The 144,179-nt window shown below is 33.9% G+C and overlaps 3 protein-coding genes across 4 annotated transcripts; 1 reads left to right on the top strand and 2 right to left on the bottom strand.

The window, feature by feature from the left end:
* Positions 1-14,068: 14,068 nt before the first annotated feature.
* On the bottom strand, positions 14,069-15,208 carry mRpL40 (mitochondrial ribosomal protein L40). The gene has a single exon (XM_090391660.1). The coding sequence runs from the start codon at positions 15,181-15,183 to the stop codon at positions 14,515-14,517; it is 669 nt and encodes a 222-aa protein (XP_090247786.1). The 5' UTR covers positions 15,184-15,208; the 3' UTR covers positions 14,069-14,514.
* Positions 15,209-27,998: 12,790 nt separating this feature from the next.
* Positions 27,999-125,407, top strand: LOC150110133 (nicolin-1-like). Of its 2 annotated transcripts, XM_090391645.1 has the most exons (7): positions 27,999-28,023; positions 34,426-34,510; positions 41,276-41,382; positions 45,578-45,691; positions 55,295-55,372; positions 57,662-57,766; positions 125,101-125,407. In XM_090391645.1, exons 1-7 carry the CDS (start codon positions 28,003-28,005, stop codon positions 125,155-125,157), a joined length of 567 nt encoding a protein of 188 aa, XP_090247771.1. In that variant the 5' UTR covers positions 27,999-28,002; the 3' UTR covers positions 125,158-125,407. The 2 variants fall into 2 exon arrangements, 1 of the variants encoding a protein (XP_090247771.1); XR_016548233.1 differs by lacking the exons at positions 27,999-28,023; positions 34,426-34,510; positions 41,276-41,382; ... (1 more) ...; positions 55,295-55,372; positions 57,662-57,766 and adding an exon at positions 123,509-123,844.
* LOC150110134 (uncharacterized) lies at positions 98,158-102,176 on the bottom strand. Its single transcript, XM_090391634.1, has one exon. The coding sequence runs from the start codon at positions 101,751-101,753 to the stop codon at positions 99,870-99,872; it is 1,884 nt and encodes a 627-aa protein (XP_090247760.1). The 5' UTR covers positions 101,754-102,176; the 3' UTR covers positions 98,158-99,869.
* Positions 125,408-144,179: the final 18,772 nt, after the last annotated feature.

Raw genomic sequence — 144,179 nt, 5'->3', positions numbered from 1 at the left:
CGGAGAGTGGTGAATGAGTGGAATAGGTTGCCAATCTGTTGGGGCGCCATGACTGTGAATGGGCTAAAAGTAAAGTATGATAGTCACTGCACGAATGTCGAACAGTGCTTGGCATGATGTTTAGGACCTTCTTCGACGAGTCTAAGGGCTCCATGGAGTAATCCATAATAATAATAATATAAAATTAATAATAACTACTTATATGCAAGCAATGGTTTCTATATAAATATATAAATACTCAGGATTACTCCACTTTTGTTCACTCATCCAAACTTACAATGAATCCACATAGTTTAATCTATAAATTAACAGTGCAAAACTTCAGAATTATTTGTCCAACCAATTTCAATAATATTTTAAAAATGTGAAAGTACATCACAAGATCTAGCATAACTGCAGCAGATTTTACTATCTAAATTAGTTTTGCTGCATAAAAGAAGCTAGAGGACTGTGATAGCAAATTATCAACTGATCAGCATCTCAGGAGTGGTGGTCAAAGTATTGGAAAAGTTGGTTAAGGGAAAAAATCCAAGAATGAGTAGATAGGAATGGGATACTATATGGGAGGGGGAAAGAGTAAATATGGTTTAGTGAAAGGTAGTCCATGCCTCAGTAACTTACCTTTTATAATACATTGTCAACTGAGTTGGATAGAGGTAATGACTACAGAGTGATACTGCTTGATTTTGCAAAGGCTTTTAACAGGATATTAAGAGGAATTCTGATAAATAAACTGCAGCAAATGGTGCTGACGATATGGTGTTGTGGATAAGAGGGTTGTTGATGGAGAGATCCAGACAATAGTTTATCAGGAGTCAAGTCCAATAGAAAGCCTGTGACTAGTGTGCTGCAAGGCTCTGTATTTGGGCCACTACTGTTTAATTTGTATATTATTATTATTATTATTATTATTATTATTTAACACCTCCAGAGAGTCCAAGACTCATCGAGGGAGGGTACCTGCTCTACACCTCTCCGTCTCCACCACTCAATCTCATCCACCCATCATCCATCAACTGCATCAACACCATCTACTGTCCACTACCACCACTAGTATTTTCACAGACAATCACAAACATCCATGCGCACAGTGGGATTCGAACCCGCAGCCTTTTGGTTGGAGAGCAGAAATGCTAATCACTCGGCCAACCAGGCCAGCATTATATTAATGATATAATGATCTGAGGAGAAATATTAAGTTGTTTGTTGACAATGAAAAATTAGGGGAGCACAATACTCAATACAGATGATATTAAAATTTACAAGATGATTTAAATACACTGGTAGCATGGGCAAAGGAAAACAGATATCAGTTTAATGTGGCAAAAGTGCAAAGTTACACACTTTTATACAGTTTGAGGTGATAAAGATTACTAGCTGTGTATCATATTGACGAAATTGTATTCCAGGAAATTTATGAAGCAAGAACTTATGTTTAGAGATTTGAGAGTGCTAATACTCAAATCTTTAGAGATTTGAGTGCTAGTGTATAGAAAGTTGAAGTTTAAGGAGTGTATTACAAAAGTGGCTAAAACAGCTTATCAGATTACTTAGCTACTAAAGAACACACTCTGGCAAGCAGAGATAATGTTATTATACCTCTTTATAATAATATCCCCCCTCCCTCAACTATTGTACACCGATCTGATCAACTAGGTTTCTTGGGGATGAAAAGGAAGTGGATAGGATCCAGAGATAAGTGACCAAGATGGTGGCAGGTCTACAGAATGTGTAGTATGAACAGATGTCAAAAATATGTAAGTTACAGAAATTTTTAACTGGGAAAGGGGTGATATGATTGAGACAAATTACTGAAAAGTTTTACAGGATTAATACAGAGAAAATTTTTCATTACAGGTCTGGCAGTGGGAAAACTAGGGTGGGCATCCTTGGAAATTAAGCAAGAGCATATGCTAGTAAGGGTGTGAGAACTAGATTTTTTGCTTGGAAAGTGGTGAATGAGTGGAACAGACTACTAGAGTCTGTTGTAGATGCCATTACTGTGAATGAGTTCAATGCTAAAATGATAGGTATTACACAAATATTGGATAGCATTTATTTGTGTAAAAGTTAATATTTTTCTATTTTTAAAATACATAATTAATTTACTGGTTTTGTTTGAACCATACATCACTTGTAAACAAGTCCTCTATTGTCAGCCTGGTTTGTCTGAGTAGTTAGCATACCCGCTCTCCAGCCAAAAGGCTGGGGGTTCGAATCCTGCCATTGGCATGGATGTTTGCGATTGTCTGTGAAAATACTAGTGGTGGGCAGTAGATAGCATTGGTGTAGATGTAGTAGTTCACTGTAGTTGGCAAACTGAGTGGTGGAGACGGAAAGTTCTAGTGTAGGTGCCCTCCCTCAATGAGTCTCTAGACTCCCAGGAGGTGTCAGGTAATAATAATAATAAACATGTAACAACAACTGCATTTTAAAGTGCAATGGCAAACAAAAAGTACACACTTTTCTCTAATGTTGCCCATGTAACAAGTGGCAAAATATCAGTTATTAAATACTGAATTTCTACTCAGGGCATGGAATCAGTGGCACACACACAGGGAGGGGGCCAAGGGGCCCTTCCCCCCCCCCCCAAAAAAAAAAGAAAAAGAAAAAAAACACTAGAAAATTTTCCAAAAATCTTTCCTAATTCAAATTCATTTTTTTTATTTATGTTGCATTGTGAATACTATTTCTATATTATATGAATTATGAATTAGCGATCATTGCAGATGCTCAGTCATAGGTCGTATGTGATGTATTCTCAAATCGTCTACTCAACTCTCCCCCCAAGATTAAATCCTGAGTGCGCTACTGCATGGAATAGTCACCATTAACACATTTCAACATACATAAAGATGTGCAGTAATTCACATGAATATAAGAAAAAAAAAGTTATTGACTGTTATCAATGACAGTGATACCTTCCACGATGGTCCAGGATACAAAAATATACAGGGACTTGAAACAGGAAGTGACCATAACTTGGCTTTAAGCAGGATAAAAAAAAAAGTGCCATACTGAAAAGAAATATATGAAGAAAAGTTTTAAAAAAATTAAATTTAAGCAGCTTTTAGAGGTAAACTGTGCACTCAACTACACAAATAATATTCAAAAATAAAATGCTAGTTTAAAAACTATAACCAAACCTTATAGTCTCATTGGCAAACTGAAGAAAGCACTGAATGATTAAACTAGGGAGGATGGTAATGTTCTTTGCAAGGATAGAAAAGCTAAACTTCATACTGGATGCAAGACATCAGAGGCAGCCCAGGAAAAGAAAAAACAACATATCGTAATTCCTAGCTAACAAGTAAGCAGGCAATGCCCAGAGACAATACACAGAATAATGTGCCAATACAAAAGAAATGTGGATGGGCAGTTGAAGTAGATCATCATCTAATTGACCAGAAATGTTCAAATATGAAGATAAGATTTACAACAGCTGCATAATTCAGAAGCCCTTGTAGGAAGTTGAAGATATGAGTAGAACTATCTCAGTACCTGTCTAAAGATTTACGATTTATGCAAGTATACTTCAGAAGAGGATAAGAAAAATGTTGAAATTTTATAAAGTGGTGACGAATCACGGATTTGTATGAAAAAAGCACATTACAAGTGTCGAGAGAAAATCTTTTCAAAATGCTACAATTACGAGAGTGCTCTGATAAGTGCTCAGCCTCACAATGAAAAAACAAATTTATAATTTCAAAATTATTTTATTTTTCAACATGATCTCCCTTAAGACTAATACATTTATTCCAGCAATGCTCCAGAGCCATTATCCCGTCCCTGTAGTGGTTGTTCTCAGTAAGATCTACAAAATACACCTCTACAGCTGCAATCACCTCTTGCTTCGAAGAAAAATGCTGACCAGCGAGAAAGAGTTTTAATTTTGAGAAGAGATAGAAGTTAGAGGGAGCCAAATCTGGGGAATAGGGTGGATGTTTGTTCCAACAATCCATAGTGCAGATCCCTTAATTTTCCCATTGCCAAAACACCCTTGTGGGCAGGTGCATTGTCCTGATGAAAGATGATTTTTTCTTCTGCAAACCGGATCTTTTCTCACGAATTTTTTCATCTAGTCTGGTTAAAAAATATTTCCTGATTATTGTTTTACCATTTTCAAGATAATTAATATACAAAATGCCTTTAGCATCCCAAAACACCAATGCCATGACCTTTCCTGCTGATGGTACCGATTGTCTCTTCTTTGGCACTGAACAACCAGCTTCTGTCCACTGTCAACTGCTGTTTGGATTCTGGTGTGTAATGGTGAATCCAAGTCTCATCAATAGTAATAAATTGACACACAAAATCAGTTTTATTCAAGCACTGTTCAGAGATTTTTCATGCGAGTGCATTTTTGATCTGCTGTGAGCAAGCGTGGCATCCATCTTGCACAAAGCTTTTTCATTTGCAATTCTTCATGCAAAATATATCCTAATTGTTCTTTTGAAGTGCCTATAGTCTCAGCAATTACACACACACACTTGGACTTGTCAGTCATTCAATACCGTATCGTGCACTTGATCAATGATTTCTGTTGTTGCTGTTGTTTCACTTTTTGGAGGTCCTTCAATTGGATCATCTTCAAGGCTGGTACGGCCACATTTAAACTTGGCAACCCATCTCTTAATTGTTAAAAATGAAGAGAAGAGTGCCTATAAACTTTTATGAACGTTGAATGAATGTCTCATTGGTGTCAAACCTTCTTTTACAAAGAATTTTATAACTGCACGATACTCAATTTTATCCATTTCAAGGGATACAGACAACACTTTTGCTTCAGACAGCTGTATAAAACAAACTACTTGGATAGAATGACTTGCAATTTCACATGGATGCTTATGAGAGATATACCAACTTAGAAAAAAAAATCGTCCCGATAGTGATGCCTTCTATGGTTGAGGCAGAGAACTCTTCAGACCACCCTCGTATATGGTTAAATGAAACATACAGAGCAATCATCATTCTTCAGTCTACTGATGGACGAATGCCTTTCCATTTTGTGCATCACTCGACCATAAATGTCCATAAACATCTCATCTATTCTCACTGTTTCACCCTACCACTGGTCTACCTGGTTTCCAATAACCTGTTCTTGGTGCACATTCTGTTGTTCTTTTTGTCCATCTGTTCTCAGACATTCTCATCATGTCCTGCCTAGCACCATTTGTTGCCTTTTATTATTAATGTAACGTCCATTGCCTTTGCCGTCTGAGCAATTCACGTATAGGCTTTTTATGTCCTGGTCCTGCTCTGCAGATGAAGTTGATCTTTCTATTACATAGTCATATTTCCATTACATAGGCAATACATAGTCTTGGATGTTTGTAGTCTCTTTTTCCTGTAGCTTTATATTTATATGCTAGTTTGGGAATTCTATTGTTATTCATCCTTTGTATGTGGTGCAGCCAATTTTGCTGATATTTTTCTATTTCTTGTATGATGTTTTTTGTATCTAATTGCTCTCTTATTTCTGTTTTTCATCTAATCTACTGAGTCCCAAGAGAGGTCTTAGAAACTTCATCTGTGCTGCTTCAAATCTTTGTCTATTTCTTGGTTTTAGAATCTGAGTTTCACTACCAAATTTGAGAGATGGTTTAGAGGTCATATTATATAATCTTGAGTTTCTTTAGTCATTTGTTTTCCAAAATTTATTTTAATTATGCCATTCATTCTATTGTAAATTTGTAGTCTTGCTTCCAATTGTGAATCAGTATTATATTGCGAGATTATATTTCCTAAATATTTGAATTCTGTAACTTGTTCTATTATTTTACCATTAAGCATAATTTTTCATTTTGAATGGTGTTTCCACACATTGCCATAGCTTTTGTTTCGGAGATTTTCATTAAAAAAATTTTTTTTTGCTATTTCATTTTTGATGGTTAGTTGCACTTTGGAGTTTATCTTCTAAATTTGAAATTAGTACTTAATCATCTGCATAAAGTATTGCATTTAGCTGTTTATTATTTGTTAGTTTAATTCCATCTTTGACAGTTATTTTCCATTCTTTTAGGATTCTGTTTATATAAATGTTAAATAGGACTGGGGATAAGCCACAACCTTGTCTTGCTCCTTTATTTATAGTTATAGGTTCTGATAATGTTCCATCTGCAAATTTGATGCAAATTTTTGTTTCTCTGTGTAGACCTTTTATTGTTTAATTAATTGAGGTATTTTATCATCTTGTAATATTTTTCGGAGTAGATTTCTGTTCAAGTTATCATACACTTTTCATAGTCAATAAATAGAAGAAAAGCGGGCAGGTTAAATTCTTTTCTTTTTTTCTATGATCTGTTGCATTGTGAAAGAGGCATCTGTGTATCCTCTCCCTCTTTTAAAAACCACACTGTTCTTCTTCTTCTTCTAAATAATTTTCTGTATATTTAATTAGTCTGTTCTTTAAGATGTTTGCATATAGTTTAAATGCTGTTATTAGAGAGTAATGCCTCCGTAATTTCCACATTTGTTCTTGGGATCTTTTTTTGTGAATATTTATTACTACTCCAGTTTCCCATTCTTTTGGGATCTTTTGATATTTCCAGATATTATTGTAGGTTTTCTTTTAAGCTATTCTCAGCCTATTTAAAGAGTTCAACACATATTCCATCCAGGCCTGGGCTTTTTCTATTTCTTGAGTTTTTAAATTCTTTTTCTAATTCTTTCATTGCTATTTCTTCTGTACTTTCCTGTATATTGATATCTTCAATTTTGTGAGTTTTGTCATTTTTTTGTATTTCTTGTTTTTCATTCAACAATATATTTTATAGTGTTCTATCCAATCCGCTTTGAAATTAGATTACTTCTTAATTGGTCATTTTCTGCTGTTTGTAGTTGCCTGAAAATTTTAAAACCTATTCTTTATGGTCCAATGATATCCTACTCTAATGATTTAACATATTTACTCCAATCTTCTCTGCATATACTTCTGGAAAGCTTTCTGACTTCAGCCTGTAATTTCTTATACTGTATATAGTCAGCAGTGCTTTTACTTTTCAGAAAGATTTTAAAATCCAGTTTTTTCCTTTCAATTAATTACCATTACCTTTGTTTGCTTCCTAATCCAAGTACTACTGTTTTTATTTAACTGGGATATTCCTAAAATGGCTCTTTCCATTTTAGGAAATTTTTTCCATGTTTCTTTGTGTTGTTTTCAGTTTCTCTAGGTGTTTCTTACTCAGACTCCAGTTTTCACTACTATAGGTCATTGATGGGAGCACACAACACTGGTTGTAGATCTTTCTTTTTAGGCAGTTTGGTAAATTGCTTTTAAATATCTCTTTATAATGGCTAAAAACTTTCTACCCTGCTTTTATTCTAGTTTAATTCATTATCAAGTTTATGGTTGTGTATTATTATTTAGGATTTATTATAATTAATAAAAAGTTCTAAATATTTGTATGAACTCATCATTTCAATCTGTCTGTGATTTATTTTGATCTGTTTTCATTATGGAGTATTTTCACTACATCTTTTCTAATTTATCCATATTTATTTATCGGCCTATCTCTAAACTTACTTCATTTAATTCAATAATCATGTGCTCTAGTTCTTTTGATGATGTTGCGATTAGAATGATATCAGTGAATTGTAAACTGCTCAAGTATTATTCAGCCCATTCTCTATCAATATCCAACCATTTTCTCCCAGTTCAATTTTCACATAGCATATTCAAGAACTGTAGCAAATAATTTTGGTGAGATAGAAATAAATAGAGGTCAGAACAGAGAGACTATTTCTCTTCCATTTAAATTTATTACTGATGAACTTCACTCATATATGAGTTAATACAATAAATTTGTCAGTTGAAACTCCCATGAGTCTGCTGACTCCATGTAGGGTGTAAGAATAATAATGTTATTATAAATATCTATTCCTATTTGTCTTAAAGCTACATAGGTCTATTGAGTTGAAGGCTTTTCCATAATCTATAAAAGCCAAAGAAATTGGCTTATTATATTCTTTTTTTTCTTCTCTTCATTACATGATTTAAGGCATATAAATGATCTAAGGTTAATTCTGAAACCTACTTGTTCTTTTGTTGATGAAAATTTAATATTGTTTATTCTGCAATCTTTGTAAAATGCTTATGAAAGACTGGGGGAAGGGTTATAAGCCTACAATTTCTTATGTCAGATTTATCACTTTCTTATATTAAGAAAGGTGATAAAACAGAGCAATATATAATCTATATTAAAGTTGTTAGTCAGTAGATAGAACTGAAGGAAGTACAGGAAAATGGTTTGATGTAAAATCAGATGTAAGGTAAGGGTGGCCACTATTGCCGCTCTTATCTACATGGATGATATCATGAAAGAAAGTGGCATGAAACCTGATACCATAATAAGCAATATCAAACTTAGCTTTTTAGATCTTAGCAGATGTGATACTCTAAACAAATCCAATAAAAGTCGCAAGAATTCTTTAATGAAACAAAATAACTCATTTAATAATAATTTAGTTTCTCTACTGAGAATATTTCAACTATTTAGGCACAATTTTTTAGTGAAGATTGCAAAGTAAATACAGAACACAGACAACAGAAAGCTAGTATGATAAAGAGCCATTTGATAAGGAATTACAAAGAAATGACCAAAATACTAAACCAGCACGTACAAGACAGTATCCAAATCTATTTTAACTTGTGGATATGAGAGGTGGGTTAGAAATAAAATAGTTGATTAAAGACTAGGGACTACACATGAGAGTTCTAAGAAAAATTGAGGGAGTGAACAGATGACATCAATGACAGAATGAATTTAACAATCTTGGCATTCAAGAATGCCAAGATTGTTAAATTCTGTGTGACCAGAGCTAATCTAAGGTGGTGTGGTCAGGAAAATTTGATGTGAGAAAGTTCAGAAAAACAGGTGTTTGAGACCAAGATGGTGGGAGAAAGATTCAAAGGAAGACGAATATCTTTGTGGATTGATGCAATCAGAAGTGCTCTAGAAAGAAATATAAGATATGACAATACTGGAGTGCTAAGAAGTGACAAATGAACCACTTTTGCATTACACTCTTACATTACTAACCTACTGTCAATAATTATCCTCCTAATCTGGAGGATAATTATTGATGGTAGGTTAGTAATGAAGTAAACTTAATCATGCAGTACTGTCAAAGTATCAGTATACCACCTAAGGATATATATATATATATATATATATATATATCAGGATTAATGATGATTAAATATTATTTATCCATTCAATATACATATTAATAATTTTTATAAGTAAATGTCTGTTCAACATAACTGATAAAATCACAGGAAAATAAGGAGGTTCTCAGAAAAAATGTAATATCAAGTTCCTGATATGTGTACTCTTCAAGGGGTACATATCTGGTACTACTTTCCTATCCACAATTTTCCACCAAATTGGTCTATTACTTGTCCAATATTGTCATATCTAATACTTCAGTCTTCTAAGGCACTTCTGACCGAATCAATCCACTTAGCTCAGTCTTTCTCTCGGCCCTTTTCTTGCCATCTTGGCATGCATCAAAATACCTGCTTTGCTAACCTCTCCTAAGGTGGTATGGTCACTTAAGATTAGTCCTGCTCACACATTCTTGAATGCTAACAATGTCAAATTCCTTTCTAACATATTCATTTTTAACATGATTCTGCCATTGATGTTATCTGTTCACTTCCTTAATCTTTCTCGGAGCTCTCTTATCTCTGGTCAAGTGCTTTATTTTTAGCCCAACTTTCAGATCCATAGCTTAAAACTGGTTTGAACACTGCCTTGTCACTGCTAGTTTACTTTTTTGGACAGTTTCTCTCTCATTCCATATACATTTATTCAACTGGCTCTCCACCATATCAGCTTTGCTTATTTTGTTGTCTATTTCCATGTTTAATTTGACATCTTCACTAAACACTGCATCTAAATAACTGAAATTTTTACTTGCTCTGTATTGCTTTGTATAATGTTCCATTTACTCCACATAATTGTAGCATTTTGAAAGCTTTTTCTCTTGGGACCTTGTTATATGCCTTTTCCAAATCTACAAAACTTAAATACACATCCTTATTATATTCCTACAATTTCTCAAGCATTTGTCACAATTGAAAATCTGATCTTAACAACATCTGTTTTGCCTGAATTTGGCTTGTTCTCCAAGTTTCTCTTCCATAATTTTTCTGTTTCAAGTATACTTATCTGGAACACTTAAAGAAATTTGTTTCTAATTCTCACATTCAGCTTTATTCCTCCCACCAACACACACACACACCTTTTATAGATGGGAACTATGAGAGTTTTACTCCAATCATCTGAAATAAAATCTTCTCACTAAGCCTTCTAAAATCATGCAACTGCAAAACTTTTATATGTTCATAATTGAGAATTTCTGGTCAAATATCATCTACTCTTGCTATCCTTCCATATTTCATACTTTTGATAGCCTTTTCTACTTCAAGCATTAATATGTGCTCCTGTTTTCATTATTTTTTTAATATTTTCTACTACTGTTCTGTTGCAGCCTGTTTTATTTAAAGTCTTTCAAAGTAATTACTGCAGACATCTAAAATATCTTTTATGTTCAATTTCAATGTCACCTTTTCATTGCTGCCCTGTTGATATTTATCTTGTACATTCTTACTGAAGTCTTTCCATGACTTGAGACCTTATAAAAAATTAGCTATCCTTATTTGCTACCTTATTAGCTATCCAAAATTCCCTCCTATACAAAAAGAGACTTAAATCAGAGAGATCATTTCTAGAATCTGCCACAGCACTACAACATTTCCTGAACTCAAATCAATTCAGCTGCATCACACTGCTTAAAATCTGGGAGACCATTTTGAGATCTTCAGCAAGTGTCCATTACTGCACCCATACAGGGTACTAGTTAGGATTGTAGAAGCGAGCCTACCTTTTACAATCAGTTCATCTGTTTTTCCACTAGCATGCCTGCATATGTATGCTCAACATACTTCTTTGTGCCTGTACAGATGCCTTGGTAACCAAGGCAAAATATTGGCTTATTAATCCAGAACTAAATAAAGTTAGGTAGTAATTATTAGCTTCACACATATGTTTTTCCACTAAACAGCACAAGCAATAATAATCAACATACCAAGCATCCATACGATTTTATTTAGCTACTTTTACACATATTTAGCTCTTACAATTTTCTCTGTATTCTTTTAGGTAATCAGCCAACTTATTTGCTAGGAATTTTTGGTACACTTTCTCCTCTTCCAGAACTAACTTCTTATGTTCACCAAGCAGCTCTTATTTTCTATCTTTGCAGATAAACTTTACCACATTCCTCTCTAGCTGAATCAATCAATATCTTTTTCATTTTTTTTGTTACTTCAACTCCATACTTTCGTCCTTGTTTTTCACTGTTCCATTTTTGTCTTGAATAATGTTTATCTAGTTAAGTCTGCAGTCTACCTGAAAAAGCTCTTCAACTTTAATTTTTTTTTAAAACTTTCTTATATATATATATATGTTGTTCCTTTCATTGTAATATTCATTTTCATCCTACTTAAAACTAAATGAAAATCACTTTCAATTTCTTTGTAACACAATGTAAAAATATAACACAAGAATAATATATGCAAATATATTAGAATTTTTAAAAAGTCAAGAGATCATGTTTGCATCTTGGATCGTAAATTATTGTTGCTTTTATTATTCTATGATTTCAAAAGCAGCAGTAAACAGTTTTGGTTACAAGATTAAAAATCAACTTCCTTGTTGCAATTTTATATCCACTGAAACCATTGATCAAACAGAGAAATAACATGTTGTCATCACTTAATATTTAGTTAAGCTTAATGAAAAATTTTGTTAATATACAATTAATAAAAAATAGAGGCTGTTTTCAAATTTCTCAATCTAATTTGCATCATTAACATGAATTTAAAGTATTGTTATTGACCCAAAATAGGAGGAACCAGAAGCTTGAACATCTTTAAAAGATGTGCTTCAATCAAGTTCTTAGGAAAGAAGAGATTGCTTATCATTGTAATTGAAAACCCTTACTATAGTAAATATTCTTAATACAGTTCCTTCATACAATAATAAATTTAGATTAATACTTTTATCCAAGTGTGAGCAAACAAAGTTTGCACCTGAAAATATCTTCAAGACTGGGGTAAGGTAGTAGAACACTGGGAACTCGTAGCAAAGGTGGAGCAAGCTACTATCACTCCTATCTCAGTATCTCCCATAATGCAAAACACATCTCCTTGCAGATATGTATAATGTTATGCATTAATGGAAGGGCCACTACCCAGACTAGTTTCGACCTTTATTGAGGTCTCTTCAGTGGGGGCCAGTCCCAGAGGTAGAGATACCAGACAGAAGCAATAGCGAGGTCATCTTTACCTATAGGAGTTGCGTTGCACTACCTTACCGCAGTCCTGAAGATATTTTCAGGCGCAAACTTTGTTTGCTCACACTTGGATAAAGGATTAAACTAAATTTAGTATAGTCTAACCAAGTGAAAAATAAACTTTCAACTTCCTTCATACAAGCTAACTTCTTTCACAAGTACAGGATAACAGTTGGATGAAAACATTATTGAGGGATATGGAACTTAAGTATGTTAGGAGAAAACTACTACAAATTTTAAAAAATTCAGACAATTACATGAAAATCAACAGCTAAAATTTAAGGTACCATATTAATTAAGATCATTATTACCTAATGTACTTTGTACCATTATACATATTTCTAGGCTACTATATCTTGAAATAATAAAAAAAGGGTTTATTTTTGAATTCAACATTGAAAATACACAGGCTTTCCACATGCAGACCTAGTTTGCACAATTTACTGATTTTATCATTGTTAAAATAACAATATACGTATTAAAATCAGTTTTGTTAATGATTCCAATTATGAGTTTTAGAAACAAAACATGAGTAATTTATATATATTATTCACAACGATAGATTCAGAGATCTCTACTTTAATACTGTAATAAGTGCCCCCCCCCCCCTAAACCCATTTCATGCCTCCAATGAAAACCACCCACGATCTCAAATCATATAAATCTATTTTATATTCTAATTATATCTATATTTGCAAAAAAAAAAAAAAATCACCACATTAGGAGAAATTCAACTTAGTGAAATTTATTTTTTAATTCAATCTGACAAAAAACATTAACTAATCATTCTATTAACTTTTGTGTGTGTGTGTGTGTTAAATTAGTAATTATTCAACTTTGCAATTCCTAGTGGCAAACCAATAACAATCATTGTGCTTGTCATAGTGGTTTGCATTGTCATGCAAGTCACTTTTGGCTAGATGACAATAAAAATCCTTTTTAATTAAATGAAGTAGAATGCCATCCAGATTCACAACGGATACAATAGAAATGAAGCGGAGAACAGAGGAACGAAATCAATGTTACTTTAATAATGCTAATACTTCATCTATGTCCCAGTACAAATGGCATCAATGGGGATGACGTATATATCATGGTATATAAAACTACAGGATATATCTAGACAACAAAAAGAAAAGTGAAAATGATCAGACACAAAATCCTAAGGTGTCCTCCAGGGGTGCTGCTTAGTAGCACTCATGGCTGGACCTCAAAATTAGCTTCCAGCATCATGAGGAGAGATTACACCTATATTCATTCAGCTTAATTGCCAGCCTTGTTAGATGAGAGTGGTTAGGATATCTGGTCTCCAACTAACAGAGTGCAAATTCAAATCCCACCATAGACGTTTTGAATGTCCTTTGGTGGGAGATGAATTTCATCATCCAGTGCGAGATCACCACCCTGCTCACTTCAGACCTTAAGTCAGTTGAAAAAGTTTCATATTTGGTCTCTAAAACAGGGTTTCTGAACTGTGTAAAAAGCAATATAATTAATAAAAAAAAATGCTTAGCCCACTAACAGTATTAATGTACTATAGGTTTATAAAAGTCTTCATGGGTGGGAGTCACATTATAAAAAAAAAAATTCCAATTTCATTGTGTTATCTACAATAAGCATCAGTTTTATATTGTATCCTAGTAATGTCTCTGCAAGAGGCAAAATAATGAAAGCATTAAACATTTCCTTTAAATCAACATCATCATCAGTTTTGCCAGCATTCTTAGAAGGAATGCAACTCAAGTTCTTTCCAAGAGGACTTTATTCCATTTCACTATCTCTTTATTATAACCATCACAATTCACTAGATATGTAAATTTCAGCAAAAATTCCACAAGCTATTCAAGATTTGATTAGGGATAACAATTCGGCTCACTCAATACAGCAACCATTTAATGAAGGGTGCAACTCTTTTTAAAAGATTAGCGAAACTATATATATTCACATACAACAAAACCTTTCATAAATATCCTGCGAGAATTAAATTACTATCTGAATGACAAGAAAATTAATATTTTTTCAATCTCCCCTCCGCAAAAGCCCTTTACTGAAAAGATTATATACATACATACACACACATATATATATATATATATATACACATGTAGAAATTACTGTCAAAAGGTGAGATATAATAATTCCTTCAACGTTTTATTTTTTGATTTTCTTCTCTTTCACGTGTGCAGATACTGTGGTTTCCTTCAGCCACGTTTTTGTAGTGTTAACATACTCGCCATCCTTGGCGAGTATGTAATAATCTTTTATTGGAGGTGTTACGGTTGGGCCAGTCATTATAAACGCTATCAAATCCGGATCTATTTGAATTGCTTCTTGATATAATTCTTCTGACTCTTCGCGAAGTGCAGTCAGAGCTTTTTTCTTGGCTCTGATGATTCGATTAATCATTGCAACTTCCTGGAAATGCTGCTTATATTTGTATAAACTCCATTCCTTTTGTAACATAACGCGACTTTCTATTTCCTCGAAAGTTAACTGTGGCAATGGTCGCCTTCGAATATTCAGCGTACGCAGAAATTTCGGCTCAATATCAATTTCTGCAATAGGCTTCAAGTGTTTTTCAGCGTGTTCTAACCTTCGGATATTTTTCTCAAGCCGCCGTATCTTTCTTTCTTCCTTTTCTTTAGCAATCATGGGATCAAGCCTCTTTTTCTTTTTTAGTGGTTCACCATTTAACACTGCGGTAGCTTGAAAAAACAGTGGATTACCATTTATATGGATATATTTAACTGGTTTAACACTTATGCTGTATGTATTGAATAACACATGCCTCGCAGCCAACAGATTCATAAAACAAGCCATACTTTTGCCGAAAGCATAAGTATCATTAAACACTTTAGCATAGTCTCTGACTTTAACTACTAGCGCCCCTGGTATATAAATATTTGAAATTAAAGAAGAAGAAATAAATAAACTTTGATTCAACCGAGTTCAGTCGAAGTTATTTACAGTTATATGAATCATTTGAAAATAGCAAGGATTTTATGGAAGCGTTTGATTCGTTTCAAAATATGCAAAATTCGTTCAAAATAAGATAGCTGGCTACACTGCTGAAATAGGATATGATTATTCCAATAAATTTCTAACCAGAATCGACAAATGAAAAATACATTGCCTTAAACTGAAAATAGTTTTGCAAATAATAATAATAATAATAATAATAATAATAATAATAATAATAATAATAATAACAAACAAAACCTTTATTGACAGTGAGTCAGACTATCAATGAACCAAAACTTTCAGGAGAGAATATGACAAATAAATGGTCACATTCTCTTGGCCCTAAACTTTAGCATTCGCCTTATTGTCTGAAGCAGTGTAAGTTCTGTGGTTCACCTTTTTTAAAGGTGAACCACAGAAGGTTAAAAAAGAGTTTTCAAAATTAAAATATAATTTCCCATGCAAAATATTAACTAAATCCGGAACCAGCAGAAGAAATGCATAGAAAAAGTTCCTGCAGATGCAACTAGCATCAAACTTATTATAGTCTTTTACCCAGTAGCCTAGAGTTACGAAAACAAACATCATTTCATAAAACATATGGAAAGAATACTGTGAGGAACTGTACAGTAGAATGGATGGAGAGATACCAGAGAGTGGTTTATTCAGGAGTGGAGTCCAAAAGACGGCTTGTGACTAGTGGTGTGCCGCAGGGTTCTGGTCTTGGACCACTGCTTTTCAATTTGTTCATTAACGATATAGGAAAGGATCTGAGAGGAAGTGTTCACTTGTTTGCTGATGATGCAAAGTTGGATAGAGCAATTGTGAGTGCACAGGATGTCAAAATTTTGCAGGATTATTTGGATAGTTTGGAGGACTGGGCTAGGGAAAATGGATGTCAATTTGATGTGGCAAAGTGTAAGGTTATGCATTTTGGAGTGAAAAGATTAGCAGCACTATATCACATTGGTGGAACTGTACTCCAGGAGATTGATGAGGCCAGGGATTTGGGAGTGTTGGTGGATAGGGAGTTGAGGTTTAGGGGGAACATTGCAAAAGTGGCTAAATCAGCTCAGGAAATCACTTGGTTGCTGAACAATACTTTAACAAGCAGAGACAAACAAGTTATTGTTCCACTATAATCGAGCCTTGATAAGACCCCATCTAGACTACTGTGCCATAGATATGGGCGCCAGGGTTTCTTCTTGATGCGGAGGAGGTGGAGAGAATCCAGAGACGAGTGACCAAGATGATAGTAGGTCTGCGGAATGAACCTTATGAGAACAGGTTGAAGATTTGTGGGTTGCAATAATTGGTTGATAGGCGGAAAAGGGGTAATATGGTTAAGGCATTCAAATTACTGAAAGGTTTCTATAGGATTAATCCAGAAGATATTTTTGAGAATAGGACTGGTGGGAGGACTAGGGGTCATACATTGAAGCTGGGCAAGAATGTGGTTAGCAGGGGGTGTTAGAGCTAGGTTTTTTACTTGGAGAGTGGTGAATGAGTGGAATAAACTGCTAGAGTCTGTTGTGGGTGCTATGACCATGAATGAGTTCAAGGTGGGGTATGATAGATACTGTGTGAATGTCGAATAGTTGTTCTTTCAATGAGTCTGTCGTCTCCTTGGAGTTGCCCGAAATAATAATAATAATAATAAAGAAAATGTGGAGGAGCCCTCTCACCAGGAAAATTTTGTTTTGGAACCTCCTCCACTTAGGCATGAAGTTGAAAGAACAGTTAAGCAGCTTAACAGCAATAAGACCCCAGGTGCAGATGAAATCCCAGCAGAGTTAATTAAGGCCACACAGGATGGAGGTATAAGAGTATTTCATAGATTGATTACAAGGATATGGGAGACAGGATCATGGCCTAGAGACTGTAAGAAGTCTGTTTTCATACCACTACATAAGAAAAGATATATGAAAGCTTGCAACAACTATAGAACTATTAGTTTGATATCTCACGCAAGCAAAATTTTATTGAAGATCATGTTAAATAGGATTGAGGCCAAAGTTGAAGCAGAGATGCCCGATGAACAAGCTGGTTTTAGGAAAGGTAAGTGCTCCAGAAATCAGATCATTTGCCTTGGACAAATCATAGAAAAATATAAAGCATTTAAACTTCCTCTGGTAATGTGTTTCTTAGACTACTCTAAAGCTTTTGATTGTGTTCAGCATGTGAAACTGTGGGAAGTAATGAAAATAATGGGTTTCTGCAACACACTATCTGGTTGATAGCAAACTTGTACGGGGAGCAAGAAGCCACAGTAAGAACAGGTGTTGGATTAACTGACTGGCTTCAAGTTGGAAAAGGAGTTAGGCAAGGATGTTTACTTTCTCCTCACTTGTTTAGTATATATGCAGAGGACATCATGCGTGAAGCATTGGATGAGCTCAGGACAGGATTAGGGTAGGCGGTAGATTGATCAGCAATCTGAGGTATGCTGATGATACAGTACTCCTTTGCAATGATATGGAAGATCTAGGACAAATTCTTGATCAAGTTAAGAAGTTCGATAATAACAGAGGACTTCAACTCAATCCTAGCAAGACAAAGATTATGGTTCTCAAAGGAAATACAAACAGGGAAGCTCTTGAGAAACAGTTTACCTTAATGGAAAAAGAATTGAGGAAGTCAGCAAGTTTGAGTACCTGGGATCCATGATTAATGTGAAGAATTGCTGTTCAGAAGACATCAGAAGAAGATTAGGAATGGCTAAAACAACAGCCAGAGACTTGTCTAAAATCTGGAAGGATGGATCTATCTCCATGGAACAAAGCTGAGGATTTTGAATGCAGTTGTTTTTCCAGCAGCAACTCATGGATGTGAGACTTGGAACCTGAAGAACTCAGACAAGAAAAGGATATCTGCTTTTGAGATGTGGTGCTACAGAAGGCTGTTGAGGATATCATATACTGAAAGGCATACAAATGAATGGGTGTTGGAAAAGATCAATAGAACTTTAAGGCTCGTTAAGGATATTGACAAAATAAAGTTAAAATATTTTGGACACATTGAGAGAATGGAAAGAGGGCTTCTCAGAACAGTAATAGAAGGTAAAGTCTCTGGAAAAAGAGGAAGGGGTAGACCATCAGTGAGATGGATGGATGGATGGATGGTGTGTGTGTGTGTGGAGCAACTAATCTTCAGAGAGTTGAAGTCTCCAGAAAGCAAACAACAGGACTATATGGCGAGGCCTGGTGTGGCACATCACTGACCACCCGAGTGACTATACGGCATCTGTGGATGTCCAGTGAACATATAGATAGAGTTACGAAAACAAACATCATTTCCATAGAGCTACCGACTCCCCGTGTAGTCCTGAACATAATTATTCTAAGATGTTTCTAATAATGCTTTGACGCAGTGGAAAGACCTGTGGTTGAATTCCATTTACAATGAAAGGAACCTTTACAACGAGTTTTTCACTGGAATTGAGTTAGCTGATCTCACACAGAGGCGGGATTCTGTTTCATTTCTCAAAACAGCAAACTGGTCTTAGAAAAATTGCAACTAACGCATAACACTATCTCATGGTCTTTTCCCACCATCACCACCACCACCACCACCACTCTATCGAAACTGTAACTACAATAAGAACCTCATTTTACCCCTCCCTGCATTCACGCGCATTTCTGCCAGGCAGTATTGTACGTGTTCCATTCTTGGCATCATCAAGAGATGATGCCAAGAAACCTTCAATAACTTACTGCTTAGGGATACAAACGTTTTTCCTATTCTCAATTTAGTTATGAATAATTTGATACTATACAGACACAAAAAAAAAAATAACCCCTCTACATCTTTTTTATTTCCTAAAGAGAGATGGCAGTGTCTTCTAATTCTAACTTTTTTTGATAATGAGGCATCCAAGCCCTTAGTAAATTCTGGGTCCTGGTCTAACACTTTCTCTTGTCATTGAATAAGAGGGTCCGGAGAGAAAAGAAGAATGAAGTGGAAACTGGCGAGCTAAACTCATAAAAATGAACCAAACGCAGGTGAAATTCTTCCATAGGCAATTTAATTATTATTTAATAAGAAAGTATAAGTCCTTCACGTTATGCATTATTCTTTTTATTCACAAAATTTTATTTTATGAATAACTGAATATATATTCTATACTTAAGCTAATCCTACTAGGATTGCATTGATTTTAAAGTGTAGAGTATATCCAAAGCAGCTACTGATTATAAAGCAGTATTTTTTGTAGCATATTTTGCTACAGCACGACTAGAAGAACGACAAATACATGCATAAAATTACTACTTTGTAATCAGGTACATTCGGTAGCATATTCTTTAACTTCTCTATAGCACAACTGGGGGGTAGGGGGCGTGAGGACAATGCACCTTTTCTCGGGTTTCATTCCTCCTCGTGAAAAGAGAAATCTTTATATACATATAAAGCTGCACGTGAGTTATGAAAAAAAAAAAGTGTTTTTTTTTTCTCGTATACAAGTTAAATCTACCAGAGAACACATAGTTTAACACACAAAAAATACAGTCCTTTACGTAGAAAAGGGTTTTGCTCAGTATATTTGTATACAAGAATGTAAAATAACTGCTGAGCACAAAATTCAGAAAAAATTGTATAATTCGAATTGCCATTGGAATTCTTCCTGCTGCAGTAAATAGAAACAGCCTTCACCGTTTTACTGTACGTTTGTTTCGTTGTTGTTGATGATGATGATGGTTATTTTTATTGTTTGTTTCTATTCGACTTCTTTTTCGATGCGATTAATTATTTTTGCTTTTCACATCAACCTCTATTTAAAAATCATGAAGTCACAAAAATATTTATGTTGAAAGTACTGAGTTTTAGTTATATAAATATGCGATTATATTTAGCTAATAACTGACAATTTTTTGTTGTATTTTTTTCAATCATACATTCCCCGTGCACAGAGGGGATATATTATAATTAATTAGTGTTTCACTCTCCATTCTAGAGATGGCGCCAAGATCATTTCATTCTGTTGTCAGTAGCAACGACGGCCGGAATAGCTGTTACAGTCGGAGGAAGGTAACTTTTCTGTTATTTTTGCTGCTCTGATTCAGTGCCTTAGCTGTATTACTTAATGTATAATTCTCTTGCCTATTTCATCATATTATTGTAGCAGAAATAATTGATTGTGAGAAATGCTATTGGTAGTTTATCGTTTAGCACAGATTAATCTTAGAGTAACTGTGCTTCAGCGCCATCTACCATACATATATACCGAGTTTTGTAAAATTATAGATATAGCATAAAAATACTGTATACGCTTGAAAATTTCCTGGAGAGGTTTCATAAATTACGGAACTCTTTGAGAGAGAGAGAGAGAAAAAGTAGGCAGAGGCCCATTTTATTATTTATTTATTTTTATAACTATACAAAGAGGAAAACTCATATTATAGGGAAAAAAAAACTATTGACATATTGAAATTCAGAATCTTTCAATCCTAATGAACATAACAATTAGAATAGAATAGGCGTTAGAGAGCATTATTATTATTTGACACCTCCAGGGGGTCCAAAGACTCATCGGGGGAGGAAACCAGCTCTACAACTCCGTCTCCAACACTCAATCACCAATTGACCGCAACTACGCTAGCGGCATCTACCGCCGCCCACCACTGGTATTTCCACAGACAATCACAAACATCCATGTCCACGGCGGGATTCGAGCTCGCAACCTTTTGACTGGAGAATGGATACGCTACCCACTCGGCCAACCAGGGCCGGTATTATTATATTATTACTACTATTATTATTACTTATTTATTATTATTATTATTATTACTAACTTATTAAATTATTTAGTTATTGTATAATGTAAAAATAAAATAAGATTTGAAAATAGGATCACATAATTAATGGATAATCTTGGACAACTAATAAGAAACCTACCAAAAGTGAATACGATAATTCACCCCTCTGTGCTTATTTATTTTATTGTAAAATCGAAGTAAGGTAAATGGGCATAATTGAAGTAGTCTAAATTTCTCATATTTTGCTATTCGCATATTGCTTTCTTCAAGGTATTAAACGAGTCATGAACATATACTTTAATCGACGAAATAACGTGAAGTGAATCACGATACATTTAATAAACTGAAGGAATATACCAGCGATGCACAAAAGTAGGTATCGGATGGTTTTTCATTGTCTATTGTGGCGTCACAGTATTCATTTCTTGGAGGTCTGAGGTTTGTTGGATTAGCTTACTCTTGTTTTGTGCATGGTGCATGTATGTTTATTCTAGCTATTGTTGTGTATAATCTTGACTCATTTATGGATCCAGATTAGAAAGCTTTTTGCATGGGGAGGGGAAGAAATGACCAATATTATAAAAATATGAAATTTTGAAAAGGATGAGTGAGTTATAATTATTAGGTTTTTAATATTTTTATTCATAATATTTATTTCGATTTTTACCGATAACATTTATTTCAAAATCAAAATAGGATTTGATTTTGAAATAAATAGAGGGATGTCCAATAAGTATTTGGATATCCCTCTGTTTTAGAATGACAACATGATATGTAAGGAAAGCTGATAATTGTAGACCTATCTACTGTTAATGGTGGCACTACAAAAGAACTTATGAGCTTCAAAAAAAGAGGTGCTTTCATATAGTGCCGTTTCAGTGGCTTATCCGTTCTTTACATCGTAAAAGTGCATCACCCAAAATCAAATGTGTGGAGTATTATTAGCTGAAGGAAATACTGTATGTAGGTAGCACCTAGTTCGAGAAACACATAAGATAAACACCGATGTTCAGAAATTTTAGCAATATCCAATGCAGAAAAGCACCTAGAGTTTAAAGGTTCAGTAGAAAGACATGGCATAAATAGATGCACTGTCTCGGTATCTACAGAAAAATATCTGTAAATAAACCAAACATCACCCATGGCAATGAAGTGTATAAACTACACTGATGTAAAGAACTATGACTTGTCTATAGAATCAGAAGTCCGTGATATATATAATGCCAAATCATGCTACACCCCTTTTTAATTCGGATGGATGATTTGTCGGTTTGGAAGTTGTTCAGGAACTCCTTATGCCTGAATAATGTTTTAGAGACTCTCCCAATAGGACGTGGACCTTGGCTAGGTGTTTGGAAGCAGGCTAGGTAACATTTCTGGATAATGCAATGCTTCCTACATTCTGTTGGTTTTACAGAACAGATTCTCCCCTCTTCCATGTTTCAGTACGGCATTAAGGCTAAATTAAGGTGATATTGTTGTAATATAATTGAGGAAAATGGTGTCGAACACCCTTGATTGATTTGCACAGTGTTGTGATCTCAACACAGGCGAACGTGTATGTGACCTAATGTATGTGATCTGGAATTAGCTAAAAAAAAAAAAAAACTGAAAAAGATCCTTGAGTCGTGACAGGAATAACTACTGAATTTCTACTGACCTAGGGTTATGAATGCGTCATTGTTATGTTATTATGTACGTTATTCTTTCACGCAGCACAAGTTATAGCAGGTTTATTCTTCAACTTTGTTAGGAGATTATTAGAATTCTTCCAATGTTGAGGGAGTCACTATAGTACTTATTTTTACTGCTTCCTTATGTATGATTTAAACCTCATTGATTTATTTACTAGATTTTGTTAATTGATCTCCACAGCAACCCTACTCTAGAGACCAACAGTAGCATTTTAATGCTAAATCAGACTTCCTGAATCGTAGTCAGACTTCCAGGATTTATCACCTAAAAAATTCTTCAGCTTTCATGCTATAGTGGAATTCAAATCCATAGCTTATATTGTTGGAAAGAGGAAATGGCCAACTAGGTCTGCGAGTTACAATTATACTTTATACTTCAAATCCAGATATTGTTGTAACTATGAATAATAACAAACCTCTTGTTTTTCTATGCAAGAGAAATATCAGCTTTATAGTTAATCACAATATCCCAAAGGGAACTACTGTTAAGACCCTAATAGCGATCGAAGCGCTTCTAAGTGGCGACTAAAATTTAATTTGTTATTGTAATACCTACACGTAAACATATGTAATTAGTAACACTATGAGATAATTTGTTGCCCTACGATGTCCCAGCTAAAGTTATCCAGGATATTAATCCCTTCTGGTTAACGTAATATCCTGCCAAATTATTTATTTTTTTGTTTGGAAACCAAGCAGACCATCAAGTTGTTTTGTTAGCAGACAGATATTCGTGTATACGTTCGCGAGTGTGCAATATTTATTTTTAGGAGTTTTCTACAATTTCATGCTAGATTTTAGCTTTAATTATTAACAGGTTCCATTAATGAAGATGACTGTCTTAAGTTGCGCTTCTGCGATTCACCTATCCCACAGATGTTCTGATGAATTCAAGCGGGGTTCTGTGCTGACCGCAACAATGTCCCGATGTTATTCTCTTCACATTACGTGTTTAGAATAATAACCACAATACAGGACACACAGTTGCTGCAACATATTGATATTCTCAGTCGTCCAGAATGTTAGACCTAGGAGTGCACAACAGCTAGTTAGCGTGGGGACTAATCTACACGACGAGGAGCAAACCCCCACTAGCATTATTTCCGCCGACAGATTTCATCGTTTGGAGCGCGTGTGTTGAGATAAAAAGCGTTATTCAATAGTGCCATTGCTTGACAATTCAGGTTTTCTGTGCCTTGGCCCATACCATCGACAGCAATATTCGTCTTTGTTAACAATTGTTTTCCATTTGGCCATTTTAACCACTAAAAGTTGCGAACTTATAGCTCATTTAGTACTGCGGATGTTTTAAGGGTTGAGTAATCAGGAGTCCTGCTCTCTAGAGACTGCACATGATTTTAGTTGATGAGAAGGCTGGGTAGCTCACTGCACACAATCAAAGTTATCTACCACCCAAAGGTATTCACGGGCATAAACATCACGGTGGTATTCAAATTTAGATTCACGGCCTTTTGTAAGAGAATGAAGCTACTATTCACTAGTTAACAAGGTCAGCAAAATCGGCATGCAAAATGTCTCGGAAATATTTGCGGAAATACTTGTGGCTTCCTACATTTCCAAACACAGACTCTTTAGGGTCTTAAGACGAGATGAGATAACCAATCTTATTGAGAAGCTCTTGTAAGTCAGTATTTCTAGTGTATCTGATACTTGAAAGGCTGTAGACCTGTGGAAACGATGTTTGTTTCACAAACATCGTTTCCATAGGGATTATAGTCACCAACTAGAGGAACTTTCTTCGACTGTTTCCTGAACAAAGAGATTTCTGGTAGAGGCAAGTAGTTCCCCACCCCCTCCCTAAACAATCGGGGTTTTAACCATACGACTCAAGCAAATAGACTGTAGAACTTTCACTATTTCAGATAATAATATATAGTGCTACGTTCAGAGACCACGAGATGGAGGTAGTCATTTGCAGTACTCTATTCACCGGATGTCTATTAAAATCATTGCTGGCTTGTACCAGCTCTCTGTGATTGGCTAAGGGTGGAGTTGGCTGTCTCCACCTGTCTTCAAAAGTTAATTAGTGCTAAACCGCCTCGTCTCCTCTCTTTGAGGAATAAAAAGCATAAGCGAATATTTCTTTTTCTGATACTTTGGCTGCCTTCTCTAGCCTTGATATTTTATGCGAATATAATACTTGGAGATCCGTGTCGCCTGGACTCTTTTAGAAAACTGAGTAAAGAACTAATGCAATATTTAATAACATACAATAATGAAATAGTAATCTCAACGTACTACGTTCAAATATACATCCATCGAAAACCTACCATGATTGCTTTATTAACTACTATATAATAAATTTAAATAGATAAATGAGAGTCACTGTTTAGCATAATTTTAAAAAACATAGTATTCCTAAGGAGTCAAAAAAGATTTCTTAGGTGTTTTTTCCTATTTCCCTTCCAGGGAGGGCCTCGTTGTATGCAATCCATTTTGAACTGAATCTTCATCTAAATTTGCCAGTGCTCTCGAAATCGCAAATATTCTCCCCCGTACAGCTTTTTGCACCCAGAATTATTTGATTATATCTTTATAAATCATAAAGTTGGCACTTAAATCGAGCGATTTTGTATTTTCTAATCATATGAGGTTCGGCTCGTATCTATTTATGATGCATTTCAGACCGTCACAGTCTGACAGTATATCCCCCTTCTTCTGCACTGTTTACGTGTATCGTGTATGTACGCATATCAAAAATTTTAAATTATACATTATTAATAACCATGACAAATACAGCTCCATGAAATGCAAATTTATGAATAGCTAAGATATTCACTATAATTTTACTTTATATTATTTCAATGATATTTTTAAAGAATTTTTTGTTGATTTTATTTTTGTGATTATATTTTATTATATTGCTATTATTGCTGTGTATGTTATAATGTAAATAAAAAAGTTAAAAACATTTTGAGTCGTTTTTTCATAAAAATTAAGAAAAAAAATCTTACGGTAACAGTTTTGGCAGCTGGCAATCCTACCCGCTTCCTTTGGTTGGAAAGACCCGATTTTGAGAAATATTTGCTACCTCAACCAAAGCTGAATGATCTAGTATCAAACGCAGGCTGATGACCTCCCCCCCCCCTCAGTCATTAAAACCAGTCTATGAATTATTTACAATTCCAAATGTGATCATTTACCAATAAAATTCCTTCAAGAAAGTAATCCGATATAAATTAAGAGATTTTCACAAAACCCGAAATGACCTGCGAGCACATGCAATTACTATACGAAGAAGGGGGGGGGGTGAAAAGTTCTGATAAACACCTAGAACAGGTTCTGCCTCAATTCCTTCATGGTGATTATCACAACTCTTCACCGATTCTTCTACAGAATTTCTGTGCAGTTTCTAACCCAAGAAAGCGGAATGCGTGATTTAACTCGCAAAATTGAAAAAAAAAAAAAAAAAAACATTTAATGAAACGCTTCAAGCACGAGAGTCCATGCTCGGTTTTAGCCACTTAATTCTATGTCAACATAAAATAATTTTTACAAATGTGCAAGAAAATGTTTTAAAAAATTTCATTCTTCTTTTCTTTTTCTTTTTTTTCCCATAATATGTTGGCAATCTTTAGTAATTTAACCAAACTGTAAATCATGTTCACAATATACTACATGGCACAAAAAGAGCCAACGCAATGAAACAATGATTATATTAAGTTGACAATGCAGATTGTCTGCGATGCAAGAGATGAACTGTATTATTCTTCATTGCCCGCATTTCTCAATGTTTCCAAAATATTTCAAAGAACTAATAGTTACTACGATAAAGAGCCAAGAGACTATTTTCCCGGCGACATTGTAATACATCTCCTAGGAGCTGCGTTTTACATTATGAGAAAATATTAAGGATAGTGACGGAGCTTGCTCCACCTTTGCTCCGAGTTGCCCTAGTGTTGTACTACCCAAGTGATGACTTACACTTGGACTCGCCGATAGTTCTTCGGCATGAAACTCTTAGATTTCGATGGATTTCGATCTCCGAGTTTCGTACCCGGCTGTAAAATAATACGGGATTTACTATCCCCCTTAACTAGAACTAATATTTATTCAGTGCAAGAGAGAATTAACATATCGAAACTCGCTAGCATCGGACCGTACGAATTTAAACAGATCAGTCTTTAGTTTCGAAGTATGCATACGATATTTTAGTTTTCGTTTTTGAGAATGCACACTGTGCTGTGCATTCTCTAACACTGCGCTGCAGGTTCTTTTTTCTTTTTTCTTTTTTTTTTCTATTCAGCCGGAAGGAAACGTACAGCCTGTCGTTTATCGGCAAGACGGTATTAGAAACTTCTCCGCCTCCTCATTTTCTTGCATTCGTTCTTTTAAAATTCCTTTTGTGAGTGTAGTTTGAGGACATCTCTCGATATGAGGAAAAGCAACTGTTTGACTGCCGAACTCGATGGACAAAAATAAATACCCCGCTATGTGTGTGTGTGTGTGTGTGTGTGTGTGTGTGTGTGTGTGTGTGTGTGTGTGTGTGTACGCGCGCGCGCACACGCACACACAGACAGTTATATTAAGGGCTTATTTATGGTCAAAGGCTAACTGACTGAAACTAAAGACAAAAATGACATCTACATTTGAGTACATAGTGCCTCATATATTTCACTGCGCATCCTTCATTGGTATGTTTACTGTGCAAAAATTTGAAATCTGGTAGTACAACGTAAATGAGAAGTTTACGTCGTACTACCAGGTACAACGTAAACTTCTTCTAAACAAGGTATTTCTGCAGTCACGTTACTCTATACCAAGCTCTTGCCACTGCTGCTGTAACAAAACTAGACCCGATTTAAATTTATCTAAGATTCTTCTTTCACTTCAAACTCGATATTCCGTGAAAGTAGTATGCATCATCACGAAAGTAGTATTTCGTGATGCATACCAATACTTGAATACACCTCGATGTATAAGTTATATGGTAATTAATGTCAATGACTTTTATTATTAAAATAAGCGTGAGAATCAAAACATTGTACGCTCATTTTTTTTTTATCTCAAAGATATTCAAACAATAAATACAAATATTGCAAAACCTTTTGCGAACACAATTTTATTCATATTTCTCTTTCAAAGTCGCAAAGAAGATTATGGAAAAAGATAGACGTGAAAGATTAGATTTCACCGTCAAAGGACCAATTCCTATTTTGCTAGAAGATGAGCGAACAGATCACCGTTCTGGATGTAGTGTGTTGGATATTATGTTTACTGAGCCTGTGAAGGTAATGATATATATCCTCTTAAAATCAATAATATATAAGTAGTATTCGATAACTTACTGCTGCATGCTACCTAAAACGTTTTCCAGAGCTGCCCATCTGAGATCTTTTGATAAGCCATAAAATCTATTCAATTCATCATTTGGTTATATTCTTTTTATTTATATTTATTATATTTAACTCTTTTTTTTTTTTTTGGAATGAGAATTCGCTTGATTTTTTGTTATTTTTAATAATTTTCATACAGTAAGGATTTAATAAATACCTATTTCTGTTTTACAAGAAAGTATATAAAATAAGCTTATAAAAATATAACCTTTAGTAATAGTTCTTTTTATTAGCGCTTTGATCTGCAATACTAACCGATATATCAATGTACTTTTATTTTAAAACGCAACAGAATTGGTTAGTAAACTCTAAACAGCCGATAATTATTTAAATTAAGAAATTAGAAATCACTACATATAACACCGTTGATCTAAAAATGAGAGAAATTCTTAATGATTTATAAAGCATTGGAGGCTTCGGGGGAAAAAAATTGGCGTTTAATAGCACCTCTTTGAAATTCTTTCCAACTTAAAAAAAAAATTCCGGGAATAACCTCGAGGTCCTAGGATTCATTGTAGTAAGTCCACACAAACGATTATTCGCACCTATCATGTATGTTTTCTTAAACGCGTCTCTAACAACGCACTCAGCACTTCCGGCAGTCCATTCTGCTCTTTCAACACACTTAGAGAAAAAAAAATAAAAAAATCTAATCTTCTTCATGTCAACTGCATTCTTACTCGTCTCTCAGGGAGTGTGATCCCCTGTTTTTTTTTTTTAATTCTTTTTCTATGCACCGAAAATTTTCTCCATTTACCTATAACATTTTCATAGTAACTTATGTGTTTCGATCATATCTTCTGTTCCACCTACCACTTAAATTTTTGTAACCAATAAATATGAAATCTTTCATCGTAGAGCTCAATCCTATCATCATCTTTGAGTCCTCTCGGCGATTTCCTCATTCCCATGGAACCCAGACGACCAAATCTGAGTCTACTGTAGTAGATGCGGTTATCAAACGTTAAAAGAGGACAGTAACTTCCTTATTCCTATTGATCGGTGTTATTTTTAACATCCAAGCAATGCTTTATGCTGTTTCATTCACGTTCCTCATTGTTTTCTGAACTTTAACTCGCAGTCTACCATCACACTTAGATCCCTAGTCTAACTTCTTTTTTTTTTTTTTTTTTTGCATTGCATTGCAGTCCCATCAATAACTTAAACCTCTTAGTCCAAAATTCATCTTCTTACATTCTGCAACGTCGAACTGGCAGGTATTTTCTTCGTCCGGAATGTTAGCTTATAATCCTCCAGTAGGACAGCATTTACTTGCCTCTACCCACTTAGAAACATCAAAAAATAACCAGACATTCTCTTCTATAACACTCCAAAGTACAAAAATATATGCTATGTTACATATCTTCCGCATACAGTTTAAAAGCTGACATACGTAGTTTCGAACCTGAGCAGTCACACTTAAGTTGGAGTGCTCTTAATCACTTTAATACCCTAACATCATTTTTTTTTTCTATATCTGTCTTGAAAACAGTTACATCCGTTGGTTTAAACACAGAAGAAAATTGGGAAACAATATTTCTGATCTTAAGATTTAAGAAACAGATACTTAATAAATATGTATGTACCATTGTAAACAAATTTACTAATACACTATACCTATTGTCTAATCGTTCATTCCTCTTCACGCTATGAAACTGAATGCAAATATGGTCCATAGCACAAAATGGTTGATGACTCATGATTCAGAATATATATTAGTCTAGTGTTCTCCAGATTTGCATGAGAATTGAAATGTGTGTTATAGTGGGAAGGAATTATAATTATGCACAGGGCTGGCGGAAGCGGGTATCCAGAGCATGTGGTGCATGCGGGCGTCGCTACGATGGTGGCGCCTCCGCCGGTTCATAAGTTAATTTTTAAGAAACAAAATTTCTATCATAAAAACAAAAAAATCTTAGAATGATAATATTAAAATAAATAAGGCCAGATACACCGAATAAAAATTTTTAAAAAAATGTATATTGCCTCCTCTTTGATCAGCCGGCTGTTTACAATTTTGCAGCGAGAGCAGGCTAAATGCGTGCCTGCAGAATGTTGTGTCTACTGCAATCTATCTAAAGTAAAACGGTGAACGGTTTTCATGCGTTGTAGTTGACCACGAAACTAACACATTGCTAGTCTCTGTAAATTTAGAAGATCTAGGTGAATGAGGAAATATTGATGAAAAATTACGAGTTCTTTTAATTGAAATGGGGCCTGTTCAAAAGAAAAATATCATATAACCCAGAGATACATATGGTCGTAAATTTGGCAATACGTACTATAATAGAAAAATGGAAAACGGGAGCTCGTGCCAAGAACATGGCTCATTTATTCCGAAACTTTAAATTCTGTTTTTTGCTTTTGTTGCAAACTTGTCACACCTACTGAATCAACTGGATCACCTACTGAGTCTTGTAGAAGGTTCTAACGATTAGAGAAATGTAAGTACAACTTTCCATAGACACGAGACTAGTTTAACTCACATGAAAAATTTCTTAAAATGGAAGGAACTTGATAAAAATTAAAAAAAAAAAAACTACTATTGATTTCCTGACTCAAAGCATGTATAAAATGGAAAAGAAACATTGGATGAGTGTTTTAGAACGCTTGATTGAAATTATGAAATTCCTTGGTAACCGAAATTTAGCTTTTCGCGGATCATCTGATAAATTATATGAAAGGAATAACGGCATTTTTTTAAAATTAGTCGAACTGTTTGCTATGTTTGATCCCGTTATGGAAAATCGTGTTGAAAGGGCCCTACAACGAAACAATAGGGTACACTATTTGAGTAAAGACAGTCAAAATGAAATATTGGAAACTTTCAGTAACGCAATCAGGGATACAATTTTATTATCAATTTGAAAATCTAAATATTATTCCATAATTTTAGACTGCACACCTGATACAAGTAAAACAGAACAAATGACCATTATCATTCGCTTTGTGTCCCGTGACAATGGAATTGTCAAGATCAGGGAAAACGTTTTAGATTTTGCAGATATATCAGATTCCACAGGACGTAGTTTATGTGCAACAATAATGGCACAACTGGAAAAATGGGACATTCCCATTTGAGATGGGAATGTCCCATTTTTCAACAAGATCAAGGGTATGAAAATGGGGCAAATATGAAAGGGAAAAAATATGGGCAACAAAATTTGCTTTTGGACAAAAATCCTCGAGCTTTTTACGTGCCGTGTGCTGCTCATACTCTAAATTTAATTTAATGATGCAGCCAAAGTGAATACAGATAACAATTAGTTTCTTTGCAATTATTCAAGAAATATAAAATTTCTTTTCATTCTCTTACAAACATTGGGCAATCCTTTTAAAGTTCGTAAAAAAATTAACATTGAAACAGCCATCAGAAACGCGATGGGAAAGTAAAATTAATGCAATCCGCCCTGTACCATATCAGTTAGGAGAAATTTATGATGCACTTTTTGAAATTTTAAATAATGAAAATTTTAATAAAGAAATTCAACATGAAGCACAAACATTATGTGCTAAATAAAGGACTACAAACTTATTTGCTCTCTTATAACTTGCCATGATTTACTTAACAGAATAAACCCTGTGAGTAAAATGCTTCAAGAAAAAAATATGAACTTGCTTTAGAATCTATCGAAAACTTAAACAGATTCTTATAAGAGTATCGATCAGATACAAATTTTAAAGAAGTTCTAAAAACTGCAAAAGAACTGAGTGAAGAGATGGATGGAGAACAAGAATTTAAAACTGGTGCGGAAGTTCGACAACGAAAGAAGAGACGACAATTTGACTACGAGCATCATGACGAAACGCCACAATCGCCAGAAGATAAATTTAGAGTGAATGTGTTTTATACACTTCAAGACGTCGCAATGTGTTCGTTAATAGAATGTTTTGAACAACTAAAAACATATTATGATAATTTCAATTTCTTGTATAGGTTACTACAAATTAATAACGAAGATTGATGAAAAAATTATGACGATTTAGAGATTCTCTTGAAGGACTGCGACAATAAAGATGTAAATGCAATAGAACTATATGACGAATTATGTGCTTTCCGGGATATTTTTCGGAAGTATAATTTAAATATTCAAAAGCCCTTTCGATATTCTTAATTTTATTGTGTCCAATAATTTATCTTTTGCCTAACTTTTCAATTGCTTTAAGAATACTATTAACATTAACTGTTAGTGTAGCGAGCGGTGAACGTTCTTTTTCCAAGTTGAAATTGATTAAAACCTACTTAAGAACAAGTATGTCACAAAAAAGGCTTGTTAATTTGGCGTTAATAGCTATTGAAAATGATATATGTGCGGAATTAGACGTTAAGACCATTATTTCTAATTTTGTGAATATGAAATCAAATACCTTAAAATTTTAATTAAAAAATTCAATTTATTTTCTGTTATTCTGTAAAGATGTTATTTTTTTGAATACTTATATTAATGTTTTAATTATTTCTGAATTCTTTCCTTATTTACTAATCTATCTCTAGTTTCTTTTATTTTCCTAAAAGATAGTTCCACTTATAAAAATTATTAAAATTTTTTTACAAGTTACTAAGAATTTAGTAACTTGTAAAATGCAAGAATTTTTTAAACTTTAGTTCAAATAAATTTTAACTTTAATTAAAATTCATTTTAATTTTGTTAGCGATTCGGGTCGGTGAGAAGGCTATAATCCCTGTTTCATTATATTCAACGATTAAAGTGAAGTGGCTTTATCAAAATTTGCTTTAAATTTTGAGAATTTTTTGAATATACGGGTTTTTAACGATTATCCTGCCTAGTTAACCACCCCCGGTTCGTTACATTTAGCGAACCAACGTGTGGCTGTTCTGTCAAAATTTATTTAAAAAATTTCAAATAATTTAAATTTTTATTATCGTAAAAGAACCACAGACTCCCGGAACGTTACATGGGCGCTTAGATAGAAATTGCATGCGGCGACAAAGACCCTTGCGCCGGCTCTGATTATGCATTTGTTTTTCTACATTCTCAGTATCAATTTAAGAAGACAAACATTCACTGCACAGTGTGCTTTTTCAATTTATTTGTTTATTAGATGCGTTTTACGAAATGAGTAAGCCTGAACGTTAGTCCTGGACTCTGGAATAACTAAACAGATTTCTTTATGGAATCCTTACAGAATTTTTGATCCCTCCCATTTTGGTTTCAATTGGAAGTTTGCAGTAACACAGAGGGGGGGGGGGTCAAAATTATATGTTGCAATAATTCCTGCCCGGATAGGGAAAAAAATAATGATATTAACATAAAAGATTACTGCTGAAATTTGCTGAATAATAACCTCAATTTCAATCCATTTGTAGTGCCAAAACAAAATTATATATGAAAAAAAAAAAAAAAAAACCTCGACGTGCCATAGCCATAAGCTTTTGACACTCGTCGGATTTTTACCAAAGAAGTACCGTCACCCGATAGTGTCGGAGACATGACTAATATGCCGAACGAAAACAACAGAAATATTTACAATCTAAAATCCTACTTTAATTGTTTCAAAATGTATGTGTGTGTGTGTGTATGTATAATAACAGAAGCCTGCTAAGCTTAATATTTATTTCCTCATATCTGTACACTGTAGCGTAGTAATTTTTGGACTGGTTCTAGTGTCAAGATTGTTTGCTTTTATTGGCAAAACAGTTCGAAATAATTTCTTCCTGACATTCTAGAATTTAATGAAATTTAGCATTTTTTTTTTAATAATGTGAATCCCACCAACAGAATGTTTTTATTTCATTTATTGAAATCGATGCTGCACATACTATTGCCCCACGCGTAGGGAGGACAGAAAAGGTCTGTCCCAAGCAATACATAAGACATAGTACATTATACTGTCAATGCATAAGAAAGTATCTTGAACTGATCTTATGAGATCATTTCTAGTTAACTTTTGCATACATCATTTTCAGTTAACTTTGATTACATATAACAAAAGTTATATAGGGTTAAAATAGCCTCGCCTACTCTCTATAGTGAGGAATAAAAAGCGTTAGCGGATTTATTTTTTATTCATTTTATAGGCCTACCTATATCTGCTAAATTTCTCGATATGTATACGTATATTCAGACACATACGAGACAGACCGAAAAGTTCGGATAAACACCTAGAACATGGTTCTACCTCAGTTCTTTCATGGTGGTTATCACAACTTTTCAGCACACCCTCGTACGTATCTGCAAATATTACTGAAATATACTTAAAAACTACTATTTGAAATTCAATTAAATATAATTATGAATTATATATTATTATAGCTATTTAACTTTATTACAATAGGTTGGAGAGATCGTGTTCAGAAATTATTATACTGCTTATCTAACCGTTTCTTGCAAGCGGATTCCTGTGGAAGAAGATGGAAAAGGTAAATATTGTTATCTTTTCTTTTTCTGTATTAAATAGAGATCTTAGTCTTACTCTGTCTGGCTGCCCTTTTATGCATTTTCTTCTTCCTCCCTCTGTCCATTGTGTATTTAATTAATGAGATGACCCAATTTTTTGTTTTATTTTTTATTTTATTTTTTTTTTAATATCTTAGTACACCTTTATTGGATTCTGAGTACGCTTGATTAGGAAGTTTTCCATGACCAGAAAGTAAATTATGCAAATAGACAAGAGTTTACTTTGTTTTTAAGTTCATATTTTACACATCAGTAATGGTTCAAATTTACAAAACATTTTAGCAAAAAAATTTCGTAACTCTCAAATTATTTAGAAATTACTAGCAGAAATTTCTTCTTCTGAATTAAGATATATATTATAGTGCTAATTGTATTTTTTTTTTTTTTTACTCTTTGATAACATTATCTTTATAGAATAATATTAACACGTTGTTAAATAGACATTCCGCTTGTTATGACTTAAGCTCGCTAAATCATGGCAATTCCTTAAGAATGCACTGAATATTTTTATAAAATGCTTTATGTGATATTCGTATGAAATGTAGTGCATTGTATAAATTTGCTGAAGAATTTAATAAAAATCATGGCGTGTGTGTATTGTTGTTGAAGCCCTATATGAGTTATGTAATGCAAGCCTGTACAAGCTTCTTTATCGCACGACTCGCTCTCTTTCATTAATGGTCAGTAGAAATTAATGAAAATAAAATGCTAACTACTGAAGTCAATTTTTGAAACCTCTCGAATCCATCACCTTTTTTGCCGAAGGAATTGTCGACCTCTCTCATTATTCGCTCTTTTATATGTAGGAGTGACATTTGATAAGTTCTGCGCACGTTTCATACCAAATCCCCTAACCTTTATACTTTACAGATCTTGCCTAAATCATTCCTCATCATGTCCTGGAAACTGTTGAGTTTCATTATGTTGACTTGGTTTCGAGACGTATACGTCATTATCATATCATATCCTATCTTAAACGCTTCCTCATCAGTCTTTAAAATGCTTAATTCACTTAAAATATGACGACATGCCGCCCACGAAGTATTTCCATAATACTCTAAAATGCAGTCCTAAGAACCCAAGCACTTAAGCGCCCACTGCTTTCCAAGTATCCTTTGAATAAATTTCGTATGTTCTGCTGGCCGGTTTATCTGTTTTTGAGGGACGGAAAAACTCGAGTTTCCGGGAGGAAAAAAGCCCTCTACCTCCGTATGAGACCGACTTACTCATACTAACTTTCGTCGAAAGTTAGTGACTCAGTCAGTATAGACGAAGTGCTTCGTCTATACTGACTGAGGTACGGAGGCTCTTTTAATATATGTAATGGATATTAAATATCTTTTCAATGTATCACAGTTATTCCCATGAAAATATCGGCTTGAATATTTAACTCTAAACTGTATTGTTTAGTTAATTTTAATATAAAAAAAATAAGTTAAATGCTGGTATAAAAAGTCTGACAAAATTATTAATGTAATTGAAAAATATTTATGAAACTTGATAAATATGAAGACTATAAGTCTATTACAATAAATTTATAAATGTATTTAACTGATTTTTTTAAAAAAATCTCCTAACATCTAATCTCTTCGTTATGCAAATAATAATAATAATAATAATAATAATAATAATAATAATAATAATAATAATAATAATAATAAATAATAATAATAAATAAATAAATAAACTGCATGTGCTGTGATGACATTTCATTTCATAATGTTGTGTTGGTGATTTATTTTCTCAAGTCTAATCCAACATTTTTATTAGTATAAAATTTAACATCCGCCATTTCACTGCTCCAAGTTACTGCATATTGAAAGATGATTTAAAATGCAAGAATGACATAGATAAATGCGGATTTTTGTCTTAAGTCTTGCTAAATGTTAAAATAAAGAAATAAGAGAAATGCTGTTTTATATTAAGGTAAAAGAAATGGTAATAAATGAAAATCTAAACGTACTTATTGTATAAAAATATTTCTTGTGAAACAAAATAGAACACTCACTTGCATCGTGCACTTTTTTCATCTTGAATAATTTTGTCCTTTAAAAGACTTGAAAAGATTCTCTTTAAATGACTGTTAGTTACTTTGTTTCACAAGAAATATTTTTCAGTTACTTCGTAATTGAAATAAGAGGCTATAAGGTGGCCCAGTGTATTATGTCAGTTAATTCAACAGACGTTGAATTAACTGACATAATTTAACTTTTGTCTGGTTTGCCTGTTTTGTTGGAAGAAAACTCTTGCCACATTTCTATGCGAGATTAATTAAAGTGATCTTCAGTTGAAAAGCGCTTATAAAGATTCTAAGCTTCTGAGACTGGATTCAAATCTAGATCGTTCCATCGTTAGCTTAGTCCAGTGGTCGCCAAAGTGGTCGATATCGACCCCCCCAGGGGTCGATATAACATTGTTAGGGGTAGATTCGGGCTCAGGGGTCGATAGAAAAATATAAAACATCATTGTATGGGTAATATTTAATTCGGTTAACTTGGATTACCTCCATCCTGAATGACAACGCAATTAAGAGTGAATCGTGGGAACAGTGACATGAATAGGACTTGTAAGATGGAGCAAGGTCATGAAAATAGTTACGGAGGCCAATCAAGTAGGCCAAAATGACGTATTTACCAATAAACGGATGTCGGTGGTTCCCGCCCGGCCAGCGCATACATGGTTGAAGCTGGTTTCAGTCATGTTAATTCCATTTTAACAAAACAAAGAAATAAGCTAGATATAGAATTCCGTGGCGATTTAAGGTTGAAACCTTACTAATTTTGAACTCAACCTTTCTAATCTTGTCAAGAGTCACGAAGCACACCCTTCACATTGACAACGCTAGTAAATTGTATACTAAGTTAATAAAAGTCTTATTTTCATTATTTAAATGAAGGAGATATTAAATCCCACATTATTTCAAAGCGAATAAGAAACTCAAAGATCGGAATCAAAGAGTTTCATGCCGAATCTGGGATTTAATATCCCCTTCATTTAAATAATGTTACATTATTTGAAGTGAAGCCCATTGGCTCGTTTATTTAAGTCTTATTTTCATATATATATATATATATATATATATATATATATATATATATATATATATATATATATATATATATATATATATATATAAGGAAGATTTTATTATTGTTATTTTGTTATCTAAATTAAATTTTATATTTTGCATATTATTTATCCCTCCTATCAAATATGTAATGTTAAGAAGGACGTCAAAAACAAAAACGTATCCCTTTGACGTTAAGCCAATATAATAATATATACTATATTATACATACAATAAACACTGTAACTATAAAATAAACAATCGAAAAACTCACAAGAGCGTCTTTTTTTGCTTGTCCTCTTATAATTACATAATAGTAAAATAGAGGGGGTCGATGAAAAGTCAAGAAACCATTGAAGGGGTCGACGGTCAAAGAAGTTTGTCGACCCCTGGTTTGGTCGGTAACGACGACGTCTCTGATCGGACAGACCTGGGTTTGAATCAAGATGGTCGTCTCAGGATAGTGTGACTTACAACAGGCTACCTATGTGCACTGATTTTTTAAATGAAACTTAACATTTTCTACTAATTAGGAACGATGCACTTTAAACTAAACATTTTTACTACAATGACTAAATTTGCCAAATGATACATCATCATTTCAATGAAATGATCTTGCTGCACAAGCATACTTATTAAGGAGAAGGTACTTCACCGTTTAGACTGAATTCTCCTTCTTAAGGAGGGAATTCAGTCTAAACGGTGTGTGTCTTTCCTCCTTAATAAAAGCCACTGCAGTGAGGTTATATACAGAACAGAAGTTTCCAAACTGTTTAACAAGCAGTCCAGTGCTGATTAAAAAAAAAAAAAAACTATCATCAGTTTGTTTATTTTGAAGTTGTAATAAAGCAGTGAGTACACAGTAATGTGCCCAAGTCTTTATTCTCATCATAACGATCTGTAGTGTATATCCTATGCTTTTATTTGTTAAGAATGTATCCAAAGCAACTAAGGTAAGGCCAGTATATTATACCTGTTGGCTTGCTTGTTTTTTCTCCAGCAAAAGAAAGCACAGACTGGCTAACTCATCAGTTGAGCCCTTACAAATGCTCTTCATGTCCTAGCGGAATTCGAACCCATTTCTTTCAAACCATCTTAATGAATGCACCAGATATTTGGGCTATTTAATTCAAATTAATATTGTCTGAATGGTTTCTAATCAACAAAATTCTTTTAAGTGATTTGATTTGTTCATATTTTCTTCCTTTTAAAGAAATCGCTTCTCGTCCATCACTCGTACTCCTCCGTAGCTCATTGAGAGGATCGCCTTGTCCTTTGGTTAGAAATACACCCTAGATCCAAATTTTCTCTTAGTCCTCTAAGATTTATCGCAGGTGAGGAGTCTTCTCCCACTAATATGTTTTGCATGAATTTCACAATTACTTTGTGAGACTAATGCAAAAGAGAGATATCACTGCCTATCTCAGATTTTTTCTGTTTTTCTTTCTCAAAACAAGAAAAATCTGAGAACAAATTTTTTGTTTAGCTGAGCTATCAGCAGATCTTTGCTGAAACGGCTTCGCTACGAAATCAAGAAACAAGTTAACTTACTTTTAATTAGCAAAGTTGGAGTAATAATATGTTAGATTAGCACGATAGGTTTTGACGGAAATTTCATATTCTGCTCTCTGCATTATGCAGTTCCATAAAACACAGTTTTTCTTCCCTTGAGTTATACTCATTTCTTGTTCAGTATTTGTCTCTTCGAAACAAAAGCCAGGAAACTATCTTAATGAGTCTTCATTAATAACATTACGCATATCTCAAAATTTGAGTTTTTTTTTAATGAATATATCGAGAAAAACGACAAATGGAAAATTAATTTGAGGTGGGAAACAATTATGCTAAAATACAGTAGATGTAACCAAACGAAGCTCCACCTTCCTTTTTCCCCTATCGTTTAGAAGGCGCTTTTTAGTGCAGTCTAGAGGTAGGAACGGAAGGTCACTGGAAATTATTCTGGTATCCAAACTGAGTAAGATTCCCATTTCTAACGGGATATCAAAGAAGGAATATATTACGTTGGCTTTGTTATGGTAGAGGATTTGTCAAAATGGAGAAGTGAAATGTGAAAATAGTGTATACATTTGGACAGAATATAACCAGCTTCACTAAGATAAGGACATAGTTATTATTTGGACTCGCAAGTGTTCTGCCTTCGATCTTTTCAAAATCGGATCAGGATTTGTTTTAGTTTCTTTTGCTCTTGTTTGATGTGAACTGTATAGATGGAGATGTTTCTTTCCGAAGCCCAGTAACTAAGATACGTATATTTGATTGGAATGATAGATCTTCGTTCCACCAAAAACCATTTCGGTTAACTGGATCAGAGAAAGTACCAAATCTATGAGCTTTAAACATTACTCCAATTGGAAAAGGAACACATCGAGTTCCCCTCCATACTGAAATGAAAAAGAAATTATAAACATAATCGCATTTGGCACAATTACTTGTCGAATAATTTGCATTATTTTACTGATTTTAGTGCATATTACCACAATAATAATAAACATTGTTAAAAATGTGGATGTGAATTTGCTTCAATGAAATTTGTTAGCAGGTTGTATTGCAACAGAGGTGTTTTGAGCTGGAGAATGCGTATTGGCTTTGGTTCTAGCCTAACAGCATTTCATTTGAAAAGTACATTTCGTATGACATTGAAATTAAAAATCGTGTAATGTACACATCTTTGGATGGATACTATTCATTGAACGCAATCATCAGAAATATCTGACGAAGATGACGGATAGAATAAGAAATCTGCTACTTTTACGTCTGCACTGTTAAGTATTAGCAGCGTATGGACTTGTCATCGAGGTTTGATATAAATGGTTATGTTAGGTAATTCCTTAGGCAACTAAGGAATGAGGCGTTAATGTATTGTATTTTAATTGCGTATGTTCTCAGTTTTTTTTTTTTTATTTTGTAGGAGGGAATTCTTCGAGTTTCTGGAATTTAAAAAAAACAACAACTGAGATAGCTTTGTTAGGCCAACTGCAGTTAAAAAGCGGCAAGAAAATATATCTCGTCCTTGAGGGATTTTCAAGAAATCTAAAAATTTCGCGACGAGAATTTACCTTGTTCTTTTAAATACATCAAGGATAGAATGTACATGACACTAATAAATAAACAAGCTGGATAAAATTTACCAAATAATCGATTTTTTTTTCACATATTAAGCGTGTGCATGTGGGTAAAATCAGCGAATGTTTTAATGACATCTGTGAATTTCTTCTGCTCTTTCATCTTTAAACGTTGACAAGTGCAAATGAGGTTATTCATTCAATCTTAATGTAAAGGCAGTTCGTTTTTGCAATTTCATTTCCTCCGATTTTGATTTTTACTTAATTTCAGCTATTTTTACATCGAAAAAGAAAGAACTACATGTTACAATTATACTGAATATCTGCTTTTAGTAAACTTTGACTTGATTCTCTTCAACTAACTTCCTGCTTCCAGTGCACTTTGTATCAATTAATTTGTATTGTTAGAAATGTACTTTAAAATAACCAATGAACCAGAACATATCACTAGCCTCAAAACATAACCGCGTTATTCAACTAATAAATTATAGGAGATAAAAAAAAAAATAATAAGATTAAGCGCATTCTAATACTCTTGAAGTCGTGCTTCTAACCTTTGTGCCCTTCACTCCCATCAGATCGAGAAGCTATTCCTTGGGAAATGTGTATTCGTCGACAAGCCCTCATGCCGGATCCTCATTGTGAGCAGGGTAGTCAAGACCTTGTTTCTATTCAACAAAAACAGGTTTGGATCATTTTTTCCCCTCTATATTTTATCATACACTTAATGATATGTCAATAGGACTTTCGATTTTTTTTGTCTGTTTTGTCATATTGGAATGTAATTAACTTTTGAATGTTATCGCTTATGTACGTGTGCATTGTTATAATTGTTACACTTCTACGAAGATTGATTCTGTGTCTACTAATAGTAAAAAATCGTTTCCACACACACACACACACACACACAAAAAAAAAAAAGCAAAATATGTCAGCTATTTGTTTATTCTGAAAATGGATTGTCTCGACTTTGAATACATGCATTGATCAGACAATCCTTTAAAACGCAGTCTTAAACATAGTTTTTGCAACAGTGCTTGAATTCTATTAATTTGCATACCCTGTGTCATATTACAACTCCTTGGAGTGATTTTTAAAGATATTCATTATTTAGGGTTTTTCTGAAATTTGTTATCTCAGTTTTGATTTAAATCGACCACTTTAGTTAGAATTAGTTAGTTAAAATGATTCGGTCATAAGAATCATGTTAAATTGTTAAAACGGCAATGAGTGAATCATTAACTTGTCTGTAATGCTTAGGTGCTCAATTTGTGATAATGAGGGTCCTTGCTAAAGTCAATATTTAATGTTTGTCAATTTTTGTATTTGTCTAGATTTATGCCCTTTTTTTATCTGATCATTTCCAGATTTACTACACCATTGTACCAAGAAATCACCGAATTCGATCCACCAGAAATATAGGAGATCGTCATTCTAATATCCGTGAATCATTATTTTTGTTATTAAGATCTCTAAGAATTTTTTTTTTTTTAAATTCTAATTGCCTGGTTGGCAGAAATGAAATTTTTCAATATAAAGAAAGCTATAAAGCAGATCTTACTCCATTTTGAAAGGACAAACACACACACACACACACCTCTGTTAGTAATTTCTAAATTTTGTGTATCCTCTACTTAACAGTTAGTGGTATTAATTAATGCTATACGCTGCATGAAAAATGAAAAAAAAATTATCAAGATGCTAAAATGAAATATGAATTAAATATATACAGTGTTTGCTATCAATTCCGACATTCAAAACACATTATAATTCTAAAAAATAAAAACAATGGAAATACTATTTCACAAAAACCTACAACCTTCCTTGAAAACTGTACACAAGAACGCTATCATTATTTAAACACGTAACCATCTGTTACGTAAATATTTAATATCGTAATGATGCCTTTATCTTCATATAAGCCCAACATTGGCTTTGAAATTTACATATTTAATTCTTTTTTACTACTAAATTATTACTTTCTTCTACTTCTTTTCACTTCTGTCTGTCTCTGGGGAGTCCGAACAATTCTTTCCAGTTTGGTGTCGTTTGTTGTGATTTGGTTTTCAGGTCCTCTTTTATTTTGTCTATCCATCTAATTCTGGGCTGCCCTTTGGATCTTTTACCTTCCATCGTCGTATACAGGGCTTTAGTTGGTAGTCTTTCTGTTCCCATGGTCAAACCATCGCAGTCTTCTTTCTTGAATTTTGTTACTTTGTTACTGGAAATTATTACTTTACCACTATTCTATTCTATTCTATTTATTACTTTTCCACTATTTTTCCACTTTACCATTCTTCATAGTTATAAATAAATAAAATATGTATTCCAAATTCTGCGTTACGTGTTAACAGAAATGTAATTTTATAATATAATATTGTTTAACTAGTATAATCTGATTATTTTTATTTTATTTATTAATTTATGATTTGACACCTCCGGGGAGTCCTAAGGCTCATCGAGGGAGGGCACCTGCTCTATAGCTCCCGTCTCCACCACTCATCCTCATCCACAAGCCACCTCATCTACATATACGCCATCTACTGTCCACCATCACCACTATAAATTGGAATATATATATATATATATATATATATATATATATATATATATATATATATATATATATATATATATATATATATATATATATATATATATATATATATATATATATATATATATATATATATATATAATCTATGATCCACAGAGATAGAACTCCATGACTTATCAGATCTTAAAGCAGTATTTTTAGATCAAAAACCTGCTGAACTGATTCTATGCTTTAAATTAATGCAATGAATATAGTAATAAAAATAATCAGTATAGACTTCAAGCCAGTTGAGGACTGGCATATAATTTTCCATCATTTTCGGATAAACATCGTTCTAGAAAATTCTACTTTATCTGCAGTGATGGCATTCTTTGCAGACAATCAACTTTCAACTTTTATCAGCACGAGAACGTTTCTCACATGCTTTCAATTTATAGAAGAGTGGTTTGAGGCAAAAAACAATTTGGAAAGTCAACATTGGATTGTCAAGAATCCGATCTCGATCCTAAGTAAGACATCTAAGATGTTTTCGAGTCGTTGTAAATTATGGGCAGACTGAAAAGACCATGTACTGTGAATGAACTAACTGCAACTATGAAAGAACTGCAGATTTTTGTTTTACTATAGAGACAAAAAGTGTCATCGAAGTGTATTCTACACACTGTCGTAATTATTAAGTCCTGTGGCAACTTGGTCCGATATTAAATTTTGCTCTTTTCGACACAGTTTCGATTTTTCTCAGTTATCTACCCCTCCCCCTTGTATCTGTTCAGTGGTCTTTATTTGATACATTAGATAAAACAGATCTGCATATTGGAATTTATTGCTCTATGTTTTTACTTACGGCTTATAGAAGCTTAATATCTTAATAAGTGCAATGTACTGTAGGAAAAAGCAGTCGTTAGCACTATTCTTTTCCCTCCAATACTAGATTGATAAATTGCTAATGGATTCATAGATGAGTCCATTAGCAATTTATTTTCCCCACTACTGTTCACGTGATATTTTACTCGTTGTCGAATAAGAATCCGTCGACAGCATTCACATTCTAAATTTACATTATATAAAAATAATGATAAAATTAAGTTCCATATTTCATAAAGCGACTACTATAGTGTTTTCTCCAAAATAGGTTTCTAATAGCAAAAAATTGTAGCAGTAGCGTGCTCAGGATTTAATCTTGGGGGGGGGGGGCGAGTTGAGTAGAGTAGGCGATTTGAGAATACACACTACGCATCGCATATGACCTATGACTGAGCATCTGCAACGATCGCTAATTCATAAGTAGTATAGAAATAGAAGACACGACAGAACATAAATAAAAAAAAAGGAATTTAAATAGGAAAAGATTTTTGGAAAATTTTCTAGTGTATTTTTTTTTTTCCTTTTTCTTTTTTTTTGTGGGGGGGGGGGGGGCTTCATGGCTGGGTGAGCCACTGAATTGTAATATTTTCAGGCCTCCATCGTAGCACAGGTTGGAAAGATCAGGATTTGAATTATGTCTAGACTTCAAATGATTTCTCCTTTCTCTCCTCTCAGAAAGTTGGCATATTAGTCTGAGAACACGTGTGGTTTATTGCCATAATTTGCTTTGGCGTAGTATAAACAGCTAATCCATCACGGAGCCATAAAATTTATCCGGAGACGTCCATTATGGATATCACAATGCACAGATCATCTTACCCTAAATTCGATGTTTAGCACCTCTCTGGCAATGCATTCCATCCTTCTTTTCCATGAAAAAAAATTATTCTTTGACTCAAATCAGTCTCCTATTGCTCAAATGTGGTTTTGTGGCATTTATAGTAATAACTTCTTGTTCGCTCGCTCACTTTTTATCCTGTTAAGAAATCTAATTCATTCTTCTCAAAAACTAGTCTCCATCATATCACTCTTCCTTATATATACCAAGCTTTATAATTCATCTGCGGTCTATCTTTATAGCAAATGCTTGCACAGTTTTGATCTTACATTGATATCCCGTTTCTGAATCCTTTTCAATAGTTCTTCATGAAATTTACGAATATTATAGTTAATTTCTGCATGTTTCATAAGTAACTAGTGATTATGAAATCGTTTTTAACAGCATCAGTATTGCTGCCGTTAAACTATTCTGGCAGTTGGCTGCAAAAGGCACGTTAAGCTTTCTATTGATGAAATATTAAAATGATTTATCTTCATTTATATTATATTCAGCATACGATGCAGCAATCTTAGCAGTATTTAGTTCAAATACAGTATTCAAATACATATTAACTATGTATTTGAATGTATATGTCCCTTTTTCTAGCTTCAAACTGGCGTTATATTTTATTCCTAATAGAGTCGACTGGCATGGCTACGAATAGTAGCATTTCGATTTATATTACGCCAACCATCCCCTCAATGGCGAAAATTTGGGATCGAAGATTTGCATCTCTTCCGAGAGACACCAACAGTAAGTACATTTATGAAGTTTCATGAGCCGAATAAATAAAGCTTTGTAATTTTCTGTTTTTTTTTTTTTTAAATGCAGATAATTATAAAAAAGTATTTATAATTCTTGTTTAGTACGCTAGATGGCAGCATTTTAGTTCTACTCTTAAAAATACACTTTTATTCATGTGAAATACTGTAACTATTTGTCTTGTGTGGAACAGTAGATAGATGGCAGCACCTCTGCATTTTTTAATCGTTCACGAATGGAAAGTTTTATAGCATGCGTTTAAAAAATAAGTTGATGGTGTCTAAAATAATGATGATGATGATAACGATGAATAATGAACTGTAATCATGACTCAGCATCTATATTTCCGCAAAATTGGACGCGTTTCAAAAAGCTCAAATAAAACATAAATTTGCTTTTCATATGCTAGAATAGTGCAAGAAGATTATCCCCCCACCCGCTTTTTTTATCTTTTTTTTTATTATTATTAACAAGCGGAAGTGGATACTTGATGAGCATGACTTATGCTTTAATGTTGCAATTGCAGCATTTACTCAGAAATAAATTTCAGTTCTTGTTAAATTCCAAATTTGGACTTGTGGTTTCGGATGTAATCGTTTCTTTGCGATGCAATTAGAATACTTTGGTGAAATGCTACGTAGTAAAAAAAAAAAAAAATCAAAATTATTGGATTTTATTCATGTATTATATGACATATTTGAATTATAAACAGGAATCCATGCAGTGCATCTTATTATACGAAATCTGTTTATTCTTTAGACATAGTTACCAATGGTATAGTTTGTAAGGACACAGTTTTCCACTGAGCCCTATTATTTCTTTTAATTTATTAATTACTTATTTTTATTTTTTATTTTACAAAAATAGGAAGCTGGCAAGCTTGAAATTATTTAATTTTTGCAAAACACTTTACAGCAATTTTGACCTCTTTGACGAATTTAGAAGCTTCAATAATAATTCATTGTCATTTGAATGTGGTGCAGTTTTTCGAAACGTTTTGAAAATGTGATCTTCTCTTTTTCCCTCCCTCTCTATTACAATTGTATAAATTTTTATGTCTCTTTTCTTTGATAACCATTAAAATATTTCCCATTTGAATTTTCTGATCCTATTTAATTATAAATTTAAGTTTATATTCTTTATGTAATTACCATTCTAAAAGCTGTAAACCTGTTGTACATTAATACTATGGATGTGCTAAGGTTAGATAATAAGGAAACCTTGCTCTAGAAACTAGACATAAAACTCTTTAAGCCATTTCATATCTCCAACGTTAATGTCAATATGAGGTGCGTAGGTATCCTCGTGGTAACTTCCATAACTCTAGATCGACATGAGAAAGGATTATAAGTTAGGTTTATTTCGCCTACTAAACGTTTATAGACGTTTTCCACTTGGTTCACCATTTCGAAAATCAAGTTCCGACTTCTTGGGAAGTTAAAATCAGATATTTTCTTCTTCCAGGAAAAAACCGAGTTTTTTGGGGGGTTTTTTAACACGGGAGCTTAGAAAAATCTCCATTCTAAACATAATGTTCAGGATAATATAGGATTAGAACAAAATATGACAGCAATTTGTTTGCTAAAATCTCGTCTAATAAACTGAACTCGACTGCGGCGATGGCGAAGGTTGGAAACGGCTATTCCGATTTCCAAATCTTTCCAACTTAAAATTATTAGTTACTTACTCCGTTTTGGGGATGCAGTTGCATTAGAGGATATTTATTTGCATTTCTTAAAACAATGTATTTTTTTTTATTAAAAAAGTATACTTATTTGTTTTCTGAAATATCTCTTTTTTATTGCTCTTGATCTTTATCGTGCACCTTTAAAGATTCATTGTTCAAGTTTGAAAGGGACTTATTTCCATTTTGTTTTGTATCTTATTGACGAGTTCAGGTTCTCTGCTTTTATAACCAATAGAATCTCAGTTAGAATATCTCTACGCTCTTCTTTGAATGTCGAATTGTTGAATGCGTATTTTCTATGAAGTCAAGCCCGCCTAATCACGAACGTATTTGTATCAGCAAATATTTTATTTCTGTCAGATACCGTATTTTATTCATTTATGTATCTTTGATTATTTTTTCTTTGTCGCATAACCATCTGTGATCAGTTCAAATACACTTCAAATTTGAATAAGTGAACTAGAAGGCTCTTGATCAAATACCATACCTGTGAAATCAACTTTTTTCTTTTATATTAGTTTTTACAATAATGTTTTAATATATTCGCATCATTAAACCAATTTTTTAAATGTTTAAAAACGCCATGATTTTAGTTTTCTTAAATATATATATAATTTTTTTTATTCTACGATTCCTGATCCCCGAAGATACTAATGCACTAAATAAGAGAGAGGTTTCAATTTAGTGCTTGAGATTTTCATTTAGAAAATGCTACATTTTGGATTTAATAATTCAGGATTTATTGAACAACATTACACTAAAACGAACTATAATAATGAAAAATTAAAAATCATACTTAAATAACCAAATAGCTAAAATTCTGCTCGATATTCCCGAAATTCCAAATATTTAGCAAATTTGATAGATTGTTATTTATAAATATTGAAATGCATGTAATTATGCATACTGCTGTGAGTAATTCAACCTGAGGAAAGTTATCTTCAATTCCATATTTTTTTCAAAAAAAAAAAAATAATAATTCGGACATACACGCGAGAAATATTGGAAAAGTATGCGTGACCAAAACTGACCATGGGAATAGAATGAAATAAATCAGCTATTTCAAGACGTATTTGCATTTGCCGTTTCATCAGGCTAGATAAAGAGCGGAATTCATTTGGGTTTAATTTAAAGTGACGGCCATTACATAATGGGAACAAAAGAGAAAGGCAACTTAACCATGATATCGTACTTTACCTCATCCCTGAGATATTCGAAATATTGAAAATATTAAATAGTAAATTAAAATTAATTACTTTTTTGTAACTAGTTTAATATATCCGGCTATGCGAATAATAATACGAATTACCTTAATTCGTATTATTCTTTTGCTTCATTATAACCAAATTTTATTCTGCAAAAGTAGTATTAATGTGCTACGTTCCTTATGCTTTTTAGGTGACGTGTACGAGTGGAGCCATTCCATACTGGGCCACAATTGCAATTCATTGAATACATTATGTTATCATAACAATGGCTAGAATATTGGCTAAAATCGCAACAGGATTAACTAGCCGATATGGTTTACTGAACAGATATCGTAATATTAGAACTCAAAATTTTGGTTATTCATTTTCTTTGTAAAATTACCTGTGTTATTTAAATTTGCAGAGGATTATTTATTACTGAAAGAATGGCTGAGAACGAGTCCACACTCCATTGGTTGCATTAAATGCTACATTGTCAACTATCTGCTTTCAATACTTGTAGTTTCCAGCAGTCATTAACATGATTAAGTTAAGGTTAAAGAGCTTTTATAGAATGGGATGATATAAAGCAGCTTATCCTAGAATGGCGGCAAGCACTCGTTAGCTGACTCCTTTATCACATGTTGATTTTTTGGTCAAGTTTAAGAAAACATCCCGTGAATTCCAACGCCATTTTCCACCTTTACTCAATAGTAAAGGCATAGTAGCGATTTCCTTCACCCCCACCCACCCACCCTTCCTTCACGAAATCGTAGCAAAATATTGGAAATTTCCTGTTAAATGACAAAACGCTTTTTTGTAATTATACATACATACATACTTACATAGTTTATTCACAATATGATACAATGTGAAAAGGGAAAAGAGATTTATATTAAAAATTAAATATTGCAAATTATGGTTTTCCAAGTCTCTCTATCTTGAGCTAACCGGTGTAGACATCAGATGGGGTTTTGCAGTTCAGCCTCTGATGGTTTCACATATGTATTGCCAAAATTGTTTGCATGGTCTTCCTCTACTGCTTTTGCCATCTTCTGGTTTTTACAGGATGAGGGATTTCAAAAAGGGCGAGACTTCAGGATGTCCGAGTTGATGCCCAAGCCATCTGAGTTGTAGTTTTTTGACTATACTGACAAGTGGTTCTTGCTTAGCCAGATTTAGCACAGCACAGTTAGTGACGCGGTCCATCCAGATGTATCCAAGGATTAGTCTGAGACATGTAGTTCCAAAGGAGTTAATTAGATCTGTAGTTAATTAGATCTCGTGCTTATTGTCCAGGTTTGAGAACCATACAAGAAGATGGATCTACTGGTTGCATGGTATAGTCTTTAATGATAATAATGATGATTTCCAGACGGGGCGGAGTTTGTTATGGAAGACTAGAGCCAGCTGTTTACCTTTTTTGATATCATTTTCTGTGTTGCTGATGTACGATCCAAGGTATTGAAAGTTTACTCTTTCTAAGGGTTTATTGTTGATATGAAGTATAAAGTTTTCACAACCTATTGAGAATACTTTGACTTTGGGTGTTGATCTGCAGACCAATAAGTTTGGCCTGTGCCTCTAGTAGACTGAGATGTTTTTGTATATTTGTTGGTTTCTATATCAATAAGTACAACATCGTCAGCAAAGCTAAGATCAGTTATTTGCATGGTGTGGGTGGATATTTTAATGTTAAAACCAAGATCTTCTGTGTTGATGGTCCGGAAGATGCAGTCCAAGCATATTAAAAACAAATAAGGTGCTAGTACATCACCTGGCAGGACTCCTGTTGTCACTGGAAATGATTCAGATGTTTCTGTTTTATTACTGTAGCATTGTAATCTTTATAAGGCGCTGTGATTGGTTGTATGATTTTTGAGGGTAGACCATAGAAGCTGAGTATTTTAAATATTGTTTCTCTATTAATGGAGTCAAAGGCTTTTTTGAAGTCAGTCTATAAAAGTTAAAATGAATGGTAAGTTTTTATCACGTGAACCTTCTATGATTCTTCTGATGCAATGTATCTGTTCTATTGTACATCGTTTTTTTAGAAATCCAGTTTGGTTTTTTCTTAAAAGTGGTGTTAAGTAAGGTTCTATTCTATTGAGTATCATCCTATTGTAGATTTTAACCATGGTTGATAGCAAAGTAATACCTCTGTAGTTATCCATTCTATTAAGACTGCCCTTTTTCGGTATAGGGACAATAAGGTCTTGTTTCCATTGTTGAAGTATTATTCCATTGTGTTTAAAGCTTGATCCATTATGGCAAGGAGTTTGGAATATGTATTATACCCAGCATTTTTAAATGCTTCGTCTCTGATTCCATCAGTCCCTGGGGACTTTCCTGCTTTGGTTTGATCTATTGCTATTTTTAGTTTCTTTTCAGTGAAGTCTTCACAATTTATTGGTAGAGTGGTGGTTAGATGCAGGTCCACTAGCTGACTTGAATGTTGGGGATTATCAACATTCAAGTAGTTTCTCCATTCTTTCATCAAGTTCGAATTTACTGATAGCTGTCTACCGTTTTTGTCATCTGTGGCAATATTTCCACTTCTTTATGTTTTATGGTGACAGATATGAATATCATTTGAAAAGTGTTTCTAGTATCCCCAGTTTTATTATAATTTTCAAGTTCCTCGCAGTATTTATTTATTTGATTTTCTTTGTCTCTGGTCATCGGTAATTTGTAATTATACAAAATGAAAATTTTAAATAGCTGTTATTAGTAAAAGTGACGTCAAAACTGACGTAGGTATAAGTCACTTATTCTTCACCTTCTCTGATTCATAGTTTGTTGTGTATTCTTCATTCTACTCGTTTCATCAACTTTACATGGCCTACCATTGAACTTCAGTATATCTACCAGCAGTTACTGTATATTAGTCTACAGTGGCGGAAGGATAACGTGATATTTCACTATTTTTGAAATCTGATATAATCTTATTCTTAGCATAAAAATTCTTAACACTATCACATCTATAATGATATCAATATTTTCACACCAGAGGAAAGTAGTTTTGGAATAAAAATGGCTTCCTTCTCTTAGTATAAAGATACATTAAAGCAGGCTCATTCCTCCAAAGTTTTCGCTCCCTGAAAAATTGCATATTCTATATAAATCCAACCTGTCCTGAATTGTGTATTATTTCGATGTTTGAGAACAGGTCTGAAAAATTCAACAAAAATAATTTGAGATTGCTTAATGAGTTTTCTGTAGGGAAATTTTCAACTGTTTTAGCATAATTCTACCATAATTCTACCACTCGTATTTAAAACAAATTTCTTCATTCATTTATTTATTCATTCATGTTAGTTCTGTCTTGGAACGAACGCTGTTTTTTTTTTCTTTTTATTAGTGTTTCCAAAAATAGCAATTTGCAGTTCAACTCAAAGTCATACACAGTGCTTGGTTTTCGTTTATAGAAGTGCTAAAATTGCCCGCGCACGCACACACGCGCGCACACACACATAATACATGCATATCACGAAAGTAGTTATTCCAGAAATACATTAAGATCCCTTAGTTAGTTGCAATTGCAATATTGCATGCTCCGGTGAAAATGGTTGTGAGAGAATTATGAAACTGAAATTGGAGAATCACAATTTTTCAAATTTTATGTGGAGCACAAAATTACGCATTGCAAGATTTTAACGGAATGTCGACCATCTAATAACCTGTGAAAGTGGCAATTACATGGCTAAATAGATGCCCGATATGGAAAGTCGTAGAGGGTTTAAAGCGATATAGAGGACAAAGCTGCGGCATAAAGAAAGCAGGTCAGCAATTGGGATCCTTCATTGACTGTTAAGAAAATTCGGTATTTTCTTTATAAAAAAAGTTTTCATTTAGTGACATCTATGCCTTACATGATGCTGTGTGAGTGTTTGTGACTCAGCTGAAGAATAAAGCACTTTTTTTTTTTTTTTTTGGTTGTTCGCAATATTCTCTAGAAACCAACCATGCAGAACACAAGCTATTACCTAGTTACTTAAATTTCTCCTCTTTGCGTACAATTACGGAAGGAAGCATGGATTATCATTATTTATTTTATTTTTGGTTTCTGTTAAGTGGCATATAATTGACTTTTACTGGCCTCATTTACAAGGATTTGATTGTGGGATAGTTGTTTTTTTTATGATGGGCTGATAACAATTAAGCATCAAATATTTGTTTTAAAATAAACAAGTGACCTATGCTAGAATATATGTTCTTATCGCATTTAGAACACATACGGTTATGTTCATTAGGAAATATTTTATGTAAATGAATATTGTTAAGTTTTGTTTATCTCATCCTTTGGTTTGGATACCAATAAGCAATAATTTTGTTTGCTCTCAAACTTTTCTTACTCTTTTGCCCACATTGTTTTGTTTTATTTTCTCGATTAGATTTGTCTATGCTTGACTACTGACAATTCTTTTTTTTTTTTTGTAGTCAATAAGATGGAAGAATTCCATAAAAGATCCAGAATGTTTTTTCTGCCTAGATCTCTTTTAAATATGAACTTCCGTAGCTCAGTCGGTAATGACGATGCCCTTTGGTTCGAAATGCTGAGTTCGAATTTGTGAGTTCAGAATGTGAAGAATCATTAAGGAGTTTTCATTTGAAGATGACTTAACTCCAGTTCAATTCAGTTTAAATTTTATTTCGTTCAATTCTCATATGGAGATAGCAGAGCTATCTCCATATGAGAACGGAATTGAATTAAATAACAGAATTGAATTCAATTAAATAACAAATATCATAAAATGATATTTTGTTATTTAATTCAATACATTAGTTTTTTTTGTTGGTTTATATTTACAAAATATTGGTACATCGTCATCAAATTTCTGACATGGTACAGAATATGATAGTACTACATGAAAAATTTACATCATTACTAACTTCCTATCTACAATTTTCCTCCAAATCAGTCTGTTACTTGTCAAGACTCCAACATTATCAGATCTTATATTTCTCTCTTCTAAGGCACTTTTTACCGTATCAATCCACCTATATCTTGGTCTTCCTCTGAGTCTTTTTTTGAGACCCAGAGGAAGAGGAATTTGAGATTAGCTCTGCTAACACATTCCTGGATGCTAACAATGTCAATATCGGTACATTATATACATAAATCCATTCATGCATTATGCAAATAATATTCACTGTAATCGTACAATTAACTAACAATAGTTATAATTTAACAACTGTGTAATGACACATGATTTAATATTAAATCACTCTTATTAGAAGCATTTTGCAAAAATGTAATCATTTATTATAGATCATGGCCCTTCCATAAGCATGTTTACCTTGGCAGAACGAATTTTAAAATTCTGCGTTAGAATTCATACAAAAAATCAAGCATCAGATTAGGCTGAATTGTATGATTTAAAACCAAGTCCTTTTCGATTGCCCACGTACTTACCTGCACAAAATATTGACTAACTCTGCTGTATAAAGAGAAAAAAAAAAACAATATTATGGAATTACTGTGAGCCTACGCAGGCCGTAGAACTCTGACACACCAATACGCATAAATAAAATCAGGATAGAAACAGGAAACATCTTTTATTTAGCACAATGTCGGAAGGCCCGCTACTTCGGCGGTGACGTGACAAAAGTGGAAACCGGCTGCCTTCCGATTTACAAAAACGTTACAGTTGAAGGAGTGCTGCTCTTTCTTTAAGTAATAAAGAAGCAGATTCATTTACCTTGGTTTCAATTGGATAATTCACATATCGAAATTACATAAAACAATAGCTTTTCTGTAGATGAAATTTTATATCTAAGATGTAAACTAAATTATTTAAGTCGGTTCAGTTTTTGGTTACAATAAAAGCACTTCTGTTGGCAAATATTGTCAAATTAATGAAAACTATAGCAATAATCTGCTCTGGTCGAAGAGAATTTAATGATTTTTTTTTTAATCTAAACTTTAGCTCAGTTTATCGACGATGCCCTTTATTTGGAAAGACCTTGGATCGATTCGCTTGAAGAGATCAAAGATGTGAAGAACTTTTATAAAGATTTGCGCCACAAATTAATCGTGGTAAGAGACAGTTTTTCCTCCTTGAAACTCTAGCGATTCATTCCGCAAAACAGACCAAATCCAAATTTGCCAGAAAATATACTTTCACGGGTATGGAACATTTAATACCAATTACCTAGTCTGCTATCATGAAAGTAATGAAATAAAGCCGTGGCAGCTTTTGAGTCGAGGGATGTTAAGGGACATGTTAAGGGATACTAAAAGGGAATGTAAAATTGCGGATCTCGAGCTTTTGTTTTGGGATAGGGGGAAATGAAGTATAACAAAATTAATTGTCTGCGATATATATACTGAAAACTGCTCAAGGTTTAATTATACTGAGTGAATAAATGAGTTACAATTCTCGTTCTTATACGCTATATTTTTTATATCTAATAATTTATTTGCTTGCTGAAATATAAGTTCGTTTACTAATATTCTTAACTCTGTGCTTTGGAAGGAACGGCATGTTACGTTAATTTTTAGAGTTTAGAAAATTTAAAGAAAATTTTAAGCTCAAAGAAACCTAATAGTTGTTTGATGTCGAAATTGCAAGAATGCATTGTATACTTCCTGTTATTCCCTTATTTGTAATTTCGATTTGTTTTCCTTCATGGAAATATGTGAAACATATAAATATATTCGAAACTTTTGATATATTCGAAATGAATTGAATCTTTTGTGATATTGGATCTTTGTAGGATCTGAATCTTAAAGTATCAATTCCAAGGCTGTTTTTCTCGGAAAAATATATCCCTTCAGATGAAAAGAAAGCTCAGGTAAAGTTCTTATTTGTATAATGAATTTTGTATTACAAATTAATTTTTAAATCAAAAGTTGTCTACAATACGAAAAAGTTGCAAACTTATGGATATACTGTTGTTATACTCTCAAACTAAATTCCCAATGAAGATGTTAAAAAAATCTAATCTTTCTACCAGACTTCAGTAATAGGAGCCTAAATTATGTCCCACTACACTGAATTATTACTGTAATATAATCGGTCTCGTTGTTATACACTATAAATTCACTTTAATGATTACGGTATTTTGGATCATCTATTTCCAAACTGTGTGCTCATTTTAAGTGAACCAAGAAATAGCTCAGTAATAATATAAGTATTATATGAAATAAACAAAGAAATATTCGAACTAGTTGACTTTGAAATTACAATAATAATTTCATTTGCAATTCCAGCAGCCGCATAATCATTTTGAAACCTAGAAAAAAATCTATCCACATTTAAAGACGGGAATCAAATCAAATCAAAACAGCAACAGTTTTCGAGCAGTGGCATGATGGTATAACAGAAAGAGTAGAAATTGCACACTAATTTTTCAGCATTCCTAAATTCTTTTTCTTAAGCAGCTTATCTCTTTATGTATTTTTGGATCATAAAATTTTTGAGTACTGATAGGGATTATGGCGGAAACAACTAACTGACCTTAATAAACTCTAAATATCTATGATAAAAGAGGAAATTCGTGTAATACGGAATATCATTTTACACTTAAAATTGTATTCGGGTATTATCCGAATTACTATCAGAACAATGAACCGAAAATTAATCTTTTAGCGGACCAGTTTGCTATATGAATATGGAAGTGGAGTTTGTAATAAAGTCACATAAATATGACTCTCTTGCGGTTTTCTTTCACTTCTGCCAATAGAGAAGAATCTCGCTGGAGATTCTTCTCTATTGACAGTCCCGGATTCCTCGCTGCCGTTCCGCATAAAATCTTATATACGTCATGCTTCCTCAAGGACTGCAACCTCAAGAAAAGCTTCAGTAGATTCCACTAGCACATACCCTGCATTGAAGTGCTAAAGATTTTGCAATCGCTCATGCTTGAGGTTTTAAAAAAAGCTTGTGTATGCACATTCTAGGGATCAATTCGAAAAACCACATATTGGTGCTCTTCATTTTATTCAGTACTGTATAAGGCGATCTAAGTAAAACCCAGTCTTGTGGTCTCTTTTCTGCTTCTGTTCTAGCTACTCACTGTGTATGAGATCATCTTCAATCTTTTTAACTCATCCTCAATCTTCGCAGCAAATTATCTATTACGACAACATTTGTTTTTCTTTAGATGGGAGGTGAATTTCATCGCTCGGTGTGAGACTATCATCTTGCTTATTGGAGGCCTAAAGTGGCTTGAAAAAGTTCCATGTTTGGTCTCTAGAGCAAGGCTTCCTAATCATGTAAAAATAAATAGCAATAAAAAATAAACCTTAGTAAAGTGACAGTAGAATCCTCAACAGAACTTTAAAAAGGGCGTGAAGTATATCAGTTCAAAAGGTTTTCCAAACTTTGCAACTCATTTTGAAGTGTCTTGGGGTTTTCTGCTCTTTCCGGTTTCCTTCCTTCTCCATTTAATTCTGATTTTTTGGAATAACTTTATCCTCTTATCTTTCGTGACAAATATTACATGTATAGTATAGTATAGCTTCTATCAGTTTCGAAGACGCAAAGTTTTCTGTTTCTCTCCAGATGTCGTATTTAGCTCAAACAACTGTACAATGTTGAATGAGAGAAATACAACATTGTAAGTTGTTTCAGATAAATGCAATATCCTAAACAACTGTACAGTGTTCTAAATCAATCCCAAACGAATCACTGTTCTCATGTTATAGCTTTAAAGTAGCTCAATAATCTTTGATGTTTAAAACTAACATAAAATACATTTCTTAGATTGATGTCGTGTGATTCCAAACAATTTCTGGGTATTACCGGCAGTAGGTGACAGTAGAGAAATATATGCTGCATCCAGTCTGAATATCAATTAGGCCACATGGAAATGGTGTTAGTGTAATATAATCCGTGGGAATTTTATAGTCATTGTTTGATGGTTCTAAGTTTGAATGTATTTTTCGACTTAGGTAATGCAGCACAAATGCTTGGAGTTTTCTATTCAACAGATATGAACGTGGGACTCTGTATATGTGTATTAGATTTGAAAGGTCAAAACTCACTCTCCTGAATTATGACTCCATCGTATTAACCATAGTTTCATACACGCTGCTGCATATATATGTGACTGATTGTCTTATGAATGATACATTTGCAGGTGGAAGAACAGTACGTCAAAGCTGCTACACACTTGCAGAACATGTGGGCTATAACAGAACTAGCAAAGACATGCCAAACAGATGACTCAGTTGGAAGATTTGAGGTAAGACAGAGTTTTTTTTTCATGGAAAACATTGGTGAAATGTACTGATCTATTGCTTGAGTTTTATGCTAACTTAGTGAATTATAAGGTTATCATTATTAGTTGCTGTTAAGCAGAACAGATAATTTAAATACAATAATTTATAGCTTAAACACAATATACAGGCATCTTTAAAAATTGCAACGTACCGGTCAGCATGAATATGAAATAACTTGCATAGCTTACTATCTAATCAAACTGTAGAGTAGATGTAGCATAATGGATACACATGTTCTGATCTCTAAGCAAGATAAGATATTATTGCTGTTTATTTCGAACTGGATTATTGTTGAATGCCTCTTACGTTTGTTTTTGCGGGTTACTCCTCGTTAACTTTTACGAGTACTGTACATCACTTAATTTTTCTGTGATTAAAATGAAGTGGAAAATTATCCAACCATGTAAATTATCAAACACTTTTAAAAAGTGCACTGCACAATAGCATTCATGTGCAGTGACATTATTTATTATCACAAATGAATATAGAGCCGAATCATTTTGTCGGATTTTGTCCCCAAGGTCTAGTTAAAACTAGATTATATTAGTTGACTCAACAAATTTTGCTAAAGATCCTAATTACCATTTTAAAAAAATCCATGCACTCAGTGCCGTTTTTTTTTAATTCCGAAACATGTTGACCATGTAAAAGGTCTCCAATGTAACCATCATGGAGCCGAGTCAATAATTAAAAATAATACCAAATTTCAATAAATTCTGTCCAAGAAGAACGTAATAGGTTCTTCCACATTTTGCAAAACATAACGAGGTAATATCTGTCCACCTAGATAGATATAGGAAAGTAATCATGCTGTAACTATCCATAAAATCAGTTATCTGATCTTTTTTATGTTGCTCGCACCCATGAAAGGTTATTTTCAAACCCATAGTATATTTTATACTGTGGGTGGGCTAAGGATATCCTTTTCTAGTGTTATCAATTATATATATATATCAGGGGCGAATATTCCGGGTGTGCTAGATGTGCGATGCTCATCCACCAAATATCAGTATCACCCATATTATATTTTTGCATTTATTTCCATTGAAGACTCCCCCAATTGTTTGCAGAATTAAAATTGAACACATTATACTGTACTAATGCTTCACTGTCCTCTTCAGGAGGATAATGAAGCATTAGTGCTTCATGAAGAGGACACTTTTTGCCATGTAAACATTGCGTCACATTCGCATTAATAGCCTGGGTGTGCTTTCGAAATGCATACACCTTTGAGCACTTTGAAAATTAAAGAGGACGCAGCAGGTCAAATTCTTATCTTTTTAATATTTTTAAACTGCTGAGAAAGCAGGGCTGGGTGAGCTAAAATTTTGAGCTCACTCAGCATCTAGTGTCTATGGTTGGTTATTGTGTCAACCAATCCAATTGAACGTTGTCACTTATCATGAGTTGAGCTCTTTTCGTATCCGATGTATATTACAAACAGTTGTTATGCATGTTTTCTGGAACTGAAAATTTGAAAGTGGGTGTTAGGAGACAAATGTTATTTTTTTTTCCTTTTGCTTGTGCAGTATTGCATCTGTTGAGGTTGCAAAGTTTTTTAACGGTATATAAAGACATTTTTATTCTAGTCTTCGGAAACAACAGACAGTAAAAAATATCTATTCCTGAATAAAAATGAATATTCTGTGTATTATAAGACGTTGTTAATCTATAACAAAATTCCAGCATGTGTGAGATTGATAAGACAGAACTGCTGATACTAAAAAAAATAATAATAATGAATTTAGGATTTCCAAAAGTGTCGATAATTTCGATAATTGTCAGATGTTATGGATACTGAGTCTCAGTAAACAAAATAAAATTCTTGGAAAACGGAGCGAAATATACACAAACCAGAGAAATACACATAACACATGCAACAAATTTTACGAAATGATTTGATGCTCCATCAATCCATATTTATTCCTGCAATACTCTCCTCTCTCTCTCTCTCTCTCTCTCTCTCTCTTCATAAGTTTTTTTAATTATTTTTTTAAAAAAATGCACTTATTCATGTTTAGAATTTAGATCGTTTAGATCGTGCTATTAGCTGTACCCAGCAACTTATAGGACACACATATCACAAATGATAATTATTAATTATTCGTTTACCATTAATGAAAGTGTTTCTACTCACTTATTCTTTCCTATTCTCACATTCTCAAAACTAATGGTTCATCTTTGAGTATTTACCAACCAAATATAGCATTTTCTCCTTCATTGTTGTTTTCTAATAAATCTTAAAACAGATTGTTCCCCCACTCTACGCAGAAGTATTCAAAGTTATCATGTAATTGATTGCATTAGACCAATTAAAATGAGCGCTGATGCGCTATGCCCTCTCAAAACTTTCATACATCGATAAAATGCAATCACACGGTCATGAACGTCCACAGGGGAGGGGGAACTTCCCCCGGGATCGATTAAAAAATTTCAAAAATTATAATCGTAAAATTGATTGAGATATGTAATTTTACACCCTCGACCCTGGGAACTCTTTGTCTGTCTTAAAATTTTATTATGGGTTGGACAGTTTTGGCCCACGGTGGGGTAGCCATAGAACACGTGTTTTATTGCAGCAATAAGAAACAGCAATGTTCCTGTTTTTTGGTTCATCTTTTTCTGATTTATGAGCAGTGACAGGTTAGTTTTCCCTCTGTGTCTAGTGAGTTACTGAGTGATGTGTGAATTGTAAATTTATAGTGAAACAAATTTAAACAGAAAAATACATTTTTAAAAGGTAAGTGTATGTAATTTAATATTATTTTATTTGTTAGTTTTATGATTTTTTTGCTTTTAAACTGATCCAATGAAATAATTTAATTTAGGATTAATTAATTAGCTGATTTTTAATAAAAATGCCGGTCAATTTTTTATATATGAAATTGTGCTAAAAACTATTAATTCTGAATATCTTTTTTTTTTTTCAAGAATTAAAGATCATTTAAAATCGATGCAAAATGAAAATAATGTATTTATAGTTTACATCGATAAATAATTATATTTGTCGATGTAAGAATACAAATATAATACAAAGAAGACACGTTTACTGATGTAATTATTTAATTAAATTTAATTATGTAATTAAATTAAATTAAATAGCCCCCCCCTGGCAGGAATTTTTCTGCGGACGTACGCCCATGCATATGGTCAAATTGACGTGAAATTGTAGCGCGGGTTGCATAATCCACACGACAGCACACCCAACCAAAATGAGCACGCGACGCCACACACACATATATATATATTTATTTTTGCATATTCCGGAAATATGCTCTAGAAACCAAATCTGGAAATTTTCAAGCCACTTCAAGCCTCCAATAAGTTGATCTCAAACACAAACTTCTATGCTCATGGGGAGGATTCGAACCCGCAACCTGTTGATTGAAGAGCTGATACGCTAACCACTCGGCCAATCACGCTGGCTTTTTGTACGAGGTAAAAGATGTAGTTAACATCACGATCTTGAACCTCTCCGGCGTTAATTATAAATGACAATGATCGAATAGATGTCAGGTTTCCATGAAATCCTTGAAAAACAATAGAAAAATCCACAGTAGGAAAGAATCTCTTCTGAAACACCCACACCTTGGCCTCTATGTAATAAGAACCGAAAAATGAAAAAAAATTGTATATATAAGGAAAAAAAAAGAATAAAAAGAAAAAAGTTCACCTAAACCAGAGCACGAATTCGTTTTCAAAAAATATATTTTGAAACGACGTACTGTTACTTTATTTCAAAAAATAGAGTAACAGCACGTCGCAGATGAAAAGAAATCATTCGTTGGAGTGTACATAACGGAGGAAAGCGTTTACTTCTCATATGATCACGTGATAGCATTGATATCGCACAGCTGCATCATCCTAATCACTTGAAAGAAATAGAACCACTGGAAAATAGTCATGTACATAGAGATGCGATATAATAGTCATGTGCAGTGATCCGATGTCAACATATATGAGTATTGTACCTGCTGAAATTCATCACCAGTTAGAAGTAAAAAAAGAAATACAACCGTTAGAAAGCGAGACGAAGATCATGGAACGGTGTTTTGGGATCGTAAGAATGCTCTTGTCGAGCATTTACTACACACGATAATGTTGTACCACACAACCCACAATGACAGCCGTACAAATGATTACAGTTCTACAACTAGATCAGGAGACCATCCTGATCTCCTGAACTGGAGATCAGGATAGTTCTGATCTCCCATTCAGTGATTTGTTTGAAAGATCAGTGGTTCAAACCGGCTGGTAAACGATTTGTATCGGAAGGGAATGTGCAGCACACGCTGTCGATTTCTAATTTCTTTAAAAATTTTGATAAATTCCTCGGTGTCATAGCGAGACAAATGCATAAAAAACATCTTTATCGACTACGTGGAACACTTATGTGTATGATATTTATGTGTGCATATTTAATCAGAATCACGTACTTCACATAAGAGATATCTTATTGTTAGAAATCCCCTGTTGTTTATATTGTATATATCCAATGTTGAACAGAAAAATTGAACTAGTAAGAAAATTATTGCAGATAAGAGGTTTAAACATTTAATAACTGTTTTATTTATTAATTATGTTATTGTCTTTTGTTATAATGAAATACAGAACCTGGATATTTTTATTAGTTATGAAAAAACACTTATTTTGAACTCCTTTTATCCCTTCAAACAGGATAAAAGGTACGATTCGTAATGGCATTTTTGCATAGTGGCATCATTCATTATGATATTATTTGAACGAGGAACTGTATGTAGTGTTAACATAATTTTTTGTTTTAAAAAAAAACGATCCACTTGAATGACTCAACAAATTTTAATAGTGATCCTGTATGTAAAATATCATTAAATCTCTTCAAACAGGATAGAAATATTATTATACTTTTGAATCGTTTAGCCAATAAAAACGATTTTAGAATTTACAAATATTTCATTTACTAATTAGTCTTGAACATAAGATTCAAACATGAAAATTACCGCGCTGTGTACCATCGCGTAATATGCTATTTTAATTATGTTTATAAAATATAGTTCGAAATTTGAATTTGAATTCAATTGCAAACCAAAATTGGAACGATTCGAAAATGTTCATTAAGGATGCCAAATTTCATTAAATTTCATCTAGCCAATGCGTTATTAATATTAAATCATTTCCGCCAGATTTTATTAATAAAATGATCACACGAAAACCAAGTTAAACCACTCAAGGCATGCTTTCGTGTACATCTTAAAATCCCATTTAAAAGATCCAGAGCGCAGTTATTAAAATTTATAAGTTCGTACAGTTTTGCAGCTTTGTGAAAATGGTCATAATGAAAAAAAAAATTAGGACAGTCCAACAGATTTAGTATGGATTTTAAAATACCAAATGCCACAACAAAATGATCTTCAGCTAGGTAATTCCAAATAACTTGCATATAGACAGAAAGACAGACAAATTGTTGGTAATATAGAGGAAGTGACAGGAGAAGGTATTGAAGAGTTACATCGCAGGAGTGATGTTCTTAGGACTTGTAGAAGCAGTAATGATTTATTATGTTTATTCACTAATGCTAGAAGTATTCGAAATAAGGGGAACGAAATTGTTGCTTTGCTCGAGTCTGTTCGCCCCAAAATTGTTGGTATAAGTGAGACATGGTTAGATGACGATGACATCCTGACAGGAATAGAGATGAACGGATATGATATTTTTCGTGAAGATAGACAGGGAAGAAAAGGAGGAGGAGTACTGTTAATGGTAGCAGATGAGTTGTGCCCATCTAAGGTGGAATTGCAAGGTGCAAATTGTGGTCACGGTTTTGAGGCCGTATGGTGTGAGGTAGAAGTTAACAGGAGGAAATATTTAGTTGGGTGTTGCTATAGACCTGGTAATATGGAAGGTAATGAGAAGGAAATGTATAGGCAAATTGGCCTAGCTAGCAAGAAACGAGTTATCATTATGGGCGACTTTAATTATGGTGATATAGATTGGAAGCAAGAGACTGCATCTGGGGGTAAAGAAAATGAATTTTTGGAGTTTTTGAAAGATAATTAATTACCTTAGGCAGTATGTAACGGAGGGTACACGAGGATCAAGAGTATTGGATTTGATCATCTCGTCAGATGATGTTATTATAAATGAGGTGTCAAATCTTCCACCAGTTGGTGAGAGTGACCACGAGGTGATCACGTGCAGGGTGACCAGTCATTCGAGGACGTCTGTTAGAAAGGCATATATGTGGAATTATAAGACTGGTAATTACGAAAAGCTCAGGAAACAGCTTGCGATAATAAATTGGAAAGAAGAACTGGATGGAAAGGATATCAATGATGCTTGGGCCATACTCAAGAACTATTTGGTGGAGGCAATATCAGAGTGTATTCCGAGGGTCAAGAGGGTAAACAGAGTGGGTGTAAAATGGATGAATCAAGAGATAATGTATGCAATATGGAAGAAGAAGGTATTATGGAAGAAACACAAAATGAGTATATATAACAACCAATTGTATGAGAAGTACAAAGAGCAGGCGAGGAAGGTGACTAGCTTGATAAGGGTAGCAAAAATGTAGTATGAGCAGCAGTTAGCTAAAGCAGCCAAAAAAAATCCTAAGGAGTTTTTTCGATATGTCGCCAGTAGAAGAAAGAATGATTATGGTAGAATGGGATTGATTGGTGAAAACGGAGGAATGATAACCGCTGCGGAGGATATAGTTGAGATATTTAATGAGCAATTTCTAAAGGTATTTCACTCTTGCGAATGTGACATCATGCAGAACTTGAAAGTTGTGGGAGAAGAGGAGGAGGAGGAACTGTTAGTAAGTGAACAGGAGGTATATGAGGAATTGAATAGACTTGATGTAAATAAGGCTGTGGGACTTGATGCTATTTCACCACGTGTCTTGAGGGAATGTGCCAGAGAGTTAACAACAGCTTTTGTATATCTTTTCAACATGAGTCTCTCACTGGGTCAAGTTCCAAAAGAGTGGAAAGAAGGTAAAATTGTTCCAATTCATAAGGGAGGTGATAAGAGTAAGGCTTTGAATTATAGACCAGTCTGTGTGTCTGGAGTTGTGGTCAAGGTATTAGAGAAGTTAGTTAGGAATAAAGTTCAGAATTGGGTTGACAACAGAAAAATACTCTTTGGTGGCCAGCATGGATTTACTAAAGGAAAATCATGCTTTAGCAACCTGCTTACTTTTTATAATAAAGTGACAAATGCGTTGGATAAGGGTATTGCATATACAGTGGTATATTTAGATTTTGCAAAGGCGTTTGATAAATTGCCATATGACAAGCTGGTAATTAAATTGGAACGGATGGGGCTGAACAGTAGATTGGTTCACTGGATTGGAGATTGGTTGTCTGATAGGTATCAGCGAGTTGTCTATGGAGGAGCGATATCGCAGAAGAGGAAAGTTACTAGTGGTGTACCTCAAGGGTCTGTTTTGGGTCCATTGCTGTTTAATTTGTATGTAAATGATATCTGGAGAGGTCTGAATGGTGATGTGCAGTTGTTTGCAGATAATGCAAAGTTGGGCAGAGCTATCAGGAGTAGTGTGGATGCTGTAGCTTTGCAAGAGGACTTGAATACACTGTCTGAATGGGTAAATAAGTGGGTATATCAATTCAATGTCTCAAAGTGTAAGGTTTTGAAATTTGGGAAGCAGAGATGGGATGTAAAGTACACAATCGGTGCGAATATCTTGGAAGAGGTAGAGGAAATGAGAGATCTGGGAGTGATTGTAGACAAGGACCTAAAATTTCGGGGACATGTTGCTAAAATAGTGAAGACAACACAGCGGATAATGGGAATGATGCGGAGGACATTGACTTGTAGAAGTAAGGATGTTATGGTTCCTTTGTATAAGGCTTTGATCAGGCCACATATGGATTACTGTGCACAGATCTGGTCACCTGGTTTTCAAAAAGATGAAATTGCGTTGGAAAAAGTTCAGAGGCGATTGACTAAGGTGGTTTCTGGTCTCTGGAATGTAGAGTATGAAGACAGATTGACAAAATGCAATTTGCAGAAATTGGTGGATGGAAGGAGGAGGGGGGGATATGATTGAGACATATAAGCTGTTGAGTGGTTATTACCAGATTAACGTCGGGGAGGTTTTGCACAGAATGGGTTAGGATAGCAGGAGAACAAGAGGTCATTCCTGGAAGCTGTATAAGGAGGGTGTGAGCAAGGGAGTGAGGAGCAGGTTTTTTGCATGGAGAGTGGTGAGTGATTGGAATGCTTTGCCCGAGAGTGTGGTGTGTGTGCAGAGACAGTGAATATATTTAAGGCACAGTATGATAAACTGTGTGTATAACAGTGGACCTCCCACGATGAGTCTTTGACTCCATGGAGGTTTTTGTAATAATAATAATAATAATAATAATAATAATAATAATAATAATAATTGTCTAATAAATGCATCTAAAATACTCAGAAAATTCAAGGCAGGAGATGCACACAAATTGCATTCACAAAATGCAAAATTATTTAATACTGGATACAAAAATTTAAGAAAATTTTCATCCAATGTTATTTAACTAACTGGGAACAGCGCAGAAGTCGTTCGTAACTAAAAATGCATGGAGAAACTGAACGTTTTCATCATTCCTGTCAGTTAATGTAGACGATAGATTCAGCTAACGTGTGATCAGAAAGATTTGTATTCGAATCCCTAGGACGCGAGGAACAACCACGAACTACTTAGCTGGTTACCAGTTATATTCATATTTCATTTAGATGTTTTTATCAGCTTATTTTATAACAATATTCCAAGTGTATTTTTTGTAAAAAATTTTTTTTATTATAGTTGACTGCAACTGAGATTTTTATTATTGTTATTATTCAGGTGGAAATTGTATGGAAAATTCTAAAATATTTCAGACATGGAATATTTAGCTGTGCCATAGAATATACGTTTGAATGATAGTTTTTAATGTGTGTTGTTTTTAGAAACTTATCATAAATATCAGCTATGAATTATATTTTTTAAAAACTGTCAGTTTGCTTTCCAGTAGTCTATCCCAAAAGTTGACTTATCTGGAAATATGCCTGCTTTTTTTTTTTTTTTTTTACATCGCACGCAGTGGCGGCTCATGGCTTGAAATCGTGGGGGGTACTGCAACTTTCGAAATATACATACACACTGTAAGTGTATACAGTGTATACGTGTTTGGTTAAAATATCAAAATTATGGTAAAAATTAAAAAAAAATTAAACATGAAAAAATATTGTTTATTATCGATAAAATTATCCAGTTTGGTATAATTCAAAATTACTTAAAAATAAAAAATATTATTCTTGTTTTGTTTCATGAAAAAAATATTGTTTATTATCGATAAAATTATATAGCTTAGTATACTTAAAAATTACTTCAAAATAAAATCCATTCCTTTAATTGAATTAAAGGAATGGATTTACAATTTTTGGACATTACAATTAAATCCTTTAATTATAATGTCCAACTATTTAAAGAGACGGAGTAAACACGATAAGCACTACGAACACTCTACTACTGCGCAAATTGCGTATAAACAACAGTGGAACTGCACGACGGACAGTGCCGCATTACGCTAATAGCTCGCATCTCACTATGACGTGCATATGCTTGCGCGCGTAGCAATATGACACTGTGGTAAACACAGTGCTGCTAGCGTCGTTCGCCCTCCTAAGTGCTACAAGATGGATTTTTATTATTTTTTATACAAAATAAGAGAATTGTATAGGATTGTTGATGAGAAAATTAAATATTACAAGCAAATATAAATAAATTAATAAATATATTTATATATCGAGAAAAATTAGGGGTGCTGCAGTTCCGCAGTGCCTATGCACGAACCGCCCCTGATCGCACGTACTATTTCAATTATTTAGGCAGCACATATGAAGTTGTGGCCCCTCTAAAAGCCCCCTAAAGGTGTTTTTCCTGAAAACCATCTTTATATCATAGCGGTGTTTTGACGTTATTCATTACATGTAATGATAATGAATAGAACGACGCACTCTTTTTCCCTTTTGTTCCCTCATCCATTCCATTGTAGTGGTACAGAGCTCCTACACAAATCATCGGCATTTGAAACGGCGGCGCATCAAAACATCGACAGTATAAAAAAAAGTGGACAAGGCCAAGAACACGTTGAACAGGTTTTGATGGATTACATTTTTCTTTATTCTACAGTACTCGATGTGTAGGCTAACAGTGAAGCAGCCAAATCGCATTCTTGTATATCAGTGTTCTATCACAAGTGTCCGATCACTAGAATACCAAATAATTTGAAGAAATAATAATGTCACTTAATTACATTTTGAAATATTCACCAATTAAAATCATTCAAAAAACGTGAACTTTTTGTTTTCTATATAAAGAGAAAGGTAATGGGGAGTAAACAATACAGTTGGAGTCCTGTTCTTACATATGAGTACCCCCCCCCCCCCAGGGAAAGGGACTGGACCACTTTATAAATAAATTATGCATAAATATACAAGTCGAATTCAGGTTAAACAGATATAACACGACAATTAACACGCCATAGTAATAATTTTTGTATGAAACCTTAAAACATGAATTTCTTTTGAAGGGCGAGTAATTTGAGAAACTCAAAAGAAGAACGAAACGGAAAAGATTGAGAACAACTGAAAATGCTCCAAAGTATATGACAGTCAGCATTGTCGAGTTGATTTACCCTAGTAATTTTAATAAAAAAATGCACTAAATTTAGTAATCATCATCTGTTTCTGTTTCTAATAAACAACTTTTATTGTGTTCTAACAAGTCTTGCGACTACCATTAGTATACGCACGCAAGAAATATTATAAATCTTGTAATTTTAATTTTATCCTTAAAAAAAGCTAAATTTTGTTCTCTTGACATTCGATATTTCTTCTTACATCGATCGTTTGGTTATGTTTCTGCTTAAATGTCTATCTGTTGTCTGTTGTCACAGAAGTGGGTTGTTTGGAGTAACATCGAAACAAGTCTCTTCCTATAAGACCCGTATGTTTTTGTTAGTGTGTGTGTGTGTGTGTGACTGGTTTATAGAATGGAAAAGCTCAGTTATGAGAAGAAAAACTCATATCACCGCCGTATGCGATCGGCTAATTCACTTCTGTTGTAAAGCACAATTTAACAAAGATTTAGAGAATTGGATATTATTATTATTATTATTATTATTATTATTGCGCGATTCATCGAGGGAGGCTATAAATCACCCAACCAGCTATCATAATTTCCCTTAAATTGATTCACACTAGATGCACTCATTACCCCTAAGGGCAAATTATTCCACGCACTCACTTACTGCTCTCTGGGAGAAAAATCTAACTCTTACCCCTTTCTTGACTGTGAATAAACTTAACTTCCATGGATGCCCCAGTGTTCTCTCCCCCACCTTCAATATAATGAAAATTTTCATCAGTGGATATCCTAATAATATCCATTCAAAAGTTTATAGACCTCTGTCATATCGCTCCTCTTTTTCCTGTTAACCAGAGTCTGCAATCGACATACTCGCAATCTGTCCTCGTAATCTAAATTCCATAATCCGGATATAATCTTTGTAACTCTTCTTTGTACCCTTTCCACAGCTTCTTTATCCCCTTGGAACCAGGGAGACCAAATCTGCTCACAATAATCCAGTTGTGGTCTTATCAAAGACTTATAAAGAGGTAAATGACTTCCTTATCCTTACATGTCAAGGTTCGCTTCAACATCGCAATTATCCTCTGAATTGTATATGCAACTTTTGCTATGTGATATTTGAACTTTAAATTCCTATCCACCAATACGCCAAGATCCCTTATTCTTGTAGCATAACCCCGCTAATATAATATGCCACTGGAATTCCAATCACGCTAAAGTGCATAACTTTACACTTACTAACATTAAACTCATAGCCATTTTCGTTTGCCCAAATTTCCAGTCTATTCAAATCATTTTGTAATTGCTGAATATCAGTAGCATCCCTGATTGCCCTGCCTATCTTCGCATCATCGGCAAACAATTGCACATCTAATGTTAGATCCTGCCTGATGCCATTAATGTACAGGGTGGCCATAAAATAACTTTTCCTCTTTAGAGGCATCTGTAGCTAAAACCAATAAACAGAATGAGATCAAATTTTATATTGAGGCTTTTGAAGGCATGGGGAGATGATTTCCGCAAAAAAAAAAAAAAAAAGATTTAGTACCAAAAGTCGCCGATAGAGGAAATTTTGACGCTGCCAGAGCCGAAAGCAGTCAAATATTTACAGTAAACGCAGGTAAAAAGGATTATGCAAATTTTACTGTGCGTATGATAGCAGCACCACCAATTCCACTTAAAAATGGATTGGGAATGTTCAGACCATTATTTGTCCTACCTTGCCTCAGCGTGCCTTACTTGTTAAGTTGCTTTGTTAAATTATCATCATCACTATAACATCATCATTATAACACTGAAGTGGATTATAATATGAATGGTTATAAGAACGTATGCTAACTATAAGGTATTAACAATTTCCAATGAGATAACTGATACTTCATAAGTAGTACCAGTATTACCACTGAACAGAAATCACCGAATCAAATATTTAAAGAATTAGAAGATAAAATACAATGAACCCTGCTTTTTCGACATTTCGGAACAATGCGTAACTGGGTCTTTCAGCCACGCCGTAATAAGCTTTTAATGGAGTTGTGATACTTTCGTGAAGTCTCTCGGGTGCTCTGTCAATTCCATCCCTTCCCCATAAATCTCCGCATTGCGGAATTTATCACATGATAGTTGAGCCACTGTTTTAGACCAAGAATATTATTGCTATTTTTTAATTATTTGCTTCGTTCTCCATTTTCCTAAATGATTTGTAGTCTAGAAGCTACAAATGCTAAATATACAAATGCGCAAGATAAATAAAAACGTAAATGTAATAGCTTTTAAATTTTAAAATTGATATTTTCTCTGGATGAAGTATTTGCTTGCATAAACAGCTAAAAATTGCACCCATGAATTGTTTTTTGGGATCTCATGTTTCATTGTACAAACAGTCCCTTCAGGAGTTATTGAGTTTAAAGATTTCCGCCTTTCTTTTGCTGTTCTCTTGGTTAAGTGGTTATGTTATTTTCTGTTTCACATTCATTTACTTCTCAAGATCTTTACATCGCGTAAACATGCAATCTGGCAAAACAGAAAGCATCTTAGCAAACGTCGATCTGTTGTTTCATCTCTCAGACGTTAAAAGGATTACCAACCCACACATTAGTTGCATTAGCAAGGGACACGTATTGGTGAGCGGTAGGAAAACGAGCCTTCATATATGAGCGACCCTCAATGGAGGACGGAGGCGTATCAGAAAGAGAGAGGAAAAGTTCCAACGCATATTATTTGCACGTGGTGCTCTTTATATGAAGACTGGTTCTGCAAAGTAGGCCACAGTAAGTAGGCGGGCATTAAGAAACTGGATATAAGATTGCTATTTATAGAACTTCTCACGAAATGAAGAAATGGGGTCTGGTTGCCATGGGAGTAGATAAATGTATTGATGGCGTCATATCTTCGTGCTGGTACATCTGAGGTAACCCTCTCGGCTGGCACAGTTCTTGGAAATGCTTAATTATTTATACAGCTAACACATTGCAAATGCTCTGAGAACTGCTGGACTTTGACAGTTAGCAGTGACACCTGGCATTGAGAATTCTGTCGCTTGAAATAGATCCTTCCTCTAGCAATCACATTTGCTTATTAAAAAATAAATAAAATGGAGTTTTAAAGCCGACAATTGTAACATTTCTTATAAATAAACTATCTTATAAAATTTCTTAGAATTTAATTTATCGAATCCAATACGTTTACTCTACACCTGTACGGTTATGATATGCACCGTATCTTCTAGAAACGTTCAAAATCAAACATCTTTGCTCCTGCGTAGCGAGGCAGTCTATATAACGCATTACTCTGTGATGAGTTTAGATTCTCGTCGTGACGAGAGGGAACTTTGTATAGTTTTTTTTTTTTTTTTTCAATTGAAGGTAGGTTACCCGATCTCATTAGGAGGTAGTAGGGTATTCCTTCGGTAAACTCGGAGTTTTTCCATTTCGCATACAAGCAAATCAGATAGAGAACACACTCAGTTTTTACAGGCAAAAATATCATCGGTGAGCGGTGATTGCTTAGTGTGTAAATGGCGGGGAATTAATTACTTTAGACGGTGGGGTTATAGAGTAATGTCCTCCAGCGATGCGTCCTTGGAGGTGTCCAGTTATACTACTACTACTACTACTACTACTAATAATAATAATAATAATAATAATAATAATAATAATGTACAATGAATGCTAGTTAACTTTCGTATTCAATGAATTTGAATTATTTCGGATGGACAAATGGAGATTTCGAAAAATGCATGAGCTTAATGTAATAAGCAACAATGATTTGTAGATTATTGAGACACATTCTAAAAATCCAGTGATTAATGTGAACCTGAATGAGGCACAGTATGAAACAGACCATACAGAAACGTTTTTTAGAATAATTCTATGTATTTAAAGTAGACAGCATCTTTTTTGCATTCGGTATATTATCTTTATTAATCAGAAAATGTGATTTGCTGAATAAATTGTATTTCACAAGTTTTCAAGCCCGAATGTTATTTAAAAATTAAAAAATAACACAGACAGGAATTTGATCTGATTTAAATCCGCGATCTTCCATGAAAAATACTTTTGGTCAGTTTCACAGTAGTAAGGTGCTGAACTTCGGCGCCAAGAGCAATATACTCTACTTCAATAAATCAATTCCAGGCCATACACAAATCTGAACTGAAAACTGAACGGCCAGATTTATTCGAGAATTTTGTGCACCGCAAATTGAACACACCTGAACAAATCGAAACATTTTGGGAGGGAGAGGGAGAGAGAGAGAGAGAGCATAATCAGCATGGAAGATGAAAAACAAAATCTAACTACCGCTGGAAATTCCCAAACGTGAATGTCACATTTGAACTTTATATAGCGTTTTTTTTTTTATTTATTTCTATTTTACTTTAAACTTCTCCTCCTTTCTGCATTGTAAGAAAGTCAGAACAGTGATCAACTCACTGAAAACAACATTAGACTTTCCTTGAAATTAATAGACCTTGAGAATTGCAGCAGCACTATGAAAACCTATGCAATTTCTATAGATAGAGAACTTGTAGAAAATTTTAATAGCATATGAAGGTTGAGCTCAAGTTTTAAAAGGACATTTTTAGGAACGATGTAATTAGCCACTTCAAAATTCACAGTCCTATTTTGCTATACATTTTCTTCGTATATTATTTCTTAATTTTTATTTTTTTCACAATATCGACTCTTATAAACTTGGGAAGAGTAAAATATTCTGCTTCACAATTGCTGATTTATTCCCAAGCTCTGTTTGCTCGTTGAGACTGCAGCTTTTTATCGCTACCAATTCTGATTACTAATGATATCATTGGTGTTTCATATACTTTTATGCCTATCATCCTTTGCATGTGTCAGGATCACATAGATTACTGCTTTGTGAAAGATGACAAATGTCTTTGAGAATAAAGAATTTTGAATCTTCAATCCAAGAGATTAAAGATCGAGAAAACGAGAAACAGATAATATCTTTAACACAACGATTGGGACCAAACAAACGATCAAAAAGTTTGCCGATTCATTAAGAGAGAGAGAGAGAGAGAGAGAGAAATCCAATAGTAGCACATTAAAAAGCAAGAGTTATGGAACTGCAACATGTTATAGTTTTCTTTTTTCTTTTTTTCTTATTTCTTTTTCTTATTCTCCTGACGCTTTTTTGATAAAATGTGTATATTCTGTTTAAAAAAACTCATTTTTTAATTTGAAGATCAGTTACCCTGCTCATATACGAGGTGGAAGATTTTCCAAAGGAAACTCTGGTTTTCAGGAGACAAAACTCAATAAATCTCTTTAGTAGAGTTCCTTGGTAATAGTCGCTAAATGACCTGCATTACAATATCGTCTAAGATGCTAAGGGCTGACTCACCTTCAGCTTGGAAATCCGTATATAACTGCTTTTCAAGTGACGAAGGGTTTATCAGTTTCATGTGGAAGTAGTAGAAATTTTCCTCGGAAATTTGGGTTTTGCATTCTCCAAAATAAGTCATCATGCTGGAGATCATAAGCAATCAAGACATAATTCATTAGTCTCTTAGCCTTTCTGGCCGTACTTCCATCCGACTAATCATCTCTCTCTCTCTCTCTCTCTCTCTCTCTCTCTCTCTCTCTCTCTCACACACACACACACACACACACACACACACTTATTCATGGAAAGACAAGATATTCTCTGCTAGATCTTGTGATCTTTCGTCGGCCTCCTTCGCGAATAGTACAAACTTTGCTTTCGCTTAAAGCGTAAAAAATGATATTTTGTACACCAGGCGTGGCCAACATCATTCTATACGAGGGCCAATATATGATGAGTGGTAGCGTCACGGGCCGCACACTTTTAGACAGAACTTAAATAAAAATAAACTCTGCATTTTTTCAAGGCAATAGTTATATGGAGTCGATAGTTATATAAGTCCATATATGTATTGACTTACTATATTTGCTAAATCATTTTACTACTTGGAGAACAATATAAACTACTTGAAACTGAGTCTCTGAAACTGATCACTGTACCAGATCAGAGCAAGTGACTTTCAATGATGCGTTACTCTGAAGCGCATAGCAATCTACCACTCCCACTACTACAACTCGCACAGAGAAGCAGTAGATTTTATAAATCGAGTAATCTTTTTAAAGCAATTTTGATTCCATGTTGAGAATATAAAGTGTTTCCGTCATCAGAAATAATGAATATAACTGGCATATCAATCAGAAAATCTGCGGTCGAAATTAATAGCTAAATTTATAATACGTATAATTTAATATAGTTTTTATCCTGCCGCGGGCCTGCTGTTGGCCACCTATGTTGTGCACTTCAAATCTGTATACACCATCACAGAACTTAGAGAACGCTTGTACAAAATTAAATTTGTTGTCTCAGCTATCTCGTTCATTTATGCTGAATTCAATTGTGTTAATTCAGACTTTAAAGTGTTCAGCTGGCTATATGGAATGTCATGAACATAGCCTCTCTCTCTCTCTCTCTCTCTCTCTCTCTCTCTCTCTCTCTCTCTCATACACACATACAGCACTTTTTCGTGAGCACCATGTTATAGTATTTTAAAATTCATTGCATTCTAACAGTATGTTAATTAATTAATCGCGATAAGTTGTTAATGAATCTCGACTGCTAATGTTTGTATAAAAATGAACTATTCTACACACTACTCTCGATGTTTCTAATATGTTTATAAATGTTTCTACGCTAATGAGATTACGCATACCTTTCTTTTTTGTTGTTGTTTCATGTCAACGCTTGTAGACCTTGCTAGTTTTCCAAATTAATTTAGTTCTCTTATTCTTACTGTTTTATTCTTTGGAGATTCTAGGACCTACATAAATAAAGTGTTGAACGAAAAAAAATTAAATTTATACACACATTTTCTATTATGCTGGCTAAACTGTTGTTCTGACTCGTGCCCTTGGTCTGTGCTCAGTGTCCAAAAAATTTGGATGCTAAGCACTGACTTACTTTTGTTTTCAATATACCTCCTTTAATGTTATATAGAGAGAGAGACAAGAAGAGGCCCCAGTAATATTGAATTTATGTTCAGTTTTTCCCTCTCTTGACATAATTACTGTACTTTGTAGTGGGAACCTCATTAATCCTATTTAAACGATATAAAACATACTATTTAAATCATGAGATCGTAATAACATGGATTTTAATCCTTTCCCATTCTTATGTTCTGTCAATTTTATTTAAATATTTACTTATATAAGCGTAGAGTAAAAGTTCAAGGTCCACCTCAGTCATCTGATTCGTGCTGTAGGTCGCGTGACTATACAGATTTCAAAATTACAAACAGCAATGTCTGTTTCGAAAAAGGTGCACCGCGTGAACTTAGTGAAGGAGTGGGTAAATACATACGTAATTGGCAGTATAATCTAACGAAAATCATTTGTCCTTTTCGTGACGTCTAAGATAAAAAAAAAATAAAGCTACAGATCAGAGAAGGAAGAAAAAGAAAATGTTTTCAATAGATATAAACTCAAGTGTGACCTTTAGATTCAGATCTGGATGTTGTATGCATGTAAAAAAATGCATCAGGATATGTGATAAATGATATGGGGGTAACTAATGAAATGACTGATAATTATACTCATCGTAAGAACGCAGTATTTGTGTATCACAAACGCAAATATTGTGCGGTTAGCACAGGTGATGACTGTTGATTCGACAAACACGCATTTCTTGTAGGTGATGTCGAAATAGCAGATAAAGAGCGACTTCTTGCTTGTTCTCAAAGAAATGTTGGTTTATTTACATATCTTATTCACTTAATGAAAACGTATGAGAAAGAGCCTATCATGAAGCCATATGCATTATTAACAGAAAAATATACAATTGGGCGAATTCATGAATGGAACGCATCGATTATGGCTTTAACGATTTTCCTGGACTTTTTTTTTTTTTTGGAAGTAACAAAGAGTAATATCCGCAGATATGATTCCTTAATAGCATTTCTTCTTAATAACCATTCCCTGATGTCATAGAAAATGCTGGCTTTGATATCACAGCACGATATTGCAGAAGCTCTGATGGCAGAGTTGTATCTGAAAAGTAAAATAACTGCTAGTAGGTAATTTAGTTAGTGCCGAGGAAACATAGGCCATGAGGCAACTGCATGTGTTCTCAAGCAGTTTATTTGTTTATTTTTTCGTTGAATCAGAGGGAGAACTGTAACATGCCTCTGAGAGCTGACTCAATCACAATTGGAAAAAAATGTGGAAATGGTTCTTCGTATCCTTGACTGAATTTATATCTCGGTTTTTCCAGCAAGCAGTGTTTGTCATTCCAAAGGTTTCCACATGACTTCATTTGATCACGTTGATTTAATTTTATAGGTCATATTAGGCCTAGTGTTATGAATAGGAATGCACACCGATATGATATTTACACTAGCCACCAAATTACAAATGCTACATTTCTTTTTCTCTTTCTCTCTCTCTCTCTCTCTCGCTACAGACGTCCAAAAAATTAGCACCAATTAACGGACGAATAGCATTCATATTTGAGGTAACAACTATTACACTACATTTTCTTATACGCAAATTATCAACTAATCAAAGTAGCTTTCAGGTATTTATTTTTTAAAGAGAATCCCACCTACAAAAGGTTGGAAAACTAGTACATTTAGTACCGCGGGGAAGGAGGAGGAGGAGGAAGGAGAATAATTCGAAAATCCTGGTCTAGTTTAAACATGAGAGACTCTCAGCTATTTTAGTTCTCTAATACGCAGAGTGATGGTCTCAGTTTCACACACCAACCAATGAAAATCATCCCACCAATGATATCACAAACATCCGCGCTACAGTGGAATTCGGATCCGCAAAACCTGCATATACGAATATAGAGGAGAGCGGTGACACTATCTATTTGTCCAATCATCTAGCAAGTAGATATAGATGAAAAATAATTCAACAAAATAACTTCGGGACTTTTTAAAATTTACAGAAGCCGAAATGCATAATGAAATCTGTGCGATGGTTTCATAATATCGCAAAATCATTATTATAGTTGGCCCTCCTCTAGAAGACTTCTAGAGTGAGTACGGCATGAATTTAAGAATTTAGATAATTCATATGTTATACCTGTTTGTATCGCGTTAGGAGCATATGTGTCTTTCGCTACAACGCTACAGTCTGTTAGGGTCGCTTTATTTGTATGTTTCGCTACACATATAGTTTAGGGAATCTCTGTTGAAATTAGTCGAATACACTTTATTTATTTAAACCAAACAGCATTCACTACCTAAATTATGCAGGATGATAATTGTAAAACGTAGTGCAGTATAACATTATACTGCACTACGTTTTACAAAACCCTGACATGGTCGTCTTATGAAACGCATATACGACAATTTATATAACTTAATTTCTCATGCTACTTAGTGGGCATGCATCATGTTCGAGCAGCACGGGTTTGATAGACCACCCGATTCACGAACCTGGTCTATGCGGTTCATGTCCATATTTCTTTATCGCTCTTATTTTTCAGAAATGAGCAATTTTAGCCATGTAGTTTGAAAATATTTTATTCTCATCACATATCATCATTATAAATGCTTGCTTTTGTTATTGTTATACAGCACGTCTCATTTTGTTTTTATTGACTTTTTATCACTTCTTTATTTTTATTTTATCATTTAATTATTTTTTTATTCTTTTCCTCATTTATTTTCGTTTCGTAGCAGTTCGTAGACTTCGAATTTCATGAATGCGAAATGGTAACTAAAGAAGAGTTCACCAGAGAGCCTCACACAGTGTATGTGATACCTGAGATATAAAATTATGGCCGATTCTGTTAGTTATGACTTTCGTTTATCAGAACCAATAAAATTATATATATATATATATATATATATATATATATATATATATATATATATATATATATATATATATATATATATATATATATATATATATATATATATATATAAAGGTAACTAGTATAATTATCTAAGATTATAAAAGCCTTTTGTAGAAATGCAATTTAAATTTTTTTTAAAGATTCAGTTTCGATAGAAATTTAGAATGCAAAATGAAAATAAAGATCGCATTATTAGAAAAGATATTGTATAACTATAATAGTACTTTGGGAAGTAGAGTAGAGAATATTCATATTAGAAGGCTCTCTATGATAGTGAATGGAAGATAACTAAATTGTGCGAAGCGGGATTTGTCGTACCAGAATTTCTTATATAAAGATCATCTTCGACAAACTTATCATAGTATTTTATACCTGAGATGGAGGAGAGTGAAAGGAGGTGGAGCCAAATGCTCTAGCCTTTAGATGTTCTGGCAGAAAGGAAGACATCTGAAGACATCTCTTTTTTCAAGCCAATTGCTAGAACGAGAAAACCTTGACAGATAGAGGAATATTTATAGTTGAATAATTTATCCAATAATCTAATGTAATATGAATTGGGAATTAGGAAGTAGGTTTTTAAAGTATCTACTCTAAAATTCAATAAAATAAATAACTTCATTAAAAAAGAAATAAAAAAAAAAGTAATTTTGAGAGCATTTTATTATTAGATTAATCGCATTATTGTGATAAAAGCAATAAGTATGTATAGTTCAGATTCCATCAAAATGAGTAGCTTTTGTAGATGTTTATACACTCAGCATCATGTTGAGAACTTCATAAAATACGAAAGGGATTTCTTTTTCTGTTTATTTTTTAATAATGTAAGATTCAACAAGAAATAATAGGAATTGAAATTAAGCAACGAATTTAAGACATTGCGATGAAGTACAGTCTTCAAAATTAGCCGCACCAAAACAAGGACTTAAATCCTCAAAACATTTGGGTCTCGATTGCAAATACCAGGAATATTTTTTTTTCTTCCACGCTTACTTTCATATGTCCGTTAGAAGGAGGCCTCCACATTCTCCCTAAGGCAACGTAACTGGTTGGACTTGTTTTTTTTCTTCTTCTTTTTTTTTTTTTCATAGCGTCCTCTGCACACAAAAGCACTTCAACTACCAATAGTTGCAAGTCCTATAACACTGGGTTAATGGCACAGATTCTTAATATAGCAACTGGTCTCGTTCCCCCGGCAACAGGCATCCGGAAACTTTAGGGGGAGTGGATGGTTAAGAGGGAAAGGGAGGGGCGGAAACAGCAGTGAAAGCGCGGATGACTGATAAAAGACAAGGACATGGCGGACAGGTCAGATCTCATGATGTGTTCTATTTTCTCGCTGTCACACGGGCAGACACACACACTGACAGATATTCGACATACATGTAGTAAAAGCGGGAGTGATTTTAACGGTGCGGTCAGTAAATATTACTGTCTAGACTCCAGACATTTTCTTGAAATTGCTTAACAAATGGAGTGTACATTCCATATTTGGATGTTTGGTCAGAAAATGTTATGGAAACTGCTTTAGTTTGGTGTCTAACTAGGAATCTAATGGTCCTACGAAACTGCTAAATACTAGAATTCTCATTTCTCTCTATATATTTATTTTTACTATTAAAAAACAAAAAAAAAGTGTAACTTCTAAACCATTTCAAATCTATATGGGTTGAAATATTTAGTAATAAAGACTTCGAAGAAAAAGGTCTTGTCGCGTAATATCGACCAGAACTAGGTAGATCAAATATCAATATCCCTTAGATATTTTTAGAATAGATAGTTTTCGAACTATAAAATGTTGTTTGTTCAAATAATTACGAAGGATTAAAAGTTTGCTATCTGTTTTGAATTTAGAAAACATTTCTTCGTTTTGTTTTGTTTTTGTTTGTTTCTGTAACAGCTGATTCCTGATCATCCCGTGATGTGTCGCATATATTCATTATAGCCTTCTTTTTTGACTTGCTTATTTGCGTACAAAATATGTTACTAGCATTTCTTCTTTCAGGTCTTCCTTTGGATCTTTTTTCCCTATTGATTTTCATTTATACAGCTTTCTTTCTTTTTTTCTTTTTTTTTCCCCGGACATTGCACAATTTCCTCAATTGGTAATGTACGATTTCTGATTCTTGCATAGCATAATGTTAATGGAAAGAAAAAGATAGAAATAGTACGTTTTTTTTTTCATTTTTTCTCATCCACATTCTTATTTCTGTAAACAGCAACGGCCCAATTAATCTTCTTTCCTCTAAATATTGTCTTCATTGCTACATCATCCTCTCTCTCTCTCTCTCTCTCTTACATGGAAACTTCTTCACATGCCTTTCTTTATGCAAGCAGTGTCGTACCTCGTAACAAATATATAGAAAATGGATTTTTGTGAAAAGATTTAATATAAAAAAAAACGATGGAGAAGAGGAGATAAAGTGTTGAATAACTTGGATGTTGGGTATTACTTTTAAATCTAAACTTGAAAGCATATTTATTTTCATAAACACAAAATATAAACAATAAAATACTATGACTGCAAAAAATTACGAAATTATTGTTGCGTCGGTCATCTCCTCTTCCCAAAGAGGGGTAAAAGATCCTTCAATGTGCTTTGTGGTTACACTGCTCATAATTGCTATTAAAAAAAACTTATATAGTTGCTATATTAGATACAGTTGCTAGATGCTCAAGTACACATCCATTTGGAATGTTATTTAACCGATAGGGTGTTTTGTAGTTTCTTTTTTACCTTTATCAATGACATCCAGGAAAACTGCAGAAAGATTTTCAGCTGCCCTAATATGTTAATAGGAAAGATCTGCAATTCATAATAATAATGCAGTACGAATTGTGAATTTTAATACCTGTCTAAACTCACTTGTTTCTTCCCTAAAAGTGTTTCTCCCTCTGATGGATGCCCATCTCTGAAGAATTAGACGAAGCATCCCAAGTAGTATATCGCTCTAAACTGTTCCCACCTATAAATAAGGAAGTTGATAACATCTGTAGAAAGGCTATCTGCTAAACATTCACGTTTTGGGCAGGTTTTGAATATTTAAAAACTTCTATTAACAATGTAGGTTATCTCTTCTCTTCTCAGATCTACCTCGCTCTTTTAATCAGTACACACACATACACACATACTAAACGGGTTTTTCTCTTTCAGCGATTAGATAGCAAAAGTTGTAAATACATGCATAACACTAACTGTAATCTAAAACCAGAAATTTTAATGATGAAGTTGAGACTTGAAATTTGAATTTGAAATGAGATCTTCCTTCCTTCCTAAGTGCTGATGAGGAAAAGTATTATCAGTAAACCGATAATGTCTTCCGTGTTTAACAGGAAGAAACCCAGTTGTGGTTCCTGAAGTTCATTTTCCTGCAGACAGGACACAAAATGCAAAACAGATAATGATTTTGTTTTTTACTGTTGTTAATGTCTAAATCCGTATCGTGAATTTATACTTAATGAACTACTTCGTACGAAAATTAGTTTTTCATTTGAAACGAAAAACAACAGAAACTGTATTAATTTTGCCTAGTTGTTTTGTTTCATTTACATATCAGAAAGCAGATGAATGAATATATTAGAAATTTATATACTTAATAGTTGTCTGTTAAATTCTCGTTGAAAATGCTACTTCAAAATGAGCCGATAGGCGGAGCCACATTCCAATTAAATTTTTAAAATATACATACTAGGCCAACGATTCCCACCCAATTAGGCGCGACTACTTTTTACTTGTTGATTTTGGTTTTGTTTTACTCCTAGCTTCATTTAAAATTGATTTTCTTCTTCGTTATGTAAACTGTAGATCTTCCATTTCCATATTCTACCATTACACATAAAGTTTATAAAACATACAAGATGCATGCAAAACATAAAAATGTAATGTCATATAAATAGATGGAATTGGTTAAGAATTTTGCACTCTAAATAATTAATAGCAGTTATCCTGTGTCTTAGGCTTTCATGCCATGTTATTTATGCAGAAAGTGTAACTGAACTCCTTATTATTGTGATCACAGTTTTTACTTAATGGCAACATAACCTATTTTTCTGTTTGTTGTTATTATTGCTTGTTTTAGTTATGTTTTCCGCAAAAACCAATCATGTAATCAACGTGTCTGAAAAGCAGTCTACAGTTTAGAACGTGAGAGAGGAAAACAAAGATGGGAGCGATTGCACTGTCATGAATCTATAGACTCATGACTAACGAACTATTTTAGATCGTCAAAGTCAACACACGTTCACATTATGATGATAGTCATTCAAATGTAGACTATACTCTATAAATAAAATATTAATACATTCATAATGTATTTAACCATTCTTTTAAAATATCCGACAACTTCATTAAGCACCGTTACCTGATGATAGTTAAAGATTCATTTTTAAATAACTCCCATTTCAGTAAAAAAAAAAAAAAAGTGTAAAATTCTTGTGAGTTTAAGTCCATATTTTTTCTCCTTTTTTTCAGGTTGGCGGTTCCTATGATGTTGTTGCTTTGACACACTTATAAATGATCCACTTAGGGATGTACGTCTCATCTAGACATAGGAAACACCTGCTCCGTTTCTTATCCTAGTTTATCTGTTAAACTCCCCCTTTTAAGTTTTTTTTTTGTTGTTGTTTTGCTTTTTTTTGCGTCGCTCACGATGGATGATATTGCTTTTGTTATCTGTCATGCATCCTTCTGTCTTATCCTATCCTTTTTTTATATCTTTTTTTTCCCTGCCTGCCTGTTGTTGATCTATTCTTTGCATGGCGCAAATCGTAGATATTATACAAATCTTAGCCTAGCTTTATTGTGTGTGTGTGTGTGATCTCATTTCTGTTTTATTGATTTATTTTATTATTTTTTGAAAATTTTCATTTAGAATGTCAGTAATGGAGTTCAATAATGTGTGCCCTTTGTCACAGTAGAAGTGTAACAAACAAAAAAATGTATTAGCAAATATGAAAAATGGCAAAAGATTTCTGATACTAATTAGAAGAAGAAAATAGGTGTATAATATTCATAATTGTCCTAAATGAAATCAGCCATTGGATCAAAAGATTTGAAATAATTGTGCTGATTGTTTAGTTGCAATAAAAATAGGAACATTTGAAATAACTTTTCTCCATGAACAACTTATTCAGATCATAGTATACCTTGCAAATGTGTTTGCAGCATACTTTACATTAAGTTGACATTGGATAAGAAATTCAGAAAAGAAAGAAAGAAAGAAATACTCGGAAATGTTTTGAAAATGATCGTTAATGAAGATTATTATTAATTCATTATGAATCCGCTCTACCTATTCGAAGAACAATGAAAATATGCCAATTAGAGTCCCATGATATCTAACATGTTTTCAGCAAGTAAGTCTGTTCATGTAAAAGTTATTGGATGTGACAGAGGACACTGACATATTAAGACATATTTCGTTTCATATTGTACATTTATCACTTATATGCGATCAGAAACTTTTTCGAAATTTACTTTTGTTATTTGAATGAAATTTCAAACTTATAGATTCGTTAGAAAAAACTTTAGTTCGTTCTGTACAAATGTATGAGGTCTATCTTAAAATATCAAGCTAAACACAGTAAAAGAAGGAAATAAAGTAGAAAAGATATTATATTAAAAGGAAATTAAAATATTAAGAAAATGCGAATTTCACTCCATTACGAAGAATGGGAAAGAAATTAACTTCCTCTTATCATAAAAAATCCATTGCAATGTCTTTTATTATGGTAATTCCATTCGAAGTGGACTATAGGTAGAAGAATGTATACTACATTTAAGACCGTAGAAGGGCAGAAAGTTAGGGAGAAAAAATAAGAAACCCCTTACCATTGGATCTGATAACACGCCAACTTCAGAGCTTCGGTCATAATTTCAAACAATCCAATCCTTGAAGACCTGGAAACTTCACTCTGTAGTAAATAAAGTAAGAAAAGGCAGAAGAAGGAAGGAATGAATGAATGAAATTGAATAACCACCGAACGTGTTTTTTTAACCACCGATTTAAAGGAGAGTAACAGAAATTACCAATGCCAATTCTGATACAACAGTAACCATGGAAATCTTTACAGAAAATACAAGTAGTAGAAACTGAACGCCTATGTGAGAGTGAAGTGAATTTGATGGGTGAAATCACCCTAATTGTTCTTTTCTCTGTTGAGTTAGGTATTTTTAGGCCGCTCTTAGTGGCTCATCCTAAATGCGGAACAGTATTCAATGAACTCAATGGAATATTGAAAGTATTCAACAGTATTCAATGAAATGAAGAACATGTAAGAAAATTTCAAAGCAAATAAAAGCTAAGTGGCTCTCAGATGTGAATTGTAGTCTAAAATACACAAACATTATTCAAGAAACAATGAAAGAGTTTAAGAACAGGAACCGAACATTGGAGATTCAGTGGCAAGCCCTGAAGAAAATATTGATTCAGCCAGAAAGGCATGTGGTGAGGTTAGCAAGAATCTGCAAGGATATAAAAATCAGAACTCCATGGCGGATGCAGGAAATTAAAGAGGCAATGAAAGAAAAGCTTGTGCTCTTAGAGAATACAGACACAAATGTAAGAAAGTTGAACACTGTGTAAAACTAGATAAAGAACATGGGAAGATTTTGATAAAAACATAGAAAATAAATATCAAAGATGGAAAAGATTCTGAAGGCTGTTAAAAAAGCTCAGAAATGGAGGAAAGACTGCTGTAAAAGGAAATAGAGATGATAAAGGTGACATGAAAACTGGATTAAAAGATATCCTTGGTGTATGGAGTAATTATTTCGAAAAATTGCTAAATGAAACAATCAGTGACAGCACAACGGTAAAAAAAGCACTCAACAGACATGCAATCAGGAATACATATTCATACTTGAAGTATAAAAAGCCTGAAATATGGAAAGGTAGCGGGAGTAGATAAAAAATATTTACATTATACACAGAAGGATTATTGATAAGGGTAAGAAATCAAGAGTAGAGAGTGGCAAAATTATCTGATATTCTGGAAGGCACATGAACATTCTTGCATCTCTATCTGCTATCGACATACCATTATTTAGACTCTCTCTCTCTCTCTCTCTCTCTCTCTCTCTCTCTCTCTCTCTCTCTTGTTATATGTAATCAGATATAACTCAGAAAATAAGCTTCATCTAGCACCACAGAACCTCCGTTCCTAGTATAACAACACAAACTTGATATCAATCCTGGCTACGATAGTTTCCCCCAGCGATAAACATGCGACCGCCAATGCCGATCCTCTCTTCAATTCTTTGCGCATAGTTCAGTGAAATATAAATCGGGAGCAGCCTTCATTAAATGCTTCGGTCAATTGCTGCACAAAGGAATTTCTGTCTGCCCGTACAAGCCTTCTGAGAAGACGACGATCTCGTTCGTGATAGACTGTCTTAGGACCAAAGTTGCGTTTCTTAGACAAGCAATGTGGGTTATTTTTCCACTGGTTAAATATCCGGAAATCTTACCTTTTGAGAAACCAGTCACCTCTGCTATTTTCAAAATCGTGGCTTCAGCAAGACGGTAACCCACAATAAGCCCTTTATCGAACTCAGATCCTTTGTTTTTCCCATTATGATCAATGCTATTGACGATTACTTATCAGCAGCATTCTTAAATAGTTGCCTACAACACGCGTGGTGACGCACGTGACCAAGTATTTTGCAGATGTACGTAAACGTAAGTGTCGTTTACGTACATCTGCATAAAGGTTTCTATTTCAGTGGCCGGTATGTGTAGAATATTCAATTCAATTAGTGTTTTAGACTTCAGAGGCTTTTCCCTAGATACTGCAATCACACAATCTATCTTGGTTATTTTGTGAAGAATCCCTTCAGGACCCCCCCCCTTTCGGCTTAATCATTGTTTATTAGTTTTATGAAGATTTATAGGTACTCTCTGAAGTAAGTCTGTCATTTACACTTTCGATGCGACTTACTTCATATTTGCAGCTACCAAGTTTGCATTACGATTTTATGTTGGGAAAATAAAATTTATGATTCAGATACTTGGAATTTTGTTTTTATGCTTTCTAAAGGTCACTTTTAATTTATATTTTGTCAGAAAAAACCTGCAGCTTCCAAAGATATCCATTTTGTGGGTGCGTTAAAATGTAATTGAAAGACCAAATTATGTACGATTGTAGAACCAGTTATTTGTAGAACTCGAAGAAAAAAAAATCGTTCAGATCATCGATTTTAACAGAATGTTTCGGCATGCAATCAGGAAAGAAAAATGCAGAGAGAGAGAGAAGAAAGACAATTCCAATTATTATACTTGGCAGTATAATAATTTGAAGACATGATGAATTATAAAAGTTTGTTGTTAAATTAAAATCAATCGCTGTATAGGCAATTGCAATTGCGCAACAATTTCCACAACAAAGTATTGTAGATTGACAGTTCTTTCTACTTCAGAGAAAATAGTTTTTATTGCTTTTTATTTAGAATTAATAGTTTTAAGCCTAAATTGAAGGCTGGCACATCATGTGAAATCCTTTTTGACCGTAACAAAGTTTTTCATGAATTTGTATGCAACCACCATCTCTCCTGAAACAATTCCCTCATCTCCACTTGTCTGAATGCAAAAAAAATCTATTTGTTCAACATTTTATGCAGCGAATGAATGACCACCTGGACCTGTTGCTGTGAAAAACATTTGAATCAATCTGATATGCTCACTAACTCTCTCAGTCATATCACTTTTATCCTGTTTTTATTGTAAAGGTTTGTAATTCAAGTCCATAAATCTGCCATCATAAACTCACATTCTGCAGTCGTGTTACAACTGCATTAGTAATTCTTCACACAAGTAACATCAAATTGGTATTCGAATGCAACGAAACTTTAAAATCAAACTAGGTAGCTTGTGGCGATATATGCAAAAGATTCATGAAATTAAGTTTTAAATTAGTATTAGTAAAAAATAACTGAAATATTATTTCTTTAGCAATACTAAAGAAATATTATTTCTTATTATTTATTTATTATTTCTTATAATAAATAGCATTGCGGTTTCATAACTCACTTTAGTGATACTAACTGAAATATTGCTTCTTTCTCTTAATCGATTGTTATAGAAAGCTTGGGAAATAGCCTATAGCTTTTATCTGAAAAAAAAAGAAAAAAGAAAATAAATACTAGATCACATTATCCATTTTCAGAATAATGGAGAAATCCACCAACAACGAATTTCAGCATCACTTAAAAGGCTACCCACCCTGTGGACAAATACTCTGAGATGGTTTAGAGAGATTCAAGCAGTTGTTCTGACAAAAAATATGTTCCGAATAAACTACAGCTATCACACTATAATCTTCCTCTCTGCAACTGTATATCCATTTTCTTCAGCTACTGTGTGTTGTTCGAATGGTTTATCCTCAGACTTAAACAATGATGATGTACCTCAAGACTGTTCTTTTGCTCACTCTCTTCAATCATATGCCAAACTTCGCATTTCTCCTTCTTCTTTCACATACTATGCAATGTGGAAATATTTAGGACCTCAATATCATTCTCCGATGCTACTAATGACCTTGTCAAAACTCAGCCCTTCCAAAAAATCAATTCAGCTTCATTTCTTAAAAATATATATATATATATATATTTCAACTATTGTTAAATTGTGTTAAATGCGCATATTCTCCAGTCCGTTGACTGGTTTTGCAGGATGAAAAGTCCGAACTTCCGTAATGGAAATCTTTCCACCTCCATGTCAAATCGACAAACTCCCCTTCAGTGTTGAAAAGTCCTTATAAAGATTTTCTTGTCGTAGAATGGATTCAAACCCAGGTGTTTTCAACCTTCGCCATTGTTCATTTGAATGTGCATTTCAAATGAACAATCTGCTAAAATTGAGTTGTAATCAACATCAGTTTTCGGTTAAATCTTCACACTTACCTCCTCATTTACTTCTGCAAAACTCGAATGAGGAATCTACAGTGTTGAAATTAAAATGTCAGAGTGAGATATTTCGGAATGAATGAATGAAAACAACCTGTAACTTCCCCACTGATGGATGAAAACCTCTCCCATTGCGGGAGACGGTTGGGTCTACTTCTCCCATAGTGACATACTCCATCTTGGGAGAGTGTATACCTATTTGTCTGGATGAATGCTTTCCACCAACATCGAACTAAACATAACCAATATCTAACTAAAGAGCGTTCTTTCTAACTAACAGCTATCAGGACAACTATCAATTTTGATAAAATTGATAGTTGTCCTGCCACAAAAAATGACTGCTACATTTGGGAGGGATCAAAGAGGAAATCGGGTGTACCTTGAAGAATCGGTTTCTCGACAAATATCCGTGAGGTAAGAAATTCCTAACCCTTTAGTTAGAAAGAAAGATCAAAGTTTTAATTTTGTCCAGAACATGAACCTTTATCAGGGATTTTCAAAAAAAAAGTGAGTTATCCCCTCTCATACGGCAGAAAAACTTTACCACCTCATATTTTTCATCCCACAACCAAGTGAACCGATCAGGAGAACACGAGTAATTTATACACCAAAATGCATTTAGGAATAAGCCAATCTTGGCAGGTGGTAGGCCTTAAATGCCTGTAAGTACCTCGAATTATTATTATTGTCTGAAAAAATAAAAAACGGAGATGTAAATTTCGTGGAAAACTAAAACACAGTTAAGCATGATAAAAAAAAAAAACAACGGAACAAAAAAGTCATAACGAATAATAAATTAATAAAATGCAGGAAATGCTTATGAATAAAAATGTACTGTATTGTTGCAAAAATAAATAAATGAAAAATGTTCTTTTCGACACAGTGATCTACAGAAAGTAAATGGATGAAAATGAATATGAGGAGAGGAATGGGCCCACAGCATTCACATAACGTCTGTCAAGGACTCTCCTGTCGTGAACTCTACATATACGAGGGTGATCTGAAAAGTTCTCGGCTTCGACCATAGATGGCAACACTATCAGCAAGATTTTTTTTTCTAAGTAGGTACATCTGTCATAAGTATCCATGTGAAATTGCAAGTTATTCTATCAAGTAGTTTGTTTTATACAGCTGTCTGAAGCAAAAGTGTTGTCTGTATCCCTCGAAATGGATAAAATTGAGTATCGTGCGGTTATAAAATTCTTTGTAAAAGAAGATTTAACGCCAAAAGAAATTCAGTCGAAGTTCATAAAAGTTTACTGGCACTCTTCTCCTTCTTGTCGACAATTAATAAATTGGCTGCTGAGTTTAAACGTGGCCGTACCAGCCTTGAAGATGATCCACGTGAAGGACCTCCAAAAAGTGTAACAAAACACCAAAAATCATTGATCAAGTACACGATATGGTATTGGATGACCGGCGACTCAAAGTGCGTGAAATTGCTGAGACTATAGGCATTTCAATATATTTTGCATGAAGAACTGCAAATGAAGAAGCTTTGCGCAAGATGGGTGCCGCGCTTGCTCACAGCAGATCAAAAACGCACTCGCTTGAAAATCTCTGAACAGTGCTTGGAGCGTTTTAACAAGAATAAAACTGATTTTGTGCGTTGATTTATTACTATGGATGAGACTTGGATTCACCATTACACACCAGAATCCAAACAGTAGTCAGAAGCCGGTTGTTCCGCGCCAAAGAAGACAAAGTCGGTTCCATCAGCAGGAAAGGTCATGGCATCGGTGTTTTGGGATGCTAATGGCATTTCGTTTATTAATTATCTTGAAAAGGGTAAAACAATATTATTCAAGGAATATTATTCCCATCTTTTAACCAGACTAGACGAAAAAATTCGTGAGAAAAGATCCGGTTTGCAGAAGAAAAAAATCATCTTTCATCAGGACAATGCACCTGCCCACAAAGGTGAAAATTAAGGGATCTGCACTATGAATTGTTGGAACATCCCCCCCCTCCCCCTATTAACCAGATTTGGCTCCCTCTAACTTCTATTCTCTTCCCAAAACTAAAACTCTGCCTCGCTGGTCAGCAGCGTTTTTCTTCGAATCAAGAGGTGATTGCAGCTGTAGAGGGGTATTTTGCAGATCTTACTGCGAATTACTACAGGGACGGGATAATGACGCTGGACCATCGCTGGAATAAATGCATTAGTCTTAAGGGAGATTATGTTGAAAAATAAAAATAATTTTGAAATTATAAATTCGTTTTTTCATTGTTAGGTCGAGAACTTTTCAGACCACCTCGTATATTTAATTCTCTGTATTCTCTGGAAAAAAGAAAGCACGAATTTTGATATACTTATCATTAAATTGTAAAATATATATAAAAGATTTATAGTCAAAATAAAATTGGACTGGGCTGTTTCTTCCTTCGCATAAGGAAGAAGTAAAATAACGCGAATTGTGTGGGAAACAATATTCGAAACGTTTGTCCGAAATGACATCATTTTAGCAGCCGAAATACAAACATCGTTACTGTACCCATGGAAGAAGTGATTGTGCATTGGAATGATTATGTGCAAATTGTGGCTAGCCTATAAAATGATTTGTCAAAAGGTACTTTATTATATATACAGTATATACATAAAAAATTGTTCAGACGTAAAATCTTATTAAGAACTAAACTTTATATCTACTTTGATATGGAACAACTATTCTTTTGTATGAATCGGAAAAATTCTATGAGAGACTATATTTGAAACAGTAAGCAACTCGAAGGTTGTATACTGCTGTCAAATACAGATGAAGGGAGCATTTCTGTGAAATTAAGCAGCTACGTTTATATTACAATGAGCTAATGCGTGATGTACATAAAGATGGCTTGAGCAGGATTTATATTCAAAGAACAATTAAATTAAGAATAAATTACGTAATTAAAGGATCGATTATCATTATAGTGATCGGAGGAGACCTTCTTCTGTGGAATCTGTTTCGCTTTTACAAAGAAAAAATTTCCATCTGAAATTTCTACAAAAGCAAACACGCTCTTTGTCATGCATGAAAGCCTTCACTTGTACTGAAAACGTTTTTCATTAACTCGAACTAGATAAATTCATTATGTTAATTAGAACAAATGGAGAAAGCATATATACTGACGATATAATAACAGAAGGGCGTATCCTTTTGATAACGAAGGCCAATTCCAGTAACTTAACGTTTTGAGACATGGCATGTTGGAATTTATACCTCTAAAAATCTCAAAATAATTTATGGATGAATTAAAATGACATCTGGTGTTTTTACTTGTGTCTTGATTAACTAAATGTACTTTTTTGTCGGTCTCATTAACACCGCTATGATTTTCTTGCTAAATATTCAATGTCTCGAATTTCTTACCTCATGAATATTTGTCGAGAAAGACACCGATTCCTTAAGGTACACTTGATTTCCTCTTTGATCCCTCTCAAAAGTAGCAGTCATTTCTTCATTTCTTGTGTTAGGACAACTACTGTTTATAGCAGGATGGATTCGATATTCGAAGGTCTGCAGATTGAAATTAAAATAGTTTCAAGTATATAAAAGAAGTGAGATTGTTTAAGGCTTTCCCGAAAGATTGCACGCACGCACGGACACACACACACACACACACACACACACACACACACACACACACACACACACACACACACACACACACACACACACACACACACACACACTTCGCAATCTACAAAGCCTGCTCCAGAGATGAAACTTTTTCATGCCACTTCAAGCCTCCAATGGTTTCACACCGGACCATGAAACTAACCACTTAAATAACTCACAGGTATCTTTGATCATAGTAGGATTCAAACCTACAGTCTGCTACTTAGAAGGCGTACATTAATCACTCGATCAACCAGACCGACAACAAAATTGCATATACAACAAATATACATACAAACAAACGAACGAGATTTTATACGTTTTACCAAGCAATTTTATAAACTTGGTTTTAATCCTTTTTCCCAAGTAAGCAAACAAGCAGGTAAGTTTTTTAAAAAAAACTTTCTAAATAAACGCATATATAGGATGAGTGCATGTACGCCATTTGTGGATAAAATGCAAATTAAGACAGTAGATGTTTGTGAAAATACAAGGCATTTATTTCTCAGTTGATTATAATTGCGCTACAGACAAAATACAAAATACATAACACAGCTGGAGTTCTATATCGTGATACATATAGATGGAATGTTCGCTACTACACGTAAATAACACTTATAAAATGCAATAAATTAAATAACCCATCCACCCCTCGCAGTGGCATCAGGGTAATAATAGTGGTGATTTTCTTCTTTTTACGAATAACACTATGTGATGGCAGTAGCATTCTATAGAGAAAAATATGAATTTGCCAAACAAGCGAATAAAAACAGATAAAAAGGCAACACATATAAAAAATGTGCAGTGCAATCTTAAAAATCTTTAATATCTTTGTTTAATAGATGTCAATGGAAAAGACGGTATGGAATGTCAATTTTAAGACTTTTTTTTCCTGCAGAAATATACAGAAAATAACAAAAAAAAAGTAATAAACAATTAACACATTACACAAATACTTTACTGTGATATATCAAAATAATTATTTGTGGACAATGTCTTCAACAATTTTTATTTTAGAATTGGAGAGTTAATAATTATACGAAAATACATTTTATAATAGGAAACAGACATGAATTTTTAAAAAAATATGGAATTAGGTCTTCCATCCTAAGAAGCCGTAAAATATTTTTTTTGTAAAAAATAGGTACCTTATTCTTTTTTTCTAAAAAATAATGCAGATTCCTAATATTTCTCAACATTGCTTGGAATGCTTTTCATAAATTCTTATATATAAAACGTGCTTTGTAAGATATAATCTAATGTACCAAAAATAATATATTCTATAGAGCATTATCATTTATTATATTCACATATATGAAAGGCGAAGGAGATATTTAATAAAAATTATTAAAATAATAATGGTCCCTTGACTTGATATTTTAGTACAAAAATATGTTTATTTTTAAAAATAGCCATTTTTTTTAAATATTGACGATTTCAAGCTTTTCTAAAGTAGCTAGCCATGCACTTTGATTTGGAAATCATACGCACTTCCATCAAAAAAGTCTGTAAAACAATTGCCACATAATATGACATATTCATTTGGAAAAGAAGTTGTTTAAGGTATTACAATATCTACCATTACACTCGGATTGAATATTAGTTCGAAGACTGGTTATCAGCAAACCACCTTAACTTTTCGTGTGTTTTTTCTGAGAATAACTCCTTGTGTTTTCCTAAGGTTCATCTATGATTATATAAAATTACCATTAAAAATTATAAGTTGATTACAAACTTCGAATTTTATTACAATTAAAGCATTTTATTTTCACTATTTTCAATATCTTAGAATTTTTATATCTCAAGGAAAAATGTAACTTTTTTATATGACGCCACACAAGAAAAAAAATCTAGCTTCGACACTTAAAAGTGGCAATCGATGTAAGAACAGAAACAGATAATGAAAAAGATTCGCAAAACTTTAGACAATGTTTTTTTTTTCCTGATATAATTGTGCGCAGAGTCCACCAGTATTTATTATTATTATTATTATTTTATTGATCTCGTACATGAGAAGTGAAAGAGCATATAAGCATATTATTGCCGCGTGTTGGTTGCAGGTTAGGATTGAGAAAGAAGTTTGCTAACATTTTTCGTGAAAAGTTTCAGGTCGTAGTGAGAAAAACTTTCGGAGGACAGAGATAGATCGAACAGTAAGTTCGATGTGTTTGCAGTTGTAGAAAAGGGATGTTGGTCAGCCGCTGCTCTTGTTTTAACAAGCCCGACAAAAAAAGTGGAGAAGAAAATTTTTTTCTAATACAAATCCCACTCACTACTGTCGTAAATCCATAGAACATTAGTTGAAAGAATTAGGTTACAGATCAAATAGTCCAGAACATTGCTCTAGAGACCAAACGTAGGAACTTTATCACATCAGGTAATGAAAATCATCTACCGTCTATTGATCGGAGAGCAAGGACGCTACTCATGTGATTATATTGTATATAAAGATATGTTATGATAATATTTGTAGGAACGATAAATACGTAAACTGCAACTTAAACACAATAATTAAAAAAAAGTGGCCAGTGATGATGTGTTTTAATTTTAAATGTGTGTATTTAAACTATGTTTACTTTAAAAATCTGTAGAAGTTGAAAGGAAAGTAGCATTATGGAACAATGCATGGGTCAAATGAGGATTCTCTATTGCTTTCGATCACTCCAAGGAGCAAAGCACGTGCAAGTAATTTCGTGAGTATAAAGGATCACCAACTGACCGAAGTACGAGCCGATTCAACAAGATAGTTGAGTTGAAATAATACTGGCGTAGGGTTTTTCGCTTGTTGCTGATGTTGCAATCACTTTTTCTGAAAATGTTTGCACCTCTGGAAGCAAACTGACTTTTCCAGGTCAGAGTTAGTTGGCTAAATAGTATCAAAGAGACGAGTTTAATCTTTCAAATGTATATTTTCAGACTTTTTTGTCTATCTATTGGAGAAAAAAAATTAAGAAAACGGGGAGGGGGGTGAGATAACCTGTATGAGCCACCTAATAGCTGCAGTCGATGAAAACGAACTCTCGTACTAGACAAATTCAGTACAGGTTCTCACAGAATGCATGCGAACAATAGTTTTCGTGTTATCCGTCATCAAATAATTCAAAACTATTCAAATTCGCAGTCGGTATTTTAATTTCATTTGTATAAAATACAAAAGAGGGTATCCCACTTTATTAGTGAAATTCACATCTATTCAGTAAAGTTAAAAACCCATTGAACTCATTTTTCGTCATCTGTATTCATCGTATTAATGCTGCCTTCTAAAAATGAAATAGAAATAATGTTAAAGATTCCTGTGCTAAGCGTAAATATTCGTCTGATCCATTTAAGTTTATTTAGAAACCTCTGTGGAATCACGTTTCCATTATAAGTCTCAATCCTAAAAATATTTCGTATCTATTACAGCCTTGCTTCAAAGGTATGCTTTTTTTTTTCATAATATGGTTCAGACTTATAATGGAAAAATGCTATTGAAAATATTTCTAAATACTAAATAAACTTGAATGGTTCGATGTATAGTTCATTCGTTAGATTTAATTAAATATTTCTCATTTAGTGAACATTTATTTAATCAAAATTTCTAATTCCTATCTTCTTTTAAGCAATTAACTTAACTAATGATATCGTTGATTAATTGCATCATCATATGTTCGAATATAAAAAGAATATTGCAAATTATGATCAGCAACAGTCTAATTTCTTTATTAAAAAAGTGGCTTATTTTTTCACTTGATCTGTTGGTATGTTATTTATTATGCAATGGATAATCATAGTACTCATAAAAATTTTAAATATTAAAAAAAAAGCAGATTTGAACGTAATCATTTAGACTAAACAACGTATAACGTGGTTGTAATGATACATGATTACAATATGATCCTTCCATCGATATGAAAGATAGTGTACAGTGAGCCTTAGGAAAATATACGGTATTGTTATGTAAGAAATATCTATCATTTGCTTATGAAAATCTACAAAAAGTTTCAGTTTGAAACCACTTAAAGCGATATGCAAGTGTTGAATTTGCAAGAAAATTTATCGCTATACGTCCTTACGATATAAAAGTACAAACATTTATTATGATACACGTTGTTTCATTAGGCTATATAATCTCGCAATTTTAATGTTGCAATTATTATTTGGAAAGTAACTCCATTTCCATCTTTAACTAGTGACAGTATATAGTATTATTATAACAATGCAATTATTATTACTATAATAATATTATAGAACAGAAAATAGGAGACAACTGAAAATCAAGTACACTGTATTGCCAACATTGTTTCATAATGTTTACAATGATTAAGTTATTAAAAATGTGGATTGTCGCCACCTATTGGTGCGCAATGGAATTATTAAAATTTACTGATTTACCAACATGCTCTTGTATTACAATACATGCGATCGTGAATTGTTAAAAAAAAAAAAAACAGTTGGTTAAACAGCTTTCGAAATGGAGTGATGCCTTCTGAAACACTACTGTAGTAATTCTAATAAAAAAAATCTAACTTTATTTGGATTTTCTCAATATTTTAAAACCTCTATAGGTTATTTTTTCGAAGAATTAATGTTTACTTATATTGTACGCATATTTCCAAATTTAAATGATTTTTTTTTTATATTCAGTAATTTCACTTGAATTTCCTTAAATGTCAAAACAAAACTAAAGTGTTTTGCTGTATACGATTTTGAAATATGTACCAATTTTGTAGTCACATTCAATTTTTTTTTTAAAAAAAAAAGTACTCGAATTCTAATTTATGATGTTATTACGTGTGGAGAAAAAGAGCGTTTAGCTTTGCACAATATATAGCTGTAAAATATAAGTGTGGACAAGCCTTTTACACAGAAGCAGCCTTAAAAAAGTATTATATATTTGACATCTTTACTTTCTAATAACCAAATTTAAGAATACTGAAACATTTTATGTTTCTATGCACACCTAGATAAATGCTTTTACGTCATTTTATTGGCTAAACTGTGCGAATATCCAGGTCAGTCGAATGAATGTTTTTTTTTTCTTTCTGTCTATTAAGGAAATGCAAATTCTTTTAGCAATTATAGCTTCTCCTTGTCTCTTCGACACAAACATGAAACGTTACATATTGGGGACATAATTTACATATCTCTAATGACAGGATTGCATTCTCAACAACTTACGGTGATGTTGAGCACAGCGACATGTTGAAGTTCAAACAAACGAGTGTAAGGGAACAAATGTTTTCGATATCATTGCGAAATATTAGCAATATATATATATATATATAGCTTTAAGGAAAGATAATCAATTATATGTAAAATATGAAATTTTGCATGGTAAAATTGTTCAAATTTACTCGGTAAAAATTTTCAAATTTTATTTAATAGATATTTTAATAGATTAATTATGATAAATGTTTAGTCTAATTATGAATAGGTTTTAGAAAGAGTAATAAAGTATATATTATTGCTTTTCTTTTATATTACTTAACGTTGTTTTACTAGCTTACAATGTTTCATGTTCTGAAAGGTATACGCTTTGTAAAAGAGTGTAACCATCAGTTCGATTTCCTTTTTCTAATTTGTGTTGGAATATGTTGTGCGATTCCCCTCGAAATGTTAAAAACATCCCAAATGGTATATTTCCAGACCATACTGTAAATCTAGCCATAATTTTGTGCTGAACTTAGTATCACTAGTTTCATGAGCTTGCGATATGTTGGTTACCCGTGCTTACATATAAGATGCACTTCGTTAATGAAATATTTCATTATTTCTTAAATATAAGCGATTTTTGTATAGCTATGATAGTTCATTAAAATGACAATTCAAATGCATCAATCAATTTAAAAAAGTGTACGCCATATCTAGCTTAAATACTACAATAATAAGTCATTCTATTACTGACTGAAGTTTGACTTGTGTTTACAAAAATGTTTCAGCCGTTATATTTCCAAGTATATTCTAACTAAACGTATTTTAAACCTTTCAACGAACAAATCTATTATATTAATATAGTGGGTTTGTTTGTTCATACTAATATTGATGATTGTAATGATTTAAGAAATAATTATAGCTGAACGGCTAAACAAACGTTTTTATACATACTTACGCGACTTGAAGTGGGTCAACTAACGCCACCTGCTTCTTGTGGAAATATACTTTTATATAATGAAAAAATATATATTGTTTTTCAATTCAGTCAGCGCTGGTATCCTCAACTCTTTGCTCGTAAAAAAACAATAAATGCAGTATTTTAGATTATTAGCTACTTCCTCAGAAAATCATTACATTGCTTTTAAAACCGACGTCGTTTCTAATGCTAGAAATTCTTATAATTACATTGCTTAAAATTATCTGAGCCATTTAGGTAGAAAGTTTTTTGTAAAATTTGCTAAAATCCTTGGCCTTTTAACCGATATCTAGAAAGCAAATAATAGTGCTTTAGATCCCGTCATCAGTTTAAAAAATTCGTTTGATACTATTGCTAATTACTAATATTTTTAAATCGCTAACACTTAATTTCTTTTATTGTAACAAACGGTGTGTATGATTTATATCTAGAAATAATGTTTAGTTCTTTAATTCTTTTCCAGAATTAAGGCTTTGAAAATATTTATTGATAGGGGATATGTTTAGGTTTCCTAGATCTTCAAGTTAGAAAATTCCTTTCTTAAAATAATCAGAATGTATTGAATAAAAGAAGTTGCCAGCTTAAACTTCTTAATTAAATGCATGCAGTTGAACTTAATGAAACTGAAATTTTAACGCCTAATTAAATAAACTCAAGATAATGAATGGCTGTTGTATTGTTTTTGAAGGTCATAACTACAATGAACACTTTCTCTAAAGGCACTGTTCGATTATGAAAAGGCAAAAGATTCTAGTTAGCTAGGCTTAAAAGGATCTTGATTTTGATGATGTCGAGATCGTGATTAATACTAGATACTCCGTTAGATTTTAGCTTGTTATACAGCTAACATAGCAAAGATTTAAATAAAAGGATTTATAATTAAAAAATAACGCAATTTATGGCATAGTTGAGAAAGAGAATTTAAAAAAATAGTAAATAAATAAATAATCTAATTCTTTTTATTCCCTACTCTTACTTCTCCAAAATTCTTCAAAATCATCTGTAGCAATGAACTTAACTAATGGTGACTGACTGTTTATGAATTTCCAAACGTTTAGGACTGAAAAGGGATTTCATCTACCTTTGAAGAATAAAAATGCGGTAGAGGATTATTTATGTTAAAGCATTACCGGTTCTTCAAAAACAATTTACTAAAACATATGACCAAAATGGTAGAGAAGACTACTGTTGAATGGTGCACGAGTTTCTAAAATGCTGGAAGCTTAGTTCACGTTACGGCACATTGGAAATCTTTTGTTGCAACTTAAACATATCCAGCACCAATCAGTGACATGTTCCTCTACACCAGTTTAGCCATATTTCGAGTTAAGCACTTTTATTTAAAAAGAAACTTTATCTTCCTTGCTCAACTAGCAGTAAATTTTGTTATTCAAGTGTATCATACGCAATTCTTTTCCATTAGCTTATTAAATATACTTGTTTTCTTAAAGCCTTTAAAGCGTGGGTATAAATATGTTCATGTCTTACCTAGTAGACAATCCGCATTTCTTACAAACAAAAAAATATATAATTTTATAAGCTCTGTACGTTCATGGAACCTTGATTGTCTCGAGAAATGAATGGAGGTGATGAACCTCAATCATGGCTATAAATTGAAGCGATTAAGTCACAATGAAAATTTTTGACTATGGGAAGAATCAGAAATCAAATTCTCTCCGAAATTAAAGTGAAATGACTTGTGGTCCTTGACAGAGGGATGTCTCACTAAAAAGGCAGGAATGTGTCCACGCGAGAGTTGAACCAATGATAGCTAAGACGGAGGAAATCTCCTTGACATTCATTTTCTCTTCAACTGGAAGACGTCAGTATTCAAATCATTCGTCGTAACTATGAAACAAGAATGTTCGCTTCTCCCAACAGGAGTCGTCATACGAAAATGTAAATAATGCTCAGAGTATCCACCAACTCATGGAAATGAAAACGGTTCTCTTCAACATTGCTATCTATCACGTGGTCATGTTGCAGAACGACCGTTGCCACCACACGTCAATGCGAGAGTAGAAGACATCGGAGAAGTCATCTTAGTCCCTTTGTCCTTGTTTTTGCATTTGTTCGAAGACGGAGATTTTCGGGACCCTCCTGGACTTCGGTTTCTTACATGCGAATGAGCTCCGTTACTTGTAGTAAGACCAAGTTCTTTGGCTTTCTGTCTTTCTTGTATTTTCTGTCGGAGAGTAAGAAGAGTTGATGGACTCGCTCCCGTACCATGCTTTACGTGTTTTCCGGTTAATGCCCGCACTGGTCGTTTTTTCAAGTTGTTCGGATCGGAGAGACTGTTTTCGTCCTGTACTAGCAATTCGCCAACTACTTTCTGATCATTGGATATCGAGTGTAATCTCGATGACCTAATTGGAGATGGTGATGTTGGAGGTGACACTACACTATTATCGTTCAGTCCCGTTAGATCCTGTCTTCTTTCGATTCCCAGATGTCGTTTGAGTAATTCGTGGTCTTGGAATTTGTGCATTAGATGAGTATAGAAGCCGTACACGTTCCATGGAAATCCAGCAGGAGCCATGTGACGTAGACGCTCTAGAAATGTGCCCTGATCCGCGTAAGAAAGTGGACCCATCCCTGCTGAAGCAGAAGACAGTTTCATTGAGATGTCATTCTGTGCACAGTAATCTGGAACTGGCATGTTCCGTCGTAGTGAAGATTCCGAAAGAGATCTTCCACATTTCAGACGTTTATGGTCGTTAAGACGAGTGATGGGACAACGTAGAATCTTTCGATCTGAATCGAGGGGATTTTCAGTGTCGTCTTCGGCATCGCTAGCATCCCTCATTTTACGCTTGAGATCTTGTTCATTTGACTCATCGCTATCAGTCCACTCCTGTCTTGATGTAGAACGATGCAAAGATAACATCTCACTGTCTGATTTGTAGCCAGACTGGTGTCGAGTGCCTCCTTCATTTGTCTTGCAGTTAAGCTGAGAACAACTTAGTGACCTCATCGTTAACGAACGCTTACTTCGTTTTCTGTAATTTTCTAAGACTTTTCTGTTTAGTTGGTTTCGTAGCGGACTTTCGGTCAAAGTAGATGGCGCTTCTGATTCACAGTTTCGTTGGTGTTCTTCGACCGTCGTCAATGGAGAATCCGAGCTCCACTTCATGCGCAGATCAGTTAAATTGGAGTTACACCTGCGCAGTTGATCGGCCCTCATAACATATTCTTCCGGATACGTATCAAACGGAGGACTACGTCTGGCGGAGAAATAACGTGCCGCGATATCCTTTCTGTCATCAGAAATACCATTAGAATTCGCTTCGCCTTCGGAATTTTTGCAACCTAAACTCGAAGCGTCGCCCATTCCATACAGAGCAGGATTAATAGGCACTGGTATGTGTGCCCCGTGGGGAGTTTTCAGAAGGGCATAGGTTACACCGAACTGATCACAAAGCAATGGACCAAGATGACTGAATGCTAATGGATTGAGAAGAAATTGGTTAGCCATTGTTAGTGGCGAGTAGCCTCCATATCGGTCTACACTAGGAGATGTACTACTTAATCTTTTCACCAACTCTTCGTTGCCCAGAAAAAACATGGGGTGAACTGGTGGGGGTGTTGCACTAATTGTTGACCATTTTTGCCAATTTTTCAGCCATTCATTCTCTCCAGATTCAGCCTGAATCGTCGGGGCTTCGGGTTTTCCATGATTCCCATTAAGCAGGTTGCTCTCCTCTGATGAGTGCCTACTCAGAGCTGGCTTTTTCCGGAGATCAATGGGCGAGTCATTGTCGTCAAAGTTTCCCATGATGCGATTATTTTTAAATTGATCGTGTTCAAAATCGATCTGTCCTGGCGATGCAAAAGTCAGAGGGTCATCATGACCCTTCATCTTCCGTACTACCGTTACCAGCCGAGAATCGTTAATAAGCTCTAAACATACCTTGCTTCACGAGTCCGCTTCTCGTGCGTAATCATGACGACACGTGTTTTACTTCACCCAGGTAAACGTCCCCCAGTTGCTAGAATTATGAGCTCAGGTAGACGCATTAACAGCAATCTCTTTAATCCAGTAACCCATCCACGTTCAGACGGTTTGACTGTTGACCTCAAGGCAAACGTACTAAAGGCAACTGCACTTTCCCCTATTCTGACCGGTATCCAAGGACGTTGGAACGAATGCCCTAACCTGGGCTGGTGACACCGTGACCTGAGCAGACGTTGTTCCTTTACCTCTCTGTTCGCCGAGGGAGGGCAATATCACAGCTTATCGTGGACTGATGTCATGGTCGTCTTCAGTTTTCGTTTGGCCTGTGCGATCGATTAGGAGTGGGAATTCTTTGGCATAGTCTGAAAAGAAAAGACACAGTTAGGACTCCAATGGAGGGGAAAATTAAAGCATTACCAAAATAGCAAATTCTAACCAACTGTAATCAATCTTAGCAATATTTTTTGATTCACTAAAAGGATTTGATTTCACTGATTTACGTAGTAACTAAGTATAAAATTTTACCGCTTTACTTCTTATATTTATTTATATTTATAGTGATATTGCTTTTGTTTATAAATATATTAATAATAGATTCATCGCATCCATGACAACGCCAATGCAAAAATTAATATTTGTTCGATAATTGCTTCAAATCTCCTTGCATTATTAAGACTTCTCGGTGCACTTTTCCCGATAGTCAGATTCAGTGAAACTTTATGGAGCATCTCCATTAACATTTGGTGAATGTTAACAGACCCAATCGATTAGCATTTATCAAATATTTAATCTCCACAGAAGTTTTACTTCTATTACACAACTTTATTTCTTTCATTCGTTTAGCACATCCTTTATTCTCTTCTTCCTCTGAGAGTTTTTAAGACGAAAAAAAATATCAAAAATAAACAAGAAAATCTTTCGATATTTTGTTTACATGGATTGTGAAATGTGCATGCATTATCCACTTTTGTGGATAATGCATGCACATTTCAGGGAATTTCACAATCTTGAAAGACAAGTAACTAATCTAGTTACTAAATTTTCTACGGAAATTTAACTTTAAAAAAAAAAAAAAAAAAAAGGAATTCACCATAAGAGTATATACATCGATATTCACAAACAGACTGACAACCAGGAAAGCAACCATCTTCTTTAAATTCTGTTATTTATAGTGATATATTACGTTCGGTGATTCTTCAAGCATTATCTCCACCAATGACTTCCAATCTATTTTCAAAAATAAACTGGATTAAAAAATCAAATTCAGACAACAACGAAGAGGACATTTCTCATATTTACAGTTTCTTCCTTTTCAAAGAGTCTCAAATATGGAGTCTCCTTCCTTTGTATGACATCGTAAGTTAAATAAAAATACATAATAACAATATATAAAGATCTTAAATGGGATTTAAGATTTTTATATACATTTATTTCTATTTTTACTTAAGTAATTCTTTTAATTTTACTTAATGAATTTTTAATGTGAAGTTGCTGTTTTTAATGTGAAAATTTCAAAAATTTATAAAAGGTTTTTTACCCTGTGAAGTGGGTATTATGAATAGATCTTTTTCCCTCTTGGCAGCATGTCAGCCTTTCCCAACTTCGTAAAATCTTCTTTATTCGGCTGGAATCATATCATGTCATGTGTATGCAAGTGACCATTAACAGAGAAAAAATGCAATGGTAGAGGCGTGGTGTGGATGGTGAATCACGTAGTGTGTAAGAGTTCTCAGCCGCAAACCAGTCCTAGGACTCCATGGAGATGGCATGCAACTCCATTTCGAATTCAACCAATTCTTTCTTCTCACATATAGATAATTTATGTCATAAAGAATATAACATTTTTTTTTTTTCGTTTACTTAATTTTTTTTATGATTTCTTTCCTCCTTTCCTTGCGCGGTTCATTTGAAAAAGTTAAACAATCCCCTTTATACCGGTTATAAACGAATAGTTGGACGTTCCGAAAGAAAAAAATCTCACAATCGGAAGTAGCTAAAACCAGTTACGATGTGTTACGATGTTAGAAAGATTTTTACAAAATTTATTAAATGCAACTTACTTGACCAATCAATCTTAACAGTAAACAAACAATTTATCTCTCTCTCTCGGAAGAAACTCGGATCTTGAATCTCAAACCCCAAGTGGAATCTATCGCAGAACACACACAGGAGCACATTATTATAAGTACTATAAAAAATGGAATAATTCACTTTCATATTTATTCGTAATTTATACAAACGGAAACTCTGATGAATACTGTCATGTAGAACAGAACGACAACAAATGACAAGGAAGTTTGTGGTGAAACGCATGAGGAGAGTTATCTCAATTAGCATTAGAATCCAAAGAAATAAACCAGTCAATAGTAAATATATATCAGGCTTTCCCAGAACCCTAGTGTTCCGCGAGATCGGAGTGACTGAGAGACACTTGATACATTCTTAATTTAACACTTTCATTGCCAAGCTGAAAATTGGAATTTCGTGTGGTGGCCAAATTTTTTTTATTTTTTTTTATTTAGTTAGCGACGTCCATGCGATAACGCGTGATCGGTCGTTCGGTGAGACCTCTCATCGCGCGATATCGCGTGATTAGCAATGAACGTGTTAAGTTGGTCGGTAGATTCAAAGTTGAATCTACCGACCAACTTCTCTTCCATTCCGCTTATTTCATTTCTTTGGGATAATGTACCCGAAGGACTAGATCACCTTTAGCTGTTCGAGGGATTCTTTTTCTCCTACCCCCCCCTCCCCCAGTTTATAGGTCTGATTGTTGCTAAACATATCAGTCTTTTTGGTAGAATATTATCTTAGACAATTTTAGCGTAAACTGAAGATGACAATGACACAGTTTAAAATATTATTTACATATTTCTTATGTTGTCACCTTTCGTGGTGAATTTCGGTAGAAACTACAACATTGGCGATGGCTAGAGATCGCTCTTTTATTCCTTACTTTCTGAACGTAAGGACTTAAATTTCCACTGCTTTCTTTGGATAATAAGCATGGGTTAGAACATTTATGCTTGTTTTAGATATATATTTCTTTTTTTAAAAAAAAAATAGCACGCAGTTATGTACAGGAGTTGATCTGATGCGTGATGTTTATGCTGTTTTGGGAGTGAAAGGGTTGAGAAAGCGTACAGCACAGTGAATGTCACTTCAGTTCAAAAGCAAATAGTCCATTATAACAATTAAATGTATTAGTTAACTTATTAATAAATCTGTTTTCTAAGTAATCTTACATTTTTTTTAGCTTTTGTTAATTTGTAGTTAGTTGTGAAGAAGACTAAAAGATAAAATGAAAATATAATTCTGGTTTTCTTAAAAGTATACCCAGTTCTGTAATCCTAGTGAATACTGCAAGTTTGATCTGTTTTAATTTATTTTATTTAAGCTGGTTTAGAAAGGTCTATAGACAACAATTTCAGCGTTAGAAAATATTATCCAGGAATACTTTCCAAACATCAAACGGAAAATATTACCAACAAATTTTCGACTATCACCACAAACTACACTTCATCATGGTTAATAATGAGATGAAAGAAAACAGTCCATTAAATGAGACCGTTTACATACTTCGGGGAAGTTTACTTTGAGACTGGTTTACAAATCAGAATACTTAAGGACATCCCACATCTGTCTGGCTTCAAAGGCAGACGAGAAGTAGGATGATTGTTTTAAGAAAAAGTCAAATAAACCTACTTAAACATAATCGAATATATTGATTGGAACTTTCTAGACGAAGAAAAATAAAAGGACATTTAAATTCGAAAGTAGATGTGATTTCTATATTTAGAAAACCACAGTCGACGTGTTTTGATTTAAGACTCCTACTGGTTCTTGTTTAAATAAGGATAATATAACACGCGAACTACTGAGATAGTACGAAAAATATAAGTAAGATATAAATTGTGAATGCAGAGTTGAACTAAAAAGTACTTTTGAGTCCCGGTTCTGGCCTAGTTATATAAAAATAAGGAAAATCATTTTCGAATTCTCTTCTTTCTTTGAAAGAGAGGGTTCAAATGATAAGATTGCATTTTCCTGCAGGGTATAGAGATTAGAATTAATACCATTTAATACAGAGAAAATCAGAACGCTCTAGTGGAGCAGACCAGGGTTAGAATCCCCCGCCGTATTAAGAGAACATTTAATACTCAAGTTTTTTAACCTTCTCTGTTCTGACAACGCATGCAATTAATAGACATAATATACGAACTCTAGTTTTAGTTTATCTCAATAACTAAGTGAAAATCAGAAAGGAATGGCATGAGAAATATACGGATATAAACGCAATTTCGGCTTATTTCTCCTGTTTACAAGAATTAATATTAACACTCATATAAAAATATACACTCCATTGAAGACAGTAGAGAAACCTGGAATGAGAAATGTTGTTGTGTGACGTCCTTCCATACATCACAGATATGAACATCTTGTGGAGTGTTCAACCTAAATTAAGATTGAATTCTCTAGCGATAGTTGTACTGAGTATTATACTATGACCGTTTTGTCTTTTTTAATGCATTTTAATATGACTTGTATTGCGCCATTATAGATAAAATGTTAGTTCAAAAAGTTTCATATCATGGCGTTATGACAGCTAAGAATAGCAATCCTTTTTCTATGGGAAAATTCGTATCTAATCCAATGAAGTTTCGATATATAATTCGAATTCTATATAAGGTTAGCAAAACAAAACGAGTGATGTATTCAGTTTTGTTATGTCCAACAACATATTTGCTCTGGCTTTAAATTTACCATTGCACCCATGAAAGAAAACCTATAGACATTTAAGTACCAAAGTAAAGTGCAAATTAAATAAACCTTCTCTTAAATTATTCACAAACCTGTTTTAGAGATCAAATGTGGACCTTTTCAGGGGATTTTACTTGGTTTACTCCAACGATAAAAATGAAACTGAAATTTGCATACATTTTCAAATATCCACACTTTAACATGTTCATTGCCAATCAAGCGATATCGCGTGACGCGAGCTCTCACCAAACGGCCGATCACGCGTTATCGCGTGGACGTCGCTAACTAAATAAAAAAAATATAAAAAAATTGGCCACCACACGAAATTCCACTTTTCAGCTTGGCAATGAAAGTGTTAATAGTATTTCAACTTACAGCTCCATTCTTTATCTCTGGAAAAATGAAGATTTTCGAGCCAAACCTTGGAGCAAAAACTGAACTATTGAAAACATTACAATCTTAATCATCAGGATCTTAAAACAACGTAGATTGTGGAGTGTTTCCAATGTCTGACCCATCTTGCACAAACTTTGTGAAAGTTGAATTCCGTTATGATGTCATAGGCAAAATTATAAATCTGCAGTTGACTTTCAACTTCACTGATAGCCATCGTCCTGCTATTCAAAAATAAGTATTCGTTCTTCAATATTTTCGTCAGCCGTTGATGTCCGTCCTTTCATTGGTGATACATTGGTGATATCTGAAACTCTTGGGGGAGTTTCTGCACCTGCAGAAGTAACATTCCTCCCTTCCCCACAAGAAAGTCGAATCACTGTAGACTGGTCTTTGACACACAACTATGTTCACGCGGCTTATTCAGAAAGGCATTAGTCTGAGTCAAATACGAAACAGTAAGAAAACAACCAACGTTACGCTCTTTCATGTGGGTTAACTCTTCACACTCCATTGAAATGGTTTACGAGACCCTCGGTTAACAAAGGTCTCAAAGAATTTCATTGTCTCCTTGAAATAAAACTAATTTTGTTTGTAAAGTGTGTCTGTAATGACATCACTTTGTTACGAGATCCATCATAGATATGGGTAAAGTTTGCTCTAACCCGAGAATCTCTAAGAAAAAGTAAAGTAGGCTCAAGTTATACCGAAAACGAATGTCACCGTCAACTACTATAATTACATTTACAGTCAATGGAAAATTTATTACATCATCGTAATTTATAGTTTGTAGATGACAAACGTTAAATACCATTAATTATGCAACCGTGATACTTCTTGTAAAATACAATCTGCGTGGTTGGTCATATTATGCAACATCAGTAGATATATTAGCAACTCTAAGAGAAGAAAGGTGTGTGTGTGTGTGTGTGTGTGTGTGTGTGTGTGTGTTTTAACAATGAAAACATGCAAACTGCAAGTATATAAATTAAGTCCCACACCCACCTCCCACACACAAAATTATCATTCTTATTCACGTTTTTTTTTTTTTTTTTTTTTCTTCTTCCCAGTGAGAAAACTGCTCTTTCATTGAAAAGTAAATGAACTGTTTTAGTTTGTATCAGTTTGTAAAAATCTTGAATTTTACATACTAACACAAAATGATTTTCTGGTCGTAGTAGCAACCAGATATAAATGGGTATTCAGGTCTGGGCTAGTATATAACAGTCACTGATCAACACGCTTTGCCTTACTCTAAACAAAACTGCGTTTATTTTTTATGATTAGTCACAGTATTAATGATGATGGTAACAGTAGCTATGTTCAGGGTCGTCTAGGAGAACAGCTTCAGCAATACGTATGAGTATTGTGACGCATTTTAATTTGGTCATGGTGTTCAGAATGAATTTCCTGGAATGAAATAGGAAAAAAAAACAAAAAAACATTATACTTTTTGAATAACATCGTCAGTGGTCAGCAATACAAAGAACTTCCAGGTTATCCTTAAATGACTTGCCTTTATGTGGAAAATATAACTTTTGAAATATTTTTCAAAAATATTTCAAAAGTTAATTTATATTACTAGTGTTTCACAAGTGGTTTACAACCTTTTCGTGTGCGGAATTCGCATTAAAGATAACCGAATCCAGAAAAAAAAAAAAAAAAATTATGATTTCGTGTTAAAACTCGAAATCACAATTAAATCTGCTAAAAACACCAGTTTTACAAAAATAAACAATATGAATTTAAAAAAAATAGTAATTAAATACTACCATTGTTGCAAAAAAAATTATTTAATACAAACTTTTTAAGTAATACTTTAAAATATTCAATCACTGTAGTAACTGTCATTCCTTTTTATAACCCACTAACTGTCCGTTTCATACTTATTTACAATATGGCAACATTTCTCAACTGCCAAAGCACTGACGAACTTTTACATACAGGGTTCCATACGGCTTGAAATTGTAGGTAGAGAATTCAGCACAAAATACTATAAGGGAAATTAACCTGAAATTGTGGTGGGTCCATATTAAGGTTGATTTCAGTTTCGGCATACTTTTATTTAGATTAATACAGATTATTATCTGCCAGGATAACAGCATACTTTTTTTTTTATTTTCATTAAATGTATCTTATTATTTAAAAATATCCTGTTTTTATATATTTCTCTAAAAAGAACACTTTACTCGTATTCTATCCTCTAACATCTTAAGTTATAAGGAATTATTCGATATCTCATGTAATAAGTGTTTCTCTTGAATATTGATAAATATTCCATCTTCACTTTCTCCGTGAAGCTACAAGAAAAACAGCCTTTTGTGCAGCTACATAAAAAGGTTCTATAAATAGAAAATGATTGCAATCAAACGCGGTGCTTTGTTATAGCAATCGACAATGATAAACCATAGCAACAAGTCCGATTTATTGTTTCCAATGTCCTTTAATATTTTTAGCACTTTAATGTAACAGAATTATATTTAGAAACCACAAACCATTATGCAGGTGCCACATTTAATAACAACGACAGCTAATCTAGAAGAGCATGATAACAATAAAATAAATTTAAAAAAAAAAAAAAAGAAAGAAAGAAACGCCGATAATAGGGAAGATAATTCTTCAGTAGTGGCGATAGGACGACCTTCAAAAAGATAGCCTCAATCTTCAGTTTCGTATCTCGCAGCCAATCAAACCACAATAAAGCTATTTATAGCAGCTAATACAGCGAATGTTTCATCTTCTAAATTAGATACTTAGGAAACTAAATGTTTCAGTGTACCAGTGAACATCTTCTACATTTCCTACATCATGCAGACTTTAAGTATTTAAAAGAACACCAGTTGATTTCTTAGAACATCTATTTCGTAACGATTTGAAATACTGGGTGGGTGTTGAAAAATTATCTAGAACTTTACGCGGCCTGCAAATCCGTGAACAGTAAAGAAATCATCACCCTTGGAGGTTCATCCGTAAACTAGGTTACGTTCTTGGTAGGGATGAAAGGGGGGTTGTGGTTTAGAAACAGTTTGTGAAAATGGAATGAGCGTAGGAAAGTGAGGGTGGAGATAAGGTTACTTAACAAAGAATTTCTCTCATTATTCAAAATTAAGTGAATATTGAATACCACATTATTTCTTAGCCGAATATATGCTATGAAGAATTCATTAGAGGTTTAATGGAATATTAACTCTGGTTATATCTCTTGGAAGAACAAAATCTACAGACAGATAGAGGGAACTGCCATGGGTTCCCCCCCCTTTCACCCCCTCTTGCCAGTTATTACATGGAACATTTTGAAAAACGAGCGATTGACTCTTCCCCTCTAAAACCTTCTATCTGGCTAAGATATGTAGATGATGTGTTCTCTATTTGGCCTCATGGCCCAGACATATTAGATTCCTTCCTCGGTCACCTCAATAGTCTACATCCAAGAATCCAGTTTACGATGGAAAAGGAAAATAACAATAGTTTACCCTTCCTAGACGCCTTCCTAATAGTAACCTTTCTTTCTCTGTATATAGAAAACCTACTCATACAGGCAGATACATTCACAAACTCTCCCACCACCACCCCTCCCAGCAATATGGCATTATTAAAATTCTGACCAATAGGGCCCACAATCTTTGTTCCAGTAAAACTGCCCTTTCAACCGAACTCACACACATACATAACACCTTCCTTTCCAATGGCTACAATGACCACAGGATTAAAAAAATAATGAAATCATTCCCCATTCCCCGACCATCTCTTCAGAAATGCCATCACCATTCCTTACATCCGTGGTACTTCAGAAAAAATAGCCAGATCATTAAAAAAATACAACCTCCATACAGCTTTTAAGCCCCACCGTAAACTTGCTACCCTCATTGCCTCCACTAAAGACCAGCTCCCTCCTCTTTCAGTGCCTGGTGTATATAGAGTACCTTGTTCCTGTAAACTTGCCTACTTCGGACAAAGAGGCAGGTCAGCATCCATCCGGTTAGAAGAACACAGTTCTTACATCTGCAAACACGATTATGGTCAGTCTGGCCTTGCAGACCATGTTTTGGATTCATCCCACAGGATCTCCTGGAAAAAACTACCATGCTCCACCATAGTAAATTCAAAAAAGAAAGACTATTCTTTGAATCTGCATCTGCACCTCAGGAATCAACCTAATTTAAACAAATACGGTTGCATTAAACTTCCCAAAATTTGGGAAACTTTAATTATCAGAGATCCCTCTTTACATTCCAGGTCACCTGCAAATGCCCATAGAGGGCACACCACTAAAGTTTTTGTAATCCCCGAAGATGTTTCTGTGACGGATACGAAATATTGGAAGTATTAAAATCTTAGCCGAATAAGAAACTCAAAGATAGGAAATCTAATCTAAGAGTTTCATGCCGAATATAGAAAACTATATAAATATAAAGATCGGCGAGTCCAAGCGTAAGCCAACACCTGGTATATCTTGGCTAAAGTTAGAGGTTTAATGAATGTTCAGATCTAAGCTTTTAGATTCTCTGACCAAATTATATATTTACGATAAATAGCGATATAAATACTTATAGAAACGAATACGTGCATTCTGACATATAAAAGAAAAACATGAGACATTTAAATCTAATTTTACTGCTTCCTTCTGCTGATGAATCAAATTTAAAGACCATACATGTTGCAAGGAAAGAACTTGACGTAATTATTACTCACAAAGAAAACAAATCATGACACCAGTATAATCCTCTTGATGAACTTATCGATGATACTACTTTTTGAACATGATAATATGATGGTACTTTTCGGTATTCTATATCTATTACAGTTTCTTTAAAAGAAAATAAAAATTATAAATATAGGATTATTCGAATGATTATGAACACTATAGAATCAACATATAAAAACATCTAATTTTTATGACACATTTTAAAGAGAGAAAAGAGGACTTCTATTATTTATGTAAATTTTTAGTGCTTGTTACTATTTGTGACAAAGAGAAGAGGCAACATATAGAAACATTGTAAAGATAATTTATGAAGAACTCTGTAAATGACGTCACACTATTCTCGGGACATCTCTCTTGTCCTATCACGAAGTGTTACGGAGTTTCATGTCTCCTCTAGTCTCGCAATTCTATTTCTTAAAATAAATTAGGAAAATTTGATGTAAACATAGTATGGTGATTTGACTTCAATTTCTATTGTTTTCGTTCCTGTTATTATTTATTTATTTTCTTGAGTGTGTGTGTGTGTGTGTGTGTGTGTTTACTGTCTTTTTATAATAATACCTACACTGAGTAGGTATTATTATACCTACACGTAGTTTTTGTATACCCATCCGTACCCCCACCCCTGTATACCGTAGGTATACAGGGGTGGGGGGACGGATACAAAAATGGGTATACAAAAACTACGAATTATTACTGTTACTTTGGTGATTTTTTCCTTATTCATTTCAGTTGACAACAGTGTAAAAAATTAAAGTTAACTTTCCTCAAAATATCACAGCTCAAAGACACTCTCAGGAAAATCAAAACACAATTTCTAGATGAGTATTCACACTAAGAAGTTTCGGAAGTCGTAGTGGATAGTTTCAAGCTGAACATTATACATGGGGGTGAAGATAATGGGTCCAAAAATCCTGTAAAAAAACATTATTAGCAAAAGAAACTTCGTCCCACCCGCACACACGCGCGCGCGCGCACACACACACACACACACACACACACACACACACACACACACACACACACACACACGCCACAATGGATTAAGTTTAGCACAATTATATTTTCTTTAATTTTCTTAAGTTTCTTTCGCATAAGTTGATCGCAGTTAGTGTTATGAAATCCATAGCGTTTGAATATAAATTGACTCCGTTTATTACAAGTGTAAACCGTCATAATCTAAAATATTTGTTACAATTCCGTTGAGTTCTGGTTTCATTGCGTCATTAAATTTTCATCTCTTTTTAGAGTCCGATGGGTGGGGTGGGGGTGGGGGAGGTAAGAAGTGTGCTTACGAGTGTGTGAGAGAGAGAGAGAGAGAGAAAGTGACCCAGAAACTGCAGGAAGTTATGCCAGTTTGTTTTCTGACATAAATATATGGCCTATTTTCCTCATTCCCCAATTTTCTCTTTCTTTATCTCTCTCTCTCTCTACTATAACGCTCTGATAAATAATCCAAACCAGGAAAAGTGAATACCTGCCAAGCATACAATCAAGCACCCAGGTCTACCTACGAAAAACACTCTCGCGTCCAAAAACGAAAAAAAACCATATAATGACTAAGTGGAGAGGGAACAAACGCAGTCGAACTACTGAAACTGAACAAATAAAGTCAGTGCTGTACAAATATGTAGAAATCATAACAACAAAATATCACTGTAGTGGTTCAATTTTTTTCCCTTGTTGACTTTTTATTATTAAAATAAACAAACCTATTCCCTACCCTTATTGTGGAACTCATGCATAGCAATGAAAACAATAAATATATAATTGGTTGCATACTGGGCAATGCAATTTTTAAAAATATTCTACCGTCTCTCTTTCACGCACACATGCATTGTTTAAGTACATTTTAAATAAAACAGAGTGAATGCATGCATGTTGATAAAATCAACAGGAATAGAATTTTTTAAAAAAGGAAAAACATTTGGAAGGAAAGTGTTAATATGTTAATAAAAAGAAATAAACATTTGTATTACCATAATAACGCCATTTTGCATCGATGTTATCTTTTCTTCCAGATCTGTAAGTAACACTTTGACTTGCCTATTGAAATGATTGATGATCCTAAAATCGGATCATGTAGGCAAAATGTATTCGCATTGCTAGAGAACACTTTATTTGAAAAAAAAAATAGCTCACATTTAACCAGCATGACAACTTATGTGTGCATATTACAGTTAGTACGTTTTTTTTTTTTTGGCTAGACGGGTGAAGCAAAAATGCTTTTCATATTCCCCGTTATCTGTAAAGAAAATGTATGGATAGGGTAATATAGAGCTGTAGGCTCTGATCATGGCAGGAGGGGTAACAATAATAGCCGAGCCTCAGTTAAAACTTCTTTTGCTACAGCTCTGCTATTCTCCCTGGGTACCAATTTTAGTCGCCTCGTACGACATGCATGGGTTACAATGACGCTATTCTTATCCCGGCCACAACACGGGGATACAGTGAGTACTTAAGTTCTTAAAAGAACTGGGCGATAGACTGAGTCCTTGACTCTTTATCCCGTCATCTGAATGAAGAGAATCTGTGTGGATGGAGTGTTATTGAGCTAAAAGCTCTAGTCATGGCTGGGTAACGGCAAATGACTCTTTATCCCGTCATCTGAATGAAGAAAATCTGTGTGGATGGGGTGTTATTGAGCTAAAAGCTCTAGTCATGGCTGGGTAACGGCAATAGCCGAGCCTCAGTTAAAACTTCATTGGCTACAGCATTGCCATTTGTTACCCTGGAAGTCCTAAAAAGGACTTGATCTTCACTCTCCTCATAAACAGTTAGTACTTTCCTTATAAGGACTGGCTTAAAGGGGCGAAGCAAGAATGCTTTTCATCTTCCCCGTTATCTGTAGAGGGCAGTGTAAGGATAAGGTGTTATTGAGCTATTAAAGCTCTGATCATGGCAGGAGGGTAACAGCAATAGCCTAGCCTCAGTTAGAACTTCATTGGCTACAGCATTGCCATCCATTACCCTCCAAGGGTATTAATCACCGCATCTCACGGTCGATCCATGCCCCATTTACAGTTAGTACTCGCAGAACGCAGAACGATACTGATATGATGGGTGAAGCATAAATGCTTTTCATATTCCCCTCCATCTGAAAAGGAAAGTTCTTTGGGTGGAGAATTATTGAGCTTTAAGCTCTCCCTGAAAGGGCAGTGAGATTATCTGTGTTCAGCTGAGCATAAAATTGATTTGGGTCTCTTGTATTTGCAGAAATCTGCTTCATTATAGTCTGAAGCTTGCTTGATCAGTGGGTTCGGATGATTAATTGTCTTGATGAAGAACTTTTCAGCTAGGTCGTGAAGGAGAGGTGTGATGTAGGGAATGTTGACTTCTCTGTGAATTTGGGAGTTTCTGATAAACCACAGAGCATCCAAACTCATTCTCAGACATTTGTTCTGTATTCTCTGCAGCTTTTGAATATTTGTTTTCGAAGTATGACTCCATGCAGGAGATGCGTAAGTAATGACTGGGCGTATTACCATCTTGTATATGAGCAGTTTGTTCTGAGTATCAAATTTACTTTTTCTGTTGATCATGGGGTAGAGCTGCGCTATTACTTTGGATGTCTTTGAACTTATGTGTTCTATATGGTTGGTGAATTGTAGTTTTTTGTCGAGAATTACTCCGAGATATTTGACTGTATTCTGCCATGGGATTTTAACACCTAGTAAATGTATATCTTCCTTGATTTGAGGCTCTTTTCTTATATTGTTAGTGAACGGTATGGCTGAACTTTTCTGTGGATTGGATTGGATTCTCCAGTCCATCAACCATTTCTCTAATGTGTGAATACTGTTTTGGAGTCTTTTGACAGCTAGTTTGGGGCTGAGGGATCTTGCTAATAATGCAGTGATTGTTGAGCTTAGGTTTTGAGGGATATCAGCAATATAGATAGAAAACAGCAAGGGGACCAAGAGTGAGCCCTGCGGCACTCCTGCCAGAACCTTGCATCTAGTTGATACAGTTTCATTTATTTTGACTTGCATGTATCTGTCTCTGATGTAAGAGTGAATTATTTTAACTAGATTAGTAGGCATATTGAATCTGATGAGCTTGTAGAGAAGACCCTGATGCCACACCTTATCAAAAGCCTTTGCAGCATCTAAACAGACTGCAGCTGTATGAAAGTTCCGGTTGAAGCCTTCGGAGATGTATTCGATCAGCCTGTGGATCTGCTGAACGGTGGAGTGGTGTTTTCTAAATCCAAATTGCTCATTTGGAATTATACATAGTTGGTCCGTTTGTGATTGAAGCCTAGTAAGGATTACTTTTTCTGCGATCTTTCCAAGGTTAGACAGAAGACTGATAGGTCTGTAGCTTTCAGGGAGTTGGGCGTTTTTTCCAATCTTTTTGAATGGCGTGACATCTGCTATTTTCCATGTTAAGGGGAAATACTTGAGGATAGCATTAATTATGTTGACTATATGTACAATGGCTTTTCTGGAGAGTAGTTTAATTATTTTGTATGTAATTCCATCTGAACCTCACAGTTAGTACTTCTTATAAATCCTTATAAGGACTGGCTTAAAGGGGCGAAGCAAGATTGTTTTTCATATTCCCCGTTGTCTGTAGAGGACAGTGTAAGGATAAGGTGTTATTGAGCTATAAAGCTCTGATCATGGCAGGAGAGTAACAGCAATAGCCGAACCTCAGTTAGAACTTCATTGGCTGCAGCATTGCCATCCATTACCCTCCAAGGGTACCAATTTTAGTCGCCTCGTACGACATGCATTGACTACATTGGTGCTATTCTTATCCCGGGAACCTTATAGTCCTTATAAGGACTCGCTTAAAGGGGCGAAGCAAGAATGCTTTTCATCTTCCCCGTTATCTGTAGAGGACAGTGTAGGGATAAGGTGTTATTGAGCTATTAAAGCTCTGATCATGGCAGGAGGGTAACAGCAATAGCCGAGCCTCAGTTAAAACTTCATTGGCTACAGCATTGCCATCCATTACCCTCCCGGGAACCACACGGGGATACATTTAGTACTCTTACGATATGTAAAATTTAAACAGGTGTACTCTTAAGTTCTTAAAATTCTTAAATTTAAGAAATTTAAGTTCTTAAATTTCTTAAAATATGAAAATTTATCTTTTAATTTTTTAGTAAAATATAACTTATCTTACTATTTCATAAAAAATAATTTTTAATTTAATAGCTTATATGAGCATGTGCTTACCATTAAAATTGTCAAACGCCCTCAAACTAAGGGACAAGATATTTAAAAAAAAAAAAAAAAAGTGAAGTAAATTACTGTTGTCACCCTCAGCTGTAGATATATAATGCTGGCACGTTAATTATCGTAGACCAAATAATCTCTGAAATTCTTGATAGTTAAAACTAGGTGGCAGCTACCCTACAAACAGCGGGCCGGGTCCTGAAATGATGGGCTGATCGTTCCGGGAATATGAGAAGACACACGTTCTCATGTTTTCCTTTACCGAAACAATACTGACAAATAAAGAAAGCCATTTTTTTTTTTTTGTATCACTTTCGTTCCGTCAATATCCATAAAATAATGGGGAATTATGTTTAGAGCTACTAATTTGAATTATGAGAGGAAACACGAGCTGACAGATAATGTTTCTTAGTCCTCAAATGTACAATCTAAGCCAGCTGTTTATTCTCGGTTTACACTGTGTTTTAAAGACTTGACCTGCGAGATTTGATAGCGTAAAGGCCATGCACATTCAGGCTGTAGATAGAAGATGATATACATAACACCCACTATCAGAGACACGGCAAAAATGTCAAGGGGTTAAAGGAAGTGGAAAGTTAAGGTTGGGCAGTAGGAAATGCAATTATGTATGGCATTTATTCATTTATAAACTTAAATATTCCTTGAGGGAGAAACGGATTAGATTTGGTAAGTTCCGAATACAGAGAGAATACCAAATACTGCAGTATTTAAAGCAAACCTGATTCTTCCCGGATCAAAAAAAGAAAGAAAGAAAAAGAAAAACGAATGCCGTATCATTGAAATAAGAATTGAATCCTAGAATGAATTATAGCTTTTTGTTTTTCAATGAAACTTCCAACTCAGTTCTGAGTTGCTATAAACGTACTGTATAATAATGATATTATTCTATTTGTTGCGGTTACTATGGTTACTGTAATACTTTCATAAGACTTCAGTTTAGCGAAGAAATCTATACAATTGCAAAGAGATTTATCTACATTGCACAATAATAATGCACATTTGAAAAAAAACGGTGATATAATGATAATAATGTAAAATCAATCATGTAGTACTATCGTCATATCCTTTTAGGGTTCATTAAAAAACGGCATTCAAAAGGACAGCTTTGGTGGTTGAACAAAGGTTTTCTGTAACTTGACTCATTTGTGGTACTAATGTGCTATAGATTTTCAGCCTTTCGTGGTTGGATTGTCAATAAAGTTATTGCGGTTGGAACTGGAATAAATCAGCCGGTATGATTGACAGAGTGGATTGCTTATCCACTCTTCAATCAACAGGTGTGGACTCGGATCCCACAATGAGTATGAATGTTTGTGGATGTCCTTAGATGGTAATATTTCATTACTCGACGTGAGATCATCAGACGATTATCTCTTCTTCTTTCCATGATCCATGATAGGACAAACATCAGAAAATATTCCACACAGAAATCCTTCAGTCAGTCCTTGATCGATACTTAGCTTTAGTCTGTAAATGTTAGTCCATTGTTAATATTGTATATCCGGTTTATTCTGAGTCTTCTTTTCTTTCTCGAGTTCCTGGAATATCTCCTTCAAGGACTTGCACTGGAAGGTTATCAAATCTGTTAATATGGCCAAGCCAAATGAATTGTTTCATTCGAATCTTTGTTATCTTTCTTGGACCAGAGAAAGAGCTTTTTCTTTGCCTCTCTTTCTTCTGAATTTGTGATATCATAGGAGACTTGTACAGCATCTCATTTCAAATGCCAGCAATCTTTTTTCATTTTCTTTGAAAAAAAAAAAAAAAGGGCCAAGTTTCACTTCTCTATAGAAGTACGGAATTAACAAGTATGTCAATAAGGCGTCATCTGTTTGTAATTATAAATTTGTTATCTGACCATAGTAGTTTTAGTTTTTGGAACACTATTGCTGCTTTTGCAATTTTTCTTCTCATATTCTCTCTTGGTCTTCAATATGTATTAAAGTTATTGACTACGTATTTGAACTGGTTTGAACTGATCAGTTTCTTTACTCTCAAGTAGAGTTTCTGCTACAGCATTTCCATCTGGGCAAGAAGTAGATATTTGTCACTGTAATCGTATATTTGTCACTGAAATATGGGATAGCCCCTCCTCCCTTGATTTCAACAATCATTTCAAAAAATCAGTACAGAAATTCAATCAATTGTATTATTTTGCTATCCATTGCATAATTCTGTAGAAATTTCCAGAGGGCATCATGCCAAATAGAATCAAAGACTTTTTGTAGATCAATACAATTACAGTACATTACTTTATTATCTTCTGTATGTTTTTCTCCTATGATATTAAGTATAAATGTACTGTCTACTGTACACCAGTCCTTCCCAACTCCATCCTTATAGTCGGAGAAATTTGATTTTTCTATTTTTGATTCAGTTCGCATTGGTATGATGAAAATATTTTGTTTGGATGGATTGGAGCTGATAAAGTTAATTGTCCTAAAATTATCGCACTTTTAGTTGTCCCGCCCTTCCCTTTTTTTTTTTTTTTTAATGAGAATAAGAACAACTGTGCCAATCTTTTGATCAGTTTTCTGTGCTCTGCAACTGCTGGCGAATTTTGTGAAACACAATAACAAGAGAGTTCTTCCACTTTTGATGGATATTGTCAATTTCTACCTTGTTATTTATGCACACTTAAAATGTTTATTAGTTCATATGTAATAAGAAATAACAGGAGTAATTGCCAATGTTAGAAGACGTGATATCTGTTAAGTTTTAGTTTGTTAGTCTAAGAAACTAAAGGAAGTAAACTTAACCATTTTTTTTAAAAATAATTTATCGCAAAAATACTGTTGAAGAACGGGTTGGAAAAGGGTCACATACTTGAGTTTAAATGATAAAAGTGAATTATATTTGACAAACTAGAGGCGACAGAGCACGAAAAGTGCAAGGGGTTATACAAAACAGACTTAGACTGTGGAATCCTTACTTGCTATGTTAAAATACCCAATAGTTTACTCTCAAAAGTATGAAATATAATCGTTTTATGGTATCCTTTGCACTTCTGAGTCATTTTACTACTTCTTAGCGACATAAATGACTGCGAGACTTCTCTTTAGTGTAAGTTGATACTTTTGCCGACGATGTCTGAACCTAAACATTCGTGTTTTTTTTTTTTTTTTTTTTTTTTTTTTCCCTCTCGCAGTGGCAGGCACTGAAGTATGCCAGCAATCACGAATCAGACGCTCCTGTAGCCCACATGCAAAATGGGCCAGCCATCGTATAAACAGCACCATCTTCACGTGAACTTAATGGTCAGACCAAACAAGACAGACACCTGTTCTCTCTCTCTCTCTCTCTCTCTCTCTCTCTTTCTAACGTTAAGTACAAGGATTTTTGAAGGTCCACAACCAGTCAAAATACCTCTGGGGTAGAGATTGAAGTACATGCAATTTTTCTCCCTCCCCACTTCTAGTTCTAAATGTCAGGGTGACTGGAATGAAAAATGACGCTAAAACAACCTTGCAGTAAAAAGATTTTTCACGTGACTGTGTGCCCTACTGAACTTTTCTAACATGTGGGTATTAACAGGGAATGAGACAAGTGATAACCTCGAACCAGAAATTCCATAAGAATACAATTTATGTTTATTCACTTTTCAGTTGTCGATTTAAAAAAAAAAAAAAAACTCAAATATTTCAAAATATCTTCTATTGGACTTTATTAACAAAAAAAAAAAAAGTAAATAAAAACGCGTTAGTTTTGTTAGTCTATGTTTGATTTTTACTACACTTTATATTATTTAACTATATAATATATAATAATAATAATATATTATAATTATATATATATATATAATATAATATAATAAAGTATATTATTTAACTAGTTCAAGTTTTTTTTACAATAACATTAGAAATAATAATGCAATATATCATAAAATTTAAATAATGATAATATTTTCTAAAATGTTCGATATATATTTAACAAGTGATATACTACACCGGAGGAAACATAATACACCTTTAAATATTTTACATGGTATTATTACAAATAAAAATAAAAAAGAAAAGATTAGGTACGCTTATATTATATTTAGTCTCGCATACAGGCTGCAGATGTCTTGCTTTTTTTCAGTGAACTGGTTCATTTTTTATCTCGTCAAACTGATAGACGCTAGCCAAAGAACAAACTCATTTCACAGACAAAATTCTGTGTACTGTTATGTAGTATAGCAATCCCTCGATTAGTGCGCCTAATGCGTTCTTTAAAACAGGCGCATTAATAGAAAACGCACTAATCGAATACAATAACTTATGGAAAAAAAAAGTATAATTCGTTCCTCAGATTTCTTTTTTGAACCTTAATTTTTTTATAAAAGAATTAAGGTATGTCTCAGGGCCTAGTTAAAGGAAAACCATATAGCTGAAAGACAATAAAACATATTCAGAATATAAATTTATTATTCTACTTCTTAACAAAGAATTGAGCTAGGGTAGTTTGGCGGGCATTTTGTTTCTTTCTTTTTTTTATACAACTGACGGTATGGCCCTATTGCCTCTTCTATTCTTCTGCAAATTTTACTGCTTCTCTCTTCATCAGGGTCAGCCTCTAAGCATTGTTGCTTAAAAACTTCGATTGTACGGAAAATATTTTCAAATTGTTTCTGAGAAATCTCTTTTGGCTGACTATCAGTGGTTAAATTTTTCCGCTGTGCATCTAAATTTAGCAGATCGGAATCACTCAATTCTTCAGAATGAGATTTAATTGATTTAATTAACTCTTGGACGTTATCATTGAAGGGGAGAAAGAAATGAAGGACGTACGAATTGGTTGCCAACACGCGAAATCACGTGCTTTATAGATAAAATTTCCCAACTGCTATACAAACGAAATGGTTACCACTTTAAAAACTACAATGATCATAAAAGAGAAGTTAATTTTCCGACGTTTAATAATAAACAACTCATCCCAGAAGACGGATTGATTACCCTATTATCGGAATGGATTCTCCTTTTTGTGACATGCGCAGAAGTGTCGAAGGGTCTCGAATCTGTGGGCGTATTATAGCAGACGACATAAATTTTGGCGGAAAAAATTGGGAACATAGTATACATAGTGTACATGGAAGTAGTGTAGTATGCCATTAAAAATAACTTTGTAAAATGTTTTAAATCGGTAACTAAATTATTTCATTCTGGTGAGTGATTTTTTTAAAATAGTTAGCCATAAAAATGTATAGATAGAAAATTTTTAAAATCTGTAACATTTATTTTTAAGATGTATATAGGCGCACTAATCGAATTTTAGAGGTGCACTAATCGAATTTGGGTGTCGAAAAAAATGTCGCACTAATCGGGAATTTGCTGTATAAAGTGTCTTCCCTCAGTGAGTCCTGAGACACCACGAAAGACGCCAATCAATAGCAAATTGACTTAGAATTTGACATGTGGTACTTGACAAAAATTCAAGATAACGTATTTTGCTATAATAACTATCAACCATTTCAATTTCTTTCAAAACGGAGAAGGTGCACATCTTAATAAGTTAAAGCCGATTGGGCGATTGAGTGCTTATACAGAATGGTGTTACGGTGTTAAGCAACGCTTTCTCAGAATTATTCCTAACGAACTGAAGTCGTATTATTGTTATGTCGTTGTCGAATTTAAATGGGACTAACGGACTTATGAATGAAATGAAATGGGACTTAGTATTGAAAGATGTACAAAAGCTGCTTAAATTTAGACGTGATAATCAGGTAAGAGTTGATCTTTGAGTTCCAACTGTCACCACTCTTCCATTTTTGGTACGTCGGCATCAATTTCCGATAAAGGTATCATTCTCCTTCACAACCAGCAAGTCGCAATGGCAGCAGACAGGGATGGATTTACTGAAATCTATCTTTAAGCAAGGGGGGGGGGGGAACAGCATTACGTCATGCTATTTGAGTTGCGATCAATGGAAAAATACAAAAATGAATTCCCAGATGGAAGCAAGAAAATTGACCATTATATTTAAGGAAGTCCTATACTTTCTTGTATATCCTTAACGATCTTTGATTGTAATATTTTTATTGCTATAAATGAGTGCCATTTTTCACACATTTGGATTTGATTCATTATTCACCTTAATTACAGATGCGTTGATATCTGAATAAAATTACTGATGTTACTATTAATTTATATATTCATGATACGAAAAATATATTTCGCTCGCGCGTGTGTCTGTTCAGAATTTTCAACTTTATTTTGTCTCTCAATATTTCTGTCCTTATCAGTAAAATTCTAAGCTCCATTTGGCTTCATTTGTAATGTAATAACATTCGAACGTAAACAGATTATGATTTGCGATTCTGCGCTTACTTATATAAATATTATTTATTTTGAAAGATAATATTTACTCTGAAAGTTGAAAATAAACATCAATTAAAATTTTGTATAACGTATATACCAGTGATAAATGGTTAAAATGAACGTGTTGTTTCCTTATGGTGTGCAGAACAACATGAAACAAACAATTGATGGAAAAAGTAAAGGGGGGGGAAAAAGACTCCCATTAACAACAAACGAAAAATAATCCAGGCGTCTGTTTTGCGTTATTGTTCTCAAAGTAGTTGACCCCGTTGGATAAAGAAAGTAATACGATCCCTACAAATGCAATGGGCCGTCAGCTTCGTCTGTTGCTAAGATCTTGACTCCTCCTAAACCAATCGTGGGCTGTTAAACTTGCCTGCCTTTAACTGTGATATTTATGTGATGTGACAAGTGAGTTACTTGGGATGGCAGAACGATAACAAATAAGATTTAATTCTAGGTATGTGTCATAAAGAAATTACTTGATACTAATGACGATTGTCAAAGACTCAGAAAACCATTACTGACAAAATAACAGTTTGGGAAATTCCGATGTCAGAATGAATCAGACTGACTACATTGAAAAGTGGAGGAAAATATTTTGTTGTTTACAATTACGCTAAAGCAACTAAGGCAAGTGTATCACGTCTGTCAATTGTGTGTACTTTATTGCGAGTTTGTTTGAATCGCAAGAAGGGAGTGGGGAAGGTGCCTCTGATGTTCCTCAGGTTCTAGAGGATGGATGGAATACAGAAATTCAAATATTTTTTAAAATTTTATTTAATAACTTGTCTAAGTTCCACTCTGGTCTTGTTCTTCCTACATATGATAAAATTTTCCTTTGTTAATTGTTGACTAAGACGGATGGGATATCGCGATTCGCTATTTCAATCGAAATAGATTCGGTATTATACAAACGTACGTAATCCTTCTGCTATCCTCTAGATACGTATCCTAAATAAATGATTTCTTATTTAGTTATTGTTACTTGTAAGTAATTTACGTTATTAATTACGTTGTGTGTGTGTGTGTGTGTGTGTGCGCGCGCGCTGTTACATGATATGGTTCGCGACTTTAAATCCCTGTCTTTCTAATATGAAGCCCGCCTCATGTTTTAAGCACAGAAAAAAGAAAGAACAAACACTACACAAATCAAGTTAATTAATGTCTGTCATCTGTGCGCATGTGTTCACTCTGGCCATTTTTTGTCTGTTTTACGTTTGCATTTTCTTAGATGGGAAAAATCTACTGTCTATGTTTAAAGAATTAGATTCCACTATAATGTTTCTAATGTTCTTTGGAATTTATTTCATCATTTTGCTGAACTTGAACGAAATATAACATTGTTATGTTAAATATGGCATTTAGTCTACGTTAAAATGTTTGACATTTTTAATATGTGTCGTTTAATAAAATTAACTCATTCTTATCGGGCTGTTGAAATTTCAATTCGTAATTTTATGAATTAAAAAAAAAAAAACTTTTAAAATCATGATGTAGCTACGGCATTTTGATTACCCGCAGTCATTAAATCTCTCGTTTGGTTTGTTAATTCGGATGAAGTTTGAGTGCCTTTTGTCGTTTATGTAGAATACTCCTTGGCATAAAAAAGTCGGATATTGATTTATCGTACTTTTTCAGGATAACAAAACACACTTTAAATACTAATAGATCAAAATTCAGTCGTATTACGAAAGATTCCCATTTGCATCACCACCATTTCCACCACCCCCCCTCAAAAAAAAAGAAAAAGAAAAAATGTTTTGCTTCAGTACCTTTAAACATAAAAACTTTCGATATGCCTCGTTAGCCAACACGTGGTTTTGTAATATTTGTAAAATTTTTTTCCTCCATTGCAGAATTGTTTCTAATTTTTGTTTCTTTTATAGGAACCGCCAAAAAGGAGAACGAGCCTTCGCAACCTACACGAATATTTTCGCCAGTGATCCACGCGCACACGCACACACAAATGTATCGAAAAATGAAGATTTCACCACCATCTGAGATGATCAAAAAAAGCAATCCAACACTGCCACTTAATTATTTTCATCATCATCAAATTGTAAACAAATGAAAGAATTATTCTTAATACTACATCAGCTAAAATATCAATACAAAGAATGAATAAAGAGAAAGATTAAATTATACTCCACTCTTTTGAATTTCATCCATTCCAACGAAGTTAGTATAAATAGACGTGGGGGAGGGGGCGGGATTTCTGAGAATTTTTTTTAATATGGAAATAGATCCTATAATTTCTCCTCTTAGGAGAAATTATGTAGAAAGTTACAGGGTGTAAGTGACTTACATAAATTATTTCATTTATTGTTATATATTTGCATGGTCTAATTCTGGTATGAGTGACATCCTATCCACACTTACGTTTCAAATAAAAAAAAAATGCAATTATCTAGAGAAGTCACTTTTTCGTGACATTTCTAACTCTACGAGCTGGCTCGTTCAGCAGCTGTGATAAGTTTAAGATTTATGAAATGAAAGTCTGGTGACTTTGCATTTGTTAAGTATAAGAGATTTCGAAAGTTACTGGATGGGATATAATACGTTATTATTTTATAATTTTTTCGCTTAATTATCAAGTAAATTATAGTGATAAGAAATATATTATTGTTATTATCTTACAATCATTCTAAAACTATCCTTAATCCAGAATATTTAAAAAATATATTAAAACACCATTTTGTCATTTGTATAGAAATAATATATGAATTCTAAATTAAATAACGAATATGCTATTTTTCCTTGGGTCCCATGATGCATAGACTGGGAAGTGACGGTATAATATAAGGCGATAGAAGTTAAGTCAACAGTCTAATAATAGTCATAGAGATACTCTGTATCAAACTGTTTTATTGAGTTTAGGATTAGATTAAAACAAGAATGTAATTTACACATTATTATTATTATTATTCAGCAATGGCAATTTTTAAGACCGCTAATGTGTACATAAGTACAAATAATGATTGGTTGACTAATAAATAGATCGATATAGCTTTTGAAAAAGACTAAAACTGCTTAAATCATACGGAAATATGAACTTTATTGATGTCTTTCTTCTAGTGTCGTTACTTTGTAATTAGTTTAAAATAGATTTCCGTATGGTTTTAATACAATGTCAAGTTTTGTCATGCAAAAACATTCAGATTCTTTCATCTAGTAAAACGACTGATATGGAATATGGGTCAACGATACGGTTTTTTATTCCACATAGTTCGGAAAACAGAATGAGAAAGATTCTTATTTCTCTCTCATTTGGATTTTATTTTTATCTGTGTTGCGTAGACCACATACTTTTAAGCTGACAGGCAACGCTACCCAACCACCTAGGAACAATATGATAAATTACCTTGGCCTAAAACACAGTAAGAAAAATCGGGAACAAATGAGAAAGTGATGTGGAAACTGATTTCAACTACTCCAAATCAACAAAACCAAGTGTAGTCAGGTGAGGGTTATTCACCACGAAAACAGGTTCTTTGTTCACCGGGTTTTTACTAAAGAAACTTCTATTGTGTAGTAGATGTACACAAAAATGAATGCGCTTACTCGAGCAATAACATTATGAAGAAGAATTTTTATAAAGACTATTTTTATGTGTATGTATGTCTGAAATGTCAGCCTTGAGAATTTCAGGTTTCACAATATTCCAACAGTTTTTTCTCTGTCCGAATTAATCTTCCTAGATAATTATTATAAATTAATATAATGATTTTAAGTTTATTTCTGTCTATTGACGATTTTGCAACATTATGACCAATTACGTCTTATGAAATTATTTTGTTTGTAAGAACAGATACTACACTTAGTCGATCATGCTAAAACCGCTATGTAGCATCTGTTCCTGTGCACCATCTTCATACGTCACCTTCTTTTTAATGTCGGAAATGTTGCACATTATGTTGACTTTTGTGTCCTTTTCTATTTTAACATTATCTTACCTAAGGTTTTTTTAACAAATTTGTTTAAAATATAGAAGAAATATGGAAATCGCCTAGTTAATAATAATGGAATAACTAAGATATGCAGTGAAAGTTCATCTCATCTGAGATTAAATATCTTGAATGTAATTGCAATAATTTGCTCTTTAAATTCATAAAGGATGTCAAGAAAGAGCCTACGCTTAAAGAGCGATTCAAGGAATGTCGTTCGCCACAACTTCGACTACGTACAATCATCAAACGTTCTACTACTTTGCAACCCACTGTTTTTGGAAGAGGGAAAAGAGCATTGTCCATTTTATCAGACACCAATTTCTCACCGCTCAAGAGGTAAAATAGATAGTTAAGACAGAAAACTCTTCCATGAAAATAGATGTGATCGTATTCCTCTCCCTTCCTCCCGGTTAATCCCACAGCCATTTGGAACCTAATGCAAAGAGAGCGTTACTTCTTGAAGCCAATGAAGTAACCGCAGATGGGGACCACAATTAAGGGATCACAGATGAGATACCACATCTACTAGATGCGAAAGATCTGTTGTTTCTCGCTGATCTTACTCCTGAAGTTCCGATTCACATTTCATTTTTCATCAAGAATATACAAATAAATACAAACATAAAATAGAAATATCCAGTAAATTAGCTACCAATTTCCCATTTACTAATTATTATATAAACTTTAATAATAAAAAGAAAAGGTGTACTTGTAAATCTCATCAAGCATTTGTGAATTTTCATCAAATATTTTCTTCTTCTTCTTCTCTTCCGTCTAAGACGGGTTGAGTCTTCTCTTGAGAAGGATCTTCCAGTCTTCTCTTCCTTGCTGTTCGAAAAAGTTCCTTATACGTTCTGCATCCCGAGATGTTCTTTATTAATTTCAGCCAGGTAATTCTTGGTCTTCCAGGTCTTCTTTTTTCGGTTGGAAAAGTATTGATTAGGACGTTAGGAAGTCTGTCTGCGTCCATGCGTACAGTGTGGCCGAACCATCTCAGTTGTGTTTTCTATTTTTTTCTATTATTGTCTTTTTATACAATAATTCTTGTCTGACTGTGATGTTTGTTTTCTTTTCTATCCAACTTGTTCTATTTATTTTTCTTAAGCATTTCATTTCAAATGCCAGCAGTTTTTTCTCCTCTCTTTTCTTAACTGTCCACGCTTCTGCTCCATAGATGACTGTTGGTATAATTATTGCTTCATATAATTTGATTTTGGCTTGCTTAGATATCTTGTTTGTTTTCCAGATTTTCTGTAATTTTCCCATGGTGGTCATCTTATTGCTATTCTGTGTTTGAGTTCATCTGTTGTTTCTGTTAGTTTTGATCCAAGGTATATGAAGTTGTCTACTTGTTCTATTTGTTCTCCGTTTAGGGTGGCTGAGATGGTAGTTCCGTTCCTCCTTATTTTCATCACTTTTGTCTTTTGTATATATATTGTCATGTCATATGTTTTACAGGTTTCGTTTAGCTTGTTTATCAACCTTTGTAGTTCATTTGGGGTTCTTGCAATAAGGACGAGATCATCTGCACATTTGATATTATTTATGTTTAAACCATTGACATTGATTCCAGGCTCATTGTCTATTGCCTTCTTTACAACTTCTTCTAGATATATGTTGAATAGGCATGGGGATAATGGGCATCCTTGCATTACTCCTTTTTGGATCTCTATGGGTTCTGTTGTGAGTGTGTCCTTTTTAATTATTGCATTTGTCTTAGAGTAATATTTTATCAGAAATTGTATTATATATTTCTCTATTGCTTCTTCTAGTAGAATTTTAAGAAGGATTTCTCTGTTGATGCTATCGAAAGCTTGTTTAAAGTCCACAAAACAATATAGTTCTTTATGGTCTTCCCAGCTGAACTCTGCTAGTTTGTGCAATGTAAAAATTTGGTCTATTGTTGAACAGTTTCCACGGAAACCAGCTTGTTCTATGCCTATCATTTCTTCATAGGTGTTTTTTTAATCTATTTTGTATAATTCTTACGAATATTTTATAGGTGTGGGAGAGTAAATTGATTGGTCTATAATTTCTGCAGTCTCTTTTGTCTCCTTTCTTGTATATTGGGATGATCTTTCCAATTCTCCAGTCATCTGGGATCTCTCCTGTTTGTAGTATTTTATTGAATAGGGTTGTTAAATATTCTATTAATGTGTTGCCTCCATATGACCACAGTTCAGTAGGGATAGTACCTGGTGCTTTATTGTTTTTTACTGCGTATCTAACTTCTTCTTGTAATATTTTTGGGTGATCATTATTTTCTTCTATTGTTGGCATTGTAGTTTTGTTTCCTTGGTAAAAGATGGTCTTAAAATGGTTTGACCAGATTTTTCTTATATCTTCAATATTACCGGTTTCAGTCTTGTTGTTTATCATTGTTACTGCTTTTGCTGAGAATTTGTAATTTCTCTTTCAGTATCATGGAAGACTTTTAGGTTGTTTTGTTGGTATGCTTCTTGGCATTTCTTAGCTTTTTCTTCTAACCATTTTTCTTTGGCTTTTTTGCATAGGTTTATCAACTTTTATTTTTTAGTGCTCTGTATTTTTCTCTGTTCTCTTCATTGTTTTGTTGGTTTACAAGTAGGCCTCTCTTTTCTCTTCTATTGTAGATAATTTCTTGGGTTATCCACTGTTTGTTTATTTTGGGTTTGGAACCTAGAGTGTCTTTTGCAGTTGATAACACTTTTTCTTTTCCTTCTTTCCAGTATTTTCCGCTGTTCTGGAAGATGGAGGGTTTTAATTTCAAGCACATCTGTTCTAAAAACCGACTTCTGCTTGAGCTATCTTTTAGTTTTGATAGGTTGATGTTTTCTTTTTCTTTTCTGATATTGTTTTTCCTGTTGAATTTTATCTTCACTTTGGCAGTTAATATTTCGTGGTCAGTGTCAAAATCAAAACTTCTTAATGTTCGTACATTATTTACTGATCTTTTCCATTGTTTGTTTATGATGATATAGTCTATGCAGTTCTTTATACTACCATCTGGGGATGTCTATGTATATTTATTATTAGGGCGTTGATAGAACAATGTGTTTGTAATCATTAGATCATTTGATTTACAGAAGTGGAGTAATTGTTCTCCTCTGTCGTTAAGCTCTCCGTATCCAAATTTCCCCATCACATCCTTTTTGTCTGCTGTGAATTATCCCATGTTAGCGATAAAATCTCTCATCACTATCACGAGTTCTCTATTTTTGGAATTATCTTTTCCTGTTGTAGTTCTTCATAGAAATTTTCTATTTCTTCCTCTGAATGGTCACTGTCTGGTGCATATATTTGGATTATTTGAATTGTTTGACCTTTTTCTTTTGCTTGAAGTTTGGCTGTGATTATTCTAGGAGACACTGGTTTTATTTCAATTACTGAGTGTGTAAGTGTCTTTTCAATTAATAATGCAACTCCTTCTCTGTGTATGTTATCTTTTCTTCCTGAGAAGTATAGTCTTCCTTCTGGTAAATCCATGAATCCATCTCCCGCACCAATGTGTCTCTGATAAACCTAAACTACTCCATTTCAGTCTTTTTAAATTTTTCTGGACTAATTGCGATTTTCCCGATCGGTATAATGATCTTATGTTGAGGGTGGCTACATGTTTCACGTCCTTAGCTGACCACATTACTGATTTCTCACCTACTCTATGTGGTCTTCGAGTAGGCGCCTCGGCTGTCCCGTGCGCAGTAGCACTATCTCCAGCTCATGAAAGTTACTGGCATAATAATGTAGCCAGCTTTCCATGCTTCTGCCACATCCTTAGGTCCACGGCTCTTTATTCTTTATTGAGAGCAACCCATTTGGGTTTACTCCATCCGCCACCCGGGGGATAATCTAATATATTTCATTAAATATTTTATATTTGATGAAATATATTAGATTATATATTCTAATAAAATTAATGTTTTAGTTAAATACAATTTAATTATGTAATAAAATACGTTTCATAATTCTGTTCTATAAATTCGCCCTCGTTTCTAGTGCTTTCAACTCCACCATCAGGGTCAGAAAGTTGAACTAAAAACAATGTAGTCACGTGACACTGTCAGTAAAGCTCATAATACTGAAGAAAAGCCTATCTGCACAAATATTAGGCATTCACATAGATTCTATTAAAACATACAGATTCTCGCACCCTGCATCTTCCCGAAAGATGCAGGGTGCGGGGTTTTTTTATTTTCTTATTTATTTATTTTTTGTTTTTTACGTTCTCTCTCTCTCTCTCTCTAATGCAGATGCAAATTCTCTGGATTTTGGTAGCGTGCGTGTTCTCTTGAGATGATGGTATTGTCATGATTCTTCACTAATGAGCTACTATGGAAATGTTCAATGTGACAGCTCTGCTACGTAGCGAAGAATCACCGTCTATTGGTGCATCTTGCAAACGTCAACCCAGTCTGTCTATTCCTCGACGTTTGGTTAGGTTATTTTGAATTTTTGCCGAAGTAACTAAAGCTGTGATATATTATGTCAGTTGATGACAGGGTTTTTCTGGTTTGCTTTTCTTTTCTGCTTGGTGGGCAGAAACAACTGTTTCTTCTCCGTATGAGACTGGCTAAATCGCTTCAGTTTTTTTTTTTTTTTTAAAAAAACATTATATAATATTATATAATAGCAAACATATAAAGCAAGCAAACGGCCATACAAAACTTTGTGGAAGGGAACCTTGGTGAAGAACAAGCTGGATTCAGGCTACATAGAGGCTGTCATAATTAAATTTTTACTTTACGTCAAATAATTGACACCATATAACTACAGTTATATGGTGTCAATGGGACATTATATCAAGCAATACTTAGTCTTTATTTGAGTTGTAAGTCAGCATTTAGAATTGAAGGAAGTACAGGAAGATGGTTTAATGTTAAATCTGGTGTGAGACAAGGATGTACATTATCCCCTCTGTTATTCATTATCTATATGAATCACATTATGAAGGAATGTGGTATTTAACATGATATCAAAATTGGAGATGTTAATGTATGCCTCTTTGCTTTATGCGGATGATTTTATACTTCTAAATAAATCCGCTACAAGTCTGCAAGATTCTCTGACTAAATTGAATAACTGTTGTAATAGATATGGTATGAAGGTCAGCAATAAAAAAACAAAGACAATGAAAATAGGCAGAAACATTGAAAATATCAGCTGCATTGTGAATGGAGAACCTGTGGAACAAGTAAAACATTTCAGCTACTCAGGCATGATTTTTAGTGAAGATGGTCAATTAAATATGGAAATAGACAACAGAATCAGCAAAGCTGGTATGGTAGGAAGTCAATTGGATAAATTCATATGGAATAAGAGAGAAATTAGTCGGAACACTAAATTAGCTATATACAACACAGTGTTCAAACCAGTTTTAAATTATGGATCTGAGAGCTGGGTCAGAAGTAAAACCCTTGACCAAAGACTAGAGACCGCAGATATGAGAATCCTGAGAAAGATTATAGGCATGAATAGATGGCATCAATGGCAATATCATATTAAAAACGAGGATATTAGGAAAGAACTTGACATTGTCAGCATCCAGGAATGCGTTAGCAGAGCTAATCTCAGATGGTATGGTCACTTAAATAGAATGGGCGAGGAAAGATTAGCAAAACAAGTGTTCTCTGCTAGTTTGGCAGGGAAACGACCCAGAGGAAGACCAAGATATATAAGGTGGATTGATACGGTTAAAAGTGCCTTAGAAGAGAGAAACATACGATCTGATAATGTTGGAGTCTTGACAGATAACAGACTAATTTGGAGGAAAATTGTAGATAGGAACTTAGTGGTGATGTAAGTTCTTCATGTTGTACTAACATATCCTGTACACCCTTTGAGAGTAAATGTCAGGAATTTGATGATGACTATTATAAAAGGTTCTTCGCGTTTTGGATTCGAGCCTTGCTTAAGTGCATCTCCATTACCGACAAGAGCTATGGAAGCTCTAAGCCTCAAGATTCTTTCTAGATTTTCGATTTTCTTTCTTTTAGTGATTGTGATGGTCTGATTACTTCTGAAGAGGTACTAGTAAAGAACTCACTCAGAAATACCGACCTCTTCATATATTCAGGTAGAAAAATAAACACACATTTTCGACACCTATCCACAATCTTCTTGAATAGAAAGATAAAGGAGGCAAGCAGCTAAAAGTTGATCAGATTGATCTCCAACATCACAGATTACATGTATACTGAGGATATACACGGCGACAATTGTTTACTTATTATCGTTTAAGAACACTTCTTATATGCTGATGAAACACTGTCAGTGGACTGAGTCGTGAAATTATTCATTGACACCCAAACTAGCGTTCATGATTGTTTTTCACTGCAGAAGATTTGAAGGCAGTAGACAAGAGATATAAAGCTAAACGTTTTCTTTGATACTGATGGAATAATTTTATAAACTCTGCTAAAATTAGTGTTCCTACTCGACTCCATCAGACTTCCCATCTCTTTTCAATCCAGGTTTCTAGAAGCACAGTCACTCTTTTTTTAAGACCAGAGATTTTCCTTAGAGATATGAAATTGACTACGACAAGAAGCTTTGATTACATGCTCCAAGAGTCACTTGGGTCATATAATCAATGGCTCCAGGCTTGTGGGACAATACCATCAATGACATATTCTTCTGTAGCGTATCAAAAATCGTTTAAGTTACATACATCTCGGCGAGTGTACCCTAATATTAGCATATTTTGTATGGAGGATTTTTGTCGGAAAGATCTGGGTTCGAATTTCGTGTAGGATGCGAAATACTTTTATATTAATATGGCAGGGTGTTTCCTCTCGAAAACTAGGGTTTTTCATTCCCTCAAAATAGACAAACCGGCTAGAAAAACATACGCATTTTACTGTTATACACTACATAGGGTTAGGAGCCTCGGCCCGTGGATCCAAGCAGTCTTACTCTCTCCTCTTGATTGTCTCTTACCAATACCATTTCAGAATCTTAGAGTCCGTTTGTGTTTGCATAGTTTATGAGGGACAATCCTTTTACTAGACTGGTGATAAATGATTTCTTTTACGATTTTAATAATCTTGAAATGGTTGTCAAGCTTCTTTTAGTATTGCGTACAGAAATCTGCACATGTTGATTCAAGACACATCGATAATCACTAAGAATTCTTCTCCCCCCCCCGCCTTCCAAACTTCAAAAGTGTGGGACAGAATTACCGCCTTCCTGTAAAAGGGAATGACTTCAACCAGAAGAATCGACTTGAACCCGGGAACTTTGCAGTAGTTTCTATACTGAAATCACAAAAAAATCTCAGTATGTTCGAGACAATTACTTCCAATTTGTCACTATAGCAACCATCTTCAAGATACTCATTTTTCTGAATACGGATGTACACGTTAAATATAACAAGAATCTCAGGAGACGGGAACAAATATTTAATATCATAAATTTATGCTTTTCAGCATGATTTTTTCACTGGTGACATGATCTCTCTCGATTCCTATTCCTCAAATAGATCAGTGTAGACTATGCAGTTCGATTCCTCACATTAGATACAGGTTTTTATCTTTTATAGCAAAAACACATGCAATCCAAACTTCGGACTGCATTTCTCAGGATAGTACATTACTAAATATCGCAGTAATATATAAAATAAGACCACGACTAAAGTAATGTTATGTAATGATAGACAGCTCAATTTGTTGCTGAACTTACTGCTTACGAAGATCATCCTAAACAGCAAATATTATATTTCAAATTTTATTCTCGTTAAGTAATTTAAGATGCACCTATACATGTCAACGTTTTCTTAGGTTATATGTTACAACTTTAAAAAAAGAAAAGATCCATTTGGACCAAGAGGTGTTCTAGTGTAAGCATCCAGTATGAAGAAATGTATACGGAAGATATCTTCATCCAGACGTTGACCAGTCATACTAGCGATGGTTACGCAAGTTATATTCGTATTAACTCTTACCATCCACGTAGTAGAGGGTAAGGGTTAATACGAATATAACTTGCAATTTATATCACGTAATGAAAATTCGATCACTATGGAAATTAAAAATAGAAATATTTGGCAAATAATAGTGCTGTTATATACTTTTAAGTGGGCATCTTAAAAGGAAAAAAACGTCTAAGCAAACGCTTCTTGCTCTTCTTGATGGAAAATCCCATCACTGCTCATTTATCTGATGTTATAATTTAAATATGAGAATATTTACATACAATAAGTGCATTTTTTTTTTCTCTTGTATTTGTATTTGCACTACTTTTAAGTGATACGCATGCGTATATGTCTGTTCTCGGCCTAAGCTTATAATGTACAGTATTAACATATATTATCAACAATTGATTTCAATCTCAACTACTCTGATTTTGTTTTATTATTTTATTTCGAAATTAAATCGAATTCTTGCAACAATGTTGTTCTTGGCCAGACGAATATTTCACGTTTCTGTCTCTCATTCTTGAATTATAAAATATATAATTAAAACTGAATTAATAATAAAATAAAAATTTAATGATACAAAAAACGTTTATAATTATATTTTAACAGAATGTTTCATACGGTGCTTTAATAAATCGTCTGCTATCGAGTCATATATAACATATCGAAACGGTGCCTTCGATTCATTTTACAATACAATTCCTATTTTTCTGAAATTTTAGTTTTGCTTATTCTCCTACTTATTTCAGCCCTCCATTTTTCTACAGGTGCTGTCTTGCGTATGTGGAAAGAAAGAGGGGGAAAAAGGGAATGTATACGGAAAGAAAGAAAGAACTTTTCTCCTTTTTTTTTTTTTTTTGCTTCAGTGACCACATTAATTAGAAATGATTGAAACATTTGCGTAATATTCTATTGTATATATGAAAAGAAAATTTTTTATGTATTAGAAGTCCGTGCTTCCTCACAGTTTGAGGCATTCTGTTCTTGACTAAACGATGTGTGAAGAAAGCAGTCAGTCAACGGGGGGGTCAGAAATATTTCTCAATTCAGAACAGTTTAATAGTTTCTCTGTTACCCCTGCTTATACAAATACAAACTCCTTGTCGTGGATCACTGTTTAACTATCACAAATTATTATTATTAACCATTCATTGTTCAAATCTAAGACTATTTACATTATTTGAATTACAAGCAACATTTTCAGTCTTTGTCGTTTATGTGACTGAAATAGACAACCGGACTAGATGGGGGAAAATGATTATCAAGAAAAAAGTAAATTCCACCAGAGGGCGTGACATAGATCTAATATACAGTATATAACTTTACGAACTACAGTTTGCCATAATGAAAATAGCATCTTGGAATAATGTATAAGACGGTGATTTATTTTAAAATAAATTAAAAGGAAAATCACAAACTCTTTCTTGTTGTAATATGACCGCATTACCCAGCAACCTACTTCCTTGGTATATTTCTTAGAGGGTTTAAGATTGACAAATAACTAAGTAACTTATTGTTGTGGTCACATGGAGAATTTCCTTGGCCTTAGGATGATTTTAATCCCAGAAATGGAAACTGCAACGTTCTAAGTATGTGATTAGAGTGTTCGATGCTTTCCTTTTTCCGTGATTACAACTCCTTAAGGCTATTTGTCAAGCAGTAAGGAAGTGTTACATAAGAAATCTCCTTTCAGGAAATGCCAAGAACCGGTTGTTATTGAAAGCGGAACAAGGGAAAGCTAATTGTTCTTCTGCTACCCGCGAAATTAGAAGTGTATGTGGCATTTCCTGATGCTGAAATTGACCGATGACTGACAGATCAGGGAATTGGGAAAATGAGAAATGGAACAAAAATAGGCTGATAAATGTGGAAAGACAGGTAGGAGGAAGGAAAAAAATAGAATGAGTAGCGAAGTAATACTGTGTATGAGTATGCATTATAAATCTTTGTTGTTTATCACTTTTCAACAGAAATTTTAATGGTTTCTATTATTAAACACGTTCGTTTTCTTTTTTTTTTTTTTCAAGTGTACATCTTGATGATTGAAGTGACTTTCTTACAAAACGGAAATATGAAGACAAATTTTGCCTTTACAGCTTTGCTTAATACCATTCCGTATATCTATTAGTGTTTGCTTGGATTTTCTGAATAAAAGTAAGAATTTTGAAAGTTTCTTGATCATATCTCCACTGACAAAGCTGATGTGTTCTGTGGCTGGTTTGTCTGTTTTGTGAGGAGGATGGATGAAGAAGAATATCAATGTTTTCAACCACTTCATCCCATAAACTGTCCTATACAGGAACTGAACACAGCTTTTTTCGAAATTAAAGTCGCCTTTTGAACCTTTGAAATATTACACACACACACAAATAAAAGTTAAGGAATAACAACAGGAGAACATGGTGGGCGTGGAACAATGTATATAGAGAATTACATGGAACATGCTGAAGGCAAGTCACATGCCAAGCTCTTTGCAACCATCTCTGATCACAGCTCTGGATTCATAAAACACCACGAACCATAATACAGTATGTTCTATATACTGCTGAGCAGCCCTTGTACGGGAAAAACAACATGAGCACAGACTGGAGTAAATGGTGGAGTTTTTCGTCTGTAATTCATTTTCTTTTTTGTAATTACCCTCATAAAAATCACTTGAACAAGACCTTGTATAGAAATATAGGCAGTCAAGTTTCTTCCAACAATATAAAATACGCAACAATGCAATGAGGACTGTTGCGTTTCTTCTAAATATACGCTGTTATCATCTTATAGCCTGCTTCTATACAATTATTATTGTTGTTGTTGTCGTAGGGGATTTCCCCAATTTTCTTTATCCGTCCCTTAGGATTGGCTGAGCTCTCCAATGAGGGATTTTTTAAGTATGTATTTTTTTTGACTGTAGATCCGTCCGTGTGTGTTCACGGGCTGGTTTGGTCTTTGGACGAAGTCCAAAGGGCTTGTCTATACTGACTGAGCTACGACGGCTTTACAAATTATTGTTGTAGATAATATAAAATTGCATTGTATAGCGCTTTAATGTTTGAATATAGCAGAAAAGGACGTTTATATTATTTAAGATTATTTTATCCCTTGAAGAACCTTCAGAAATTCCATGCGTTTCAGAACATTCCCAACTGGAGTCTTCCTGCGTTCTGAGTATCCTTTCAAAAGTCGCAAGCTCTCCTTCTAAAATCGAGGGCAAGGACAAACAGATTGACTTCCGTAGCATACAAGAAAGAATCCCTTGTTATCGGTGGGATTTAAGTTTGATAATTAATTAATATTGCTTTCTCTACTGGATCCAATCAATCATGGTATGAATAGAAGTACGGTTGAATACACAATTTTCAATTACACGGATTCCAATGGAGATAATTTCGAATCGAAGCAAAGATTTTTTTTTTGTATTTAATGACGTAAAAAATCTTTGCGGATATCAAGAATTTCCACAACAAGCATCACGCTCAAGTGTCTTGTCTGTGAGAAGCAATTCGAACCGTTACTATTTTGGCTCTTTACAAACTCAATCCTGTATTTTTTTTTTCTCTCAAGAAAAAACACCTTCTTGGCTTCTTCTCTGGAAGGATTTGAGATCAAAACTCAAGCAGAACCTACCGAAATAAGGTTACTGTTATGGTTCGCGAACTTTTGACTTTTCAAAAGAAATGGATATAAATTAGAATAATTTCAATGTTGCGTTACCAAACATCTCATCTTCCACCTGGTGAGAAGTGTATACAATCTCATTTCTACCCACGAAGCGTGGGTTTATATTCCACAGTGAACATGTGTGTTTGTTAATGTCCGGAGGTGGTAGATTAATTTTTATTTCCATATTTTTATTCTCCTGAGTAGAGTTTCCTGATTACTTCGATCTTAATCCACCCACAGTGCGAGTGTGCAATACATTTACAACCTTGCGTAAGATCCGCCGAATGTTCTCTAACCACCAGGAAGATCAACTCATATGAGAAAATTGTGGGATGAATTGAAGGAAGAGTATATGGACACATAAATCCACCTCCTTGCTTTCTGACGAATAAAGGTATCATTGCGCAAAAGTGATTTCGAATTATCACAGATCAAATCCAGGTTTTGAATTAAGGTTGACATGTAGTTCATTTGATAATGACCCCCCCTGCCCTAGTGAATTTTTATTCACAACAGGAATATTAACCCATTGAATAGACAGTCGTTTTGGAATTACAGCACATGAGGCGGCAAGACAAGAACACACAGACAACTGCTTCGATCTTATGTACCTACACCCACTCGGCATTCTGTGCGAAACTATAGCTCTATGATCAATTAGCTTTTCTGAGTTATGGGATTAAAAATCCAAGATTTCGGAATGAAAAATCCTACTTGCTTGCACCAAAGATGACTAACTCGGGAACCGACTTAAGTCCTAGGAAAAAAGTTCCTCGAATTGGAGAACAAAATCGAACCTATAAGGATCTTTCTTTTGCCAATCATGCAGATGGCACGATAACATAATAATTTATATTCATGCCTCCAATAAGATAGCAGTGATCAAAAAAGGCAACAAAAATCATATTGTCGCAGAATGCATGCTATTCGGTGGATCATCATGATCGATTGTTTAAAATGGATGCTACTTTTATTTAGTTTATCTAATTACTATTTTCTGTAACAGCACTTGGTATATATTTTCATTAAAGTTTATAACAATGATTGGAACCAGCTTAAAGCGTTTTCTAAAATTGTGAAAACATCAAATATACTTGAAGTGCTCAATACCATCTATTGCAATTCACTGAAAAATAAATGAAATAATAAATAATATTATAGCCCTGCGTGAAGGAAGTTTGCTCCCACATCGCTCTACTGTTCATACCCTCACAAGGAAAAAAAAAAAAAGCTTTTATAAGTTTAATTTTAATCGCTGACTAGAGAAACTTTTTCGTAGGCCTGTGTTCGGTCGATTCCTGAATACAAGTCTGGGGAATCAGACTAGGCCTATGGTAGAGACTATTAGGTGTTATCACTCTGAAACTGGTGTGTTTAACCCAGTAACTCGAGAAAATTAACCTTGTAATTCACAATATTTCAGACAATAATATTTAGTGTTAGGGACTATTTATTTCTGATGTACTCTCCTCCTTGATTACCAATCAAAATCACTGATAGCCTTAGGCCAGCTGTAAGCAATTGGCTAAAGGTGGAGATACTGCTATTAATGCTGCCTGCTAGTCTTCAAAAGTTTAGTTAAGGCTAAATGGCCTTGCCTACTCCTTTTGTGGAATAAAAAAAAGCGTGGGTGGATTTTTAATTTCAATTGCATTAAAATAACGAATACTTATGGCGTTGAACAGTTACAAATATATAATTAAATGTGCCAAAAGACTTGCGACATTAAAATTTCTAACTTCGAGCCACTTTATTGAGATCCCTGTGGTGATAATCGTTAACAAAGACGGTGTTAGCAGAGAGGTAAAATAAATAAATCCACCAATAACGCTTTTCACAAAAGGAGTACGTGTACGCTTTGAGCAATAACTTTTTATGAGAAGTTGGCAGGAAACCATTCATCCAGATTGAGAACATTCCCATGATGTTCTTGACAACATGTGCTAACCCTAAACGGGTATGTATTAGCACAAACTAGTTTTCATGTAGATAAATTAATGGATAACTTTTAATCCGTGTTGTTTTAATATTGATATAACCAGCATTCATCAATGAATTATGTTGATCATTTTGATATTCTCTAAGTGTTGCTACACGCTCCAAGGCTCTTAATGAGATTTTTTTAAAGATAGCGTTTAAATCAGCAAAGCAAAAAAAAAAACAGGATCCGTTACTGTTTTGCGACAGTAACAGCTGTGTCGGGAAAGTGAAAGACTCTTGGTACGAGTAGTGCGTGAGTGGGTAGGCCTAATCAAATAACCCACGAAAGATGGCCTCGAACACTTGAATTTTTGTTATGTTACTTACGAAATGATAAAAAAAACAAAATCAAAAATGAAATAAACATATTTAAAAAAAAAAATTAAATTCATCTGAAGGACCTTAAATGTCGATTTCAAATAACCAATATTTTAATACAATGTTAAAATGTTCAAAAACTGGACATGGGAAGCCACAGTTCAATATCGATATTAAACAAATAATCATACTTCCCCTGGAATTAATCGTTTATCCTATTAAACTCAGGTAAAGAAAGGCAAATACTGCTTGCCCAATGAATTTTAACCACAACGAAAACGTCTTATCACGACTGTATTGAATTACGTAGCGGACAAACAAGGAAATGATCGTGCAATCTTACACGGTGGGCCTCTCGTTTGTAGTCGGTAAAGACCATGACCCTAACGGAGAGTAAAGGTGACCCATCCGCATTTCAACGTTCTATATTTAACTTATGCCATTATCTAGTCTCAAGTATCTGCTGCTCTTTACATTCGCAACTCGAAGTACAATATCTTGCTTGAGAGGCACCCAATGCAGTCGTCTTTCATTTAACAATCGCCTGAAAAATAGGCTTTAAATGAACTATCATTTTCGTCACTGCATTCTTTAATGATATTCGAATGGGAAAAAAAATTAAATAATACTCTTGAACGTTATGTTGATCATTTGTCTTTCTTGCAACTTTTTTTCAACTTCTTGCAAAAAATTACACCAAATGCGAATGATTTCATCAAACTACATTTAAATATATTATTTATATGTTTTTAAAAAAGGGTTATTAATATATTCTAAAAATTTTCAAATGTTTTTAAATTTATTTCAAATATTTTCAGGTTTTACTAAGATAAATATAATTACATTACTATTTCTAATAAAAAATGAAATAAATTCTATGCATAAATATAAAATATCAGTTTATATATACATGCATTACATCGTTTAATAGTTTTAATCCATGCAAAGAATTCATTTTGTAGTACTGTACTTTTCACTATTAATAGTAACCCAGAATGAGCTCCTTCAAACAACTTTCCATCCCCTTCCCCCGCCGCTTATAACGATTCTGTGCTTGATACGCACGTATTATGCGCTTAATACACCGATAAAAGTGTGCACATATGAGTTGTTTTCAGTTATCCAGCAACTGTTTCGCAATCGCTACTACTGCTGCATTTTCCACAAAACTGTTTGCAATATCCGAGGCTAAAAATTGAAGCATTTAATATTAAATAATATTCGAAATTTTATCAAGAGCAATACTATTAATTAAACTACTCTCGGAGGTGGATGTGTATTCGTGTCTTGTAGATTTAAGGAAAACTATAATCCAACCGTAATGGTTGGATTATAGTTTTCTTACTAACCTTTCTCTTGAAGTACATATGAATCTAATGAATTATTATATTCAATGAATTTACGTGTCGTCTTCTAAAATTAGTAATCCTTATTAGTAAGTGTTTTTAGTTTAAGGATATTCAAACACGCGGCACATTTAAACTGTGTTTGAATATATAACTCAACATTTCTACCCACAGTTTACAAGTTAAAATTCATTTTATTTTCTTAAAGTTTATATAATTTTCTTTTAAAATAATTATTTAAATTTAATATATAAAAATTATAGAATTATTAATTTTAGATTTTAAAATAATTTAAGGATATTAGATACACCTTTAACTTTTTTATATTTTAATATTAGAATAAGGTTATAACAATAGATTTTCATTATGTGACTTCCATTCACAAAAAAATAATAATAAATATTTATTATTATATAAACCAGTAGTACATCAGTACAGTGGGTGAACTAAGATTATATGTAATTCATTTCTTTTTTCCGCATTTTATGTTTACATTTTTCACGTGTTTGTATCTGCGACCCCCGTTTTTTTTTTTTTTTATATTGTGTACCGTACCTGCGTATGCGGTATAAATCACTAGCCTTTCACGGACCGTATTAGTCGTGTTCTTTCTCCAAAGGAATGTATTAGCTGCAGTTACTTCTCTTCCAAAATTTAGGGTTATCATACAATTATCTGAATGTTAGACGGTATTTTTCTTCTCATTATATATTTCTCCCAGAAGGAAAATTTAATTGCATAACGAAGAAAGCAGCCTTTCTTGATAATAATATAAGAATTCGTAACGCAATATTTGTTTTATTATTTACAATATTTTCAGTAACATAACACACGAAAAAAAAAAAAAAAAAAAAAAAAAAGCCTTATCCTCATCAAATTAGATTCGACGCAAGCCAAGAGGGGAAATGTCACATTGCACCGATAACTGTTATTTTATCACCAAAATAAAAGTACAGCGATTGTTAACATGTTAAAAGAACAAAACACGAAAAGGCGAACATGTATATCATCCACGTGACAGCCGACAGGGTTTTTGTATAAAACTACAGACACGCAGAAACTATAGGGAAGTTCTGCTGCTCTTGGCCTGCTTCCATGTTATTATCTAAAGGGGACTCAAGTTCAATGTCAACAACTGCTTTCAGAATTTACCTGTACATGAAGTTTTGTACACGCGGCTGTTCGGTGTCCATTGGCGATCCGTAAGGTTTCCATAGTAATGTAGGAAGAGTTGCTAATAGGCCTAATAACAGACCGGAAGTCACTCAAATATTTGATACTTCCCATATAAACGAACAAATAAATAATATAAAGTCTGTTCTTGAAATACATTATTCATCCTTAACAGTAATTTTTAATTGTAGTTATATTACACGATCCTTTTACATGTACCTTATTTCTCATTACTTGTGCCTAACGAGTTGAAGATATCATTTGGTGCGATTCTTTTTTTGCTGTTTATTTCTCTGCCTGTAATCTGATAAAGGATGAAAAAAAAAAAAAACCATCAACCACGCATGCGCAAAAAAAAACAGCTACTTGAACACGTGCGATGATTATCAGGAATTTTGTTTGCTGAAAAAAAACTATGTTAAAGAAAATATTTAATAGTCATATCGCAAATATTTCTTTCATTGGTATATAAAAACAGTTTACTGATTTTTCGCTATAATATTTTTTACTTCTTACAGAGAAAGTAGATGTGTGATATTACAAAAACATGTATAAGCAGTTAACTTTTTTTTTTTATCTTCCTTAAATAAACATATAAAAATTGGTTTTACCTGACTAAAGTTTCATTTGCATAAATGTCACCGTTCATGTGATTC

This window comes from Typopeltis vanoorti, chromosome 1 (genome assembly GCF_054136105.1).
Source record: "Typopeltis vanoorti isolate ZY-2024b chromosome 1, IOZ_Tvanoo_1.0, whole genome shotgun sequence".
Lineage (NCBI taxonomy): Eukaryota > Metazoa > Arthropoda > Arachnida > Uropygi > Thelyphonidae > Typopeltis > Typopeltis vanoorti.
This window is presented reverse-complemented; position numbering and strand designations above follow the sequence as displayed.

Bases quoted from the DNA above. Each gene is read 5' to 3' on its own strand.
- mRpL40 (XM_090391660.1), bottom strand. From the start codon at position 15,183: ATGGCTTGTTTTATGAATCTGTTGGCTGCGAGGCATGTGTTATTCAAT.
- LOC150110133 (XM_090391645.1), top strand. From the start codon at position 28,003: ATGTTTACTGAGCCTGTGAAG. The intron at 34,511-41,275 runs GTAAATATTGTT...CACTCCCATCAG, and splicing joins TGTGGAAGAAGATGGAAAAG to ATCGAGAAGCTATTCCTTGG. The intron at 45,692-55,294 runs GTAAGTACATTT...GGATCTTTGTAG, and splicing joins TCTTCCGAGAGACACCAACA to GATCTGAATCTTAAAGTATC.
- LOC150110134 (XM_090391634.1), bottom strand. From the start codon at position 101,753: ATGAAGGGTCATGATGACCCTCTGACTTTTGCATCGCCAGGACAGATC.